This window comes from Oncorhynchus clarkii, chromosome 7, assembly GCF_045791955.1.
Source record: "Oncorhynchus clarkii lewisi isolate Uvic-CL-2024 chromosome 7, UVic_Ocla_1.0, whole genome shotgun sequence".
Classification (NCBI taxonomy): domain Eukaryota; kingdom Metazoa; phylum Chordata; class Actinopteri; order Salmoniformes; family Salmonidae; genus Oncorhynchus; species Oncorhynchus clarkii.
In genome coordinates, this window is record NC_092153.1 from 49,787,827 (window position 1) to 49,932,005 (window position 144,179).

The window sequence follows — 144,179 nt, forward strand, 5'->3', positions numbered from 1 at the left end:
AGTGAAGGTTTAATAACTGACGGACATGAAACGGAACAGGAACAGCATCTGGACAGGAACACATAACAATTAATGCGGACACAGGGAACACCATTGAGGAACAGACAGATATACAGGGGCAATCAACCGTTTGAAGGAGTCCAGGTGAGCCCAATGAGCGCTGCTGCGCGTAATGATTGTGACTGGTGCGTGTAAAGATGGGTAGGTAGCCTGGCGCCCTCGAGCACCAGGGAGGGGGAGAGGGAGCAGGCGTGTCACAGCTGTCTGTGACCAGGCATAAAAACCGCAACAAGCTAAACCTTCATACTAATAGCTATATAACCTAGCTACATCGTTGTCACCATACACTGGTTTGTCCTTTAAATGTTGCAGCGTACTGCGGCACAGCTTGCATGGTGACGCAGAATTCTATGGCACGTTATTTAAGTGTGAACCACTGATATCATTAATGCTAGTTAGTGCTAGTTTAACCACCAGAAGGAATCTTTGAGAAGCATTTGACAGCCTTCAATAGTGGCTGTACTGGAGAATGCAGGCACGCGGGAGACCGGGGTTCAATTCCCCAACGGGGAGGAAGGAGTATGTAGTCCTTGTAAATAAAAATGTGCTCTTAACTGACTTACCTCGTTAAATAAAGGTTACACTAAGAGCATGACATTTCTACACCCTAATTTTCTAATTCTAGTCTAACCAATACCCAAACAGAGATTCAGTGAAAAAAATGAATCTCATTGATTTATCAAGAGCAGTCTCCGTGCTTGTCTCAGAGCAGTGCAAAACAGTGCTAAAATAGTTGTAGGCTATTGCTTCAAATCCTATTGCTTCTAACTTCAATATGCTCATGAAATAAATAAGACCGACACATTACTTAACACTCGTGAGACACATGTCGCCAACATAAAGCCTATATTGTATTGAAAATATGACGTGACTCTCCGCCAATAATTACATATAGAGGATTGGAGGATATTTCTTTCCATAGTAATTTGATATGGATCCATAACTAAATAAACATTGGCATTTTGAAAGAGTATTTTTATCATTATTTTATTAACGAAAGCATTAAGATGCCATTATTAGTTACATAGTTTTTGTTGGAGCGTGCAGACTGGCACTAAGAACAGAACAGCGGGAACGTTTCCCGAGTCAGCGATGTCCCTTAAAGTGTTGCCAGTGTGGAGGGGTGGGTGTCCACCCCCTCCCCCTTCCTCCTCCTCCTCCCTTCCCCATGGGCTAGGTCGGTCTTCTGTATGCGGCTCTGCGTCCCTTCCCGTGCCCCCTGCCCTCGTGCCTTGAACCTCGCACGCTTTCAGTGGATACAGCTGGATAACTGCAAAGCAATCCCATTGTGCACCACTAGGGAGCCATGAACAATGTGACCAATATACAGTGTATTGTCCTGCTAATAACAGGGTTAATAATGTATCTGTGAGAATATCTAACGGGCTTTATTATAATTATAAATTAATAATAATAATAATAATCGCTTTGTTTTAAAAAATAGCAATATTTTGGAGATGATTTTGTTTTCAAATAACATAAAATTAGCAAGAAAATGGCCATTGTTACTTATTTGTAAATTAAGCCAGTTGGCTTTTTAGAATGATTTATTTCTGTTTTTAGAGGGAGAGAAGTCATCTCATGGGTCTCCCAGTCAAGGGCAGCACAGGTATTGAACCAGCATCTGTAACAACACAGCTTGCGCTGCTATGCGGTGTCTTAGACCGTTGTGCCACTCAGACCAAAATAATCCTAACAAAATAAAATAATTAAAACCTTAGTGTAAAAAGTGGAAATAAATTGAAGAATAAGAAAAGTAGAAACTTTCAATCAAGCAAAAAGTAATTACATGGTGTGGGGCATGTCCCTCGTGATAACGTGATAATGCTTACATGACTGTTGAGAGGGTGTTGTGATTCAAGGTGTAAACCCATGTGCATGAACGTATACAGTATTTCAGCATCAGCAACAGACTGAGCAAAGGAATCAGGGAGGAAACAGTAAGAGACACGCTGTAATAGTGGAAGAGACAATGAAGGATGGAAAGAGAAAAGATAGACAAGTCAAATCGCTCAGCAGTTTGATGGACAGCCAAGGTGTCATCTCTTTATGTCACCCAGTCTAAATTGGCAATCTGCTCAAATTTCCATTTGACAGGCTATAGTGCAGGGCCCTGAATGGGCCTGTGCCCATTTAAGACTTACAGTTTCTATAGATTGCTCTTTATTGTTGACTCTTGAGTTATGGTGACCACAACCACCCTGAGGTCAGTGCTTAATGAAAGCATGTACTGTCTGACTTATTTACATTTTATGGGGTCTTGCACTGCATGTGCCATGACACGGAGTCCCCACAAGAAATGGGGTTACCAGGGGTTAATCAAGTGCAATTCCTCTCTCTGCTTGCAAAATTATATTACCTGTTTGACTTTGAGGAGGATCCCTGATTGTTCAAAAAAAGAGCTATACACTATTTGTAGGGCCTCATACAGAGCTATACTATCAGGGTCTCTTCACCTCCAATACAGTACACAGGCCTACAATGCATTGCAGAAGACCATTATATTGGTAACAGTAGTACTCTGAGATTACAGGACTAAACAAAATTTGGAACATCTCATCAGGGTAACGGTGCCATATCTTCTCCTCCCGAGCCTAACACACGCCCGCTGTCTCATGGGTGTCTGAGGAGCCCTCTCCTTGGCACCATGTGACTGTACTTTGTGTGCAGTCTCAACCCTGAACCTGAGATCACAAATTAAATCTGGCTATTCCCGAAGACTGGCTGTGCTCTGAGTACTTCCTGTGGCGGTCTCAGCATGGGAGGACACAAGCGTGTGGAGAGGTTGGCCAAGAAGTCAGCCAATAGGATCTCTGTGTGTGTTCTTTCGAATGTCTGATGGGTCTGCATCAAGAAACCTCTCGAGCTTAATCAGTGTGTCTGAGAATGGAGGCGCGTGTTTGACAGCCTGTCAGAAAAAGGGTATTTTATCAAATCTGGGGAATATTATTTTTGTTGGGTAATTACCGCACCAGCTGCTGAAATGTTTTTACATGCCATCAAGATGGCTTCTGCCACAGAGGGAGGACAGGAGGAGAGAAGCTAGGGCAATCTGTTCTTACTGTGGTTGTGTGAAATTCTCTTCTGGGTTTTTATGGTTGGCCAGAAGATGTGACTGTCAAACAGAAGGCAGAATCAGTGAGGCTTGGAGCAATACATTAGAGATAAAATCATAATCTTTGAATACCATTTGTATGTACAGCGCTGTAAACACCTTGTTCAAACCATCAACTGACACATATAAGATGGTTGCTATAATCGGATATTCATTTAAAATATGTTGGAGAGTTTGGAAGTTATATGCACAAAACTGATGTTACTTGTGAAATGCATAGAAAATACTGTACGTCTGTAAGAGGCTTCAGCATTATTATCATCACTATTATCCAACACTGCTGTCCCCATGCTGCCATACTGACTCCTACCAGTAGCCACCACTTCACATCATTGGAGGAAGTGCAATTTAAAAATTTTATGGTTTGGAGGAAATGTGTAATATTCTTGCCCCAGGCAACCATATCTAGCCTGTTGGGGCTAGGGGGGCACAAGAAGTTCCCTGAAGGGAACAAGCCCTCCCATTCAGCTGATACAAATATTATTTAGAAATATTTAACTTTCACACATTAACAAGTCCAATACAGCAAATGAAAGATAAACATCTTGTTATTCTACCCAACGTGTCCTATTATTAAAAATGTTTTACAGCGAAAATACAATATATATTTATGTTAGATGACCACCAAATTCAAAAACACACAGAGTGATATTTCAGTCACAAAAGCATAAATATAGATAAAATGAATCACTAACCTTTGATTATCTCCATCAGATGATACTCATAGGACATCATGTTATACATGTATTGTGTGTTTTGTTCGATAATGTGCATATATATATATATAAATATATATATATACAAAATCTCAGTTTACATTGGAGCGTTACGTGCAGTAATGTTTTGATTCCAAAACATGCGGTGATTTTGCAGAAATACTCACAATAAACATTGATAAAAGATGTAAGTGTTATTCACAGAATTAAAGATAAATGTATCCTCTATGCAACCGCGGTGTCAGTTATCAAAATAAACTTTTCAGAAAAGGAATAATCTGAGAACGGCGCTCAGAACCCAAAGAAATAGCCGCCATTTTGGCGTCAACAGAAGCTACAAAAAAAAACACTGTAAATATTCACTTACCTTTGAATATCTTCATCAGAAGGCAGTTCCAGGAATCCCAGTTCGACAATAAATGACTGATTTGTTCCATAAAGTTCCAAAAAGCCCATAATTTAGCCACTTGTTGTTAGCTTGTTCAGCCCAGCATTCAATCCTCAAAAAGCACGAGCAATTCCTCCAGACAAAAACTCAAAACGTTCCGTTACAGGTCATAGAAACAAGTAAAATGATGTATGCAATCCATATTTAGGATGTAACCTAGTTCTGTAAGTTCATTATCATTCATATTTTAAATGTCTAATGTTGTTTTATATCTTCCCTGAATCCTACGTAGTGTTTACGTTTTGTGGCTTTCATAGGGGCCAGCAGTGTTGGATAATAGTGCTGATAATAATGCTGAATCCTCTTACAGTGGTACAGTATTTTCTATGCATTTCACAAGTAACATCAGTATATGTCCTTGTTGTAATAAAACCCTATGGTACAGTTAAATAAATAAAACATTCTAATTGTAGCAACATTTGTAGCAAAATTGTGAATTTTACATTGAATAGAAGGAGACTCAAAATTGTATATCATACACTGCAGTTGGGGAAAAATGCGAAAGTAATTATTCTTTGAAAGTTGATAAATGTGTAACCTCACTTTTGAGAAAATGTCCCTTCAATGTTTTGGTACCTTCTTCTTCGTCTACACCCGTTCAGCATCGTTCACACCCTCTTAAGCTTTAGCCCCATCCATCTCTAAGGATTCACATGTGCGGCTATGTACTAAACAACCAAAGATTTCAAGACTAAAGGCTGGTTTATATTAAGGGTGTGTTCGTAAATTTATTCTGGAGTGCCAGAGTGTGCTCTGGGCGTTCGTTAACTCAGAGTGTGTCAGATTGTACATTTGTAAATTAACTGCAGGTAGCCAACCAACCAGGTTCAATGTCAGCTAGCTAACATTGGGCTATAACCTTCAATGCAAATGGTACTGAGATACGAATAATATTACTACACAGATCATACAAGTAACATTAGCTAGCGAGCCAGCCAGCTTTCGTTAGCTAGCTAGCTAACAGTACACTTTAACTGGAAAATAAAACCACTTTCTGACAAAATTAGAAATGTGTAATATCTGAAAATGTAGCTAGCTAGATTCTCTTAGCCATATACATGGATGGATACTCCTCCTTCTCTGTCACGGATGCCATGGTTGCTCTTAGTTTGAAGATGTAATCCTCAGACAGGTGTTTTATACAACAGCCTTTTGTGTGTTCTCTTTTCGACTCCCTCTGCACATTTGCAGTCTAATGCCAGAGTTTCCTGCATCTCCTTCTATCATACTCTAATTCCACTGATTTCAAAACTCGGTCCTCCAGAAAGTGGATACCAACACTTATGCAGTTCTACTAAAAAGAAAAGCTGTGTTAGAAAGGATTACCTACACATACTGACCATTTCATGTTATAGCGTGATACATGGCAAACCAATCCGAACTCATCTCTCGGTATGTCCAGCCCACTCATTATCTTAGCCAATCATGGCTAGCAGGAAGGTTGCTTACTTTTTCTGTGGCTAAACCAACTAGGCTCATAATTTAACAATTTTATTTGTATTTACAGATGGCATACAAGTTTGTTATTAAGGCACATTTTGATTTAAAAAAGTTTACATTCAAATGGAGCTCCTGTGAGGTAGTGACACGTGACACACGCCTAGTTTCATGAAACAAGTCACAATTCTGTTCTAAAGTGGACCCTCTCTGTCTCGGAAGTTGTTGTCTATGATATGCTCTACTTGAGTGGGCTGGCTTTCACTGTTTCACAAGGCTAAATCCCATAGTGCAGCCTCTTGTGTCACTCTACTTCTATGCTTCCCAAACACGTTGTCTAATGTTAACTTAAAATGTAGTTCGATGTGCTTCCTACATCCTATCACGCCTACTATAACTGTCTTGACAGCAAACAGTACGAATATGGTTAAGGACATAATTAAGCAATAAGTCCTGAGGGGGTGTGGTATATGACCACGGCTAAGGGCTGTTCTTACGCACAACGCAACGCGGAGTGCCTGGATACAGCCCTTAGCCATGGTATAGTGGCAATATACCACAATCCCCCGAGCTGCCATGTTGCTATTATATACTGGTTTCCAATGTAATTAGACCAGTAAAAAGTTATGTTTTGTCATACTCCTTGGTATATGATCTGATATATCACGTCTTCAGCCAATCAGCATTCAGGGCTCGAACCAGCCAATTTAATATTATGATTTTGGCAGTTTGTCTACCAACTGTGTCTGAACAACTACAGGCACTTTGATTTAATTAGCATATTATGTGTAATATTTTAGCACAACAAACCAAATTAAGTTTTAAATAAGCTGCCAATAGTTTGATTTGTAATACCAATGTGTCCTAACATATCCTGAAAACACAACATACTTGAATCAATCTGAGAGAGTTAGGAGTGAAATTTACTCTAAAAGTTCAAGATGTGAGCAACAGAAGTCATCTCATATGAAATCACCATCCACCCTGTTAAAAATACCAACCAAAGACTTTATCAGGTTTCAGTTAATTAGATTCATGGAAATGTGTTTTGCAGAAGCTGATTATCAAAGGTAATTATCAGTGGAGATTAAAAGATATGCACATGCAGCTGTCATTTCTATCATGGTCTCTGAGGTTCAATGGGAGACTGAATGGAACCATGAATTATCAATAACTCAATACACATAACTAAATATTTTAATTAAACCATTTGAAACGTTAAGATCTTTGAATTTTATGATGAGGTCTGGATCTTGAATTTACTTCAATCATATTTTAAGGGATATTGTAAGAACACCTTAGAATTTATTGGATGTGCATTCTCTTTATTGACGTATGTTCCATAGCAAATGCAGTTTTCCCTATTTATTCAGAACCCTGCATGCACCCAGAGGAATTTGAATTCCACAAATGTCCATTTATGAGTAAATTGGGTGTGACAATTTAATGAGGAGTCTGTCTTCGTGCTGAGAACAAAGAATCGTCCTCTGAAGTACTTTTGTTCACAAGTAATTATCAGATGACCTCTAGTGTGACATTGCATGTATGTCAGGGTCCTGTTAGTGAAGAGCTATGCTGATAGCGGAGGTCTGTCTCCATTTACTAGAGTACTGTGTTAAATGTCAAGGAGCTCCAACAAAACCCATTATATTCCTTGGCTCCACATTGTCTTTAATAGGGGCAGAAATTGATACATTAAAAGGCGCCATGGGGGGACAATTCACACATGCTGCTCCCGCCAATATGAACAGACAGTTGCTGTGTGAACTCCTTGACACACTGTGAGATAGCTAGCCAGCTACTGTACTGTAACTATTGTTCAGACGACCTGACGTGAGTGTTGTGGCCATGTTGTGAGTCATTTCGCCAGCATTAGTGTCAAATAAAATCCCAATCAAATTGTATTTGTCACATGTGCCGACTACAACGGGTGTAGACTTTACAGTGAAATGCTTACGATCTCTTCCCAATGATGCATATTAATAAAAAAATATAAAAAAATATGAACACAAGAGGAATAAAATACTCAAGAATGAAGCTATATACCAGATATTATTCATGGTAACATTTGTCACTGACAGAGTTAGCATGGTTTCTGTGTCTACATTCTCAGGGTCACTCCTGAGAAGTGGGGCTGTACTAAAGAGGTTAACAGCACCCTCTATGATAGCAGCATGGTATATCTGGAGGAGAGCTATTTTCTGTCCTCCTCTGGGTACATTGACTTATATGCAACCTAGGAGGCTCATGGTTCTCACTCCCTTCCATAGACTTACACAGTAATTACTTCTGGAGGACGTCCAACCTATCAGAGCTCTTGCTGTACGAACTAACATGTTTTTGTCAATCCAATCGAAAGATCTGATAAATAATGTAGTACTGAAAGCATAAGCTAAAGCTAGCTAGCACTGCAGCGCATAAAGTGTTGTCAGTAGATGACTCAAAGAGAGAAAAATACAATCGTTTTTAACAAATTAAGGTGACGCAAAGGGAGAATGTGTCACGCCCTGACCTTAGTTATCTTTTTTTTCTTTATATTTTGGTTAGGTCAGGGTGTGACTTGGGTGGGTATGCTAGTTTTTGTATTGTCTAGGGTTTTTGTATGTCTAGGGGTTTTGTAGGTCTAGGTAATATGTATGTTTATGGTGGCCTGATATGGTTCCCAATCAGAGGCAGCTGTTTATCGTTGTCTCTCCCTTCAACGACGGGCCAGTCTGGAACCTCCAACGACGATCCCCAGCCTCCAGCGACAGTCCCTAGTACGGGGTCTCCAGCGACGGTCCCCAGTCCGGGGCCTCCAGGGATGATCCGCAGTCCAGAGCCTCCGGCGATGATCCATGGTCCGGTTCTACAAAGGTGGTGGGATCAGTGTAAAGAGGGGGGACTGCGTCCAGAACCGGAGCCGCCACCGAGGGTAGATGCCCACCCGGACCTTCCCCTATAAGTTCAGGTTTGCAGTCGGGATTCCGCACCTTTGGGGGGGCGGGGTCCTGTCACTCCTTGACCTTAGTTATTTTTGTTTTCTTTATATTTTGGTTAGGTCAGGGTGTGACTAGGGTGGGTATGCTATTTTTTTATTGTCTAGGGTTTTTGTATGTCTAGGTAATATGTATGTCTATGGTGGCCTGATATGGTTCCCAATCAGAGGCAGCTGTTTATCGTTGTCTCTGATTGGGGATCATATTTAGGTAGCCATTTCCCCTTTTGTGTTCGTGGGTTCTTGTTCTATGTTTAGTTGCCTGTCTGCACTACTCATATTAGCTTCACGGTTCATTGTGTTATTTTGTTTGTTTGTTCAGTGTTCATTCATTCAATAAAGAAGAAAGTACGAATACCACGCTGCACCTTGGTCTCCTTCGTATGACGAATGTGAAAGAGTGCTAGATATATTTTGTTGTTTGTTTGTCTAAGATTATCACTTTTCTAAATATATTTTGTAAACCTATATTGATACAGGTTTTTCTCATTGAGATAAAATCTATTTTTCAAGATAACCCTGGTCCAACAGCAGCAAGAGGAACAAAGTTTCAGACAAAACAACTTACATACACAACATTGAAAAAAAACTATAGACACACATACAGTACAACAATTACATAGTATGTAAAGAAATACAAATGTAACAACTAAAAAATCAGCTGACCTAAAGATAATTACACTGACCAAGTGTTTGAAACACTAACATAACTAGATCATAAAATGTTTGAATGTTCAGGACAAAATTCCAGGACCATGTAGCTGAGTAACTAAATCTATTTCAACCATGACCTGTTTTAATTATTGGTAATGTTAAAAGCAAATGAGAATGGGACTGTAAATGATATTTATTTACTGATCTGACTAAAAAGCTAACTCATCTAATTTAGCATACTCAACCTCACTCAAAGAGAGAGGAACGCTATTTATGTTAGCTAGCTGGCTAAGGCTATCCAACAATGAAACTCTTCCAAGACAGAGTAAGCTTTTGGTTTTATTAATTTATTGCCACCAGGTCCCGTCGGTGTAACTGCCAAACTTCTTGCTTTACACTGTACTGTGTGATTGTACATATTAATTGGATTGTGTGTTTACTAAAGTGTTAGTTCTAGTTTGTTTACTAGGATGTTAATATGGTGACAATGATGTAGCTAGGCTGTATAGCTATTAGCGGTTATAGTATGAAGGTTTGGCTTGGAGAGGTTATTGTGCCTGGTCACGGACAGCTGTTGTGTTGTGCACTGAAGTCCAAAGTGATGATGCTGTGTGGCTGCTATGAAAATTAATTGCGTGCCAGTGATCAGGAGTCTATTAATTATATTGATTCTGTTAAAAACATTTCTTAAAAGGAAACAAACTGAACGAAACAGGGTGGGACCTACCTGAAATAGTCCAATAGAAACTGTTTGGACTAAAGATTACACCCCAGATCAGCTAGATGCAGGCAAGAGTGTGCAAGGTGGTGTTTAATTTGTCACTGTCTGTCACCTTGATTAATCCAATTTGTCGCTCTACCTCTGCACCAAGTTATAAACTTGAATTTGTAGTCTAGTTTGCAGCAACCTCATGATGGGTATAGGACAAATTTGAGTATCATGCAGTAGCCGGAACCTATTGATGTTAAGTTGAGCTGGGTGAATGGAACAGAAATAGAGATAAGACCGTGCTCATAAAAAAACATGTGTCCTCCCTTATCTTGAACAGCACCAACCTCCACTGCCACACAGTTGCTAGTGAGTACACAAGACACAAGTGGATCACTTTCCCTTCTCTCCGAGACACCGCAAGGAGACCATCCCACCCATATACATGCACACACACACACACACACACACACACACACACACACACACACACACACACACACACAAAAATACTTAATTAAGTCTTGATGAGCCTGATGATGATTCAGATAGACAAAGACAAGTCTTTGGTAATATTACATGATTACATTGCATGCTATTAGCAATTGTTCTGCAATCCTCCAGTTCTCACTGCTGCTGTCAATTCAGCTTTTACTCAATATACACTGTTCAAAAAAATAAAGAGAACACTTAACCTGTTGCGACGACCAAACCCGGATCCGGGATTCTATTTATAGACCTAAGCTCATTACCATAACGCAACGTTAACTATTCATGAAAATCGCAAATGAAATGAAATAAATATGCTAGCTCTCAAGCTTAGCCTTTTGTTAACAACACTGTCATCTCAGATTTTCAAAATATGCTTTTCAACCATAGGAAAACAATCATTTGTGTAACAGTAGCTAGCTAGCGTAGCATTTAGCGTTAGCATTAGCGTTAGCATTAGCGTTAGCATTTAGCAGGCAACTATCACAAAAACAAGTAAAGCCTTCAAATAAAATAACTTACCTTTGAAGAACTTCTGATGTTTTCAATGAGGAGACTCTCAGTTAGATAGCAGATGCTACGTTTTTCCAAAAAGATTCTTTGTGTATTAGAAATAGCTCCGTTTTGTACATCACATTTGGCTACCAAAAAAAAAAAAAAAAAAAAAAAAAAAAACGAAAATTCAGCCCTCAAAACGCGAACTTTTTTCCAAATTAACTCCATAATATCGACTGAAACATGGCAAACGTGGTTTAGAATCAATCCTCAAGGTGTTTTTCCACATATCTCTTCAATGATATATCCTTCGTGGAAGCCTGGTTTCTCCTTGCTCTCAAATGGAAAAATAATTGCACCTGGCTTTACGCTCCAATTTCGACGCAGGGACACCAGGCGGACACTTGGAAAATGTAGTCTCTTATGGTCAATCTTCCAATGATATGCCTACAAATACGTCACAATGCTGCTAACACTTTGGGGGAACGACAGAAAGTGTAGGCTCATTCCTTGCGCAATCACAGCCATATAAGGAGACAATGGAAAACAGAGCTTCAGAAATTCTGCTCATTTCCTGGTTGAGGCATCATCTTGGTTTCGCCTGTAGAATGAGTTCTGGGGCACTTACAGACAATATCTTTGCAGATTCTGAAACTTCAGAGTGTTTTCTTTCAAAAACTGTCAAGAATATGCATAGTCGAGCATCTTTTCGTGACAAAATATCGCGCTTAAAACGGGAACGTTTTTTATCCAAAAATGAAATAGCGCCCCTAGAGATCAAAGAGGTTAAACAACGCAATGTAACTCCAAGTCAATCACACTTCTGTGAAATCAAACTGTCCACTTAGGAAGCAACACTGATTAACAATACATTTCACATGCTGTTGTGCAAATGGAATAGACAACAGGTGGAAATTATAGGCAATTAGCAAGACACCCCCAATAAAGGAGTGGTTCTGCAGGTGGTGACCACAGACCACTTCTCAGTTCCTATGCTTCCTGGCTGATGTTTTGGTCACTTTTGAATGCTGGCGGTGCTTTCACTCTAGTGGTAGCATGAGACGGAGTCTACAACCCATACAAGTGGCTCAGGTAGTGCAGCTCATCCAGGATGACACATCAATGCGAGCTGTGGCAAGAAGGTTTGCTGTGTCTGTCAGCGTAGTGTCCAGAGCATGGAGGCGCGACCAGGAGACAGGCCAGTACATCAGGAGACGTGGAGGAGGACGTAGGAGGGCAACATCCCAGCAGCAGGACCGCTACCTCCGCCTTTGTGCAAGGAGGAGCAGGAGGAGCAATGCCAGAGCCCTGCAAAATGACCTCCAGCAGGCCACAAATGTGCATGTGTCTGCTCAAACGGTCAGAAACAGACTCCATGAGGGTGGTATGAGGGCCCGACGTCCACAGGTGGGGTTGTGCTTACAGCCCAACACCGTGGAGGACGTTTGGCATTTTCCAGAGAACACCCAGTTTGGTGAAAGCAGGTTCACACTGAGCACGTGACAGACGTGACAGAGTCTGGAGACGCCGTGGAGAACATTCTGCTGCCTGCAACATCCTCCAGCATGATCGGTTTGGCGGTGGGTCAGTCATGGTGTGGGGTGGCATTTCTTTGGGGGGCCGCACAGCCCTCCATGTGCTCGCCAGAGGTAGCCTGACTGCCATTAGGTACCGAGACGAGATCCTCAGACCCCTTGTGAGACCATATGCTGGTGCGGTTGGCCCTGGGTTCCTCCTAATGCAAGACAATGCTAAACCTAATGTGGCTGGAGTGTGTCAGCAGTTCCTGCAAGAGGAAGGCATTGCTGCTATGGACTGGCCCGCCCGTTCCCCAGACCTGAATCCAATTGAGCAAATCTGGGACATCATGTCTCGCTCCATCCACCAACACCACGTTGCACCACAGACTGTCCAGGAGTTGGCGGATGCTTTAGTCCAGGTCTGGGAGGAGATCCCTCAGGAGACCATCCGCCATCTCATCAGGAGCATGCCCAGGCGTTGTAGGGAGGTCATACAGGCACGTGGACGCCACACACACTACTGAGCCTCATTTTGACTTGTTTTAAGGACATTACATCAAAGTTGGATCAGCCTGTAGTGTGGTTTTCCACTTTAGTTTTGAGTGTGACTCCAAATCCAGACCTCCATGGGTTGATAAATTTGATTTCCATTGATAATTTTTGTGTGATTTTGTTGTCAGCACATTCAACTATGTAAAGAAAAAAGTATTTAATAAGAATATTTCATTCATTCAGTCTAGGATGTCATTCATTCAGATCTAGGATTTTAGTGTTCCCTTTATTTTTTTGAGCAGTGTATGTTTGCTCCATGGATCAACACTGTTAAGTGAAAGGAGAAAAATGTCAGCCTATTTTAGTTTAAAATTGCCCATGGTAACTTACTGCAAAACTATTTTAGAGAAAAAAAGTGTTTTGCCTTGATATGATGTCTGATGCCCAAGCAAATGTTTGGAGGCTATTCACCAGCTCAGGGCTAAATTGGCATATTAGTGTCTCTAATGACATAATATGAGGTGTCAGCTGGTATTTTGTGTTGCAAGAACCCAATATGAGCGCCATAAATACATAATTTCCCCATGAAAATCAATTTGGGACAAATTATGTGACTTACTGAATGCATTTTAAATCATTGCTAAGTTGATTATGCCATACTAAAACTGTGTGCAATTCATCTTACTGTGGAATAATAATAATTTTCTACCAGATAAAAAGAAAAGCTTCTACATCAGAAAGACATATCTCTCCTTCCCCCATTGCTTTGCTTACAGTGAAATACCATATTGATGTATGTTTCCAACGCTTGAAATACATTACTACCACCCCTAACTCCTTCCCAACAAAATGTCATTGTCCAGCCGCTGTAACAATGTCCTGTGGGGTAAATGGACTAGATCCTAATGCAGTGTGAAGGGCTGAGATAAGGCTTGGCTGTGGTTTGAGCAGTGTCTTGGTGTGGTCCCAGATAACCCACGTGAACAGGCAGAGGGTACAGCCTAGCCTAGCAGAGAGGCCACCATGGCTCCCAAGGGCCCAAGAGAGATGACCCTCCATGTCCACATGTTCCAAATGGCCATCCTCTGCTTTCTACGGGAACAAATCTGACAAGCTTTCAAGCCAGGGTCATATTCTCTTGCGCATTTTACAAAAAGAACATGGAACAAAACAGAACAGCACTTGTCAATGTTGGAAGGAAAAAATGTATTGAAATAATGACCCCCTGGTGTTTTAGCTTCCAGACGGTTTAGAGTGGGACGGGGGAAACATTGAAATCTATTACATGTTGAATCATTTACTGCCTCGCTCTCTGAGAACATAAAACATTCCTCTCTTCTGTGCCTCAATGGTTAGGTATCTGCAACTGGTGGGTATTTTTATGGCATCATTTTTTACCTGATCTAACAAAGTTAGCAACAGACATGTTAGATGTACTGTGAAAATAACTCAAGGACATAAAAAGCAATATCACCAACCAGTGCAAGCATTCTGCACTTTTTATGTTTATGTATTTAGTGTGGCTTGAAAGCCATCTCATTCTGAACACTGCATACTAGCCTTGAGGGCTTCCCTGCAATTTAACATCATCTAAACAACAGCCACATGTGACAGATCCTAATGTGGAGCCTTAGCAGTTAAAACCACCCCCTGCTGTCGTGGCTGTTATGGTTAGGAGAGGGTATGTATGCATCAGGTTTACCACTCTACATATCCCAAACCTCAGCCTTTTAGCCCCTCTGTCCTGGGGGAGACATTGGTGAGATGAATCTCTGTATGGCACAAAAACAGCAACAAAAGGAGTGGCTGTTAGAATGTGTCACAGTCACACTTTTCCCCCTCTATGTCTATACTCAATTAACCATAATGGGTCCCTCTTGTTTGCATTATTGTAAGGGCAAGACATTTCTATTTCAGACGTCAACTCCGCTTGTGTCTGAAAATACTAAATGAGGGGTGAGTTTGTTGTTTTTGTTTTGTGCATTTCATGGAATTTCACTAGTGCCCTCGTACCCCTGGGCATCCATCTTTGATAGTCTATAATCTGGTGGCACAATCAGGTGCATATAGACTATCAGGCACTAATGACTCTACTAACCCCCGGTCAACAGCTTTGTTTGTACTGCTATATTGAACGAGTTCTTTATTCACTGGTGCATATTCATGCAGGAAAATTTGATAAGATTGTCCCTCCAGTTACTATTGTGTGCAGGTATGTCTGGGCATACATGTGCTTGTTTATGTGTAGTAGACTGTAAGTAAAGTAAAATAATGGACTAGGTGATGTGCTGCTCCAGAAACATGACCATGAGAATGATGATGCAGGGACTGATGAATTGCCTGGGACTTCAAAATATGACATTTTTAACTAAAGTGTAAATGTAATTTCTTTGCATTTTTTTTGCTGTTTTACTTTACTGCCTTAATGCAAACATGATGCATGTTTTGGAATAGTTTTTATGTACAGGCTTCCTTCTTTTCACTTTGTCAATTAGGTTGTATTGGGATTCTTCCGATGTCATTGAGGAGTACACCACATCAGTCACTGGCTTCATCAATAAGTGCATCGATGACGTCGTCCCCACAGTGACCATACGTACATACCCCAACCAGAAGCCATGGATTACAGGCAACATCCGCACTGAGCTAAAGGGTAGAGCTGCCGCTTTCGAGGAGCGGAAATCTAACCCAGAAGCTGATAAGAAATCCTGCTATGCCCTCCGATGAACCAGCAAACAGGCAAGGTATCAATCGAGGACTAAGACTGAATCAAACTACGCCGGCTCTGGTGCTCGTCGGATGTGGCAGGGGTTGCAAACTATTACAGATTACAAAGGGAAACACAGCCGCGAGTCAACCAATGACAGGAGCCTACCAGACTAGCTAAATTACTTCTATGCTCACATCGAGGCAAGTAACACTGAAACATGCATGAGAGCATCAGCTGTTCTGGATGACAGTCTGATCATGGTCTCCATAAGACATTTAAACAGGTCAACATGCACAATGCCGCAGGGCCTGATGGATTACCAGGACGTGTACTCCAAGCATGCGCTGACCAATTGGCAAGTATCTTCACTGACATTTTCAACCTGTCCCTGACTGAGTCTGTAATAACAACATGTTTCAAGGAGACCACCATATTCCCTGTGCCTAGAACACCAATGTAACCTGCCTAAATGACTACCGACCCATAGCACTCACGTCTGTAGCCATGATGTGCTTTGAAAGGCTGGTCATGGCTCACATCAACACCATTATCCCAGAAACCCTAGACCCACTCCAACTTGCGTACCGCCCCAACAGGTCCACTGATTATGCAATCTCTATGGCACTCAATACTACCCTTTCCCACATGAACAAAAGGAACACATATGTGAGAATGCTGTTCATTGACTACAGCTCAGCATTCAACACCATAGTGCCCTCAAAGCTCCTCACTAAGCTAAGGACCCTGGGACTAAACACCTCCCTCTGCAACTGGATCCTGGACTTCCTGACGGGCCACCCCCAGGTGGTAAGGGTAGGTAACAACACATCCGCCACGCTGATCCTCAACACAGGGACCCCTCAGGGGTGCGTGCTCAGTCCCCTCCTGTACTCCCTGTTCACTCGTGACTGCACAGCCAGACACGACTCCAACACCATCATCAAGATTGCCGATGACACAACAGAAGGTAGGCCTGATCACCGACAATGATGAGACAGCCTATAGGGAGGATGTCAGGGACCTGGCCGTATGGTGCCAGGATAACAACATTTCCCTCACCATGATCAAGACAATGGAGATTATTGTGGACTACAGGAAAACGAGGACCGAGCACGCCTCCATTCTCATCGACGATGCTTCAAATATTGGTGTCATCATTCTGTAAGGACCGACACTGGAGATAAGAAGCAAGTACAGGGAATTCATATTTAATGGAGAGGAGGAGCGGGAGCAAGCGTGACAATTCCTCATCAATCTACACACAATACTCCATATTGACAAAACAAAACTGAAACCTGGCATCATCCCTACAGTGAATCATGGTGGTGGCAGCATCATGCTGTGGGGATGTTTTTCAGAGGCAGGGACTGGGAGACTAGTCAGGATTGAGGGAAAGATGAATGGAACAAAGTACTGAGAGAGATCCTTGATGAAAACCTGCACCAGAGCGCTCAGGACCTTAGACTGGGGTGAAGGTTCATCTTCCAACAGGACAACCACCCTAAGCACACAGCCAGACAACGCAGGCGTGGCTTCTGGTTGTCTCTAAATGTCTTTGAGTGGCCCAGCCAGAGCCCGGACTTGAACTCGATCGAACATCTCTGAAAACATCCTGAAAATATCTTTGCAGTGACGCTCCCCATCCAACCTGACAGAGCTTGAGACGATCTGCAGAGAAGATAGGGAGAAACTCAAATACAGGTGTGCCAAACTTGTAGTCATACCCAAGAAGGCTGTAATCACTGCCAAGGGTGCTTCAATAAAGCACTGACTAAAGGGTCTGATTACTCTTGTAAAGGTGATATTTAAGTTTTTTATTTCTAATCAGTTTACAAAAATGTATTAAATCCTGTTTTTGCTTTGTTGTTTTGAGGTATTGTGTGTAGATTGATGATGCTTTCAAGTTATTTTGAATACGGATGTGGTTGATTAAAGTTCATACATACTTAAACACTTCTTAACTTCTTGCTCCTACTTGAGACGCAGATGTCTCAAGTAGACACCTGGAAATGCAAATGCGCTACGCTAAATGCTAAATGTACTCGTTAAAACTCAAACCTTTATCAAAATTCACATGCAGGGTATTGAATTAAAGCTACACTCGTTGTGAACCTAGCCAACAAGTCAGATTTTTAAAATGCTTTTCGGCGAAAGCATGAGAAGCTATTATCTGATAGCATGCAACACCCCAAAATGCCTGAATGCGATGTAAACAAAGATATAGCGTAGCCGGCGCTACACAAAACGCAGAAATAAAATATAAGACATTCATTACCTTTGACGAGCTTCTTTCTTGGCACTCCTATATGCCCCATAAACATCACTATTGGGTCTTTTTTTCGTTTAAATCGGTCCATATATACCCAAAATAGCTTTCTATGGAAGCTGTGTCATTCAGGAAAAAAACATCGTTTTTAAACGCTGCGTCATTTTTTTAAATTAAAAAAGTCGACGATAAACTTTCACAAAACACTTCGAAATACTTTTGTAATCCAACTTTAGGTATTAGTAAACGTTTAGAATCTATCAAAATGATTACAGGGCGATGTATATTCAATAGCTCCTCGTATGCAAATCAATGGCTGCCAATGTGCACATTCAAAACATCCTGGTGGAGACCGGAAGAAACGGAATCCAGTTAGTTGGATTTTCCAAGAAAAAACTCCATTGAAAATGACGACAATGGCGACATCGTGTGGAATCTGTATGAATTGCATGCAGATCCATAATTAATTTTGTGCCCTTTTAACAACCCATGAAAGTGACTTATGGAAATTATTTTTAGCTTTCAGAGAGCAGTTTTTCTTGCGTTTTTCAATGAAACACACGATCTGTTATAGTCACAGCCGTGATTTAACAGGTTTTAGAAACTTCAGAGTGTTTTCTATCCACACATACTAATCATATGCATATACTATATTCCTGGTATGAGTAGCAGGACGCTGAAAAGTTGCGCGATTTTTAACAGAATGTTCGAAAAAGGAAGGGGTAGACTTAAGAGGTTTTAAGAAGTTAAAACATTTTTATGAAACATGTTTTAAAGACATGCATGTACCAGAGTCACTGTTGTTGTTTTACATTCCATAAGTGTTACAGAGTACAATCCTAGAAAAAACAGTTCCAAAGGGGTTCTTTAGCTGTCCCCATAGAGAACCCTTTTGGTTCCAGGTAGAACTATTTTGGGTTCTATGTAGGACCCTTTGTGGAAAGGGTTCTACGTGGAACTGAAAGGGTTCTACCTGAAACCAAAAAGGGTTCTTCAAAGGGTTCTCCGATGGGGCCAATAACGATAACTTGGCTATATACATGGGGTACCTGTACTGAGTCGATGTGCAGTGTTATGAGGTAATTGAGAAAGATATGTAAATATAACTAGGATTAGGGTGACTAGGCAACAGGATAGATAATAAACAGTAGCATCAGCATATTTGGTTATTAACTAAGAATTTAACAGTCTTATGGCTTTGGGGTAGAAGCCGTTCAGGGTCCTGTTGGTTCCAGACTTGTTGCATCAGTACTGCTTGCCATGCGGTAGCTGAGTGAACAATCAATGACTTGGGTGGCTGGAGTGTTTGACCGTTTTTAAAGCCTTCCTCTGATACACCTAGTATAGAGGTCCTGGATGGCCGGGAACTCGGCCCAAGTGATGTACCTGTCCGTACGCACCACCCTCTTTGGTGGTCAGATACCAAGCAGTTGCCATACTAAGCGGTGATGCAGCCAATCAAAATGCTCTCAATGATGCAGCTTGTTAAACTTTTGAGGGCCCATGACACATATTTTCAGCCTCTTGAGGGGGGATAGGTGGTCATCCCTTCTTCACAACTGTGTTGGTGTGTGTGGACTAGAGGTCGACCGATTATGATTTTTAAATGTGATACCGATACCGATTATTGGAGGACAATTATTAATCTGACAATACCGATTATTAATCTGACAATTTTTTAAATTGATTTGTAATAATGACAATTACAACATTACTGAATGAACTTATTTTAACTTAATATAATACATCAATAAAAATCTAATTAGCCTCAAATAAATAATGAAACGTGTTCAATTTGGTTTAAATAATGCAAAAACAAAGTGTTGGAGTGTCACGCACTGACCTTAGTTATCTTTGTTTTCTTTATTATTTGGTTAGGTCAGGGTGTGACAAGGGTGGTTTGATTAGTTTTTGTATTGTCTAGGGCTTTTTGTATGTCTAGGGTTTCCTGGTCTAGGTGTTTATATGTCTATGGTTGCCTAGATTGGTTCTCAATCAGAGGCAGCTGTTTATTGTTGTCTCTGATTGGAAACCATATTTAGGTAGCCATATCCCTTGGTTATTTTGTGGGATGTTATTCTATGTTTCGTTGCCTGTTCTGCACTAACCATATAGCTTCACGGTTCGTTTTGTTGTTTTGTATAGTTTTGTTCAGTGTTCTCTCTTTCATTAAAGCGTTATGTACGCTTAACACGCCGCGCCTTGGTCTCCTGTTTATGATGACCGTGACAGAACAACCCACCAAGAAAGGACCAAGCAGCGTGTTAAAAAGGAGTGGACATCTTGGACCCGGGAGAAAGAGGTGTGGAGTACATCCTGGACCTGGGAGGAGGTAAAGGCAGGGGACAAGACCCTGCTATGGAAGCAGGTGGAGATAGCAAAGGAGGAACGGCGTCGATATGGGGGTACACGTTTGGCACGGAAGCCCGAGAGGCAGCCCCAATAGTCTTTTGGGGAGGGGCACACGAGGAGATTGCATGAGTCAGGTCGGAGACCTGAGCCAACTCCTCGTGCTTACTGTGGGGAGCATGTTTACTGGTCAGGCACCGTGTTGGCCGGGCTAGAATGGGCATCCAGCCAGGAAGGAGGGTACCGGCTCAGCGCTCCTGGTCTCCAGTGTACCTCCTTGGACCAGGATATCTTGCGCCGGCTTTGCATACTGTGTCTCCGGTATGAGTCTGCACAGCCCAGTGCGTCCTGTGCCACACCAGGACGGGTTGTGTCAGCTCTACACTCCAGACCTCCAGTACGCCTCCACAGTCCAGTACGTCCTGTGCCTGCACCCCACACTCGCCCTGTGGTGTGTCACCAGCTAAGAGCCACCAGTCCCGACACCACGCACCAGGCCTCCAGTGCGCCTCCAGAGTCCAGTACGCCCTGTTCCTGCTCCTCGCACTCGCCCTGAGGTGCTTGTCCCCAGCCCGGTACCACCAGTGCCGGCACCACGCACCAGGCGTACAGTGCGCCTCGGCAGTCCAGATTGTCCGGCGACAGTACCCAGTCCAGAGCGTCCAACGACGGGCCACAGTCCGGGGTCTCCAGCGACGGGCCACAGTCCAGAACATCCAGCGACTATCCACACAGCGAGGGTCCCCAGTCCTGGGCTTACGGTGACAATCCGCAGTCCAGAGCATCCGGCGATGATCCACGGGTCAGTGCTACAAGACCGGACTCAGTGTAAAGAAGGGGGGCGGCGTCCAGAACCAAAGCCGCCACCAAGGTTAGATGCCCACCCAGACCCTCCCATATAGCTTCACGGTTCGTTTTGTATAGTTTTGTTCATTGTTCGTTCTCTCTTTCATTAAAGAGTTATGTATGCTTATCACGCTGCACCTTGGTCTCCTGTTTATGACGACCGTGACAGTTGGAGAAGAAGGTAAAAGTGCAATATGTGCCATGTAAGAAAGCTAAACCCTTTTAACAATATTCCAAGGTAAGAGGTTTTAGGTAAGAGGTTGTAGTTAATATAGTAAGAGGTTGTAGTTAATATAGTATTTATAGGACTATTTCTCTCTATACCATTTGTATTCCATATATCTTTGACTATTGGATGTTCTTATAGGCACTTTAGTATTGCCAGTGTAACAGTATAGCTTCCGTCCCTCTCCTCGCTCCTACCTGGGCTCGAACGAGGAACACAACGACAACAGCCACCCTAGAAGCAGCATTACCCATGCAGAGCAAGGGGAACAACTACTCCAAGTCTCAGAGCGAGTGACGTTTGAAATGCTATTAGCGCGCACCCCGCTAAGTAGCTAGCCATTTCACATTGATTACACCAGCCTAATCTCGGGAGTTGATAGGCTAAGTTATAAACAGCGCAATGCTTGAAGCACAGTGAAGAGCTGCTGGCAAAACGCACGAAAGTGCCGTTTGAATGAATGCTTACGAGCCTGCTGCTGCCTACCACCGCTCAGTCAGACTGCTCTATCAAATCATAGACTTAATTATAACATAATAAAACGCAGAAATACGAGCCTTTGGTCATTAATATGGTCGAATCCGGAAACTATAATTTCAAAAACAAAACGTTTATTATTATCGCATATACCCTGAGTCAGATTTACCCTGACCCTGACCTGGATTTCTTTTAGCTAAATATGCAGGTTTAAAAATATATGCGTCTGTGTATTGATATTAAGAAAGGCATTGATGTTTATGGTTAGGTACATGTTGGAGCAAAGACAGTCCTTTTTCCGCGAATGTGCACCACATCGATTATATGCAACACAGGACACGCTTGATAAACTAGTAATATCATCAAACTAGTAATATCATCAACAATGTGTAGTTAACTAGTGATTATGATTGATTGATTGGTTTTCATAAGATAAGTTTAATGCTAGCTAGCAACTACCTTGGCTTCTTACTGCATTGCGTAACAGGTAGGCTCCTCGTAGAGTGCAATGAGAGGCAGGTGGTTAGAGCGTTGGACTAGTTATCTGTAAGGTTGCAAGATTGAATCCCTGAGCTGACAAGGTAAAAATCTGTCATTCTGCCCCTGAACAAGGCAGTTAACCCATCGTTCCTAGGCCGTCATTGAAAATAAGAATGTGTTCTTAACTGACTTGCCTAGTTAAATAAAAAATAAAAAAATAAAAAACAATCGGCCAAATTGGTGTCCAAAAATACAGATTTCCGATTGTTATGAAAACTTGAAATCGGCCCTAATTAATCGGCCATTCCGATTAATCGGTCGACCACTAGTGTGGACCATGATAGATCCTTAGTAATGTGGACACCGTGGATCTTGAATCAAGCAACACGCTCCTCTACAGCCATGTCAATGTGAATGGGGGCATGCTTGGCCCTCTGTTGCCTGTAGTGCACAATCAGCTCCACTGTCTTGCTGGTGTTGAGGGAGAGATTATTTTCCTGGCACCACACTGCCAGGTCTCTGACCTCCTCCTTATAGCACACTTAATGATGGTGTTGTAGTCATGCGTGACCACACAGTCGTGGGTGAACAGGCAGTACATTAGAGGACTAAGACTCATCCCTGAGGGGCCCCCGTATTGAGGTTCAGCGTGGCAGAGGTGTTGTTGCTTATACTCACCACCTAGGGGTGGCCTGTCAGGAATTCCAGGATTCAGTTGCAGAGGGCTCATAACTTAAAGGCCCTCTAAACCTTACAGTCACAAATAAGCAAATGAATGTGGGCACATCCATGCAAAGCAGAGCTAAAAACCAGCAGATAATGACGGTAACGTGGTTAATAAAGAGGAAAAGCTGCTCTGGGATCTGTGACATTGTCAAATCAGATTTAGTGTGCCGTAGGAGACAACAAGAGTTAGCTGAAGGCAGTAGATCTGCTTCACATTGCTGGGGGTCAGGAAATGGCAGTGGAAAGAAAATATGTTGTTGCTGCCGGTTTCACTATATATGTGGTGTACTGTAAGTATGTGATTTGGTTAAAAAAAATGTCTCTTCAAATTAATCAGTGGGATAAGGAAGGTGCGTAACATATTTAGAAAAGCTTTCCTACTCTTATTTTGGTTAAGGTTAAACGGAAACCGAATGTAAGCTTGTGAGATCAAGATGGTTCGTACTTGTCACATCTGCTCGTGCTACGCCCCCTAGTGGTCATCCGGTGTCTGCTTAACCTACAGCCATTCCCCCAGTACTCTCTCTCTCTCTCTCTCTCCCCTCCCTTTCTATTTGTGTGTGATTTTGTGGTTGGAGACAGGAGTCAGAGCAGATCCCTACCAGCTGCAACTCGTTCCATTATCAAGACCTCCACAAATACTCAGTTCTGCCACTTCCACTCTGCCAGATCGTAATCTCTGCTCAGTCAGTTTATGCTTCTAGCCATTATTATTATTCAAGATCCTGTTACCCTGCTGTTCCTTTTCCCTGACTGATGCTGTTTATCCTCTCACTGCAGTTTTTCCGCCCTGACTCTGGCTCCTTTCTCCTGTTCCACATCTCACCACCCTGCTACCCTGTTCTGGACTCACCATACCACCACTCCCTTGGGTTCCCCTCCGGACCTGTTTACCCTGTCCCAACTCAGCACACTCCAACTTCAGCCTCCACATTTGGTTTCCTACAACTCATCCAAGTTTCCCCACAACTCATCCAAGTTTCCCCGGGTCTGCACCCCATATCTCCCTGTGTTACAATAAATACCTTGGTTCATTCATCTGTTTCCTCATCTGAGTCTGCTCTTGGGCACCCCTGTGCTGCACCGTGTAACAGAAATAGAATAGCGCTTTGATAGAGTGTTGAAAAATGGACAATAAGAAACGGTGTGAATTGAACTCTACCATTAGTCAACATTCCATAACATGTCATGATGATTGACACAACGACCACAGTAATGGATTAATTCCCAGTGGTTATGCCTGATGAATAACACAGCAGAAGGTTACATTGATTTTCTTTATTGTATCGATGTTGGAATAACATGTCAGTCTTGCTATTTTCTCAGCTGGATGCAGAAATACAATTCTGTCATTGATATACAATGTGTGAGAGGCTGTGCCCATGGCTTTCTAGCGGTAATCAAGCTGTAAAAGGCCCTATGAATTTTAAACAATATTATTAAGCATGAGGGCTTTTTCAAGGGTAATAATTCAAAGAGTTGGGGGAGAATATCCATCTAAGACGGGTCCAGTCAGATTAAGCCTCCCCACACAGAGAGAAGAATATAGCCTTGCAGACAGGACTACAGAGTTCTTATCTGGCCTTCGCTTCAGGGCCAACACTGTTACCTCCATTCAAATGTCCCTTATAAAATCGCTTTCATTTGAAAGGTTTGTGGTTGATCGTAATATTAAATAATTAGTAGGCACATATTATAATAGGATATCATTAAAGCATATTGAATATAATTAGTTAGAGAATAACGATGTAATACATTTCACATGCTATGGAACGAAGTTCCAATTAGAATCCACGTCCGGATTATATTAAATGGATGACTTGGAGAGTTCCTATTTACTGAGGTATGGTTTAATTACCTCTCTGACATGGTTAAAGGGTCTAATGACTACCAACATCTTTCATAGGGTTACCAGGCCACAGCTGCAATGGCACCATGAATCACTTTAAATTATCGTCTGAAACTAAGTGTACATAACATTGTGAGATTGGCTTCTGGGAAATTCTCTAATGTTTTGCTTGTATTTCAAGAGAAAGACTCTTTCACTGAACATTGATTAGAGGTTTTCATCACAACGATTTACTGATACTATTTCAACTACAGTTGAAGTCGGATGTTTACATACACCTTAGCTAAATACCATTTAAACTCAGTTTTTCACAATTCCTGACATTTAATCCTAGTAAAAATTCGCTGATTTAGGTCAGTTAGGATCAACACTTTATTTAAAAATGTCAGAATAATAGTAGAAAGAAGGATTTATTTCAGCTTTTCTTTTTTTCATCACATTCCCAGTGGGTCAGAAGTTTACATACACTCAATTAGTATTTGGTAGCATTGCCTTTAAATTGTTTCACTTGGGTCAAATGTTTTGGGTAGCCTTCCACAAGCTTCCCACAATAAGTTGGGTGAATTGGGCCCATTCCTCCTGACAGAGCTGGTGTAACTGAGACTCGTTTGTAGGCCTCCTTGCTCGCACACATTTTTTCAGTTATGCCCACAAATTTTCTATAGGATTGAGGTCAGGGCTTCATGATGGCCACTCCAATACCTTGACTTTGTTGTCCTTAAGCCATTTCGCCACAACTTTGGAAGTATGCTTGCGGTCATTGTCCATTTGGAAGACCCATTTCTAACCAAGCTTTAGCTTCCTGACTGATGTCTTGAGATGCTGCTTCAATGTACCCACAAAACACTAGTCTCAATGTCAACAGTGAAGAGGCGACTCCAGGATGCTGGCCTTCTAGGCAGAGTTACAAAGAAAAAGCCATGTCTCAGACTGGCCAATAAAATGAAAAGATTAAGATGGGCAAAAGAACACAGACACTTGACAGAGGGTACACTTCCTGGAAGGCCAGCATCCCAGAGTAGTCTCTTCACTGTTGCGACTGGTGTTTTGTGGGTACTATTAATGACGCTGCCAGTTGAGGACTTGTGAGGCATCTGTTTCTCAAACTAGACACTCTAATGTACTTATCCTCTTGTTCAGTTGTGAACCGGAGCCTCCCACTTCTCTTTATATTCTGGTTACAGCCAGTTTGTGATGTTCTGTGAAGGGAGTAGTACACATCATTGTACGAGATCTTCAGTTTCTTTGCAATTTCTTCATGGAATAGCCTTCATTTCTCAGTGCAAGAATAGACTGACGAGTTTCAGAAGAAAGTCCTTTGTTTCTGGCCATTTTGAGCCTGTAATCAAACCCACAAATGCTGATGCTCCAGATACTGAACTAGTCTAAAGAAGGCCAGTTGTATTGCTTATTTAATCAGCACAACAGTTTTCACCTGTGCTAACATAATTGCAAAAGGGTTTTCTAATGATCAATTAGCATTTTAAATGATAAACTTGGATTAGCTAAAACAACGTGCCATTGGAACACAGGAGTGATGGTTGCTGAAAATGTGTCTCTGTACACCTATGTAGATATTTCATAAAAAATCTGCAGTTTCCAGCTACAATAGTCATTTACAGCATTAACAATATCTACACTATTTCTGATCAATTTGGTGTTATTTTAATGGCCAAAAATGTGCTTTTCTATCAAAAACAATGACATTTCTAAGTGACCCCAAACTTTTGAACGGTAGTGTATATTCTGTCCTAACGGGGCAATAGATCGCTTGACATGAAGCATAGTTTTATCTTGTGTGTTTTGGCCACCCATGTAGTCACTAGAGGAGTCACCTCAGTTATGCGAAAAACTCATCGTCCTTCCTGTTTCCACCATCATTGAATGTAAATTATACTGTGCATTGAGTCATTCAGCTTCTTTTCAAATTATAATATCCCTGGACCATCAGGGATGTCAGCAAGGGAGTTCATTATGAAATGTGGATGGAGACCTCAAACATAACTATCATTATTTACCAGTGATAGATATGCATCGTCTGGTTTGAAATGCATGTGCTTTCCATTATTGGTACATTATGGGAAACCGTGTACAGACCTAGGTAACGGTACCTCTCCTCTTTCCCCCAGGATGTATTCATAAATATCATAATTATGTGGACGAGAATAAAATAGCGAAAGGTGATGTAACCTCTTTTATCACTGGTTATTTAAGCCCTGGCCATGTTTTTGGTGTAATGTGCAGCCTATTGCACAGGGGTTTCTACTACTCCTATGGGTACGAGTGCATGGATGAGATTCACATCTCTTATTCTCATGTTTGTGCTCATGTCTTCAATATGAATGTTTGCTAGCAGTGTTATCCGTATTACATTATCACCTTCCTAATATTACTTATTATGTTAACAATAGGAACACACTATTTCAGCCAATAATCACTTCCACAGATCTGTCAGTTTCTACCAGTGAACAGAACAACAGCATAGAGAAATACATCCTGATCAGAGCTAGAATATGGTGTGACAAGTCTGCATACAAGGAGGGCTGTCAGAAATGGTCTGCGTTGTTTCCCTATCTATTTTTATATTCTTCTCTCAAATTGGATCCAGGTTCTTGAATGGGTAGAGTCATTAGTGTACGGAATGGTTTTATGAGTAATGTGTTTGAGCAGTCATGAATCTTTATGTAGTGTTTGTGGTTTTTTCCTTGTTCAGTGTATAAACACTGAACAAGGATATGTATAGGCTGTTGGCTCTGCCCGGTCACTACCTAGCCACACCCATCACTTCCAGGGCCAGTTCAGTAGGCAAAGTTGTCAAACGTTACAGATATTAATGCCATGAATTGAGCCGACTTGATTCCTTATTCTACACGTCAAAGGTACGTTAGTTTTACAAAGCATATTTCTGCCTAAATGCTCAAATGTTCCATGACATTTCTGCCCTCCCTTATTTTTTTGTTAGCAATGTTGAGTCCAGTAACTCACTGACCAGTATAGGCGAAAACAAGGTTGTATGGGATTCAGTGGTAGGCCTATATTCAGTCGGCCATTACTGGTTGCAGAAGTGAAAATAAAGCCGATATGTCTATAATGTTTTGACATCCACAGTGCTACAGTTATTGAAATGTGTCTCAGTGTGTTCCCTTAATTTCATATGACTGTTGAACATTTTTACTTCAGCTTAAACAGATCATGAATATCCATGGCATGATAAACATTTCATTCAATGTTGAACTGAATTTCACTTCTTCTAAGTGTAAGAATGGATTCCTTTGGAAGAGCATTCCCTGAGGTCTAACATCTTAAGACTAATGCTAAGCCAGTGATTCTGCTAGTGGTTGTTTTGCATGACATTTTGAAATTATATGATTCATCTAGAGATGTGTGGTACGTCAAACATACGCATTCTGAAAGAGGAAAATAAAAATGATTAAAATAATATAAATGCACTTTTCTAGAATGTGAGTGCTCAACAGAAAACAGTAAGAAATGTAATCAGAACCGGCCTCCCTCTGGTTTTGGTTTATGAATCAAAGCTAGTTATGGGAGAGAAAGAAAAAATATATGAATTCCCAAATACATCTTCAAAGCTGCTTAAATTAATTAAAAAGACATTATGTTAGAGGAGATTGGGGAAGGTCCAAGGGGCCCATAGCATGCTGTTTGCCTGTGGCTAAGAAAATAAAGTGATTATGTAAGCCGTCATGGAGCTGGCCTATGCCATCACGGCTCAGGGCTGAAGTTTCCCCTGGCTGTGATACCCATGGGTCGTGGTGCCAATAACATGTCAACCCCCTGCCCTCTGGGTTACACACTGTGACATTAACGACAAGGTAACGGACCGCTCCGCTATGAAGGCTCTCAAACTGTTCTCCCCAGAGTGTGAGCAAGAGAAAATTACAGCAACATTCTACTCCCCAAACACACAGTAAGGCACCAGACTTTAACATAATTAGCTCCTAACTTTGTCTTACAATAAATGGGAGCAACTTTGTTCATTTCTCTCTAATCAGCATTTTTCTTTTCTTTTACCATATCGAAGGCCTCTGAAAGTATAACTCCCTTATATTTGTGAAAAGTCATTATTTTATAATAGAAATGCAGTTAACTCAACTCATAGCCCATAGCGTGTAAAAAAGAATGCAAGAAATAAAAGGTTGCTTGAAGGTGAAAAAAAAGGTGTAATCTCAAAGCAATACCACATCAATACTTGCAATACTCATAACACATGGAAGGACCTGTGATAGCCAAAGCTGTGTGGCACAGTAGCCTATACTCCGTCGTTCTTTATTGGCCTTCTGACGTGTTAAAGCTCAACAGATCAGCTGTGCTGTCAGAAGTACTGCAGGTCTGCAGTGTTTCACACATGTCCCTAGAGACCACATATCCAGTCAGCATCCTCTTTCCCTCCCTCCAGTGACACCTCTCTCCCTGGGGTGGACAGCTGAGACCTAGACGGCCATGGAAATGGGCCTTTGATCTGTACCTCTACCTCCACTGAAACGCTTCAACAGAAAATAGCCTTTGTAAAGTTTACAGATGAGCCCCACTGAACAGAGTTTGGCAGCCTTAATGACCCAAAAAGTGATTCGGCATCTATACAGCATACTTCTCTGAAGTCCCTGACATGTCTGCCCATGAAACGAATCATAGCATTTGTGTGTGTGTGTGTGTGTGTGTGTGTGTGTGTGCTCTGTTATTACAGCTGAATTAAGCTAGTGAGGTGCATTAACTGAGGAATTTAGCTCCACTTTTTTGTTTGGTTTGGAGTTTTGTAAAAAAATATATTAAAAAAAATGTCTAAGCGACCAATTAACTGAAGAGCGTTGAGTTTCAGCGCTGAGCTTGGTAATTCATTCTCTTTATAATGGGCAGGTTATGGATGTGTGACAGTTAGCCAAGAGGTTAAGAGTGTTGGGTCAGTAACCAAAAGGTTTCTGGTTGAAGTCCCTGAGCTGGTAATGTAGAAAGTTCTACCCATGAGCAAGGAAGTTAACCAACAACAACTGCTTCTTTACGGCCACTGATGATGTTGATTAAGATAGTCTCCCTGCACCTCTTTGATTCAGAGGAAGTAGGTCATGTACAGAGGTTTGTGTCAAACTGTATTGCACATCTCTTGATTTATGATGTGGTAATACAATTGGGCAAATAAAATAAATAAGGTGGTTTCACCTGTACCATCCCCCAAGTACCATCCCCCAACATCAGTTCCTCACAAACCCTATGTTTGGAAATGTTCTCCATTGGCTGTAATTATGTTAATTAATACTATACATTAGAGTGAAAAAGTTTTGTGTGGGGGTTGTCTGTGATTGAAGTATATTTATATCAGATGTTGTAACGTTAGGTAGAACCTATCCCGGGAGTCATGATTTATGACCATAGATGTCAAATCTGTGATTAGGGTTATCATGTTACACATATTAAATATGTATATATTTTGGGGGGTGACATCAATGAAGATCTCTTGACCATACCAATATAACTCTATCCACTGATGCTGCAGACAACATTTTTCCAAAAAAGTACACTGGTAAAGGAAAATGTCTTATGTTGAAAGATATACTTCATCACAGTTATAATCTTTGACATCACAGTCAGAGAAGCTTATGTCAAGAACTCAGTCCTGCCAGTGATCACTTGACAGGTCTTAATCTGTTAAGGCTCCCTGTCAACCTACAAGTTAATATACCACTTCTCTACAGAGGGATATTTTGGAGAAAACATGGTGTGGGGTTTGTTAGGGTAGTTTTTACATGGTCTTTTCAGTCACGGTATACAGTATACAGAAGCCTTTGAAAGGTTAAATCTGCATAAGCATTTTTGATTCGCTGTTACCTCACCATCAAAGACACGTCTCTCTAGACCCCATTCTATATTGTGGCTAATCTAGGGCTGTTTGCAACAAACTCTAGTTCATGCCTCGTGATTTATGAAGGAGTTTGTCCTGAGGGGTAATTACAATAGGTAACCACGTGGTCACCTTGTAGTGTATATGTAAGCACTTTTGATGTAGGTTTTGTTTGTTTGTGTGTGTGTGTGCATGTGTGTGTACCATTATACTTTGATTAGTTTAGGCACTCAAAGCTGAGAGGATGAATACATTGTGAAAAGGGGTATCCTGTGATCAAGTTAACCATTTTTAATACAATGGAGGATCCAACAAACACCAGCTGGACAATAGGTTGTTTTTCAGGCTCTTGTATATAAGTGTATCTGTTGGATGTGAGGGTATGTGTGTGTATGTAGCCAAGTGTGACTGTATGACCTTGTTAATTTAAAACATTTTTAGATCCCACTGTATTATCTGGTTGAAAAGTGATTATCTTGTGGGCCAGGTAACAACATACTTCTCTCTTTTCATTTTTCCACCTGTATTTCAATTATTATTAAAAAAGTAAATAAACAAACCGTCACACTATTCACAGTGTGTTCAATCAGAATATTAAATATGAATGTGTGGTGATAGAGATTTAAAACCAGATTATTGTAAATCTGTAAGTCTTTGTTTGTAAGGTGCCTCTTTTTGTCTTTTACAGATCTATTAACTACACCTGAGAACCAAGGATATGTGGAGACTTGATTTTCAGAGCCTGGCATAGTACTTTTAGAAAGTGCACACCCAGAAAAAAAAGTGTTTGAAAAATATACATTTTTGTGATGGTTAGTAACCCTGTTCATATTGTTTGTATAAAATGACGATGATGTCGGATAAAATATGATCTATTCATGTATATTAAAATGTGTGTAACACCTTCTCTTGTAGGTGTGTTTTCAACACAGGTTGGAGAATCTCCGGATTCTCCAAGCTGAAGAGGTCGCAGTGTCTATGAATAGGAATATGACCAGTATCTTGAGGGCTCGGAAGAATCAGGGGTTCAACCATCGATGAAAGTTTAAGGAATAACAACTCTCTAGACCCAGATAGAGTAAGAGATGCGCCTGTGCTGCAAATTAAATGATCGAAGCGTATAACATTGCTGTGGACAACAATCACTAGTATATTTGTGAATTGCGTGAATCCGTAGGGAGAATTTACACACAGAATTCAACAGGATTAACTGGGTTATATACACACACAGTTGCAACATAAGGATGAAGAAGTGTGAAAACCGTACTCTTCGTGCTGAAATTCATGCTCTTCGGGAAGAAAATCATAAGCTTAGGGTTTAGTGTGTGAGTTTAGCCCTGTCGTGCCTTTACCATCATTAATGTGATGACGATTATTGTATCAAATCAATTAACTATGTTTAATTATTACGATGATCAAATTAATCCCGTAACAATTAACTCATTAGCAATCTTGGGGGACCACGGAAAAAGTTTATTTAACAAGTTACCATTTTCTGAATGAACTCTTAAAGATATAAAGATCACATACATTTCAGTTATCAATCAGTCATTCATTAATTGTTAATTCCTATTAGTCTCATTCTGAATGTCGCAAAATCCTTGGAAATCTGCACGAACCCTAGCATAAATGATGAATCAGCGATATACAAATTGGTTTAATTATTTATTTAGTAACTAACTAAATAATCACACAGAATTACACAAACACACAAACAGAATCTGATCTGGATCTGGAAACTGGCTAGGCCACTCCAGGACCTTGAAATGCTTCTTACGAAGCCACTCCTTCGTTGCCCGGGCGGTGTGTTTGGGATCATTGTCATGCTGAAAGACCCAGCCACGTTTCATCTTCAATGCCCTTGCTGATGGAAGGAGGTTTTCACCCAAAATCTAACGATATATGGCCCCATTCATTCTTTCCTTTACACGGATCAGTTGTCCTGGTCCCTTTGCAGAAAAACAGCCCCAAAGCATGATGTTTCCACCCCCATGCTTCACAGTAGGTATTGTGTTCTTTGGATGCAACTCAGCATTCTTTGTCCTCCAAACACAACGAGTTGAGTTTTACCAAAAGGTTATATTTTGGTTTCATCTGACCATATGACATTCTCCCAATCTTCTTCTGGATCATCCAAATGCTCTCTAGCAAACTTCAGACGGGCCTGGACATGTACTGGCTTAAGCAGGGGGAAATGTCTGGCACACTGCAGCGTAGTGTGTTACTGATGGTAGGCTGTGTGGTTCTGGGATTTTTGCTCACCGTTCTTGTGATCATTTTGACCCCACGGGGTGAGATCTTGCGTGGAGCCCCAGATCGAGGGAGATTATCAGTGGTCTTGTATGTCTTCCATTTCCTAATAATTGCTCCCACAGTTGATTTCTTCAAATCAAGCTGCTTACCTATTGCAGATTCAGTCTTCCCAGCCTGGTGCAGGTCTACAATTTTGTTGCTGGTGTCCTTTGACAGCTCTTTGGTCTTGGCCATAGTGGAGTTTGGAGTGTGACTGTTTGAGGTTGTGGACAGGTGTCTTTTGTACTGATAACAAGTTCAAACAGGTGCCATTAATACAGGTATCGAGTGGAGGACAGAGGAGCCTCTTAAAGAAGAAGTTACAGGTCTGTGAGAGCCAAAAATCTTGCTTGTTTGTAGACAAATTCATTAAAAATCCTACAATGTGATATTCTGGATTTTTTTTTCTCATTTTGTCTGTCATAGTTGAAGTGTACCTTTGATGAATGAATTACAGGCTTCTCTCATCTTTTTAAGTGGGAGAACTTGCACAATTGGTGGCTGACTACTGTATATGTAACAATGATTTACTTTACCAACAGTAAGATATTTCTGTCCTGCTAATACTGTGTTTTATGGTCTCCACTCTAGCACTCTGCAGCTAATCTGGGCGTATGGTTTTACTAGAGATGGCTTGAGCTGCCAATTGATTGACTTAGTGATGAAACAGAAAGCTAGCATTCCAGTGACAGGATGTGGGGTGGTTGTCACTGGGATAGAGAGGAGTAGAACAAAGGCCTCAATGGTCCATAGACATCATGGCATCTGGGAATTAGGCCAGGGTCGGGCCAAGACAGGATGAGCCCAAAGTGGCTTATGGTGCCCCCCAATCTATATGGGAGGGGTGGAATCAAGCATTCCGGGTATTAGCTACATAAACTGTGCATTGTCTGTAAATGGTATACTCTCAGTCCAGCAGTCAAGACTACTGGGCTGACGGTTTCATTATTGTAATAATTAATCAATATTAAATAAAGATGATTGTTTGAAGAAATGACCAAGTCTCTCTCTGTACTGAATTTTCCACGACACATTTCAACGTGGGGACTCCCGTCCTTCTGTTTTCTGGACTATAGAGATTGTCTTCTGGGTACTGCTAAGACCACTTTCCACACCAGTAGCAACCCAGGGTGTTTTGGTCTTGTAGAGTTTAACCATTTGTGACGTCTGGTTCAAGACCGTCCACCTGCTTTGTGCAATGTTAAATTCGCTAGAAGTGGGTTTTATGCACTCCGGGAAAAGGGGGCGTTCCATGACGCTGACATAATGTCTGTGCTTACGTGGGTGTGGTCACTAACTTTATATGAAAAACAATTCTCTCATTTAGAAGGCTAACATCACATTTCATCTTCTTACAAATAGTATCATATAAGTTCCCCAACTTTTGGAGTTGGGGCGGTAGGTAGCCTAGTGGGTAGAGCGTTGGGCTAATTACTGAACGGTTGCTGGATCAAATCCCGGAGCTGGCCAGATAAAAATTTGGCTTTCTGCCCCTGAACAATGCAGTTAACCTACCGTTGCCTGTATCTGGTCTGTATTTGTACACATTTGTTTGGTTACAGCTAATGTTAATGGTTTATAATGATTAGTGATACATGGGTGTAGTCCACATTTCAGTTATTGCCTATGACTTGCTTGTCACTTTAAGCTTTATCATATTAATGCAAACTTTGGCAGTATTTTCCATGTTTTTTTGTTTTTTTTTTGGGGGGGGGGTTATGTTGTTAAAAAACATTTTTTATAGCTATTATTAAAAATGGGTCCTAAATGACCATACAAACACATTTTTACGAATAGACGCAAGGCAAGAAGAGTGTCACGAATTCTCTCCTTGTTCGGGCGGCGTTCGGCGGTCGACGTCAACGGTCTTCTACCAATCGCCGCTCCACTTTCCATTGTTCCATGTGTTTTGTCTTGTTTCCCCACACACCTGGTTTACATTCCCTAATCACACTCATATATATTCCCTTTGTTCCCCCCCATGTCTTTGTGTGGAATAGTTTTTTTTTTGTGTGATGCTCCAGGCTGGTTTTTCCCCGGGTACCGTGTTTAACCCGAAGTATGTTTAATTGTTAAACATTTGCATCATTGTGACTGTTGTCGCACTTTTGGTTTTTTGACGCAGTTGCGTCCGTCTGTTGTTGCTTCAAATAAAGTCTGCGCCAAATAAAGTCTGCGCCTGATATCAACTCTGCTCTCCTGCACCTGACTTCTATACCAGTAGTGCACCACCTGACAAAGAGTTAGTGATCATGGTGTGAAGGTCGAATCACCATCCAACTTACAACCTCATAACCCCACAGTTGTCACCTCTAATTCATCCATTGCACAACAGCCATCTACACTTAACCTGTACAACCCATCCACACACCATTCTAACAACCCATCACAAAAACAATCTAATAGGATTCATACCACATCAATCACTTAGCCACAATACTCTACACATTACAGTAACAACTCATCCTAACATCTCAACACATCAGTGATCCAATAGATTATCTTTGACTAGTAAACGGAACTCTAAGATACGGAACATTTGTGAAAATGTTATCCTGAACGTCACCTCAAACACTAACCCCCCCATCTACATCATCTCAGTCAGACTCTGCGATGCTTTCTTATCACAACCACCCTGATGATTTTTAAAGACATGCTTTGGCACCTGTTGTTCTCCGCCCTGACATCCTAGATGACCTGACAAATGATGAAGTGCCTCAAAATGTCCAAGATGTAATTGCTGAGATAAACAATGGGTAGATTAATACTGATTTAATCACTGCACCCACAAACTCAACAACGCTTTCTCGACATGATAACCTTACAGAATTTGAGCGCTATAGAGATATCTTACACTAGGGTGGTGGCCTGCAAGATGTGAGGATTACATAACGTAATCGTTTTGACAATGTAGAACTCAGACAGTCTTTGCAAATGCTGGAATAGATGATTTTGAAACTTTTTATTTACTCACGATACAGACTTTGGATGATTTGGTCCTTAGAGCCTCAGAGTTTGCAGATGGTCCAGGTGACCATTTACAGATGTAATTGTCTGGTGATTCACTGTTATCACGTGTGACACTTGATGGATAAAATGAGTGTACTTTTTGAATTATGCTTGAAGGTATGATCTAAATCAATGAAGGACTTTGGACTGATGAGACCTTGGATCTGGTCATCCAAATTGTTAAAACCCTAAGAGTGGCGGCGGCGTTCGCCATTAAGTGCAAACCCTCATCGAAAGTGATATTGTAAAAAATATCACAACTGGATAAAAGGAATACCTACTGTACGTGAGAATGCCATTCATTGACTTCATTTCAGCATTCAACACCATAGTGCCCTCAAAGCTCATCACTAAGCTAAGGACCCTGGCACCAAACACCTCCCTCTGCAACTGGAGAAACACCCTAAAACATTATTTCTATACCTGCAAAATGAACACTACCATGGGATCTTGAATTTCAAAAGGCTTTCTCTGTTTCAAATGTTTGTGAGTATTGTTACACTGGTTTCAACACAATCGGTGATCATAGATCTAGTGTCTATCATCATAAGGAATGTTGTGTACAGATCATGCACACAGTGCAATGTGAGGATTTGCAGAACGCATTTGCTACTCACAATTTAATCTCGACCAACACCGTCGTTTGACGTATCACAAAGAGACTGGGCGTTGAGTCAATCTGTGTGACATGAAGAAGTATTGTTCTGATTGTGGTCATCATTACAAAGTTCACAGCCCCAAACAGCACAAACGTGTTGTTAAATTGTGTGTCCATTGCAAGGAAGAGCTAGCCCCAAAAATAAAGCATGAACGCTTCATACGGCCATGACTGGTTGCATCACTGCCTGGTACAGCAATTGCTCGGCCTCCGACCGCAAGGCACTTCAGAGGGTAGTGCGTACGGCCCAGTACATCACTGGGGCAAAGCTGCCTGCCATCCAGGACCTCTACACCAGGCGGTGTCAGAGGAAGGCCATACAAATTGTCAAAGACCCCTGCCACCCCAGTCATAGACTGTTCTCTGTACTTCCGCATGGCAAGCGGTACCGGAGTGCCAAGTCTTGGACAAAAAGGCTTCTCAAAAGTTTTTACCCCCAAGCCATAAGACCCCTGAACAGGTAACCAAACGGTTACCCGGTCTATTTGCATTGTGTGCCACCCCCTACCCCTCTTTTACGCTGCTGCTACTCTCTGTTTATCTTATATGCATAGTCACTTTAACATACATTCATGTACATACTACTTAAATTGGCCCGACCAACCAGTGCTCCCGCACATTGGCTAACCGTGCTATCTGCATTGTGTCCCACCACCCGCCAACCCCTCTTTTTACGCTGCTGCTACTCTCTGTTCATCATATATGCATAGTCACTTTAACGATCCCTACATGTACATACTACCTCAATAAGCCTGACTAACAGTTGTCTGTATATAGCCTTGCTACTCTTTTTTCAAATGTATTTTTACTATTGTTTCTTTACTTACCTACACACACACACACACACACACACACACACACACACATACCTTTTTTCCCCGCACCATTGGTTAGAGTCTGTAAGTAATTATTTGACTGTTGTATTCGGCGCACGTGACAAATACACTTTGATTTGATAAAAAAAGACCCTAATGAGATATATGTGTATTCCGATTCTGAATCTCGTGTTCAGGGTAGTCTTCATTTAGCTAACTATGTCTGCGCTACAAGTTTTGACAATAAGCAGTAGTGTGCTGAGGATGATGATTGTGTAGCAGCATTCTTCCAAAAGATTTGACAAACAAAATATAGTGACTACACATTTTTAGCACATCATTCTTAAGCATCTGATGGCTACATTTTGAACAAGTATCTTGTTCAGAATGGCATTATTCCTTCAATCATTGCTCAAAGTAGTAAAATGATGTGCTTTACAAACACACTTTGCGAACAGCGTTACAATCATAGTCACTGCTTCCTTCCAATGAAACTCGTGAGGTCTGCTGATTTGGGCTTTAACCTTTCTAGCGCAGGGCTTTAAACTTTCTGCTAGAGGAACCCCTCGACAACATTCCGCTGAAAAGGCAGCGCGCGAAATTCAAAACTATTTTTTAGAAATATGTAACTTCCACACATTAACAAGTCCAATACAGCAAATGAAAGATAAACATCTTGTTAACTTCTTGAGTGTAGGGGGCAGGATTTTCGTTTTTGGCTGAAAAACGTACCCATTTGAAACGGCCTATTTCTCAGGCCCAGAAACTAGAATATGCATATAATTATCAGATTAGGATAGAAAACACTCTAAAGTTTCCAAAACTGTCAAAATATTGTCTGTGTGTTCAACATAACTGATATTGCAGGTGAAAACCTGAGCAAAATCAAACCAGGAAGTGCTGTTTTTCCTGAAAGCTCTCTGTTCCATTGGATGCCTATCCTCCATTTAAAGAGATATAAACCAGATTCATTTTCCTATGGCTTCCTCAAGGTGTCAACAGTCTTTAGACATAGTTTCAGGCTTTTATTTTGAAAAATGGGCGAGAAAGATAACAGTGTCAGTGGATAGCTGGGTGTTCGCAGAGTTTTGTAGCCATTGTCTCTCCCTCTCCTATTGAAAAAGCGACAGTCCCGGTTGATATATTATCGATTATATATTTAAAAAAAACCTGAGGATTGATTATAAAAAACATTTGTCATGTTTCTGTGGACATTATTTGGAATTTTCATCTGCGATGTCGTGACCGCTCGAGCCTGTGGATTTCTGAACATAACGCGTCAAACAAATGGAGGTATTTTGGATATAAAAAAAATCTTTGTGTCAAGAAGTAAATCTACCCATCGTGTCCGATTTCAAAAGTGCTTTACAGCTAAAGCATTTTCCAGCCAAAGATAGGAGTCACAAAAAGCAGAAATATAGATAAAATGAATCACTAACTTTTGATGATCTTCATCAGATGACACTCATAGGACATCATATTACACAATACATGTATGTTTTGTTCGATAATGTGCATATTTATATCCAAAAATCTCAGTTTACATTGGGACCTTACATACCTTAAGGGAACATTTCGGCATTTCGTGTATGATCAGTGAGAAAGTCCATATTGCAAATGTACGGTCCCTTACTAGACAAACATAGTATGATTTTGCAGAAATACTCATAATAAACATTGATAAAAGACCAGTGTTATTCACAGAATTAAAGATAGACTTCTCCTTAACCTGTTGCGACGACCAAACCCGGATCCGGGATTCTATTTATAGACCTAAGCTCATTACCATAACGCAACGTTAACTATTCATGAAAATCGCAAATGAAATGAAATAAATATGCTAGCTCTCAAGCTTAGCCTTTTGTTAACAACACTGTCATCTCAGATTTTCCTAAATATGCTTTTCAACCATAGGAAAACAATCATTTGTGTAACAGTAGCTAGCTAGCGTAGCATTTAGCGTTAGCATTAGCGTTAGCTTTAGCGTTAGCATTTAGCAGGCAACTATCACAAAAACAAGTAAAGCCTTCAAATAAAATAACTTACCTTTGAAGAACTTCTGATGTTTTCAATGAGGAGCCTCTCAGTTAGATAGCAGATGCTTCGTTTTTCCAAAAAGATTATTTGTGTATTAGAAATAGCTCCGTTTTGTACATCACATTTGGCTACCAAAAAAAAAAAAAAAAAAAATGAAAATTCAGCCCTCAAAACGCAACTTTTTTCCAAATTAACTCCATAATATCGACTGAAACATGGCAAACGTGGTTTAGAATCAATCCTCAATGTGTTTTTCCACATATCTCTTCAATGATATATCCTTCGTGGAAGCCTGGTTTCTCCTTGCTCTCAAATGGAAAAATAATTGCACCTGGCTTTACGCTCCAATTTCGACGCAGGGACACCAGGCGGACACTTGGAAAATGTAGTCTCTTATGGTCAATCTTCCAATGATATGCCTACAAATACGTCACAATGCTGCTAACACTTTGGGGGAACGACAGAAAGTGTAGGCTCATTCCTTGCGCAATCACAGCCATATAAGGAGACAATGGAAAACAGAGCTTCAGAAATTCTGCTCATTTCCTGGTTGATGCATCATCTTGGTTTCGCCTGTAGAATGAGTTCTGGGGCACTTACAGACAATATCTTTGCAGATTCTGAAACTTCAGAGTGTTTTCTTTCAAAAACTGTCAAGAATATGCATAGTCGAGCATCTTTTCGTGACAAAATATCGCGCTTAAAACGGGAACGTTTTTTATCCAAAAATGAAATAGCGCCCCTAGAGATCAAAGAGGTTAATGCAACCGCTGTGTCAGATTTCAAAAAAACTTTACGGTAAAAAAAGCATAATCTGAGAACGGCGCTAAGAACCCAAAACAGGCAGAGGAATATCCGCCATTTTGGAATCAACAAAGTTAGAAACAACACCATAAATATTCACTTACCTTTGATGATCTTCATCAGAAGGCACTCCCAGGAATCCCAGTTCAACAATAAATGACTGATTTGTTCCATAAAGTTCCAGTGGGGAGAACAATCATTTGATACACTGCCAATTTTGCTGGTTTTCCTACTTACAAAGCATGTAGAGGTCTGTAATTTACACTGAACAAAAATATAAAAGCAACATGTAACGTGTTGCTCCCATGTTTCATGAGCTGAAATAAAAGATCCCAGTAATGTTCCATGCACACATAAAGCTTATTTCTATCAAATGTTGTGCAAAAATGTGTTACATCCCTGTTAGTGAGCATTTCTCCTTTGCCAAGATAATCCATCAACCAGACAGGTGTGGCCTATCAAGAAGCTGAGTAAACAGCATGATCATTTCACAGGTGCCCCTTGGCTGGGAACAATAAAAGGCCACTCTAAAATGTGAAGTTTTGTCACACAACACAATGCCACAGATGTCTCAAGTTTTGAGGGAGCGTGAAATTGGCATGCTGACTTCAGTAATGTCCACCAGAGCTGTTGCCAGAGAATTTAATGTTTATTTCTCTGCAATAAGCCACCTCCAATGTAATTTTAGAGAATTTGACAGTACGTCCAACCGGCCTCACAACCGCAGACCATGTGTATGGCATCATGTGGGCGAGCAGTTTGCTGATGTCAACCTTGTAAACAGAGTGCCCCATGGTGGAGTTGGGGTTATGGTATTGGCAGGCATAAGCTACGGACAAAGAACACAGTTGCATTTTATCAATGGCAATTATAATGCACCAAAATACCGTGACGAGATCCTGAGGCCCATTGTGAGGACTGTTTTTTAACTTCTTGCTCCTACTTGAGACGCAGATGTCTCAAGTAGACACCTGGAAATGCAAATGCGCTACGCTAAATGCTAAATGTACTCGTTAAAACTCAAACCTTCATCAAAATTCACATGCAGGGTATTGAATTAAAGCTACACTCGTTGTGAACCTAGCCAACAAGTCAGATTTTTAAAATGCTTTTCGGCGAAAGCATGAGAAGCTATTATCTGATAGCATGCAACACCTCAAAATGCCTGAATGCGATGTAAACAAAGATATAGCTTAGCCGGCGCTACACAAAACGCAGAAATAAAATATAAAACATTCATTACCTTTGACGAGCTTCTTTCTTGGCACTCCTATATGCCCCATAAACATCACTATTGGGTCTTTTTTTCGTTTAAATCGGTCCATATATACCCAAAATAGCTTTCTATGGAAGCTGTGTCATTCAGAAAAAAACATTGTTTTTAAACGCTGCGTAATTTTTTTAAATTAAAAAAGTCGACGATAAACTTTCACAAAACACTTCGAAATACTTTTGTAATCCAACTTTAGGTATTAGTAAACGTTTATAATCTATCAAAATGATTACAGGGCGATGTATATTCAATAGCTCCTCGTTTTCAAATCAATGGCTGCCAATGTGCACATTCAAAACATCCTGGTGGAGACCGGAAGAAATGGAATCCAGTTAGTTGGATTTACCAAGAAAATAGTCCCTTGAAAATGACGACAATGGCGACATCGTGTGGAATCTGTAGGAATTGCATGCAGGTCGATAATTAATTTTGTGCCCTTTTAACAACTCATGAAAGTGACACATGGAAATAATTTTTAGCTTTCAGAGAGCAGTTTTTCTTGCGCTTTTCAATGAAACACACGATCTGTTATAGTCACAGCCGTGATTTAACCAGTTTTAGAAACTTCAGAGTGTTTTCTATCTACACATACTAATCATATGCATATACTATATTCCTGGCATGAGTAGCAGGACGCTGAAAAGTTGCGCGATTTTTAACAGAATGTTCGAAAAAGGAGGGGGTAGACTTAAGAGGTACTGTATCTGTAACCAATATAAATTAAATGAAAGCTATAGATTGAATTTATTTCAATTGACTGATTTCCTCATATGAACTATAACTCAATAAAATCTTTGAAATAGTTGCATGTTGCATTTATATTTTTGTTCAGTATATTACAAAAGCATCAGTCTGTATGAAAGTGTTTTGAACCAAATTCCTTACCAAAGACACAATTGCTTGGTCACCCCCAGATAATTACCTTGAAAGTCAGAAAACATTCCCCTTCATTCCCCATCATGATGTGTTCATACATCATGATTTGAACCATGCATGTGAGATGAAATTCAGTGCATACTATACAGATGGGTTTTGGCATGGTCACCCTGAATGCCATTGTTCGACTAATATTAACCCTGTGACTAAGATTTAGTTTGATGTACCACCAATGGTTGTCGAATGTTGAAGTTCTGAAAAAACATCACAATGTACATGTGGTGTATAGTTGGCGGTGTGAATGGAATCGCCTTAAAAATATTTTGCTCGAGGTCCAAGCATTCTGGGAGTCCTTTGATATACCAGAATGGTTGAACCCACGAGATGCTCTGTTTGGTGGTCATACAAACACAATTCAGCTCAAGTATACAGCTTAAGAAGGAGAGTTGATAAAATATTACGATGTTTGCAGTATTTATTGGTGTATAAATAAAACTAAGACATATCTGATGGTAGGCCATCCTACCATCATTTTTTGTGACTTTGAACATCTGGAGAACTACTTTGGTGTTGTCAGGGCGACTGTGTATCCGCCGAAAGGTCTGTTTCACCCTGTATTACCTTACAGGGTTGGTGGTAAGCTGGTCCTGTGCAGAGTATTAAAAACAGATAACTGACTGTTCACATAGCGTTGACAGTGGTGCTCTAACAGGTACATGGGTTTCTGTTGAATTGGGGAAAGCATTGAATTGGTGTATCGTGTCGTGAAAATATATGAAGTTTAGCATTTTCCCGACACATCTGATAGTCTACAGATCATTGTGCACACACTTCTCAAAGACAAACAGGAGGCTAGTGGTTTTTCCCCATCACTGACAGAAGATGTCAAAGAATATCTTGTAAAAGATCAAATAACTTGTTGAAAATATTAAAATGAATAAGGCTATGGCACAATTGGCTCTGAATTTGCTTTGGGGTAAACTGTCCCAAAGGACAAATCTGTACAACACAGTCCTAATAAAGGATCCAGAGGAGTTTGAACGTTTGAATGTTCTTCAGTGAAATAGAGGTCAACCATTTTTATTTTCTTTCAGACGACATCGCTATGATTCAATAGCGTTATAATAGTAAAACGCCTGTCAGAGGGGATTATGTTCATCTTTACATTGCAGCTTTCACCACAGTTTATGCTGGACTTGTGTTGTATTCCATGTTGGAATGATTAGACACCAGGGTGATCTACACTGATTAGTTGGATGAACGTGACAGCATTTCCAATTTGTTAGTGGGGGTACTAAAATGTATAGCTATAAAACTCTTAAGGGGTTGACATGTCTTAAAGCAAAAGGCATAACTCTACACAGTCACAACATATCTATTATAATCTTGGAGTCTCTTACTCACTTAGCGGATAACTACAGCGCATTCGAAAAGTATTCAGACCCCTTGACTTTGTAAAAATGTTATGTTACAGCCAAATTATAAAATTGATTATATTTTCCTCATCAATCTACACACAATACCCCATAATGACAAAACAAAACTGTTTCTTACAAATGTATAAAAAATAAAACTGAAATATCACATTTGCATAAGTATTCAGACCCTTTACTCAGTACCTTGTTGAAGCACCTTTGGCAGTGATCACAGCCTCGAGTCTTCTTGGGTATGACGCTACAAATTTGGCACACATGTAATTGGGGAGTTTCTCCCTTTCTTCTCTGCAGATCCTCTCATGCTCTGTCAGGTTGGATGGGGAGCATCGCTGCAAAGCTATTTTCAGGTCTCTCCAGAGATATTCGATTGGGTTCATGTCTGGGCTCTAGCTGGGCCACTCAAGAACATTCAGAGACTTGTCCCGAAGCCACTCCTGCGTGGTCATGGCTGTGTGCTTAGGGTCACAGTCCTGTTGAAAGACAAACCTTCATCCCAGTCTGAGGTCATGAGCGCTCTGGTGCAGGTTTTCATTAAGGATATCTCAGTGCATCCCCATAGCATGATGCTGCCATTCATCTTTCCCTTGATCTTGACTAGTCTCCCAGTCCCTGCCCCTGAAAAACATCCCCACAGCATGATGCTGCCACGCCCATGCTTCACCGTAGGGAGGGTGTCAGGTTTCCTCCAGATGTGAAGCTTGGCATTCAGGCCAAAGAGATCAATCTTGGTTTCATCTGACCAGATAATCTTGTTTTTCATGGTCTGAGTGTCTTTAGGTGCCTTTTGGCAAACTACAAGCAGGCTGTCATGTGCCTTTTACTGAGGACTGGCCACTTTACCATAAAGGTCTGATTGGTGGAGTGTTGCAGAGATGGTTGTCCTTCTGGAAAGTTCTTCCATCTCCACAGTTGAAGTCTGGAGCTCTGTCAGATTGAACATTGGGTTGTTGGTAACCTCCCTGACCAAGGCCCTTCTCCCCCGATTGCTCAGTTTGGACGGGCGGCCAGCTCTAGGAATGGTCTTGGTGGTTCCAAACTTCTTCCATTTAAGAATGATGGAGACCACATTGTTCTTTGGGACCTTCAGTGCTGCAGAAATACTTTGTTATCCGTCCCCAGATCTGTGCCTCAACACAATCCTGTCTTGGAAATCTACGGACAATTCCTGCAACCTGATGGCTTGGTTTTTGCTCTGACATGCACTGTCAACTGTGGGACCTTAATTAGACAGTTGTGTGCCTTTCCAAATAATGTCCAATCAATTGAGTTTACCACAAGTGGACTCTAATCAAGTTGTAGAAACATCTCAAGGTTGTTCAATGGAAACAGGATGCACCTGAGCTCATAGCAAGGGGTCTGAATACTTATGTAAATAAGGTATTTCAGTTTTAATAAATTTTACATGCGCAAAAAGGTCTAAAAAACTGTTTTTGCTTCATCATGATGGGGTACTGGGTGTAGATTGATGAGGAAAAACATAATTCAATACATTTTAGAAAAAGTCTGTAACGTAACAAAATGTGGGTTCTGAATCATTTCCGAATGCACTGTATGTGCAGTACCGAGGTGATGAACATAGTCTCGCTAATGCTGAGACAATTGTGAGGGATAAGATTGCTTTCACATTGAAAAACAGATCAGTTAGTTAACGTTTCAGAGTTGTGTATAACAATCGTGTGCTTTTCCCTGAATACAGTACGAGACCAGATGGGTGCTAAAGGCTATAATGGTGATGTTAAAGAGTCACATTGTTTTTTTTTACACACTATTACGACATCCTTTCAGCTGTGTTGTGAGTGGACCTATTAACACTGGAAAATCATTATTTTGATTTATTCGTTTTGGAAGTCCTTGTATGATGATTTGATGAAAATAAAGGATATCACTTTTATAGTACTCCCTCCATCGTTGTGTGATGACATCCTTTTACCCCCACAGAAAAACAACCTTTTGATTATTGATGATTTAATGAAAGTGCATCGGAGAGTTTGGAGGTTGAGAAGGTCTTCACTTAGCATACACACCTTAGAAATCTTACTGCAATCTACTTGGTTCAAAATATTTTTGTTCAAGGTAAATCAAGTAGGACCATTAACCTAAGAGCTATAACATTGGAAGACTATTGTCTAAGAATGGGGTTGTGTTCAGGGGAGTGGCCTGTCGTGTATGTTCCTAACAAACATTGATCATGTCAGCACACAATTTCAGAAACTTGCAGTTTTTGAAAATACTATTTAGGTCCACAGTAACTCAGAGGAAAGTTATTCTACAATCAGCCTCCACAGACCTCCTTCTTACAATCTGTGAAATAGCTCTTAATTTACTGTGTCGAAACATACCCTTAACACAAACAGAAATTAAAGAGGCAAAAATCTAATATTAAACCTATTGCTAAAAAGAATACATCTATCAGTCAGGTGGTACTAAGGTGGTACTACCACTACTAAGCATTGCTGTATTCTTTATAAGCGGCTTATTGGCTTCGGTTTGAAACTAAATGGAGCATGCAAAGAAGATGTTCTTGGTACCACAACCGCAGTTGGAAAGACAAAGGGAATCCAACCCAAATACTTCTATTAGACATGCTGTTGAAAATAACTTGGATTCCTCTATATGAGGTATATTGATTATGAATTATATGGATAGAAATGAGAAGGCTAAGAGGTCATTTGCTATCTTACAAAAATGGTTGACTTTAGTTGAACAGGGTGAGCATGAGTTAAACCGTCTAAAACGATCAATGCCAAGATCAGAGGTTAATGATGAAACTTTAGCAGGACACCATAGGTATAATGTGGAAGACAAGATGATGATGTTGTGATTAACATTATGAAAAACGCCCCATCAAAAGTAAAAATACATTATATCCTAAATAGGATGATGAAATCTAAAGATGTGGCTTCATGGAGTGGAAACGGTGAATTCATTAAAAAAAATATATAAGGTAAAGGGGTATCGTATGTTAAATGTTTATGAAAGAAGAGCTTTGGGTTGGGGTGAGTTTTTAAGCGGTTATGGCTAGTCTTAATACACCATTCACAAAAGGTTACACAAAATATTAAAATGTAAAAATATTCTCAACTTGAGACACCCTCACTACAGGCTACATCCAAAACATTTAGTCAGGTGCCCTCCCGTGGTCGGAATTCACAATCCCCATCACCAGATTATAAAACCCTTAAACCTGTGTTTTGACCACCTGCCATAGATTCATCTCAGGGGATATGTAATTTCATATTTCTAATATATGTATAACTAGTCACTGTATGAATAATACTATGCAAATATTGATGTTATTTGCTATGGGGTTTTTTTTCAAATAAAAGATTACATGAAAGTATATTTGTGTGTGTGTGTATTTATTAACAGCCATGACACAATTTCAACATTTCACCAGATTGAACATGTTGTACAGAGTTAAACATTTGACTATCACATACATTGGGATATATTCTACACAGAGACCATAAATACCATTGCATACTTTCTCTGTAAATCATTACTATACATTGACACTGGCAATTTTAGCATGCAAATCTTGGTGAGGCAACAACAACAACCACTAAACAATACATTAATTGCACTATAATGGTGACAAACTGTTAGGGCCTACATAAACCTGTCCCAACAGCAGTCCCATCATCTTACCACTGCTACACCTGGCTATCAGCAGTTCATTCAGCGTCATTTACTGCCTTTTAAAAAACATAGCTGATATGGCTGACTTGCTTAAACAAATGTGGTTTCTAATGACAATTGAGATGTACAAACTACGGAATAAGGGGACGGCAAGCGGATAAGAGGCCATCCGTAATTTCGATTAAGACATTCATGAGCGAGCTAGGACAGACATAATTAATATAAGTATTTGTTTAGCACGTTTGAAATGTATAGTGACAGATTTCAGAACACGGGCCATTCTTACAGTGTTCTCCCTGTACACAAGTCAGAACTGTAGGATAAATAAAGGGGGCGTATACGCAGACAATGAAAGCTCTTACAGAATTAGATGATTACATTTCTCTAAAACAGGTTATAGGTTACATGTGCACCACCAAGTCAAAACAGTAGGCAAAATTAAGAGGGGTAAATAGACCAAATTATTAGGGTGAGGCACATGGGCTACAAACAGCTTACTACACAACATACACTTAGTATTACTTTCTTAGTAGTATACATATCTCCCTGGTTTATTACATAATTTATGCAGCAGCATACAATACATTTTTGGACTCACCTTGTTGGGCTGTGCCCACTTGAACAGGATGAAGGGACAGCGGTCTTTCGTGGCCAAATTTTGTCATCAAAGTCTGGCATTCTCTGGATTTATGGTGCTTTCAAGACAACTGGAAACTCAGAGAAAAACAGTTTAATCATGATGATGTCATTGATCTTCAGGTCGTAGCTTTATAAAGAGGACTGAGTTATTTATTTACAATTCCGAGTTGGATGACCTTTGAAAATGTATCTTTCAGTCAGAGCTAATTTTTTTCTGTAATTCCCAGTTGTCTTGAACTCACTGAAGTCACGTTTTTGCAGTTCCTGAGTTAACAGCTGTTTTGAGCATTGCACAAATCATGCTTCATTGACAGCATGGCCAATGTTGAATGTTTATAATTTTAAACTTGGAAAAGAGACACAATCCCAGATTTGGGACCACACAGCCACTCCACTGAATTTCAGGCTAGCGACTGCTTTGCAATGCTTGCAGTTATCTATAATTTCTCTTCGCTATTCCTCTTCATATGACAAGAATTAAAAATGATTTGCCAGTAGATTGAACACTTGATTCATGATTATGACTACGATTTTGAAAGTATGATGTTGACATGATCAGTCCAATCAAAGCTGCTGTAGATATCTCATGACTTGATGTAATTTTATCTGTGGCCAATGACCTTGAGCCTTCTTGGATGTGCACTTCTATGTAACTCTATGGCAGCAAGGGGCTTGAATTTTCGAGGTCTACCCTTGGACTTGGCGGTGACGTACTGTCCCCACGTGTGACTGAACACTGAGCTAATCATGGCGCAACTAGAGTACATTACCAACACCTATGCTCCGTAATTTCCGCTGGCTGCCCCACCACCACAGAAAGCACTGAGCTAGGCTGAAACACCTGCATTATGGAGCTGCCTTATTCAAGAAAGCAAAAAAAAGACCATGTTTGAATGCGGCTTTATTAAAAAAAAATGTTTACGTAGTTTGCAAACTGATATTTGACACGTATTAATGCCAAAATAATATGCAAAATAGGTAAGTCCCCCAATAATGTTTTATTACTATATACATTTTTGGGGCAAAAAAATGTGGCTCTACCCCACCTGCCCTGAATGATGGGTTGCCACCGCATTAGCATAGTTTCTTTATAGGTGAGTCCACAGGCCATAGAGAAAGAAATAATACAAAAGTGTCCACATGTGTTAGAGAGCATGTTTTGAACTTGGTTTGAACTGTATTTCACACTCACACGTTTTCAGAAAAGTGTTGAAGGACTTTATTCCCAAAACTGTCAGAAAATCTTCCTGTAACATATCTGGTGATATAAATTACCAACCAATGCTCCCAAGCTTGATTTTTCAGATGTGTATTAATAATCATTATTGTAGGTAGATCTATAGGTTGCTTAGGTAGTTGATCGCAGGCTAGTACACCATAGGAATAAGTCTTGAATGAAATTCGATCCATAACAGTATTGAACACCACGTTATTTGTTTTAATCTAACTATTGTCAACGATAATCAACCATGACATGTCCCCCCTACATTCTGAAATAGCATTTTTGCCCCCCCCCCCCCAGTTTTATCATTGGAATGTGATACAAAGCAAGGCACGGTGTGCTTTAGGACCATGCGGACGCCTCCGAGCGGTCGAGTAGGCTGTTTGGAGTGTTTATCCGAATGGATAGAAAAGTTATGTCCCCCCATTTCTCAAGCCAAAGTTGTGCCCAAGGTGGAAGGGGTTGTCTAAACCTCAACTCAAGTCGAGCATTCCCTGACTTGATCAAGGAGGGGTGTTGTCCACACTCCTTGTCTGGTGAAAAGTTGAAAGCATACAAAGCATAACCATGCAAGAAGTCTGACCTATCAATAGCCAATGCTTGATCTTAACACTTCTTAGGGCTGCAATCCCGTTAACGGGATGATATGACAACAGCCAGTGAATGTGCAGGGCGCCAAATTCAAAACAACAGAAATCTCATAATTAAAATTCCTCAAACATACATGTATTTTATACTGTTTTAAAGGTAATCTTGTTGTTAATCCCACCACAGTGTCCAATTTTTCAAATAGGTTTTACAGCGAAAGCACCACAAACGATTATGTTAGGTCACCACCAAGCCACAGAAAAACACAGACATTTTTCCAGCCAAAGAGAGGAGTCACAAAAAGCACAAATAGAGATACAATTATTCACTAACCTTTGATTATCTTCATCATATGACACTAATAGGACTTCATGTTACACAATACATGCATGTTTTGTTTGATAAAGTTCATATTTATATCAAAACATCTGAGTTTACATTGGCGAGTTACGTTCACTAGTTCCAAAAACATCCAGTGATTTTGCATAGCCACATCGATTCAACAGAAATACTCATCATAAATGTAGATGATAATACCAGTTATACACATGGAATTATAGAAATACCTCTCCTTAATGCAACCGCTGTGTCAAATTTGAATTTTTTTTAACGGAAAAAGCAAACCATGCAATAATCTGAGACGGCACTCAGAAAATTAAAAATATTATCCACATTTTGGAGTCAACAGAAACCAGAAATCACATTATAAATATTCCCTTACCTTTGTTGATCAGAATGCACTCCCAGGAATCCTAGTTCCACAATAAATGCTTGATTTGTTCGATAATGTCCATTATTTATGTCCAAGTAGCTACTTTTGTTTTGCGTTAGATACACATATCCAAATGCTCGTGCAGGTCCAGCATAACTTCGGACAAAAACTTTAAAAAGTTATATTACAGGTCGAAGAAACATTTCAAACTAAGTATAGAATCAATTTTTAGGGTGTTGTTATCATAAATCTTTAATAAAGTTCCAACCGGAGAATTCCGTTGTGTCTAGAGAAGCCATGGAACGCAGGTCGATACCATCTGAAATGCGCATGACCAGGAAATGGCCATTCAGCTCTTATTCAGCCCTACAACACAGTAGAAGCCTCATTCAAGTTTCTAAAGATGGTTGACATCTAGTGGAAGCCCTAGGAAGTGCAACTTCATCCATATCCCACTGTGAATTCAAAAATCGACCAACCTCAGATTTCTCACTTCCTGTTTGGATTTCTTCTCAGGTTTTTGCCTGCCATATGAGTTATGTTATACTCACAGACATCATTCAAACAGTTTTAGAAACGTCAGAGTGTTTTCTATCCAATAATAATATGCATATAATAGCAACTGGGACTGAGGAGCAGGCCTTTTACTCTGGGAACCTCTGGGCACCTTTCATCCAAGCTACTCAATACTGCCCCTGCAGCCATAAGAAGTTAAGTGTTTCCCGGAAGCCAAGGCCAATTGATAAAATTTGCGCACTGCGGATCCTGAACCATAATCTGGCTGGAATGGTTTGTTTGGGAACTGTTGTCTGTATACATACATAGACAAGAATTCCAAATTATTATTTTTTAAGTTAAATGGATTCTTATTTTATGTACCTGTAAAACTAACATTGTCCACCAGACCAATAACTAAGCATTTTGCTAGTGGTCCTAGAAACAAATGATCTTGATTACACATGTGGTTACCTGCAGCTAAGCTAAATGTGTTCATATACCACTTTTCAATTGGGTATTTCGCAGTTGCTGTCCAAGTTTCACAGCTGGTTATACAGATACCTTCTTGACAAAAAGTCACACTGATACTATGTGAATACGATACATACATTCCCAACACCCATCAGGCAAAACACATCTTTACAGTGCACCACACAAATCTTAATTTCCAAACCGTTCAACATGAGTTTCTCTCTAAATAAAATTTCACAGTGTATAGCCCCAAACATTTCAAATATTGTACTATCCGATGAATATGCAGCCCTTTTAGTCAGTCCGCCGTTAGCCCCTGTGGGGTTGGTCTTGTCCATTTGCATAGCTGTGTCCTTGGAAAACATTCCAGATGAAAATTGATTCTCCAAAGTGTCATCACCATAATTCAAAATTCTTTCTATAATGACTCTATATGCGTAAGTACTGCTACTCTGACTGATTATAAGATCACTCAAGCAAACATCAACCTGTGAAAACAAGGTGTTCGGGCATCAAGATTTATTCCATTTGGTTTTGTGGCTTTGACCCATAGGTATAACAAGGTATTATTCAGATCCACATAATCTTCACCATTCCCAGCTATGAAGAACTCCAAAGGTGCTGTATCCAAGATTGCTGAGAGTGGCTGCATTTCAATATATGTATTTTTCTCAATAGATGTTTGTTTAAATAGAACTGTGATTACATCTGATTTGGTACACTCCCCAGACATACTATGTACACAAAAGGTGGGACAAATTCTAAATGCAGACTGGTTAAAACCGCATTCCAGCCGGTGTCATTCCACAAGTTACTACCTACTATGACGGTAAAATGCCTATTTTCTCTGTTCCATCTGACTGCGCAATCCACTGTCTCATCAGCCCAGCCAAGCAATTTATACATTTGGTCTACACTATAAAAAGCATCTAGATATATCTCACATTTCTTTTAGACTAACGTTTAGTTTTCAACAGTGGAGATTTGTATAAACTTTGCTGTCTGTTTCTCTGACATTTGAAACATTGTTTCAATATAAAAATTTGATCTCCAGCTGTGCAATAGTAATGAATGTGTCGGGAGTCAGGACGAGACGGACAGACAGGCAGCATTTCTCAGCCAGTTGAAATCATGAATCAGCTGGCATCATTTTTATTGATATATACAAAGAAATGTCAATTGAAAAAAGGTTAAACTAAACGAAGTGCAGCTAGTTTGCTGTCTTTCCAGCTTCAGTTTGAAGTGATTGTTTTAGCTGTGTTGTTGGCTAGCTCATCTGAACAACAGTGTCATTTTCTATACCAGGCGAAATCGCACCTCATTAGCTCATTACTATGAATGTATCCATAGCAATGTTGTTTTAAAAAATGTTTAGGGTTAGATCAGCTTTAATAATGCAGATAGAGTGTAGATTCCATCAATGTAATTGTCTGCATCATTTCCAATCCCCCATATATTATTTTGTACATATACAGTGCATTTGGAAAGTAATCAGACCACTTAACTTTTTTCACATTTTGATACGTTGCAGCCTTATTCTAAAATTGATTAAATCGTTTTTTCCCCTCATCAATCTACACACAATAGCCCATAATGACAAAGCAAAACAGGTTTTTAGAAATGTTTTTTACAATTATAAAAACTGAATCTTCTTATTTTCGTAAGTATTCAGAACCTTTACTCAGTACTTTGTTGAAGCACCTTTGGCAGCGATTACAGCCTAGATTCTTCTTAGGTATGATGCTACAAGCTTGGCCCACCTGTATTTGGGGAGTATACATTTGCTAAAATGTCTAAAAACCTGTTTTCGGTTTGTCAATATGGAGTGTTGTGTGTAAATTGATGAGGGGAAAAAACAGTTCAATCAATTTTAGAATAAGGCTGTAACTTAACAACATTTTGAAAAAGTCAAGGGGTGTGAAAATGTTCTGAATGCACTGTATATATAGTACCAGTCAACAGCTTAGACACAACAAGTTTTATTTTTTTGATATTGTCTACATTGTAGAATAATATTGATGACATCAAAACTATGAAATAACACAAACAAATAAAACAATAATTTGAATTTGATGACAGCTTTGCATGATGACAGCTTTGCACATTCTTGGCATTCTCTCAACCACCTTCATGAAGAATGCTTTTCCAACAGTTTAGTTCCCACATATGCTGAGCGATGCTGTCCAACTCATCCCAAACCGTCTCAATTGGGTTGAGATGACTGAATGTGGAGGCCAGGTCATCTGCTGCAGCACCATCATTCTCCTTCTTGGTCAAATAGCCCTTACACAGCCTGGAGGTGTGTTTTTGGTCATTGTCCTGTTGAAAAGCAAATGATTGCCCCACTAAGCACAAACCTGATGGGATGGTGTATCACTGCAGAATGCTGTGGTAGCCATGCTGGTTAAGTGTGCCTTGAATTCTGAATAAATCACAGACAGTGTCACCAGCAAAGTACCCCCACAACATCACACCTCCTCCTCCATGCTTCACGGTGGGAACCACACGTGCAGAGATCATCCTTTCACCTACTCTGCGTCTCACAAAGTAACGGCGGTTGGAACCAAAAATCTCAAATTTGAATTTATCAGACCAAAGGTAGGATTTCACCAGTCTAATGTCCATTGCTCGTGTTTCTTGGCCCAAAAAAGTCTCTCCTTATTATTGATGTCCTTTAGTATTGGTTTCTTTGCAGCAATTTGACCACGAAGGCCTGATTCACAGTCTCCTCTGAACAGTTGATGTTGAGATGTGTCTGTTACTTGAACTCTGTGAAGAATTTATTTGGGCTGCAATCTGAGGTGTAGTTAACTCTAATGAACGTATCCTCTGCAGCAGAGATAACTCTGGCTCTCTTTTCAAGTAGCGGTCCTCATTAGAGCCAGTTTCATCATAGCGCTTGATGGTTTTTGTGACTGCACTTGAAGAAACGTTCAAAGTTCTTGAACAACTGATTGTCTCAAACACATTAAGAAAATAATCCCACAAATTAACTTTTAACAAGGCACACCTGTTAATTGAAATGCATTCCATGCGACTACCTCATGAAGCTGGCTGAGAGAATTCCAAGATTGTGCAAAGCTGTCATCAAGGCGAAGGGTGGCTACTTTGATGAACTTCAAATATAAAATATATTTTGATTTGTTTAACACTTGTTTGGATACTACATGTTTTCGTATGTGTTATTCTATAGTGTTGATGTCTTCACTATTATTATACAGTGTAGAAAATAGTAAAAAATAAAGAAAAACACTGGAAGGAGTAGGTGTGTTCAAGCCTTTGACTGGTACTGTATATTGATGTTTAAATTATAACGATTAATGCTCATGAAACACTACAAAACCATGGTGCTTGCCTGCGGAGTAGAGAGAGGAACTGCCCCTTCCTACCTCCAGGCTATGCTCAAACCCTACACCCCAACCTGAGCACTCTGTTCTGCTACCTCTGTCTTGGCCCTCTGTCTTGGCCCTGAAACCTTACCTCTTCAAAGAGTATCTTAAATAACCCCCACCCCCCATAAAATAAAAACTTTCCTGAACCAACACTTTCACTTCTAGCTCTGACTTTGCTGATAACTACTTTATTTGGGAAACGTGTACTTACTATGCCTGTGATATGTGGTTGTCTCACCTAGCTATCTTAAGATTACTACACTAACTGTAAGTCTTTCTGGATAAGAGCATCTGCTAAATGAAAAAATGTAAAAATGTGCCTACTTCTTATTCTGTGGTGAAGGTGATTCATCAGGCAAATTCTCACACTTTCTTTGTGTTCTGCATAGAATCGATTAATGATGTGTTAAAATATACATTTTATTTAAAGCCAGCTTCTTTTATTTAAGGTCTGTGAACTCTAATCCCTATGTGGCATGTTAAATCCTCTTATCTGCAGGAAAGTGTTGAGACACACAAACTGCTCAGAGGAGTTACAGTGAAGGTCCTTTACACAGGGACTTAGGATTTCTGCCGTGTACAGTAATTTATAAATGAGCAAGAGGTCAATCATGAAATGGGGTGTGTTGTTCTGTGAGTGAAAGGCTGGTCTGAGGGATAGACAGGATAATTACTCATCCTGGGTTTGATGTGACTGAGGCTTTACCAGGCATTTACAGGGAATGTGAAACTGCTAATGCTGTTAATGCTGAGGCTGGGTTAATGTGGTTGTTGGTGGGTGTTGTGAAGCAGGGTAGCAGGGTCTCCATTGTGAATCCCTTGGTGGATTGTGTGTGTGAAAGCAAAAGAACATGTGTGGGGTTGCATCAGCTGCTCCACTGTGTGAGATATCAGTTCAGGATCTCACCCCCAGGGTGAAGAGCACCAGAACTTGAGCATCTCACTGGCACATTGGATGAGGGTGAAGAAGGGAGCACATATATTTACAGGGAAATGTTATTATCAGTGATTCACCTAGGGACCCTCCTCCTTCTGAATGTGTGTACTCAAGGAGAGTTAATTTTAGTGTACCCTTCGTGGCTGAGGCAGGGAAAAAGAGGAATGTGATTTGAACCTGGGTGATATCGCTGGATCATTTATCACTCCAGTGCCTCTGTGGCCGGGGTTCAGTGCAGATGGCTGCATATTTCCACGGTTGTTCCACTTGCTCCTGTCGTACGTGTGTGTCCCCAAAAGAGGTCTGCTGAAAGGAATTGTGATTTGGCTTGTAGGAAGGGACTGGGGGCTGTGAGCTCATTCATTCTCCATAAATGGAGGGTGTGCGTGCGTGGCGGACAGGCCTAACCCTGCCAGTACCAACACCTGGTCCACTGAACTCTGTCTGCACGGATCCACGTGCACGTTTTTCATTACTCTGTTTCTGCCGCCGTCTGCCTGTGCACTGGAGGGAGAAATTCAAGAGTTTCTAGAAAAGTCTCAAGCACAGTTCAGGTCATGGAGCTTAAAACTTGTGTTTGGAGAAAATAGCTGTATTTTCCGTTTAGTTCTCATTTCTGTCTGCAAACCTTTTCCTGCTAATGGATATTTTGTAACATGAATTACAGCCCAGATGTACTTTTTGACCTTGTTCACCTCAGTCCAACTTTGAATGTTCACATTCATCTGTGTATCGTTTCACATCCGGCAGTGATTGGGAGTCCCATAGGGCGATGCACAATTGGCCCAGCATCATCCTTGTAAATAAGTATTTGTTCTTAACCGACTTGCCTATTTAATTAAAGGCTATATTTAAAAAATATAGATGTATATATATTTTTTTAAAAGCTTGTTGCCCATGGGCCTGACATTTTATCTGGAAACATTTGAATAGAACACAAGGTCAACCAGTGGATTAATCTGTGTACTTGTGTCTAACATATATTGATTAATGCGTGAAACGAACGCCATCAGAGCAGTACGTGTATTTAACATCCATTCCATATAGAGAGAACTCTATGGACATTTGCACTGGCACAAAGCGCACTGACATCCCAAAGATTGCATAATGGTCAGATAGTCAATGACCTAGGGAAAGCTTGCCAAGTACCTGTTCAGAGTAGAAAGGTCTAAAAAGTGAATTGAGAAAAACAGACCCGAGTGGGAGCCTGTTGGGAATTCTTCAATGGTTCAGTCAGATGGCCAACACTTTACTTCAACCATTATGGCATAGGACCTACACAATGTTGTTCTAATGATGTCATAACAGATGTCATTAAACTGTTATGACGGCTGATGTCAGCTTATGACAACTTGCCACAATACACAGTCACGATACTAACCAATATTCAGGTAAGCTTGTGCAGTGACCAGCGTCAGAGGGTTCAAGCAAAGTTACATTTAAATACGTTGTGTTCACCTACGTATGGTGGTTCCTTGGCACATTGTGAACTGATCCTCCAAACACAAACAATTTCCCTTTGTTTCCATCCCTTTTACTGTAGCTTTTTAGGACATTATCAAGAATGATTTAGTTGTTCTATAGTGTTAACATGTTCCCCCACAATGCAAATCCTTAGCCCCCTCCCTTGCTTGAATGCACAGTTTCTATTCAGCTGTTGCCAGCAGTACCTCAAAACATGCATGGGCCTCTGTTTGAGTTACTGTCCCTGCCCTTACTATTGCCCCAAAGGGCCTCTGACCCTTAAACAAATACATAGTAGGGATGACAAGTAATAATAACATTGTCTTGTACAGTATGTTTAACAACTTCTGATTAGCAGGCACACAAACTGCGAGCGAGATCCGGATGCATTTTCCCAGGCCTGATTCATCAGTGATGCTGAAGCTGATTGCCTGGGAGAGACGGCGTCTGGTGAAAGAGAAAAGATAGGGGGAGCTACGGAGAAAAAGCGCTCAAATTAAAATGCTAACATTCACAGTTCCCTGAAGGCTTTTCTGCAATACAGAGAGTGACTTGATTTTCATTCAAATAGAACGCTAACGGTATCAGAGCTATATTCTTCCCCCCTCGCTCTTCTTCAATGGCAGCGAACCTGAGGTGATCAGAAGATGGTTTCAGGGATTTACAGCCATTTCCTCAGTGAGTCGGAGACAACACCAATCATCGCAATTATCTCCGTCATTCCCCTGTTTGTGCCTCCATGGGTGATTTGCCTGGAAATAAGATTTTCAGATATCTGCTGAACCTGACCCCCTGTACAAAAATATAATAGATATACTGAACAAAAACATAAACGCATCATGCAACAATTTCAACGATTATGCTGAGTTACATTTCATATTAGGCACATTTGGGCAGTCTTGATACAACAGTCATTGGATCAGTCTAAAACTTTACACATACACTGCTGCAATCTGGTGGCCAAAATCTAAATTGCACCTGGGCTGGAATAATACATTATGGCCTTTCTCTTGCATCTCAAAGATGATGGTATAAAAAAAATCAAAAGATCGGTTGATTTTGTCTTTGTATTATCTTTTACCAGATCTATTGTGCTGTATTCTCCTACATTCCTTTCACATTACCACAAACTTCAAGGTGTTTCCTTTCAAATGGTACCAGGAATATGCATATCCTTGCTTCAGGGCCTGAGCTACAGGCACATTAGATTTGGGTATGTCCTTTTAGGCAAAAATTTAAAACAAAGGGGTGGATCCTTCAGAGGTTTTAACTGACTTGCCTAGTTAAATAAAATAAATTGTCTATGTGACCTTCATCGCTGATGGTCCTATGCAAATGCAGCTTTTCTTAATAGTGGTGTCCAGTGTAGTCAAACCTGTAGATTCACTGGTTAACAATAATCTAGACCTGCTTAATCTAAGCAGTAATCTAGACTATTTTGCTTCACAGCAGACCAGCCTCCACGCTCTTGAGGTGTTCTCACTCAGGTCCCCTCTGATAAATCTAATGCCAGCCTCATTCTCAGTTAGATGAGAAGCCTGACCCAGCTCCTGATCCGCTTCTTTTAATTAGTCCAAACACCATGCATTAGATACATTGGAATTAGCTACGAGTAAACAAAACCACCTGTTGTTATCATACCATGTAGTAAGGAAGCCCACTAGAATAATGGTGCTCCTATCTCAATTTTTTATCCCATCCTGGTAAATATGATAAATGTTTTAGTTAAAGCATTAATAGAACAGAAGGAATGCTTTAATTTGCTATTTTCTCCACAAGATAATTGACCGCTCTGCAATGTAAGGTCAAAGAGAATCAATGCATGTATGAAATATTAACAAGAGTTTTCCATTTGTATAAAGAGGATCAAATGACCTTTATGCAATATCAAATTGTTTATCGCAGAGTGTTGGCCACCGCAGAAAAATAAATCCTTTTAAACAGTGAAGAAACGACTCCAACACTGTGGTTGGTATGTGTGGCCTGTATTGTGCTGGACAATATTGGTAAAGAGAGATTATAAACGAGACCTAGCTTTGCAGATAAACAAAGTATTGTTCTTGTTTGCTGTACTAAAAATGGTATGGAATAATAACTGTGCCAAATAACTTTCTGTTGGTTTTGAAAACTGCTTTTGTGACAAACGTTAACATTTTGTTGACGATTATCCCTATGATGATTGTTTAAAATCAATAGTTTAGCTGATTCTTTTATGGCAGTGTTTACACTGGCTGTCAAATTCAAATATTTTTTCCACTCATAGTTTTTTTGAAGAATCACGTCAGATAGTTTTTCATCAGATAAGACACATTAGTGAAAAAAAGATCAGAATTGTGCTGCTTGTGTGAACGCAGCCTAAGTGTGTAACAGTTGTAAACCTTTTTTTGTGAAATTACGACATAGTTTGCATTCTTAATGCCTTCATTCAATCATCACTACACACATGCCTGAGTTCCATGTCACTTGAACCACACATGCTATGAGAAAGTAAGGTAAAAGAGAGAGAGAAAGGGAGAGAGGGAGAGAGAGATTTTGTACTCTAGTTGCTTTCGTCATTGCATGTGTTTTTGCTTTTCTACATGCAGCAGGCAAAGAGAGAGAGGCAAGAGGTCTACACTCAAGGTGGAACTCCAGCGAGATGATTGACGTGTGACCTCAATGAAATTGATAAAAGTGCTACATTCAGCTATGTTATGCCTTCTATCCTTGACCTTTCTCTTTTGTATCTTATGAAATTGGTTTTTACTGCTTCCAATACAACGTTTATGCATTAGCCTCCAACTCACAGGCCAGCTGGTCAGACAGCAAAACAAAAACCTGTAAGCATCCTGATTCAGTTCATAAACAGCAACATTTCCACGTTTCTTGACTTTTAAATACACTTGAGACAGGTCAAGTGTACCACTGTTAATGGAATAAAATAGTAAGATACATTGGAAAAGGGATTTACGCAATGGAATGTATAACAATATTATCATCTATACATGTTTATGGAAAATCTACAATCTATGAGTTTACACTCCACACTGTATGAAACCTAACCTAACAAACCACCTTTACGAGTATGTAAGCTAGCTTGCCGTGAAATCATCATTTGGAATCTATGCTTTACTTCAGCAATCTGGAGTAGAAAATAGAGATACAGTGAGATGTCATATATACTGAGCAAAAATATAAACGCAACATGTAAATTGTTGGTCCCATGTTTCATGAGCTGAAATAAAAGATCCCAGAAATGTTCCATACGCACAAAGCTTATTTCTCTCAAATGTTGTGCACAAATGTCTTTATATCCCTGTTAGTGAGCATTTATTCTATGCCAAGATAATCCATTCACATAACAGCATATTAAAAAGCTGATTAAGAACAAATTCTTATTTACAATGACGGGCCTACACCAGCTAAAACCGGACGACGCTGGGCCAATTGTGCACCACTCTATGGGACTCCCAATCACAGCCAGATGTGATACAGCCTGGATTCAAACCAGGAACTGTAACGCCTCCGCTTGCACTGAATTGCAGTGCATTAGACCGCTGCGCCACTCAGGAATTTGATCAACACAGACAATTTGTTGCTTTTTATCATTTCCACAAAATGAAACATCTTTCAACAGCCAGGTGGAAAGCTATTTTGAAAATAGCACATCCCGTACACCCAGTACCTAATCTAAAGCATCCACCCCATACTGTTTATTATGGGCTTTTACATAAAGAGCTGATAAATGTTTCATTAGTATATCCCCAGTGTGTCTGGACTAAAGCATCCCCATAATGTCCACCCCTCAGTTCTACAGCAACAAAGCAGCCCTGCCTAGGATGTCCTGGAGTAATTGTGGTCACATTGACAGAACTCCTTAGACCTACCACCACACTCCTTACCAAACTGTTGCAGACTACTTTTGAATGATCTCTCATTATTTATGAATCGTCTGATGTTCAAGCTTAACCACCATTTGATTTATGACTAAAGCTATGGTGAAATAGAAAGCCAATTAGGTGAAATCCTCATACAATCTATACCCATTAATTCATCAACCAGACTCAAACATGATGGCATGCATTGGTAAAATACTCAACTGCAATGGAAATCAGACACAGGAAAAATCATACAAGTAAATACTTTTGCTGAAGTACCATTTATTTTCTTTAGGTGTTATTGTGATACTGTATATTTAACTCACAAGCATGTATACCTATCTAGAAATAAATCAATACAATTTAACTTCAAATGCATGTATATCTAGCAACATTTGTCTGCTTTATATAGCAAGCTATATAATACCACCATATAACACGCTGTAATACCACCATACTGAAAGCCAACACTATTATGCAGCATTGCCTATCACACTGCATTATATACAAGTTGACTTTATGTCAAGTGCTACTCTTGAAACTTGTACTGCATTAATGTCATGGTAGGCTTTGGCCGCTGACATCTGTAAAACAGCAATGTATTATTCCTTTCAAGAGAGTGAACATTCTTGGCATTCAGAACTCCCGGTATTGACTAAAAGGTTAGCCCCTGGGAAAAAAAAGTGAGTCTCAACTGTTGACAGATACCTAGGGCTCGATTCAATCTGTATTGTGGAAGTTCAGCTCTATAGTGCGATTGAAATGTAAAGGTAATTTCCGATTGAGCCGTCATACTGCGAATACAGTCTCCGCGAATGCGGGAACATTGCCTTTAAATTTCAATCACATTATAGAGCAAAACTCCCGCATTACAGATTGAATTAAGTCACTAGTCATAAATTCAAGGTAGTGTGTGCACATGCAGCAGACTTTAAAGGTGTGCAGTTTAACATGACATTTTGTGAAATATCACTGTGGCCAAAACTTTGCAGGGAAAACAACGCTGAATACTTTTGCAGGTATTCTGATTTCTTTCTCGGCTGTAACATCATACAGTACACTAAATTGTAATCTTGGTATTATGAGTGCTCTTTATAAAATGAGAACTGTGACAGAAACAAATAAAGAATATCTGAACTAGGTTTTGACTGTCTGTTGTAAGACTTAGCCACACAGGCAGTATTGATTTACCAATATATATACAGTACACTAAATTGTAATCTTGGTATTATGAGTGCTCTTTATAAAATGATAACTGTGACAGAAACAAATAAAGAATATCTGAACTAGGTTTTGACTGTCTGTTGTAAGACTTACAGTAAGACTGTAAGATTTACCAATATATATACAGTACCAGTCAAAAGTTTGGACACACCTACTCATTCAAGCACAATTGGCCCAGCTTCGTCCGGGTTAGGGTTTGGCCGGGGTAGGCCGTTACTGTAAATAAGATTTGGTTCTTAACTGGCATGCCTAGTTAAATATAGATACAATATAATATTGTGGAGGCCAAGTCATCTGATGCAGCATTACATCACTCTCCTTTTTGGTCAAATAGCCCAACACACAGAGGTCTGTGTGCAAACCAGGTGGGATGGCGTATCGCTGCAGAATGCTGTGGAGCCATGCTGGTTATGTGTGCCTTGAATTCTAAATAAATCACAGACAGCATCACAGCAAAGCACCCTTCACATCTCCTCCCACACATGCGCAGATCATCCATTTACCTACTCTACGTCTCACAAAGACACGGTGGTTGGAACCAAAAATCTCAAATTTGGACTCATCAGACCAAAGGATAGATTTCCACCAGTCTAATGTCTCTTTGCTCGTGTTTCTTGGCCCAAGCAAGTCTCTTATTCTTATTGGTGTCCTTTAGTAGTGGTTTCTTTGCAGCAATTTGACCATGAAGGCCTGATTCACGCATTCTCCTCTGAACAGTTGATGTTGAGATGTGTCAGTTACTTGAACTTTGTGAGTAATTTATTTCAAGCTGCAATTTCTGAGGTTGGTAAATCTAATGAACGTATCCTCTACAGCTGTGGCGTTCCTCATGAGAGCCAGTTTCATCATAGCGTTTGATGGTTTTTGCGACTGCACTTGATGAAATTTTCAAAGTTCTTGATATGTTCTGTATTGACTGTTAATATCTTAAAGTAATGCTGGACTGTCAATTTTCTTCGCTTATTTGAGCTATTCTTGCCATAATATGGACTTGGTCTTTTACCAAATAGGGCTATCTTCTGTATATCACCCCTACCTTATCACAACACAATTGATTGGCTCAAAAGCATTAAGAAGGTTAAGAAATTCCACAAATGTATGTTAAATGTTCCACTTTTAACAAAGCACATCTGTTAATTGAAATGCATTCCAGGCAACTACCTCATGAAGCTGGTTTTGAGAATTGCCAAGAGTGTGCAAAGCTGTCCTCATGGTAAAGGGTGGCTACTTTGAAGAATCTCAAATATTAAATAGATTTAGATTTGTTAAACTTTTTTGGTTACTACATGTGTTGTGTTATGTCATAGTGTTAATGTCTTCACTTTTATTCTACAATGTAGAAAATAGTAAAAATAAAGAAAAACCCTTGAATGAGTAGGTGTCCAAACTTTTGACTGGTACTGTATATATAGTGGTAGTATGTATATATAGTATACCTTATTTTGCATGTTTTTCAGATATTATACTTTAATTTGGACTTACTCTAAATGCATTTAGCTGTACGCCCATTGTTGACAAAATTCCATCTGTTCCTCTGTTTCCACAAACTGAGTGTGGCGTAATCTCCTGCCAAAAATCTACGGCAGGTACAAGTGTAGAAACATATTTACCACTCTCCAGCTTCAACATGAAAGCTAATTAGCATTCTACCAGCATGCTACAGTGGAAGAGTTCAGAAAAGAGCACCAACTCTGAGTCATGCTATTTAAAAAAAACATTTGGAAAGTCACACGAACAAGAAATACAAGCAGGGAAAGTACTAGAGGTAATTTCACCTTTTGGTGTGCTCTTGTTTGTCCTGTTATTAGATGAAAATCAGAGGCGATCGGTGCGGTTTAAGATGAGGGAGGACAATTTTTATTTTTTATGAGCATGGCCTTATATCCATTACAACATATTGGATGACTGTCATTCCTATTCCATTCACCCAGCTCAATGTAACATTGATAGGTTTAGGCTACTTACATGATACTCAAATTTGCCCATACTAATCATGAGGTTGCTACAACCTAACCTATAAATGAATGTTTACAACGTAGGTGAACAGGTCGAGATATATTTTTTAATCAAGGTGACAGACATTGACACATTCAGTACCGCCTTCCACAATCTTGCCTGCATCTAGGTGTAATGACTAGTCCAAGAGTTGCAAACAAAAGTTTATATCGGACAAATTCAGGTATGTTTATCCCTGTTATGTTCCTTTTGCTTCTGTTTAAGAATCTTTTTTCAACAGAATTGGTGGAATGCATACACCCCTGATCACACGCAAACACAGTTCACTTTCCAAGCAGCCAGATCATTGTATAATTCTTTCTTGCATCTACATGCTCTCCTCCTTTCACCTTTTCCCTTCGCTTGCGGACTTCAGTGCACAACATATCAGCTGTCTGTGACCAGGTGAAAAAACCTTTCCAAGCCAAACCTTGATATTATAACCACTACCCACAGTGTACATAGTTGTCACCATTATTAGCTAACGTCAAGTCAACAACATAGATTCTATAATTAACGCGTTAGTAAACCTGCTACAATCATGCAGTACAGTGTACAGTTAGCAAGCAGTTTAGCAGTTACATTGGCGGGACCCAGTGGCAAATAAATTAATACAATAAAAAATGTACCTTGACTTGGAAGAGTTCCGGTGTTGGATAGCCATAGCCAGTTAGGTAAAATAGCATCCCTCTCTGTTTGAGCCGGGTGTTTGAATAGGCTAAACTAGCTAGCTGCATTGGCTAGCTAAGTAAGTGAAAGTGAAAAAAATACAAAATATCTCTCTCGCTCTTGCTTTTCATTAATTTTTGAAGAAATTAATTTGTTTGAAACTGTTTAACTACTGTCTTTCTCTGTCTTTGAGTAAACTAACCACCACATGTTATGCACTGCAGTGCTAGGTAGCTGTAGTTTATCCTTTCAGTATTAGAATAACTATCTGAAGAAATGGACATGTCAGTTCATGCTGCAAGAGCTCTGATAGGTTTGAGGACATCCTCCGGAAGTTCTCATAATTACTGTTTAAGTCTAGGGAAGGGGGTGAGACCAATGAGCATCTTAGGTTTTGTATCGAAGTCAATGTACCCAGTGGAGGACAGAAATGAGCTGTCCTCTCACCCGGCTACACCATAGTGCCACACTAAAAAGTGCTGTTGAGTGTGTTTAAATAAATTATTTGGTGACATGTGAATGTATTTGGTATAGTTTTATCTAAAAAGGATATATTTATGTTTCACTATTTACATTTTTCTGAAATTCACTGAGTAGGATGGTCCTCCCCTTCCTCTTCTGAGGAGCCTCCACTGATGAAAACAGAGATGCAATTAAAGAGACTGTAAAATACATGTGATTTACTGTGTGTTGCATACTAATTTAAATATGAGTCTGTGCTTTCGGGTTTACGCTGTTCTCTTTAATAACAGCCCTTAAATCATGTTTTCAGGTTCTGAGACTTTTCCGTGGCTTGTTAAGTTTGGTAATTGCTTGGGGCCATGATGGCATCTCCCATTGGGCTTCTCTGGGGCTTAGCTGGTAATTTGTCGGCCTGAATTAAAATTAGAGGACTCACAGAGTCAGAGGGAGGAGTCAGTTAATGACAGCACACTGGTGCTGCACTGATTTTAGTGTGCTTCTCCACTCTCTACTCTGGGATACTCAGATTCACTGTCAGTGCAAGGCAATGTATACCCCATCATAATAATAATATATTCCTCGCACCACCATGTTGAATCTGTAGCCCTAACTTTAGTGCACCTATCTGTTCACAGTATTTATGGGTAAATGTCTGTCCTATATACAACTTGGAACGGTAGATGTTAAAGCAGTCGTGGCTTATACTGCAGTTGGATGGGAGTTATGACAGGTTGCAGTGCATCTGTATTTACAGGCCACACAGTGAGAGCAGGACCACAGGTCAGTGTATGGGGACGCTGCCAGCTACCAGACAGCCACAGGAATGATGCAGAGTGGACAAAATGACTGTGGTATCTAGCCAACAATATCTTCTCTCTCGTCCTCTCTCTCTCTCCGTACCCCCTGCCAAGCAACTGACTGTGAACGCCTGCTTGCATTATGTTGGATATTTTAATTACGTTCTGCACAACTTGTTTGCTCCATCTACTGGTGGACAGTTGTCATATGCCTGAATTCCTCTCTACCTAAAAGGACACTACAATAAGGATTGTTATAGATAACTAAACATGAATGTCAGTTGTTTCAAAGTATATTAACAGGCTTTTGGCTGCAATAAAACAAAAACACTGAATTACTTAGACATGGTATACCTTATTGTAGTTAAATAAATACAAAATATTTGCTGAATGCATGTGTTTTATAGTATGATATATTGTATTATATTATGGTTGTCATGACAAACATCCAGAGAGCAATGCTTTCAGAACTGATTTATTTTATGTGGACATACTTTAACAGTTCATCAGCTGAGGCACAATGATGTGTGCAATTGTAAGACATTTCTGGGTTTAGAAATATACAAGCTATTGAGATGAGACAAAAAATGGAACACGATCGATAGGCTATGTTAGAGTGACCCAGCAGATGATACAGCAATCATCGTATAAAGATTGCTTGAATTCTCCAAGCTGTTGGACTTCTGTACTTTCACATTAAAACTGGAATCCATACTGCAACCACAACTGCTTGATTCTGTATGCAAACAATAGGTTAACCACAACATCACCTAACAAAAAATTCAGTTGGTTGTCATACACTTTCAGTATTCCTGTATGCACTTGGAAGTAAAACTTGAAACAGTAACAGTACTGTTGTTTCATGCACCTGCACTTCTTCTATACGTCCACTACCATTGAAAAGTTTAGGGTCTCTTAGAAATGTCCTTGTTTTTGAAAGAAAAGCTATTTTTTTTGTCCATTAAAAATAACATCAAATTGATCAGAAATACAGTGTAGACATTGTTAATGTTTTTTATGGAATATCCACATAGGTGTACAGAGGCCCATAATCAGCAACCATCACTCCTGTGTTCCAATGGCACGTGTTTACTAATCAAAGTTTATCATTTTAGAAGGCTAATTGATCATTAGAAAACCCTTTTCCAATTATGTTAGCACAGCTGAAAAACGGTTGTGTACTACTCCCTTCACAGAACAGCTCAAACTGGCTCTAACCAGAATAGAAAGAGAAGTGGGAGGCCCGGTGCACAACTGAGAAAGAGGACAAGTATATTAGAGTGTCTAGTTTGAGAAACAGATGCCTCACAAGTCCTCAACTGGAATAGTACCCTCAAAACACCAGTCTCAACGTCAACAGTGAAGAGGAGAATTCCGGGATGCTGGCCTTTCTAGGCAGAGTTTCAAAGAAAAAGCCATATCTCAGACTGGCCAATGAAAATAAAAGATTAAGATGGGCAAAAAACACTGACAGTGGACAGAGGAACTCTGTATTTCTGATCAATTTGATGTTATTTTAATGGACAGAAAATAAAATGTTCTTTCAAAAACAAGGACATTTCTAAGTGACCCCAAACTTTTGAGCGGTAGTGTACATCAAAGTAAAGTGTTTGATTACACGTCACACATAGACCTTCATGTACTGTACTGTAAATATTGATGTGCTTTATTGTATGCTATACAAAGCAAGAAAGAAAGCAGGAAAGAAAGAAAGAGGGAAAGGATTTGGGGTGGGTTAGTTGTGAGAATACACAATGGAACCCTGCATATTCCTACTCTATGAACACTGCCATCCCTGGCTCTACTGCAGAACACTGACTTTGTAAGAGAGGATAAAGTCAAACAATTATATATTATGATCTCTGTCTATGAAGAATGACTGTCAAACCTTGCAGCTCTTTTCAGAGTGAGCAGTGACTGCCGCTTATGGCTCTCTAAATCACAATCTGGAGCTTTATTCATCTGTCCTTAATGAACAAATTTTACCTCAAAATAATAAAACCATATTGACGGCAAACTCAAGAGGAGTCAACAGCTAGGTTATAGCATCTTCTTTCAGTACGTACTAAGCAGCAGTGTACGTGTGTGTGTCTGTGTGTGTTCAGTTTCTTTGTGCAACAGCAAATTGCCTTCTTTGAGGGGATCTGTGAGAGTATGGGGAGTGTGGCGCGGATCACACTGCGTAAAGGGATGTGTAATGAGTTACATGCTTGTGAAATCATAAACAGCATGGAGCTGCCTGAAGTCCACAAACCCTCTCAGGCAGTTGGCGCTGCACTTTAAAGCTCCACTATCCCCCAGATGAATTGCATGCACGCCACACTAACTCCTGGCTCCTTTTGCCTGTGGAGTTTGTTGTATTGTTGAGCGTGTGTGTATGTTAGTGATGCACGTGTGTTGACTCATAACCCGCATTCCCCGCGGGGCAGGCGGGCAGGTTTATGGTCATGAAATATTGTGTGGATGAAGAGCGGCTGGGTAGCGGGCGGATGGGTTGAATAAAGGGAAAACAATGCATAAAAAAATCAATACATGTATAATTATTCTGCAATTCATATCTAGGGAAAGGGGGATACCTAGTCAGTTGTACAACTGAATGCCTTCAACTGACATGTGTCTTCCACATTTAACCCAAGTGAATCAGAGAGGTGCAGGGGGCTGCCTTAATTGACATCCATGTCTTTGGCACCCGGGGAACACTGCCTAACACTGCTGCTATCTTTATCGGCATCATAAAAGCTGATCGTATTACAACCACATAAAATATACATCCAAGCCTAACTGAGATCTTATTATTATTATTTCCTTAAAACCCGGTCAAACTGATGTAATTTGGACATTTTGCAGAAAATCTTCCCAGTTTTTTTGTTGTTGAGTTATTGCATTTTCTACTAGGTCCCTAAACATATTTGCTGTATGAGAGAAGCAGAAAAACAACTTTAACAATGTCAACTAGATTGAAACATTCATTCTATCGATTCATGACATTATTCTGGTGAGCAGGGGTTTATTAAGTCTTCTGATCCAGGGCAACAAGTAATGACAGAAGCGAAGCTGCATGTATCTAAATATAGACAAGTTGACCAACAAATGTGGCATGAGCTCTTGTGTCCCATGCACCCGTCGTCTCACACCTACAGTATGTTTACATTTTATAAACCGTTTTAATAAATCATTTTGAAAGTAACCCTCTTTTTTAATTTCCACATATAGCAAGTGACGTGTTTGTGTTGTCCAATCTACATGATAGTAGAATGAGTCAGACAGGTAATATAGTTTTCATGATTCTAATTATCCTATTTCTCAGTGGTGCCGGCTGCAGCCCGCCTTGGCCTCCTTGCCGAATTGGCTATCAAGTTAGTTGAATCAGGTTGGACTCAGATCGAGAGAGAGTGCACTGTTCAAGATGGATGAACAAAAGGCAAGACCAAGTGGTAAACAGAAACGCTGCAAAAAAATACTAATTTGGCGAGCTTGTGCCAAATTATTGAGGATAACCACATCAGCAAAGCTACTACCACGTCCTCGACTGAAGAAACACCATCGCAGGTGGAAGCTACAGTAGTAGGCCTACTTATGCAATAGCTAGCAATAGCAGCCTCCCTGTCCCGGCAGTGATCGCACTACCTGGGCCCAGCCTAGTGGTTAGAGCGTTGGGCCAGCAACTGAAAGGTTGCTGGATTGAATCCCCAATCTGACAAGGTAAAAATCTGTTGTTCTGCCCCCTGAGCAAGGCAGTTAATCCACTGTTCCCTGGGCACTGAAAATGTGGATGTTGATTAAGGCAGACCCCTGCACCTATCTGATTCAGAAGGGTTAGGTTAAATGTGGAAAATACATTTCAGTTGAAGGCATTCAGTTGTACAACTGACTAGGTATCCCCTTCCAAATGACAGTGGCCTTGCTCTTCTTCCTCCACTTGAGAATAGTGACAGTTCTGGCCTGCCTTCTCCTCATCTCCCAGAATACCAAGCTGATGACTGCCAGAGACCACGTGCACTCATGAGAGTGACCCCCCCTTCTGTGAACACTGGTAAGCCTGTGAGTGATGAGATGCATAGCCCTTGTAGAGTGAAGTCTGCGTTCCAGAGTGTAATATAAATAGATAGGATAGTAGGCTAGACTACATTGTCTGCATAATGAGACAATCCCTAGTAAGCGATTGTTTTGACGGTGGAATTAGTGTATTATTTGGCATTAATAGACTGGTAGCACAACCGTTCTATCTGAGCGCGAGGACGGTTAAGGAAGGCTTAAAGGACAATTGTATATAAACAAACATATAGATATTGGTTACTGATTAGTATGCTGTGGCATCGAAAATTCATTTTACAACCTGCAATGTTTGAATTTCCCACTTTAATGTATCCGTTAAAGCAAAGCTATAGGCTACTACAGGCACTAGTACCACATAATCTGAAAGCCTATTGATAGGCAGCCACGTAGACATCTCAATTTCAAGAACCATGGACAGCAATTGGTAGTCTATAGTGGCTGACACATTAGAAGTATTTTTAGGGAGGGAGGGGGAGGGTGGCCCAACTCCGATTTTGCGAAGTGCCGTGTGCTTTCTGACTCATATTACAAGTTTTAACAAACTGGGAGGGAACAGTGCACAAACGCCTAGATCAGCTGTCTGGCTTATTCAGAAAGTACAACATTACCAACAGTTACAGATACTGAGGATGGTACCCTGGTCACTTGGAATTGATAACCATGTCTATACATTGAATTACATCCCTATCATTTTTTATGGCAATATACAATATACCCCCAAGATAAGAAGATCCATAGGGTAACTCGGTCCGCATTTGGAGGGAGAGAGATACCAAAGCAACCTCTATCGCTTTAGAGAAGGTCATTAACATGATAATTAGAAACAACATGTGTGCCATATTTTCTAATGGAGTCTCTTTAATCTTGTTATTAGTCACCCAATTAATGAGGGGAAGCAGACTAATGCGGCTTTAGTTGAAAAGGGCCTACAGCTGGGTCCCCACCCACCCAGGCCCAGGGAGGAAGCAGGGCAACCAGGGACAGCCATGGCCTAACGCCCCTCTGGGGCTCTGTGGCCTTCTCAGAGAGAGGTAAGTGCTTCTTTCCTCTCTCTGGGTGACTCTGACGACTGGAGGCCTGATGGAGCGTATGAGAGATATGCTGCTCATAGTGCTACTGTCTCAATACGTCACCAAAAAGGTGTCTGACAATTCATCCAATATGGACCCTTCGTTACTGAATCTCTATGCATCCTTCCACATCTGGATTCAGACTGAAAAGTAAGGTTTTACTGTATTTTTTGCCAGTCAAAGACACTGTTCTCATTCAAATCAAACAAATTAAGAGACACTTGGAAAAGGTGTGGTAGCTTACTACATACACAAAATATTGGAGACCATCAGTTGAAGCTCTCCCAATATGATATTGTATACAATTTGTTTTATAAAGCAATCTGCAATGGTAGCTTGACAATTTTTCACACGTTACCAGAATCACAAATGTCTCAAATATGGCATTTCTCATTCTATGAGCACTCATCCATGTTCAGGCAGACTCAGTAGTGACAGGTGTCTGACACAACACATTACCGCAGTGGGGGAGATGGGGAGGGGAGACTGACGTGGCACCAATCTGCTCTTGGTTGTGGTGACACTGCCAACATGTTTATTTATCCCTGCTTCTGATTTTCGTGCACCTGCTCATCTTCCTGTGTGTAGCCTATCTGCTAAATCTCTCAAACCCCAAATTCAAACATGCAGGAGCGTTCGTATTCCAAAATGAGGGATGTCAAAAGAACAGCTCAGTACTCTTGTCATCACCTCTGGCAACATATAAAAGCTCCTTTTCATCTACAATTTCTCCCCATTTCATTTTCTTCCGACATGGTGTATATCCTATTACACAATAAGGAGCCTTTTCCTTCCTTTCCGGCTCCTTCTCTGTTGTCTGAATGGTTATTTGCTAAGCTGTAGGAGAGGGGAAAAACAGCTATTCAGGTAAACCAAACATTCAGAAGAGAAAAGTATTCCCAAAGCCTAGCTTGGCTGGAGGCTAGCGGCTTGCCAGTGTCATTTCTGCAACGTGTTTTGCCTGCAGGCATACTCTTACTCTCGTCTGTTCCTTTCAGTGGGATTCACCACTTTAAGCTTCTTGTAGAAATTCCCCAAAACCAGGCAGCCTCCTAACTGGCTTGGCAGTGATCAATGTGAAAGCACAAAATGGTAGGCAACTACAGCTGCTGTTTGCAGGCCAATAATACCATCCTTGATCAATACGAAGAATATGCATTTATGCCAGAACACGTCATCAAAGTTATGTGACTGACACTGATAAAAGACCCGATGGTATTGTGTGTTGACATACTTACAGAAGTAGTTATGTTGATGGCAGAAAATACTGTCCTGAGCCTGTTCTCCAACTGTCTTACGGTAATTTAGATTAAATGGTTATAAAATAATTGCAACAAAGGAGAGACCTTGGGATCAGTCAACTCCCACAATGACTGACATGTTGTTACTTTGTGGCTTTCAAAGGGAAAGCCTCTCAGCATTTTCTTGTTACCAATTGACTGTATGGAAAACAAAGGTTGATTGACTCTTGATTGAACTGTACTTCACACAAATGCATGACTAACAGCTGATGCCCACACCTAGGGGAGATTTCCATTGATCTGCCCTTATCTCACTATAACTGCATCAGACTAAAGGATAGCTTCAGAAGAGCAAATACAATACATATCAGTAGTCTGTTTTGTTCTTTGCTTGTTCCTATCCACATAAAGCATGATGGGAAAAATAAACCATGTCCCTTATCCTTTCTTCCACAGCCTTGGATGTAGAGCCTCAGACTCTTTGCTTAACACTACCTGACAATTCAGTTGACATCTCAAAGAGTTCTTTAATATATTCTTAAACCTTTTGGCATCTCTTTCCTGCACCAAATCTCATGAATAAGGCATAGGGCCCAGTCAGCAAGTGAGCGGGAGGAGAGGGGACGAGGTCCCATCCATCACTGTCACTGAGCTGCCTCTCTGGCGAGCTGCGTTCGCTCAGCCAGTGATCGCCACACACACACGCTCCTGTCAGTAAACAGGTAAGAGAGCGGGTAGGGCTTGGGGAGGGTGGAGGAGTGTGTGTGTTGGGAAGGGGGGGTTACTCAGGCATTTATCTTGATGAATCATTGAGGGATCTGAAGCAGGTCACCCACTGTTCTGCTCCACGGTTGAGAGAGACAGACCTCACTGTGCATAGGGATATGGAGATGCTTGGAGCTGCTTCAGGCATCCTCCACCCTATTGTCTCCTGTTCTCAACCTGTTTATTGTATATGGTGGGTTTTAGTGATTAGGATGAAGTGTGAGTGAAAGAGGAAGAAAGCAACCTGGTCTCATAGACTAGACGTAAATCGTGGACACTCAAATGTGTATGATATGTTTAATTTTTATTTTTTTATTTCACCTTTAGTTAACCACGTAGGCCAGTTGAGAACAAGTTCTCATTTACAACTGTGACCTGGCCAAGATAAAGCAGTGCGACAAAAACAACAACACAGAGTTACACATGGGATAAACAAACGTACAGCCAAGAACACAATAGAAAACTGTATACAGTGTGTGCAAATGAAGTAAGGAACTAAGGTAATAAATAGGCCATAGTGGCGAATGTTATGTTTGGTTTGGTGACAGAGGGCTTTATTTTGGCTGGCTTTAATGTTCCGCTAGTGTCAAACTCACATTAGTTTGCAATTTCGTCATGTAAAAACTGGCGCACTAGAATATTCCAGCCCTAATTCCAGGTTTGGTCATTTACCTGTCTAACGTCAGCACGCTTGCGCTCAGATGGTAGAGGTGGAAATATTTGAGGTGTCCAAAAGCTGGTTTTAGCGGTAACGCAGTTGGTTACGGAATTAATTTTGACAGCAGAAACGCAGCCTATCGAGCTGTGATGCACACTGCCCATATGCACATGGAATAACATGTGATTTGATGTCTGTATACTTCGTATTTAGAAAGGTAAACACTAATGTTTATTCCCCATTTTATTTTGTTGAAAAACCGTTTCCTTTTTGTTCTGTCCAATATAATCAAGTAGTCTAGTCAAGACCATCGACAAAGTGTTTGGCTCGTGAGATCACTTGGAAATAAAACTTTATCACCAAAGCTATTAAAACATTACATTTGAAAGGAGAAAAACAGTGAGCATTCCCTTTTTATCTATGTATTGTAGGAAGGCCTACAACATTTTAGCCATGCTTTGGACGTGTGTAGAAAAATCAGAAAAATGACATTACATTTTGTTTTTAATTATGTTATCTACATATGTCCATGCCCATCATGAAACAAAAGATAAGAACCTCATATTTAGAAGATAATTAAAAGTTAATTGTTTGTTTCCGTTTCATATTTTTTTAACCCAACCACTCCGTCAGCTGGGTTGTACAAGGGCTTGCAAAGTATTCACCCCCCTTGGCATTTTTCCTATTTTATTGCCTTACAGCCTGGAATTAAAATATATGTTTGGGATTTCTATCATTTAATTTACTCAACATGCCTACCACTTTGAAAATGCAAATTATTTTATATTGTGAAACAAACAAGAAATAAGACAAGAAAACAGAAAACTTGAGCATGCGTAACTATTCACCCCCCCAAAAGTCAATACTTTGTAGAGCAACCTTTTTCAACAATTACAGCTGCAAGTCTTTTGGGGTATGTCTCTATAAGCTTGTCACAATCTAGCCACTGGGATTTTTGCCCATTCTTCAAGGCAAAACATCTCCAGCTCCTTCAAGTTGGATGGGTTCCGCTGGTGTATAGCAATCTTTAAGTCATACCACACACAGATTCTCAATTGGATTGAGGTCTGGGCTTTGACTAGGCCATTCCAAGACATTTAAATGTTTCCACTTCAACCACTCGAGTGTTGATTTAGCAGTATGCTTAGGGTCATTGTCCTGCTGGAAGGTGAACCTCCGTCCCAGTCTCAAATCTCTGGAAGACTGAAACAGGTTTCCCTCAAGAATTTCCCTGTATTTAGCGCCATCCATCATTCCTTCAATTCTGACCAGTTTCCCAGTCACTGACGATGAAAAACGTCCCCACAGCATGATGCCACCACCACCATGCTTCACTGGGGATAGTGTTCTCGGGGGGATGAGAGGTGTTGGGTTTGCGCCAGAGATAGCATTTTCCTTGATGGCCAAAAAGCTACATTTTAGTCTTATCTGACCAGAGTACCTTTTCCATATGTTTAGGGAGTCTCCACATGCCTTCTGGCGAACACCAAACGTGTTAACTTACGTTTTCTTTAACTTCTTGGTGACAGGGGGCAGTATTTTCACGTCCGGATTAAATGCATTCCCATATTCAACTGCCTGCTACTCATCCACAGAACATAAGATATGCATATTATTAGTAGATTTGGATAGAAAAATCTCAGAAGTTTCTAAAACTGTTTGAATCATGTCTGTGAGTATAAAGTAGAGTAGAAACCACCAAGGACAAACCAATCAGATTTTTGTTTTGAGGTCAATCTCTTTCAATGTATTTTCATTAGGAATCCAGTTCCTATCGCTTCCACTGGATGTCAATAGTCTTTAGAAATTGTTTGAGGTTATTCCTTTGTGTAATGAAGAAGTACGGCCATCTTGAATGAGGGTCACTTAAAGTGTAAAGTTAGATAGAGGCTTGTGACCAGAAAGCATGTTTCAGTTTGTTTTCTTCCTGTATTGAACACAGATCATCCCGTCTTCAATTTTTTTGATTATTTACGTAAAAAAATACCTAAAGTTGTATTACAAACGTAGTTTGAAATGTTTTGGCAAAGTTTACAGGTAATTTTTGAGATATTTTGTAGTCACGTTGAGCAAGTTGGAACCGGTGTTTTTCTGGATCAAACACGCCAAATAACATTTTGGATATATATCGACGGAATTAATCAAACAAAAGGACCATTTGTGATGTTTATGGGACATATTGGAGTGCCAATAAAAGAAGCTCGTCAAAGGTAAGGCATGAATTATATTTTTATTTCTGCATTTTGTGTCACACCTGCAGAGTTGAAATATGGTTTCTCTCTTTGTTTATGGAGGTGCTATCCTCAGATAATAGCATTGTTTGCTTTCGCCGAAAAGCCTTTTTTAAATCTGACATGTTGGCGGGATTCACAACAAGTTTAGATTTAATTTGCTGCCTTGCATATGTGATTTAATGAAAGTTAGATTTTTATAGTAATTTATTTGGCACTCTGCATTTTCCCTTTCTTTTGGCCAGGTGGGACGTCCCACATATCCCAGAGAGGTTAAGCAATGGCTTTTTTTATGGTCACTCTTCCGTAAAGTCCAGCTCTGGCTTAAATTGGTCCTATGGACAGATTCTCCAATCTCCGCTGTGGAGCTTTTCAGCACCTTCAGGATTATCTTTGGTCTCTTTGTTGCCTCTCTGATTAATGCCCTCCTTGCCTGGTCCATGGGTTTTGGTGGGCGGCCCTCTCTTGGCAGGTTTGTTGTGGTGACATATTCTTTCCATTTTTTAAGAATGGGTTTAATGGTGCTCCATAGGTTGTTCAAAGTTTCAGGTATTATTTCATAACCCAACCCTGATCTGTTCTTCTCCACAACTTTGTCCCTGGCCTGTTTGAAGAGTTCCTTGGTCTTCATGGTGCCCCTTTCTTGGTGTTGCCCCTTCCTTAGTGGTGTTGCAGTCTCTGGGGCCTTTCAGAACAGGTGTGTATATATACTGAGATCATGTGACACTTCGATTGCACAGGTGGAGTTATTTAACTAATTATGTGATTTCTGAAGGTAATTGGTTGGACCAAATCATATTTTTGGGCTTCATGGTAAAGAATACAATGCACCACTTTTCCATTTTTTTGAATATTTTGAAACAAATTATTTTTTTCATTTTACTTCACCAATTTGGACTATTTTGTGAATGTCCATGACATGAAATCCAAATAAAATCTATTTAAATTACAGGTTGTAATGCAACAAAATAGGAAAAACGCCAAGGGGATGAATAGTTTTGCAAGACATTGTAGGTCTACATTTTATTATTTTCTTTCTGTAGCTGTTTAACATACTATAACGGACTATCATTTGAAATGGAGTTGATTCCAAGGCAATACATAAATACACAACTTCAAGCAACCACATATTTAACCATGAAGCAGGTTCTGATATGCCAGTGAGGAGCCAAGTCTCGATCAAACCTATTGCGCTTACGCCAGTACTTAGATTGACCGACCATTGCATTAGGTTTGTTAAAATAGAGCCCAGAAGGTTACTTAAGGCAAAAAATAAAATGAGGCTTGTGGTATTCATTGTTTGGATGATTGTGGTGGATATGAGGGTTTGTTTGTGTCTCAGAGTTGTGTAAGCAACTGAAATCAGGTTTAATCCATGCAAACAAGCTAACAAAACACAACCTTGGGCAGAAGTGAAAAAGTTCCCTTCTTTCTTTTTTACTGTGACATGGCCAAGGCCAGGAACCATAACTGCTGGAACACAGAAAGCTACAGCAGTGTCATGTCACACCTTTTACCCCCTGGCTTCATCCTCTGTTCCCCTTCCTACCTCAACTCTATATGCACCTATCCTCTGCTGCCTTACTCCTCTCCCCCTATACTGCCACCTCCTTCCTGCCTGGCTGTCTATCTTGCCATGCAGGGTCTTGCCATGCCTCCCTCTTCTCCCCTCTCTCCTGACCCCCTACTCCTTCCTTCACCTCTAACTTCTCTCCTGTCAGCGTACCAGTCTGTTTAACAGGTGCATTATAGGGGAGAGCTCTTGTTTCACAGAGGCTCTGCCTTAACTCAAACTTACCCCACAGCGACCCCAGAGTTGAGCTGAACACAACTGTAGATCCGAGTCACTAGGCACCACTGTAAAGGATGTCATGCTGCTTGCTTAGCGAGTATCACTTCCTCATGATTTGTGACTCACACAAGGCTCAAACCCAGGACCTCTGCCTTGCTAGCACATGTGAACACCCTCCAGTCGGCACCACGCAAAAAAACTAGTTTTTAAGTTTCACACATCCCCATGTGCTACATTGGCAAATGAAAGAAAACGGCAACAACACTACAGGCATAGTGTGTTGAGCTCATTTTACACAGGTTCTGTTCTGCCCTTTTGCTTTCATTTACTCACTGTGTTTCTGCACTGCAGCAAGACTCTGCTGCACCTATGAATAAAGAGCAAAACCCCACCTAGAGAATAAACAACTAACAAAGAGAGCGAGAGAGAACTACTGTTTCGGTTTCGCTTAAAAAATGTTGCTTTAAAGAGAGCGAGATGTTAACAAAAGTTATGTGTAACATGGATATCTCTAGTCACATATTGGTGGAAGATGGAGGATTAACCATTTTCTAAACTAATGTGAAAGGAACCGGATGATGACAATTGTTGTTCTGTAAAGACTTGCACTGTCACACAATGTAGCTTTGAATTGTATCCCTCATCACTCACAATCCATACCAAATTCAGATTCTCAGGTTCTAGCAACCCTTTCCCTATTCATTCCATTAACAAACACTCATAAAAACTCAATTTAAAAAATCCAAGGCGAAACCATACTCATGATAATGTTTTCTTCTTTAATATTTCCATTTAGGCTGTAATAAGTCAATGTTGCAGTGGTTTGGCTGTGTGTTGCTGGAGGTGATGTTGAAGAAGTCATGGGGCTGAGAAAGCGAGCATGTTATTGGCATGGCGGTGCTCTGAGTGAACCACAGATCATTAGCGCTATCCTGTGTGGGTGGCTAATGAATGGTTGGATGAATGGGAGGATGCGCAGCTCACAGCGTGTGCATCTAAATAGACAAACTTCCACGAAACCTCCTTTACTCCATCGGCTCTGATGTGACAAAACTAGAATGGTTAAAGCAAATTTACAGTAGTTGTCCACCATGGTGCTTTCACCTATCCTGTGTTTTCACATCATTGCAGAGGAAAGAGTACACTTTATTGAGACGCAAGAGTGTCAGTGTCTTGAAATGCCCTCTGCCAGGTATAATTTAACCTGTAAATAGGTTGGCTGTAATGTTAGCACCATTGGTTGGAGGCAGGCAGGGATTTGTGTATCAAGATGGGTGGACAGGGAGTATCAGAAACTCTATAAAATTACTACTACACTACCTATAAAACTAGTTGCTTCTCCACAAAAATCCCTATCAAATTTCTATCAGATTTTTCAAAAAATTTGTGGTGAATGTAACTCGTTCTGTCATGAATAATATGCAGACTGTATGTGGGTGAGTTTTGCTCCAGGCTCGGTCATGAGGATCCTGCAGGCAGTGATCTGATGGCATTTCCCAGTAGGTGACTCCATCACAGCTTCTCAGTCCAACAGCAGGGCAACCTTTAATGCTCTCCACTCACCCACTGTGACAAAACACTAATGGTGCTGAATCGCTGAATTTATGTAATGTTCAGAGTTGTCAGTGAGAATTATGTTTAAAATGATCTAAAGAGATGTGATGCCATTTGGATTATTAAGTACAGTAGCTGATGCAAATTAATGAGTGCTCCTAGAAATAGATTTAACTTTCAAAGTAGCCCATAATGACAACATACACTGATTTTCTGATGACACTGAAGTACAATTTATTACACATCAGTGATTGAGAATGCGCTTTTATGAGTGACAAGTGCATTCAAATGCAAGGACTGAAGAACAACTTAAAAACTATCATATAGCACAAAAGTTATAGTGTCAATCACAGTGCTAAAATAAATGTGAATTCAACATCATAGTACATTGTGTCACATCTTTATGTTCATACACAACCTGGTCTCAGATCATTTTGTATTATTCTGTACGAACATCCGAGACATCCGAGACAATCCATTAAGTATGATATGTTACGTTTCCTATGGTATGTATTAATTTGTGGATTCCCATCACCCATTTCACATAATATTTTGTATAGTATTATATGTTACGAATTCTAGCTAGGTGGCTAATGTCAGCTAGCTGGCTAACGTTAGTTAGGCTAGGGATTAGGGTTATCTTTAGGAGTTAGCGTAAAGGGTTAAGGTTAGGATTAGGGAAAGGTGTAGCTAAAATAGGTTACGATTAGGGTTGGGGGAAGGGTTAGGGTTACAGGAAGGGTTAGCTAACATTTTAATTAGTTGAAAAGTAGCTCATTAGCAAAAATGATCCTTGATGAGATTCGAACTCGCAACCTTTCAGTTGCCTGAAGTTCACGTTATAAACTACCCATCCACACCGACCAACCATCGTACTTAGTTTTTTTCCACTTAAAGCCAGACTCAGTAAGTTCAAATTAAAATGTCACTTTTTTTCCGGTTGAATATATCTTGAAATGTACAGATGAAACATGAATTTGCCATTTGGATCACAAATTAGGTTTTTACTAATTATAGGTACAGCAGCTTTGTTTACAAATTGCAGGTAAGACTTCTCCCGGTATTTATGAAGCATAGGCTTATTGATAAGTTCTCACATGTAAATTATATCTGTCCCTCTGATCCATCCACAGCTACAGCAACACATCAATAATACATATCTAGCTACATGTATATCCCTCTCAATACAAACAAGCCTCATACATGAGAGTTGAGTGATACAGAATAAACATGTACTTTAGCTAACAAATGCCATGTTATAACTGTTAATAACATTGGCTCCTGGCTGTCAGTCTGCCTGTCTGTGCGAGAGCTGACGATATGAAGGAGTGCAGATTTGAAAACACTGGAGGGTCTGTCATTACAAAGTTAATTTGATGTTGCTAGCCTGAGCTCCTGAATGAATACTGGAATTGTGGGTGATTTTCATTCAGCAAGGTATTGAAAATATTTTCCTAGTGTAACACTTGCTAGTTGGACCATGTTTTAGACTTCTCAGCAAGACCAGTGCCAGCAGCATGCTGGACACTATGAATAATAATCATGCAAGCCAGCTCTGTCTACTGTAGGGCTGACCCCAATTAGACAACTATTTGATTTTCTGGCCAATAGGGTGTTGGTCATCCTACAGTAGTTGAGCAGTAGCAAAATAAAAATGCTACACTTGTGATAAACAAGTTTGGGGTTTTTTCATTCCATTTACGAGTTTTGTCAATGTAGCCATTGTCTATTGTTTGGAGTGCTCATGTCAATGTTGACACCTGAGTAAGGATGCGCATTGGCTTAACGCACCACCACTAATGAGCCTAGGAGCTTCTTCAAGAAATGTTTTCTTCACCTCATACAGCAAGCAAATTAAGTCTGTTTTTACATCCATGGAGAATGACAACAGTTCCTCAATGTATTTGAAAAATCTTTCCATCTCTCTCCCTTTCGATAACCACTCAGCGTGAAAGGGAAAAATGTCATGCTCTGATCCAGTGGAAATGTAATAAAATAGGCCTTATTGTCTGATGGCCTACAGTTGTGTGGGAGCTTACTGGCATGGGAAACTCTGAGGGCCCAGAATATTTTATACAATGCTTATACAAAGTTACTTTTTAGGTTTGTATCATTTTCATTGAGATTTAGATAGAATTGTGATTAACCACATAACAATAGTTTTCAGATACGAAGACATTAGTATAAATAAATGAAACTGTTCCATGAAAATGTTTATATGAAAGCAATAACGCAATAACGCTGGCACGCAGATCAGTAGAAATGGTAAGATGAATTGGCATTCCACATGAGAAAGGTTGCCAATTCCTCATGTAGCCTATTACCGGCAGCTTCAGGAAAGTAATGACAGAATCTGCCAAAGCCAGTAGGAGCGGGGGGAGGATGGTCAGGTCAGGTTAAGTTTTTTTCTTCTAGTTACCTTGATCTCTGGCTCCCTCTTGAGTCATTCGTCTTTTATTTCATCAAACAGTGCGCTTAAGGCATCAGACAAGCTCAATGCATACACTGTTTATTTAAAACACATTGGGTGTGTCTACAGTTGAAGTCAGAAGTTTACATAAACTTAGGTTGGAGTCATTAAAACTCGTTTTTCAACCACCCCACAAATGTCTTGATAACAAACTATCGTTTTGGTAAGTCGGTTAGGACATCTACTTTGTGCATGACACAAGTCATTTTTCCAACAATTGTTTACTGACAGTTTATTTCACTTATATTTCACTGTATCACAATTACAGTGGGTCAGAAGTTTACATACACTAAGTTGACTGTGACTTTAAACATCTTGGAAAATTCCAGAAAATGATGTCATGGCTTTAGAAGCTTCTGATAGGCTAATTGACATCATATGAGTCAATTGGAGGTGTACCTGTGGATGTATTTCAAGGGCTATCTTCAAACTCAGTGCCTCTTTGCTTGACATCGGGGGGAAAATCAAAAGAGGTCAGCCAAGACCTCAGAAAAACATTTGTAGACCTTCACACGTATGGTTAATCTTTGGGAGGAATTTCTAAACACCTGAACGTACCACGTTCATCTGTACAAACAATAGTACGCAAGTATAAACACCATGGGACCATGCAGCCATCATACCGCTCAGGAAGGAGATGCGTTCTGTCTCCTAGAGATGAACCTCCTTTGGTGCAAAAATTGCAAATCAATCCCAGAACAACAGCAAAGGACCTTGTGAAGATGCTGAAGGAAACAGGAACAAAAGTATCTAAATCCACAGTAAAACGAGTCCTATAACGACATAACCTGAAAGGCTGCTCAGCAAGGACGAAGCCACTGCTCCAAAATCGCTGTAAAAAAGCCAGAGTACGGTTTTCCACTGCACATGGGGACAAAGATCGTACTTTTTGGAGAAATGTCCTCTGGTCTGATGAAACAAAAATAAAAACTGTTTGGCCATAATGACCATCGTTATTTTTGGAGAAAAAGGGGGAGGCTTGCAAACCGAAGAACACAATCCCAACTGTGAAGCACAGGTGTGGCAGCATCATGTTGTGGGGGGTGCTTTGCAGCAGGAGGGACTGGTGAACTTCACAAAATAGATGGCATCATGAGGGTGGAAAATTACATGGAAATATTGAAGCAACATCTCAAGATATCAGTCAGGAAGTTAAAGCTTTGTCTGGGACTGGGGATACACGTGACTCCTGGGAAGCGCAGCATCTGCCCGGAGATTCGCACAATCCCGTCGATGAGGTAGTAATTGAGTCGCCTTCATTTTACAGAAGGCGAGAGCCAAATCGGCATATATTCTGGGGGATGTACACGGTGGAGACCAGGTCTGGACTTTCCACTGTGGTAGCACCAACAGAAACCCCTACACACCTCCCTGAGCACTCTCGCGACCACCCCTTGAGAGCCCTCTGTTGCCAGGAAAGAGTGGGGTTATGCAGAGCCAACCAGGGAAGGCCTAGTACCACAGGAAATGCAAGAGAGTCAATGAGAAAGAGACTGATTCTCTCATCATGATCCCCCTGCATAACCATGGCCAAGGAGATGGTGGCCTCCCTGATTAGTCCGGACCCTAATGGTCGACTATCTAGAGCGTGTACCGGGAAGGGTCTAACTATAGGAAAAATGGGGATCCCTAACCTAATGGCTAATTCTCTGTCGATAACACTCCCAGCTGCGCCTGAATCGACAAGCGCCTTATGCTTGGAATGTGGGGAAAACTCAGGGAAACAAACAGGCACAAACAGGCACAAACAGTTGATCAACAGAGGACTCTGGATGAGTGTGGTGCAAACTCACCTGGGGTGATGCCAGAGTGCCCTGCCTGTTTCCTCGACTCCCAGAGGAACCAACACGGCACCGACCGGCAGTGTGTCCTCTGCGGCCACAGATGGCGCACGTGATGGCTCTTCCTCCAGTCTCACTATGCGCTGCACCTCCTAACTCCATGGGCACCAGAGCGGGGGTGCTAGATGATGGAACCGACAGAGCCCCCTCTGGACGACCGCGGGTGACCAGCAGGTTATCCAACCGGATGGACAAATCCACCAGTTGGTCGAAGGAAATGGTGTCATCCCTGCAGGCTAGCTCACGTCAGACGTCCTCTCGTAGGCTGCATCGATAGTGGTCGATGAGGGCCCTGTCATTCCAGCCTGCTCTGGCGGCCAAGTTCCGGAATTCCAGGGCGAAGTCCTGGGCGCTCCTCGTCCCCTGCCTCAAATGGAAGAGCCTTTCCCCTTGCCGCTCTGCCCTCAGGTGGATGGTCAAAGACGGCCCTGAAACGACGGGTGAAATCCTCGAAGTGATCTGGCGCCTTGTCTCCTTCTCTCCACACAGCGTTTGCCCACTCCAGCGCTCTTCCTGTGAGGCAGGAGACAAGGGCGGCCACTCTCTCCCCTCCGGAGGGAGCTGGGTGCACAGTGGCCAGGTAGAGGTCCAGTTGTAACAAGAATCCCTGGCACTGTGCTGCCGTCCCATCATACTCCCTGGGAAGGGAGAGACGCATCCCCCCGGAATTCTCTCTGGATGGAACGGGTGGAGACAACCCCGGTTGTGCTGGTCGAGGCACTGGAGAGACTTCCTGTCTCTCCCAGTGGTACATGGTCTGGACAATGCAATCCGTCATGGCACCAAGATGATGTAACATGGCCGAATGTTCCTGGACGTGCTCCTCGACTCGTCTAACCGGGGTACCTGCTCCTGCTGACTCCAATTCTGTCAATGGTGTATTGGAGGCGAAGTCAGTTGCAGGAGAGCAGAGTATAATGAACAGGCACACTTTTATTATTGTTCCAAAAACGAGAGCACTACATAAATCAAACGCGCTCAAAAAACGGAACATAAAAGTAAAGTGCTTAAACTAACACCACATAACATGAAACAATTACACACAAAGCATGATGGGAACCAGAGGGTTAAATACAAGTAGATTGATTGGGGAAATGAAAACCAGGTGTGTATGGAAACAAGACAAGACAAATGGATATATGAAAAATGGAGCGGCGATGTCACCACCCGAACAAGGAGAGGAGCCAACTTCAGCGGAAGTCGCGACAGTTAGAAGTTAGGTCCCCGTTATATCGAAGCTTCTTACCGTCTCAACTGCAGCCCAGTCGATATCGATTTTAAAACCTGGAACAACAGATATCGTATTGCCAATGTTGGCAAAAATTCAATGAACCAACTCCTGCTTGCCTATTGTCCTAACAAATTTGTCAATTATGCATTTTACATACATCAGAGTGCGTTTTCTTTTATAGCTCTGCTTTCAACACCATCCTGACCCACAAACTGGTTAGCAGACTCAGGTCTCTGGGTGTAAACCCTGTAATGACAAATGTGTTTTTTTCCCCATTATCACAAGGATCTGGATCCCAGAATGGACCCAACACCTAAACATGCTGACGACACTACCATGGTACACTTGGTCATGAGTACATGAAGGAGCTGTGGGACCTGACATAACGGTGATAGGACAACAGCCTCAGCGTAAGCAAAACAAAGTAGATGCTAAAATGTAATGACCATTCTCCGATCTACTGTACATTGACATGGAGATGATCAGCAGCTTCAAGGTCCTGGGCACCCTGATATCCTTTTCTGCCCTCAGTCTCTTCCCTCAAAAAGTCCCACCAGTACTTCTCCACTACCCTCATCAACTTGCACCATGACCTATGTGTCAACTACAGTGTCTGTTTTTATTGCCATAACACATGTAAATGAAATGTGGTCCATATTTACTGTAAGATTTATTTATGGAAACATTGCACATATTGTAACATTATAGTCCCTTGACATATAGTACATGACTTAAGTACTTTGCATAATGCTCAGTTTACCCACTCTACTAAGAAATCATACATTTATTAAAATATTACAGTTGCATTATGTATTACTGTGTCCAATTGATACTGGTTAGTTGTAATGTTTTTGAAAACTTTTTTTTTGCTGATGGCTGATCCAAACATAAGCTGCAGTATTTCAAACTTTACTAAGTAGTCATGCAATAAACATTTTGGATAATTCCCCTTGAAATGAATTCCCTTTAAATCCAATCAAATTTTATTTGTCACATGCTCCGAATACAACAGTGAAATGCTTACTTACAAGCGCTAAAAACAACAATGCAGTTAAGAAAAATACCTAAAAAATAAGAAATAAAAGTATCAAATAATTAAAGAGCAGAATTAAAATAATAATAGCAAGGCTATATACAGGGGGTACCGGAACAGAGTCCATGTGCGGTGGCACAGGTTAGTCGAGGTAATTAAGGTAATATATACATATAGGTAGAGATATTAAAGTGACTATGCATAGATAATAACAGAAAGTAACAGCAGCATAAAATGGGGCGGGGGGGATGCAAATGGTCTGGGTAACCATTTGATTAGATGTTCAGTAGTCTTATGGCTTGGGGGTAGAAACTGTTTAAAAGCCTCTTGGACCTCGACTTGGCACTCCGGTACCGCTTGCCATGCGGCAGCAGAGAGAAGTCTATGACTAGGGTGGCTGGAGTCTTTGACAATGACACCAAATGTTGATGATTGTAGAATTCCACTCTCCATTTTCTCCCTTAAGTCTGCATAAGTTGGGTGTATTGGCAGCTTTAATAAAGCAATGCTGCATGTATTTGCTTCCGTGTAGATCCTGGCAGCCTCATTCTCTTGTTTGTGTAAGAACTGTAGCTGCGGCTCCACTGAGAATCCCAGCCTAGGAATGGCTGAAGCCCCCGAAGTGAAAATGAGAACCTTCTCCAGGCTTAAAGGGTATGCGTTCCCCTCTGAAAAAAGAAAGGAGGGGACATTAAAGTCCATAAGCAACACTTACTGGAGAACACGATACTCTAAGTGAAAGTAGTTTGGGATTTAATGTATCTATTACGTTCTTAGGGGGCCCATGAAAGAATAAGGCTATAAAATGCTGTCCCACAGTTGTGAGAGTGATTAGGTGATATATTTTACTGACGTGGGCCATGTTACTTCATTGATCATGGTTTTGCATCTAACCTTCCACCTCCAGCAGCCAGTCCCTCCAGAAACATATGACTCTGATCTCTATTGCTCTTTGATTGGTACCAGGTGGGGAGCGCTGTGCTTTGAAGAGAGAAGCTATGCCTTTGGCCAAAAGAAGCTTCTCAGCGTAGATGAAAACCTCTCTGGAGAGGCTTGAGTGTCTATTCATGTAAGACAGGAGACCTAGACACTCCAGACCCTCTTTGAATCTATAAAGTAAAAAAAGTCACGTAACGAATTTCCTGTGAAGAATTTAACTCAGCTTATGATATGCATTAGATATATGGATACTGCTCAAGAGTATCCCATAGCCTACTTTCTAAGTAGAACTTTGTGGCTGACTCCACCAGGGCATCCCTCTCCTCCAATGTACGAAAGAATCGCACTGAACCCAACATGAAAGGTAGTTCAGAGACCTCCATGACCACTTCCTGTGCCTCATTAAGGGTTTGTGCTAACGGGATCTTAGATAGTTCAATAACAGTGTTTAAGAACAAAACACCAAACTGTTTATCACTACCCTTAAAAATATTGTCTGTCACCAAATCCATGTGGAAAAATATTTATTAACAACTACAACCCTAATATTTTTTTTTACTTAGTGTAAATTAACAGTAACAACATCCATCACAGTATAACGTGACTTACCTTCTCCAACTTCTCTCTGAAGTCATATTCCGCAATTTCTTTCAGTTCTGGCACAGAAGGTTGTAGGCCACACACTTGCATGTATAGCCTCTCTGGAAAAAATTGTTGCTCTACACCCCCATGTACCAGACAGCAATCATGTGGCCCACCTGCTTGTATACGCCATCATAGAGTGCTGTCACGCAGAAGACAAACAGTAAATAAGAACACATTACATAACATGCAAAAATCACGTCTTACTTAAGTAATATACATATTGCCGTAAACAAATGTGGCTTTGTTGGTATAAAAGTGTAACTCACCTTGAGAGTTGCATGTTGGTATAAAAGTGTAACTCACCTTGAGAGTTGCAAGAAAGGCATTTTTGCCTATCAGGTTCCTCAAATAGTGCAGAGGAATGGATGGCACACATTAGCAGCCAGAGAAATTATCTTGAGGGACCACCCTCATCAGCTGCCCCTTCGCCGTCAGCATCCCTAAAAACCAAGTCTGTTTTTAAAGTGTGCTCTCTTAAAGACTCTCATTGCATAATCATAAATGTTGTTCCTCACCACGTTATTTTGGTTGTTATCAGGGGCAAAAGCAGAGTCAACCTTGCGGCTCATTAACTTCAGCAGTGTTTGGAAGTCAACACTAAAAAAGAGAACTTCAGAATAACAAACCTCAGATACTTCCCACATTTCATCTGCAATAACATTTACATAATTATAACATAATTATTTACAGGGATGACTCATTGTCATCATCACCAACATCAACAGACGAGAGTGGAGGGGAGGTCACATATTGTGGTGAATGTGGACGATAAGCCTCAGAAAATGGTGGAGGGGAGGCCACAGGAAGACGTATAGTTGGAGGGGGGGCACAGGAAGTTGTCCTGGTGGAGGTGGGGCCAAGCCCTTAATCTGTTCCTCCAGAGCCAAGTCTGACATGTCAGAATATAACGGTGCATGTGACAGATTGAAGTGTCTGGAGAAAAAAAATAAGAAAAAAGAGTAACAATGGCCAGGAATGAGGTAATGTATATCATCATAGAAATGTCAAGTCCTGTCTTGATTATAGTCATTCTAAATTGTTTGATTGTTAAGAAAATGGAAACCATGCATCTAGTTGATAGCATTACTCCCAAGCACAACTGACCTTAGACAATGTTTGACTGTCAATCAGGACACATGTAGAATATCTGCCATCTGAGGCTCTTGAGTGATGGCATAACAAGGTGCACCTCCAGCTCCTCTCCAAGTTCGAGGAGCTACTGTAGGTAACCGGAACTGGCTGTAACAATAATACAACACTGTGTTTATGCTACTTAATGTATTGTGACACCGCCTGCCCCCCTCATTCCAAAAACACTTTCAAATGATAGTAAATGTCATAAATTATGGCCAAGTAATGCTTTTATAGTATTGGATTTTAACAAGAACGAATACAATGGGCAGCAAGAGAATGAAGAATGAAAAAAATATATACAGCCTATCAACATTGCCTGGTTTGAATGCTCAACAGTAAGCACAACCACACCCACTACAATGCTGCTTACCTTGTTGTGCATGCCAGCCAGAGGTATGAATCTCATGAATGAACTGGGATAATTGATCAATTAGGTAATCTGCTGAGGCAACATTTATCAGCGTCCCCCTAGCCAACTCAAGGCTCCTCTGCATGGTTTCTATTCTGCAAGACGACAGTTTTGAGAGACCATGGGACTGCGATTCCTGTTCAAACAGTGCCATAGTAGTAACGTTAACGTTCCTGGTGTATGTCGGAAGTTGTTCATTTCTACATCATAGGCTTAGATGAAATATGAATATTTCAAAGGGTATTCAAAAGTAATATCTGTGCTGTTGGAAGGCTATATGTTGTAGATATTATCAAGGTTTTTACAGGGTTGTCCTAGGTCAAATGAGCTTTATGTGAGCTTTGAAAATGTTTTCATGCTATTCGCAAGCTAGCACGGCTAAGTCTAGGTAGCATTGAAATTATAGCTAGCCAGCAAGTTTTAGACCTTCCGCTATTGTTTTGCCTAAAAACTGAGGCTATGGCCAGGGTTTGAGGCTAAGGAACGTTAGCAAGTTAACTAGTAACTAATTTAGCAATCCAGCCATTTAAATACTAGCATTCATTAAAAAAAAATAATACTTAGCATTAAAAATATTGCATCTTGACCATGCATTATGACCCAATCAGCCTTCTATTGTATTGTGACATGGAGGTGAATAATTTGGTATACTGTTTAGATTGAGCACATCTAAGCGAAGTCTATGGATGTGTGGATGTCTATGGATGTGTTCTAGAAAAGTATGGCCATACCGTCTATTGGTTGATTTGGCGATCTAGAGTACAGGTAATTGTTTTAAAAGAGTTATGAAATGTGATAGTTTGTAATCCCCTATCTGAAGTGGCAATAATGATATAGCTATGACACATTCCAAGACAATTTTCTGATATTCACAGGTGGACCACTTAGAAGTTAAATCATGGGGAAAAATGTGGATTTTACCCACTGATAGAAATTAGGCTTTCATCAAATTTGCAGGACTTTCAATTCCGATTGTCAGAGGCATTATAAATCTCATCAAATCAAATTGTATTCGTCACGTTTCAACAGGTGTAGACTAAGAGTGAAACCCTTACTCATGGGCCCTGCCCAACAATGCAGAGAGAAAGAAAATAGAGAAAAAATTTGAAAACTAAAACACGTAATATTTAAGTAATAATAATTACACAATGAGTAACGATAACTTGGCTATACACACGGGGTACCAGTACCGAGTCTATGTGCAGGTGTACGAGGTAAATGAGGTAGATATACATATGACTAGTAAAAAAGTGATATAAAATAAACAGTGGCAGCAGCGTATGTGATTAGACAAAAAAAGTGCAAAAAGGGTGGATGCAGATAATCTGGCTAGCTATTTGGCTAACTATTTAGCAGTCTTATGACTTGTGGGTAGAAACTGTTCAGGGCCCTGTTAGTTCCAGACTTGGTGCATATGTACCACTTGCCATTATCAGAAAGAACAGAATTTGGGTGGCTGGACTCTTTGAAAATGTTTAGGGGCCTGACACCTCCTGGTAAAGAGGTCCTTGACGGCAGGGAGTTCGGCTCCAGTGATGTACTGGGCTGTACACACTTCCCCCTGTAGCGCCTTGCGGACAGATGCTAAGCAGTTGCCATACCAAGGATTGGTGGAACCAGTCAAGATGCTCTAAATTGTGCAGCTGTATACGATTTTGAGGATCTGAGGGCCCATGCCAAAGCTTTTCAGCATCCTGAGGGGGAAGAGGCGTCGTTGTGCCCTCTTTACGACTGTGTTGTTGTGTGTGGACCATGATAGATCCTTAATACACCAGTTTAGTGTTTCCTTTTAAGATAACCATTATTATAACAAAGATACATTTTCTACCCTTCATTTCCAAGGTACAATACATTACTCTGCCACCCTCAGGTTCTCAGAACTAAACTTTTAAACCTAATGGGTTGTGAAGCTGCCGACAACTCAGCTCAATTACCCTATTATAACCAAGGTGTTATGGTGTGAATAAATTAAAGAGTACAACAAAGTTAACAAAGTTGCTAAGGATATGTATGCATGTGCCTACATGTGTGAGTGTGTTTGTGCATGTGTTTGTGATTTGAAGACCATGTGCACAAATCCTCTACCAAATTAGCAGGTTATAACCCAGGCGTTGTGATAGCACCCAATCAGAGAAGGAAAGCAGACATACCTTTATGTAAATAAAGTATGTTATGGTTCCTCTCTTTCCTCTCATGACCCAGCAGAAATGACTGTAACACCTTTGGATAGCAGAGAGATGCTGATCCTCTCTGTTTCCAAGACAACAGAGTGGCAGGCACAGAAGATTGACACTTCCTCTTCTGTGTTCACTAATCTCCACGGAGGAAATGTGTTTTTGCGCTGCTTAATCAAACACCTTTGGAGATTAAGTCAAATACATTACTTCAAATTCAGCCTTGTTGAATTATTTCTACCAGGGATACGAGCCCTGGATATGAGCATTCAGAGCACAAATGAAATGTCCTCAATAGCAGTCACACAGAATAAATAACATTGTAGATTAGATTTACTGTTGAGTTTTTACATTAACAGTACATTATAATAACCTATCCCCCTTTCCAATGTCTCTTTACCCCCAATAAAACAGCATCCCCATCCACAGAGTCACAGCTTGTTTGACCTTGCCCCAGTAAAACTGGTAGAAGGGGAATATGTGGCACCTAACAGGATAACTTAATGAGGCATCTCATTCTGGAGTCAATTTAAGTAAGTAGATCATCTCTATTTTATGTCAACGCCTGTTCAAACATTCAGTTACCAGCTCAAATTTGCACAACATTTCCAAGAGGTGTCCTTATTTACCACAAAAGCTCAAACTGCTGTGCTTCGCCTGTGTGCTTTTAATAGTGACTGTACATTTGACATGAAATTCACACAGACACATCCTGAGAGCTGTTTAATGTGGAGAAAATTACAACTGATAGAAATGTATCTGTATTATTTACAAGTCCACTTGAAAAGCTAGATTGGCCTGAAGCATCTCAATGGATCTTCTGGCAACTTTGAAAAACCTTTTCCATTTCATATTTTCAGACATAACTAGGTCACATTTATTTAACACATCATCTCCCTTTCGAAAAAAGCATGATCAAAAACAAGGGCTATAATCCATGGCCATGCTTAGTAAGTAAAATGTGAGATGTTGGTGCACCGCTATAGGGAAACAGATCAAATTAAATTGCAGAGTGAGGTCTGAATGTCTATTTAATTTCACTACTCTTAACTTTAGCCGTAAGTGCTGGAAAGCTATTAACACCTTGAAATGTAAATCGCTCGGCCTGCCAATCAGGGATTAGTTTTATTATTTATCAAGGTACAGTATGGTGGATACTGGCATAAACCAAGCGGCAAGCATTCCTTATTCATACGTCCCATGGGTGTTTCCTACACCGAAATCAGAACCAGGATATACTTTTCCCCCATCATTTTTCCTAACCACATTAAGCTTTAAACATAATTATATTACACATTTTGATTCCTCGTCCCTCCAGGTGCCCAGTTGTTGAATATTTAAGATGGTGGCGGTGGGGTGAAGCTGCAATCTCCCTGATTACTTTAGAGAAAAAGGAAATGTCACGCCCTGATCTGTTTCACCTGTCCTTGTGCTTGTCTCGTTTTGCCAAGTCAACCAGCATTTTTTCTAGCTCCTATCCTTCCCAGTCTCTGTTTTTCCTAGCCCTCCTGGTTCTGACCATTGCCTGACCACTCTGCCTGTTCTGAGCTCAAGCCTGCCTATACCCTTGTGCTCTTTGGACTCGGACCTGATCATAGAACCCCTGCCTGTCCTGACCTCAAACCTGCCTATCGCCTGGTATTGTTTCGACTCTGACCTGGCATATGAACTCTCGCCTGTTCCCGACCTGCCTTTTGCCTACCCCTTTTGTTATAATAAATATTGGAGCTCAACCATCTGCCTCCTGTGTCTGCATTTGGGTCTCGCCTTGTGCCCTTATAGTATGAACTGGCCATGACAGACACAGCAGACATGGACCATCTACGTCATGTTGTCTCCCTGCAGGGAGCCACCATTAGAAGGCATGAGGAGCTAATGTGGGACCTTTTGGGAGGGCTTTGTTCCCTGACGGAACACCACGACCAAGGGTTCAAGGCTAAAATGGAGCAAATCTGTGAATTAGCTAATAGGCAGCTCGCCATATCTGAGACCTCCCAACCACCCAGTAACCTTTCTACTACTAGTGGATTTATTCAACCTACCCCAGCTCCCCGAGAACCTCGCTTACCTTTTCTGGAGCATTTTGCAGGCGATCCTGGTACCTGCCAGCGTTCCTTTCCCAGTGCTCCCTCATTTTTGAACTCAAGCCCTCTTCTTTCCGGTTGGACTGATCAAAGATAGCGTATTTAATCACGCTAATGTCCGGAAGGGTGCTCTCCTGGGCAATCCGCTGTGTGCCATAGCCTGGAGGAATTCATGGCAGAAGTGAGGAAGGTTTTCGATTCTCCAGTACCCGGGAGGAAGGCAGCTCAAACTACAGCAGGTACATCAGAAATCCTGTAGTGTGGCAGACTACGCTGTAGATTTTTTGCCCATTGGCCGCTGAGAGTTTCTGGAATCCGGAGGCTCTGTTTGACACCTTCCTCCACGGACTGTCAGAGTGGATAAAGAATGAGCTCGCAACTCGAGAAATACCACAGGACCTCGATTCCCTCATCACCCTGCCGATTAGGATTGATGGGCGCCTACGGGAACGCCGGTGTCAGAGGAGGTCGGGTCTCTGGAGCACTCGTTCGTCTGCTGATTATGTCGCATTTCTTAAGGAGTTTGTGTTTCCGAGGAAAGCTGAAAACACCCAAGGTTCCCCGAGAATCATCACGAAGTGAGAGTTAGATACTCCTGAGCCCATGCAACTGGGAAGAGCTATGTTATCGGTTGGGGAATGCTCACGTAGGCTGAATTCTAACTGTTCTGTGGTCTGTACAGCCTGTATTGTGGAGGGGCGGGACATTATATAGCCACCTGCCCGGTTAAGAAACCCATTTCTTTTGTGGGTACAAGTACTCTGGTGAGCCAGACTGGGAGTCCCCTAATTTCCATCACCCGCCCACCTTTTTTTGTGATTCTGCTGTGGGGAGACCAGTCTAAGTCTCTCCGGGTGCTCATTGACTTTGGAGCTGATGAAAGTTTTATGGATGCTACCATGGTTTCTGAATTAGGTATTTCCACTTAACTTCTCTCTGCCCCCATGGATGCTAGGGCACTGGATTGCTGCTCGATTGGAACAGTCACCCATAGCACAGTGCCCATTCATATACGGGTATCAGGAAACACAGTGATACCATACAGTTCGTCCTCATCAATTTCTCACTATTACTTCCGGCGCCGACAGAGATGGCCGCCTCGCTTCGTGTTCCTAGGAACCTATGCAGTATTTAGTTTTTTTATGTGTTGTTTCTTACATTGTTACAACAGGAAATCTTACGTTTTATTATATACATTCGGGAGTAACTATTGGATATAAGAGCAAAGTCAACTCACCAACATTACGACCAGGATTACGACTTTCCCGAAGCGGATCCTCTGTTTTGTCCACCACCCAGGACAATGGATCAGATCCCAGATGGTGACCCAAAACAATGGCGCCGAAATCCGAGCAACGGTTGCTTTCCGGAGAGACATCAAAGATTGTAACATTCTTTGTTTCACGGAAACATGGCTCATTCGGGATACGTCATCAGAGTCGGTACTGCCAGCTGGTTTCTTCATGCATCGCGCCGACAGAAATAAACATCTCTCTGGTAAGAAGAAGGGCGGGAGTGTATGCCTTATGATTAACGAGACGTGGTGCGATCATAACAACATACAGGAACTCAAGTCCTTTTGTTCACCTTACATAGAATTCCTTACAATCAAATGCCGACCGCATTATCTACTAAGAGAATTATTTTCGATCAGTATCACAGTCGTGTATATCCCCCCCAAAGAAGACACATCGATGGCCCTGAAATAACTTAATTTGACTCTATTGAAACTGGAAACCACATATATTGAGGCTGTGTTTATTGTAGCTGGGGATTTTAAACAAGGCTAATCTGAAAAAAAGGCTCACTAAATTTGATCAGCATATCGAATGTGCGACCCGGGCTGGCAAAACCCTGAATTAATCCTGTTATTCTAACTTCCGCAACGTATACAAAGCCCTCCCCCGCCCTCCCTCCTTCCGAAAAATCTGACCACAACTCAATTTTGTTGCTCCCAGCCTATAGACATAAACTAAAACAGAAAGCGCCCGTGCTCAGGTCTGTTCAACGCTGGTCCAACCAATCAGATTCCACGCTTCAAGAATGCTTCGATCATGTGGACTGGGATATGTTTCGCATAGCGTCGGACAATAACATTGATGAATACGCTGATTCGATGAGCGAGTTTATTAGCAAGTACATCTGCGATGTGTAACCCACTGCGACTATTAAAACCTTCCCCAACCAGAAACCGTGGATTGATAGCAGCATTTGCGCAAAACTGAGAGCGCGAACCACTGCATTTAATCAGGGCAAGGTGACCGGAAACATGACCGAATACAAAGAGTGTAGCTATTCCCTTCGCATGGTAATCAAACAAGCTAAGCATCAGTATAGAGAAAAAGTGGAGTCACAGTTCAACGGCTCAGACACAAGAGGTATGTGGCAGGGTCTACAGTCAATCAAGGACTACAAAAGGAAAACCAGCCCTGTTGCGGACCACGATGTCTTGCTCCCAGACAAACTAATCAACTTCTTTTCTCACTTTGAGGACAATACAGTGCCACTGACACGGCCCTCTACCAAAACCTGAGGGCTCTCCTTCACTGCAGCTAATTTGAGTAAAACATTTAAACGTGTTAACCCTCGCAAGGCTGCCGGCCCAGGCTGGCATCCCCAGCCGCGTCCTCAGAGCATGCGCAGCATGCGCAGAGCCGATGTCACAGAAAGGTCAAAAAGATCATCAAGGACAACAACCACCCGAGCCACTGCCTGTTCACCCCGCTATCATCCAGAATGCGAGGTCAGTACAGGTGCATCAAAGCGGGGACCGAGAGACTGAAAAACAGCTTCTATCTCAAGGCCATCAGACTGCTCTTGAAACTCTGGGGGCGGTATTTCATTTTTGGATAAAAAACGTTCCCGTTTTAAATGGGATATTTTGTCACAACAAGATGCTCGACTATGCATATAATTGACAGCTTTGGATAGAAAACACTCTAACGTTTCCAAAACTGCAAAGATATTGTCTGTGAGTGCAACAGAACTGATGTTCCAGGCGAAACCCAGATACAAATCCAATCAAGAAGTGCCCCATATTTTGCGCTGCATGCCAATGACTCCTTATATGGCTGTGAATGGGCTATGAATGAGCTTACGCTTTCTACGTATTCCCCAAGGTGTCTACAGCATTGTGACGTATTTTTACGCATTTATGTTGAAGAATAGCCGTAAGGGACCACATTTAGCAAGTGGTCACATGATAGCTCCCTCAGAAAATCTTGCGTAAAGTACAGAGGTAGCCATTATTCCAATCGTTTCTAATGAGAAACCAATTGTCTATTGTCTAATATACTATCGAATAGATATGTGAAAAACACCTTGAGGATTGATTCTAAACAACGTTTGCCATGTTTCTGTCGATATTATGGAGCTAATTTGGAAAAAAGTTTGGCGTTGTAGTGACCGCATTTTCCGGTCGATTTCTCAGCCAAACGTGAAGAACAAACAGAGCTATTTCGCCTTCAAAAATAATATTTTTGGAAAAAAGGAACATTTGCTATCTAACTGGGAGTCTCGTGAGTGAAAACATCCGAAGTTCTTCAAAGGTAAATTATTTAATTTGATTGCTTTTCTTATTTTCGTGGAAATGATGCCTGCTGCTAGCAGGGCATAATGCTATGCTAGGCTATGATAAACTTACACAAATGCTTGTCTAGCGTTGGCTGTAAAGCATATTTTGAAAATCTGAGATGGCAGTGTGATTAACAAAAGGCTCAGCTGTGTCTCAATATATTTCATTTGTGATTTTCATGAATAGGAATATTTTCTAGGGATATTTATGTACGCTGCGTTATGCTAATTAGTTTCAGGCGATGATTACGCTCCCGCATCCGGGATGGGTAGTATCAAGAGGATTTATTAAACAGCCATCACTAACATTGAGTGGCTGCTGCCAACATACTGACTCATCTCTAGCCACTTTAATAATGAAAAATTGATGTAATAAATGTATCACTAGCCACTTTACAATGCCACTTTATATAATGTTTACATACCCTACATTACTCATCTCATATGTATATACTGTACTCTATACCATCTACTGCATCTTGCCTATGCCGTTCGGCCATCGCTCATTCATATATATTTATGTACATATTCTTATTAATTCCTTTACACTTGTGTGTATAAGGTAGTTGTTGTGAAATTGTTAGATTACTTGTTAGATATTACTGCATGGTCGGAACTAGAAGCACAAGAATTTCTCTCCACTCACATTAACATCTGCTAACCATGTGTATGTGACAAATAAAACTTGATTTGATGTTCCTATGGTTTTGGGATTTTCTTGGCTCCAGAAACACAATCCTGTTACTGACTGGACCACGAGCTCCATGCTGGGTTGGAGCCTGTGTTGTCATCCCCCTCAGGATGTTACCCCCTACCACTCCTCTCCTCAGCTTTCGAACCTCGCCAGGGGACCTTCTGAATGCATACTACCTGGTTCGGATACGCGATATGAGTGGAAGAACGCATTTAACACAGCCAGTGGACATTATGAGTACCAGGTCATGCCGTTTGGACTCACCAATGCCCCCGCTGTCTTCCAGGCTCTGGTAAATTATGTACTCCTGGGCATGTTAAACCGATTTGTGTTCATCTAACTTGACGACATCCTGTTTTTTTCCCGGTCTGCCCAAGAATCCATCCCGTCAATTTGTGGTAGAGGTTGATGCTTCTGATGTTGGAATGGGGGCCATCCTGTCCCAGCGATCTGCCCAGGACCAAAAGCTGCACCCCTGTGCCTTCCTGTCCCATCATCTCAATCCTGCAGAGAGGAACTACGATGTAAGCAACCGAGAACTCCTGGCGGTCAAGATGGCACTGGAAGAGTGGAGGCACTGGGTGGAAGGACCAGAACAGACATTCTTTGTTTGGACCGACCATAAAAAATTGGAATATCACCGTACAGCCAAGCACCTTAACTCGGTGGGCCCGGTGGGCTTTATTGTTTACAAGATTCAACTTCACCATTTCTTACCTCCCAGGGTCCAAAAATGTGAAGCCTGATGCTCTCCCATGCCTATACAAATCCTCTGCCACACACTCGGTCTCCAAAACATTCTCCCTACCTCATGCCTTGCGGCTTCATTGGTTTGGGGTATTGAAACCTTGTTTCCGCAAGGTACAACGTTCCCAGCCTGAACCTGAAGGGGGCCCGGCTAACCGTTTGTTTGTCCCTAACTCAGTCCAGTCCCAGGTCCTGGAATGGGCTCATTTCTAGAGGCTGACCTGTCATCCAGGTTCCCGTCATACCCTAGCCTTCCTCCAACCACGTTTCTAATGGCCCACAATGGTTCCTGACGTCTCTGCCTTCGTCGCCACGTGCACAGTGTGTGCTCAGATCAAGACTCCACGGCAAGCTCCTTCTGGCCTCCTACAGCCACTACCTGTCCCTCATTGTCCCATGTCTCATATCTATCTGGACTTTGTCACTGGGCTCCCTCCGTCTGATGGTAACACCGTCATTCTGACGGTAGTGGATCGGTTCTCCAAGGCCGCCCATTTCATCCCTCTCCCCAAACTACACTCTGCCAAGGAGATGGCCCAGCTTATGGTGCAGCACGTCTTCCGGATCCCATGGACTTCCGGTGGTCATGGTCTCTGACCGGGGTCCTCAGTTCTCGTCTCAGTTCTGGAAAAGGATCTGCACCCTTCTTGGGTCGTCAGCCAGCCTGTCCTCCGGATTCCATCCCCAATCCAACAGTCAGTCGGAGCGAGCTAACCAGGACCTGGAAACCACTGGTTTCAACCAACCCCACTACCTGGAGCCGACAACCTGGAACACCATTCCCTGTTCAGCAATGGGACTCTCCCCTTTTGAGTGATCTATGGGGTATCAGCCTCTGCTCTTCCCAGAACAAGAGCAGGAGGTCAACATACCCTCTCCCCAGATGTTTGTCCGCCGCTGTGGACATTCCTGGAAAAGAGCTCGGGTGGCATTTCTCAAGACCAACTCCAGGTACCGTCGACAAGTGGACCGCCACTGGACTCCAGCTCCCCATTACCGCGTTGGGCAGAGGGTATGGCTTTCCACACGGGACCTGCCCCTTCGGTTGGAGTCCTGTAAACTGTCCCCCCGTTTCATTGGTCCTTTTCCAATCTCTAGAGTCCTTAGTTTCACTGCTGTCCGTCTTTTGTTACCCCGTACCCTCCATATTCACCCTGCTTTCCATATGTCTAGGATTAAGCCCGTGTCTCACAGCCCTCTGTCTTCTGTCTCCAGGCCCACCCCTCCTCCCCATGTCATCGATGGCCTACCGGCATACACGGTGAAATGCCTCCTGGGTGTTCGACCATGGGGCAGGGGTTTCCAGTACCTGTTTGACTGGTAGGTTTACCGCCCGGAGGAGAGGTGCTGGGTTCCCGCTAGAGACATCCTGGATCCAGCACTCATCGTCGACTTCCACCGCCAACACCCCGGTCAACCAGGTATGCGCCCAGGTAGGATGCCAGGTTGCGCCCCTAGAGGGGGGAGGGGGCGGTGCTGTCACGCCCTGATCTGTTTCACCTGTACTTGTGCTTGTCTCCACCCTTCTCCTGGTGTCACTTATTATCCCCAGTGTATTTTCTCTGTTTCCTGTCTCTCCTTGCCAATTTGTCTTGTTTTGTGAAGTCAACCAGCGTTTTTCCTAGCTACTATCTTTCCCAGTTTTTTTCCCCCTAGCCATCCTGATTCTTACCCTTGGGCCAGGGCAGGCAGAGTGGTCAGGCAGGCAGGTACAGAGTCCAGAAACAGGCAATGATCAAAACCAGGAGGACTAGAAAAAGGTGAAAAGGCAAAGCAGGAAAACAGGAAAACCGCTGGTAGGCTTGGACATACAAGACAAACTGTCACAGAGAGACAGGAAACACAGGGATGAATACGCTGGGGATGACAAATGAAACCTGGAGGGGGTGGAGACAATAACGAGGACAGGTGAAACAGATCAGTGTGTGACAACTGTCGGTGATTGACAAACCACTGGTAAGCCATGTTCAGCCTGACTGTTATCACAGTTCCATCTTAATTGGAGTTTTAGAAATCATAAGATAAGCACCATGATGCAAATTGAAGCCTGGCATGTCGTTGTGTAGACTTTAAAATAATGATGTAATCGTATTGATCAGGACAGGGGGAGACCATAGTGTGCAGGAAATTGAATTCTTACATAAAATATATTTATTGTGATGGATCTTCTTGTGTGGTGGAATATGAGTATTTGAATCTAGTTGTGTGCTGTATAAATTATTAACTAAGAGAGGTTCTACTTATCATGTTGTGCAATAGGGCCTTTATTTATTCAAAGGAGTCTAAAACAGGTGGGTGGTGGATTGAATTAGAGACTGTTGACATTTCTAAAACATTTTATGGGATGACAATTAGAATGAGGTGCCTCTGATCTTAAAGGATCATAGTTCGAAATGGATATACTTTGGAATTTGCCATTTAGATCAAAATCACTCCTTTAAACACTGAATACTTGCCTGACAGACACCTTCACACTTCATTAACAGTCAAATCAAATAATGAAAACATCAATTTCAATCAAGCTCCTACACAGAGGAGAGCTACTGTACAGGGAGCACAAAGCACAATGCCAGGGAGGACAAATTTCCCATCCAAATGTTGTTTGAGATTCTCTGCAAAGTTTCCTTTTAGCATACACTGTTATTGTAACGATGCACAAAGAAACACCATACATTACTCATGTAGAGTAACACAGTAGCCTGAGTTTAGCTTAATATCTTATCACATTGTATTCAGGCAAAATTCATCTTCATTTTCACTGCCTTCCTCACCTGTTTTTCTGATTCTGAGAGTGGTGGAGCTATTATCATGCACTTTGAGGATGAGAGGTTCTGGGGATGACACAGGCTAAAATGTAGATTAATGACAGGGATCATCCGGCGGTGTTGTCAGCACCAGGCCACATCAATCACCACAATTTACCCAGGACTAATGATGGCCCAGGAAAACATCTTGATAATAAACTTTATAATGATGGATGGTGTCAGGGCATGTAAGGGAGAAAGCCCCGAGATCATGTTTCTTTGCACAGACGTCAGTGTTGCCAACCATACAAGAGGGAGTTTATGGTGTTTTGAAAGGGCTGCTTTTGTGAAAGTTTCATACTGTGTTTGTTGTTGACTTTTCTTCTCATTGTCAGTAAAACAAATTTTCACTTTATTCAAATAAAATGTCACAGACAACTCATGCAATCTGTTATCTTCAGTCAATCATAAGAAACTGTCGACATTATCCTCAGCAGTTGTTCCTTATTATCTTATCTTTTGTAAGTATTCCACATTTTTTGGATGCACTGTGGGAGTTGGAACACTTTGTCCTGAACAAAGACTTAGTCCAAACAGAGGTGAACACCATGGTGCATTGCAACCAATTCCATAAAAATCTCTCAGTTTCTAAAAAGTAGATGTTTTGATGCTTGGATTCACATTGTTTTTGTGGGTTTGTGGGACTGTGGGACTTCCAGCTGACTGTGTAGGCTACAGTAATTGGTCAAAAATAATAACAAGCTATGATCTGGTAAAGCTTGCTAGGTTGCTAAACCACAGGTTAAAATGTGCTTCCTGTTTTTTGACCATGTTACTGAAAGAAATGTCTGGATTACTGCTTTGATGGCTTTTGATGATCCTTGGTTGTGGTCTGAGCAGATTATTTGTTGCGATTGCAAATGTAATAAAATGCTGGTCCGATAGTCCAGGATTATGAGGAAAAACATTAAGATCACAATGTTTATTCCACGGGACAAAACTAGGTCCAGAGTATGACCGTGGCAGTGAGTAGGCCCGGAGACATGTTGGACAAAACTCACTGAGTCGATGATGACTCCGAAATACTTTTGGAGTGGGTCTGCGGACTTTTCCATGTAAATATTAAAGTCACCAACAGTTAGAATATTATCTGTCATAACTCACATGATCCGATAGGTATTCAGGGAACTCAGTGAGGAATGCTGTATACGGCCCAGGATGCCTATGAACAGCAGCTATAAAATGTGATTGAGTAGGCTGCATAGATTTCATGACTTTTGATGCTCAAAAGACAAACAGTCATTTTTTTTTTGTAAATTGAAATTTGCTCAATGGCATGGTATCAATGGCAATATTTGAGCTGACTACGCTGACTGTGCTAGTGACAGATTCCACTAAGCTGGCAGGGTGGCTAACAGCCTGCTGCCTGGCCTGCACCCTATCTCATTGTGGAGCTATGGATTGTCATTCTCAAAATTCCATTTTGATTGAAACGGTACTGTAGGCTATACCCCAGTAAGTGCGGACCAACGCCAAAGTATTTTTTTGGTACCGTTGGTGGTACTGCAGACCGGGCCATCTTTTTTTGGTGTTTTACAAGCGGTAGGTTTATCACATCAATGGGCATTCCTAAAATAACATTTCAGGTGACACTGTAGGCTACACCTCAGTACGTATTTTCACCTTTCATTCAGAACCTAAATTTCATCTAACTTCAACGTCTGGAAAATACGTATTTTTTACATCTTTGCAATGTAATTTTGCTTACTGGCACTATTCTAGTTTTGAGGGGGGTAGCATTTTTTTAAATCTCACCAAGGGCGGCAGAATGGCCAGGACCGGCCCTGTTGGGAAGGTTTTCATTTTTTGTTGTGTTCCATCTGTGCGCACTGTATAATCTCTTTTCGTTGATGTTGCAATATTAAAATCTGTTGTGCTATCATAATAAGTCAGCGAATTGTGATGTTTGTAACAGCACTGTGTCAGTATCCAACTTCAGATTAATCAAAGACATTGACATGCACACATGAGCTTTTAGCCTATCATTGATTTATCCTACCCGCGAGGGATGCCAGCTGCCCCAGCCACAACTATGTTATGCAACTTCTTCCACTTTGCCGCTTTGATAATGTTATGGTGAGTGTGTGTGTTTGCACCACAGTCTAACACAGCAGGTAAACAGGGGAACTGAGCATCTGCTCCAGGTCCTCAGCTTTAAAACACTGGATTAATAATGAATAGCTGCTAAGAGGCCTGCTAGTTTGTTTTACCCATTGATTTCTCTGGTGTTTGGCATTGATAGATTTCCTGTCCCCCTCTGCTGTGAGAGAGTAAAGTTGAGCTTGAATATAGGTTTTTATTGCAGCATCACTTTTCCTAAGGCAAGTAAATTGGTTGTTTATACGTCAATCGTGGTGCATTGAGGTGCCGAAAAGCACTTTTCATCCTAATGGCACCCTTGGATAAGAGATAAATCTAGCTGTGAATTTGATGCTCTATTTATGATTTGTCATAGTTTTAATGTGTTTTCCATGGTCTCTCAGGGTGAATTTAATGCAGCATATTCTCCATACACAGCTGCTTGTCCTCTGTTGATTAGCCACAGAGTTGCTTCGGGGAAAGTGAAAGATGGTGGAATGGGTGGAATGTGAATCGCTCCATAGAGACATCAATGTAAGCGATCGGTCTCTGAGTACATCTATTGTCACTGACTCATTCTCTGGGACTTCGCCATTTGACGTTATGAAGTATGATGGCACGTCAACACACTTTATGCCTTTCTGAGACAATAAGTGACAACCATGCCCTCTCCACTTCCTCCCTCGCTGTTTGATGTCCCGCAACACGTTGCCGTGACAGCAACGCCTGTGACATCAGTGTGACAGGCTCTGACGCATTTTATTGTTCCGATCCACTTCCCACCTTGGGACATTGCACACAAAATATGTAGGAACATACAGTATAGAAGTCACCTCTCTGTTCAATCTCACATGGACATTTGTCTTTGTCAGAATGTAACAGCAAGATGCTAGCTGGGGCATAACTCATTAATATGGTTTAAAATAGGTATGAATATGGTAGAATACTGAATGCAGAAATATAGTAATAAGCAAGTTTTAATCTATGAAGGCTATATTGCATGTATTGCTGTAAGGAATACTCAAGTGCCTTTTTTAGTACTGTATGATCTCCTTCTAGAATAGGAGGCTTTGATGTCTGTCTCATAGAGCTAATTGTTTGGGGAATGCTTTACTAACTGATGTTGAAAGTGACACTTCTTGTTTCTCGGGTGAGGTTAATTAGTTGTTGTTGTTGTCCTACATGGCAGCACACATTCAGAATATCAATTTGCATAAGTGAGTAATTATTCTTTACTCACGTGGACCCCTTGTAGCCCACTGTCAAATGTCCATGTGTTGGGGAACTGTGCAAATTATAGGACTCTTATACCATATGTGACCAACCGACTTGATTTGGTCTTATGTAGCAAAAATTGAAATTGAGTTTTTTACATTGGATAAAAGCAGAGATACAGCGCTTATACACTGCATTTGAGGAGCATTGGGAAAGTAATTCTGCATTGAAAGTTGATAAACTTGTAACCTCACTTTTGAGAAAATGGCCTTTGAATGTGTTGGTACCTACAAGAGAGCTCTTCTTTGTCTACATCCATTCAGCATCGTTCACACCCTCGTAAGCTATAGGCTCACCCATCTCTTTAAGGGTTGATACGAGTGTTTTGCTGTAACAATTGCAGTCAAGCACCCAAGCTAACTGGCTAACTTGCTAGCTACTTCCAGACACAAATGAGAGAACAGCTCACTGACCATTTTCCTTGCCCTTGCAGAGCTGGTTTGGCTGTTTTTATGTTATCCAAAGTGTTGATGACTGCAACTGTGCTGCTGGCAACAATTTGAACTTTTTTGCCAACGTTTACTGACACCAGCCATATTCAATGAGTGTTGAGCATTCGTACATTCGTCAGTTATTCTGCGCTCTGGCACACTCAGAAGAGAGTGCTCTAGAGTTAGAGTAAATAGCCAGAGCGAATTTACCAGCTACATCTATCAACAGTTGTCGCAGCGACATTCTATTAAAATTGTTACTTGCATAGTGGTGTCTTTTGTTAAGACATGTAGCTAGATAGCTAGCTAACTAAACAATGAACCATAATCCCAACTAATGGCATTACTACCTTGCATGAATCTGCAGGTAGCTAACTAACCAAGTTCAATGTTAGCTAGCTAACATTAGGCTATAACTAGCAAAGCAAATGGCTCTGAGATACGAATAAGATCATACATGTAATGTTAGCTAGTGAGCCAGCCAGCTAACATTAGCTAGCTAGCTAACGGTACATTTTAACTTGAAATTACAGTTATTTTCTGTCAAAATTAGAAATGTGCAATATCTGAAAATGTAGCTAGCTAGACTATCTTCCCCGTATAGATGGAATGGACACTTCTCCCTGTCATGGATGCCATGGTTACCCTTTGTTTGAAGATGTAATCAGGAGGTGTTTTCTCCATCTCCTTAGCTATCATTCTCGAATTTCACTGATTTCAAAACTCTGTCCTCCAAAACGTGGAGAGCAACACTTATCAAATCAAATCAAATGTATTTATATAGCCCTTCGTACATCAACTGATATCTCAAAGTGCTGTACAGAAACACAGCCTAAAACCCCAAACAGCAAGCAATGCAGGTGTTGAAGCACGTTGGCTAGGAAAAACTGCCTAGACAGGCCAAAACCTAGGAAGAAACCTAGAGAGGAACCCGGCTATGAGGGGTGGCCAGTCCTCTTCTGGCTGTGCCGGGTGGAGATTATAACAGAACATGGCCAAGATGTTCAAATGTTCATAAATGACCAGCATGGTCAAATAATAGGCCTGGGACAGGTAGCACGTCCGGTGAACAGGTCAGGATTCCATAGCCGCAGGCAGGACAGTTGAAACTGGAGCAGCAACCCGGCCAGGTGGACTGGGGACAGCAAGGAGTCATCATGCCAGGTAGTCCTGAGGCATGGTCCTATGGCTCAGGTCCTCTGAGAGAGAGAAAGAAAGAGAGAAAGAGAGAATTAGAGAGAGCATACTTACATTCACACAGGCCATCGGATAAGACAGGAGAAGTACTCCAGATATAACAAACTGACCCTAGCCCCCCGACACATAAACTACTGCAGCATAAATACTGGAGGCTGAGACAGGAGGGAAAAGGAGACAGAAACCTTGCCTTTGAAGTAAGGGTTCTAACATTAAGTAGCCCTATTTTGAGATGTGAGGTATCACAATCTCTTTCAATAATGACAGGAATGGCGGAGGTCTTTATCCTTGTGAGATTGCTAAGGCGAACACCGCCATGTTTAGTTTTGTCCAACCCAGGTCGAGGCACAGACACGGTCTCAATGGGGATAGCTGAGCTGACTACATTGACTGTGCTAGTGGCAGACTCCACTAAGCTGGCAGGCTGGCTAACAGCCTGCTGCCTGGCCTGCACCCTGTTTTATTGTGGAGCTAGAGGAGTTAGAGCCTTGTCTATGTTGGTAGATAATATGAGAGCACCCCTCCAGCTAGGATGGAGTCCGTCACTCCTCAGCAGGCCAGGCTTGGTGCTGTTTGTGGGTGAGTCCCAGAAAGAGGGCCAATTATTTACAAATTCTACAAATTCTATATTTTGGGAGGGGCAGAAAACAGTTTTCAACCAGCGATTGAGTTGTGAGACACTGCTGTAGAGCTCATCACTCCCCCTAACTGGGAGGGGGCCAGAGACAATTACTCGATGCCGACACATCTTTCTAGCTGATTTACACGCTGAAGCTATGTTGCACTTGATGACCTCTGACTGTTTCATCCTAACATCGTTGGTGCCGACGTGGATAACAATATCTCTATACTCTCTACACTCACCAGTTTTAGCCTTAACCTTTTGCGTGTAGGAAGCTAGGGGGCACTATTTTTATGTTTGGAAAAATAACATTCCCAAAGTAAATGGCCTATTTCTCAGGACCAGATGCTAGAATATGCATATAATTGTCAGATGAGGATAGAAAACACTCTGTTTCCAAAACTGTAAAAATATTGTCTGTGAGTGTAACAGAGCTGATATTGCAGGCGAAAACCTGAAGAAAATATAATCAGGAAGTGTCTCTTATTTTGAAACCTCTCTGTTCCTATGCATGCCTATCAACCAGATTCCTTTTTCTATGGCTTCCCTAAGGTGTCAACAGTCTTTAGACATAGTTTCAGGCTTTTATTTTGAAAAATGAGCGTGAAAGATCACATTGTGTAAGTGGGGGCTCTCAGAGTGAGTTTTGCGCTACAGAGTAAAGCGGACATTGTTTCTCCCGGTGTTATTGAAAAACCTACACACCCTGTTGATATGTTATCGAATGTATATTTTTTTTTAAACCTGAGGATTGATTATAAAAAAACATTTGACATGTTTCTGTGGACATTATGGATATTATTTGGAATTTGTCTGCGTTGTCGTGACCGCTCTTTCCTGTGGATTTCTGAACATAATGCGACAAACAAATGGAGGTATTTTGGGTATAAAAATAATCTTTATGGAACAGAAGGAACATTTGTCATGTAACTGGGAGTCTCGTTAGTGCAAACATCCAAAGATCATCAAAAGTAAACAATTCATTTGATTGCTTTTCTGAGTTTTGTGACCTAGCTACTTAATGCTTAGTGTACATAATGTTTTGTTTTGCTATTGATAAACTTACACAAACGCTTGGATTGCTTTCACTGTAAAGCATAATTTCAAAATCTGAGACGACAGGTGGATTAACAAAAGGCTAAACTGTGTTTTGCAATATTGCACTTGTGATTTAATGAATATTAATATTTTTTAGTAATATTATTTGACTGTGGTGCTATGCTATTCAGCGGTTGCTGACAAAAATTATCCCGCTAACGGGATGGATAGTGTCAAGAAGTTAACGAACTGCCTTATGCAGATCTACAATGCGATATATATATATTTTTTAAAGCCACGTTAGACAGGATTACCAATACGTACTGACCGGCTCAAATAGACAGAAATGTGCTATATGGCAGACCAATCTGAACTCATCTCTCGGCATGTCCAGCCCACTCATTATCTCAGCCATTCATGGCTAGCGGGAAGTTTGCTCTTTTTTTCTGTGGCTAAACCAACTAGGTTTGTAATTTAACAATTGTATTCATATTTACAGATGGCATACAAGTTTGTTATTAAGGCACATGAAAGTTTACATGTTCCAGAAGGCATTTCTGCCAAAAAACGCATTTTGGAGAGAAAAAAGTTTCCGTTCAAATGGCTCCCCTGTGAAGTAGTTACCTTGTTATGGCTGCAATCCCACTACCGGGATCGATATGACAACTACCAGTGAAAATAGAGGGCGCCAAATTCAATCCCCAGAAATCTCATAATTACAATTCCTAAAACATACATGTGTCTTATATCATTTTAAAGTTAATCTTGTTGTTAATCCCACCAAAGTGTCCGATTTCAAATATGCTTTTCAGCAAAAGCAATACAAACGATTATGTTAGGTCTCCACCAAACCACAATAAGCACAGACATTTTCCAGCAAAATACAGCATTCACAAAAAGTGGAAATAGAGATAAAATGAATCACTAACCTTGAATTATCTTCATCAGATGACACTCATTAGGACTTCATGTTACACAATACATGCATGTTTTGTTTGATAAAGTTCATATTTATATGTTTACCTTGGCGTATTAGATTCGCTAGTTCCAAAAACATGATTTTGCATAGCCACATCGTTTCAACAGAAATACTCATCATAAATGTAGAGGATAATACAAGTTATAGACATGAAATTATAGATATACCTCTCCTTAATGCAACCGCTGTGTCAGATTTCAAAAAGTTTACGGAAAAAACAACCCATGCAATAATCTGAGACAGAACTCAGAACAGTAGCCAAATTAGCCGGTAAGTTGGAGTCAACAGAAACCAGAAAATACATGATAAATGTTTCCTTACCTTTGATGAACTTCATCAGAATGCAGTCCTAGGAATCCCAGGTCCACAATAAATGCTTGATTTGTTTCGAAAATGTCCGTTATTTATGTCCAATTAGCTACTTTGGTTAGCGCGTTTGGTAAACAATTCCAAAGTCACAAAGCGTGTCCACTATAACGTGACGAAATGTCCAAAAGTTCCGTAACAGTCAGTAGAAACATGTCAAACGTTGTACTGAATCAATCTTTAGAATGTTGTTTACATACATCTTGAATAACGTTCCAACCGGAGAATTAGAATGACTTCAGATGACCGGTGTAACGCAGGTCCTTCCCCTGTGAACGCTCATGGTGAAAGCATGGTCCACTCATGGCTGTGGTGACTATTTCCTGTGTCAATCGACCCCCCTTCACATTAGTCATCAGACAAAGTTCTATTGACTGTTGACATCTAGTGGAAGGCGTAGGAAGTGAAAACTCATCAATATATCGCTGTAATTTCAATGAGAGCTGTACATGAGTACAGTATGACATTGTAATTCATGTTTTTTTATGTTTTAGGGACTCCTGAGAAAACCAGCAAACCTGGCTGTCATCTTGGGACACCGTGGATGTAAAGAACCTAGCTGGCTAAAACATTTACAGCAAATTGAATGTACAATTGTGTAAGCTTGCATTGCCGTCCAATGCAGCTGAAATAACATAGCTAACTTTAGCGGAGGATAAAAATAACTGTATGCCTATGGATGTGTAGCTAGCTGCAGTATGTAGCCGATCTGTGTATGGACCCCAAAACGTTAGGTTCTGAACTAATATTCATACCAATCTATGAACCTCCGCTATCATAGTTGTTGTATCAACTTAAAGTCTGAATGGCATTAAATTAAAGGGTGATTATTCCAGCTCTCTGTGAAATGCTGCAGATCTGCCCGCAGACGAGGTAGGAACACATATCCCACACAGAAGAAGTGGACAGAATTCGACAGGTCAAGGTATCCTTCTTTCTCCAAACTGCATGTGAGACTGGTTCCATGTACAACAAGACAGAGGAAGAGAGAAAAATAACACAGACCAGTTTCATTTCCTCTGGTTATGGACACTTTTGCCAGCAATAAAGCTCCCACGGCCTATTCCTCGAACAGTGAACTTTTGGCAATATCTACACTTTCGACCCCTTAATCAGCTCGCACTCTGTATGTAAAGAAAATTGCTTCTTTTTTGTAGACATGAAAACAATAACTGAGATATAACCGTTCAATCTAAAGGAGCAGATGCCATTTTCAGGATACGTCAATACAGCACAGAAAGCTTAACACCAGACTGGTATAGTGGTTGTTCATTAGTTGATGGGAAATATGCAATATGTATACAAAACAATATACTTACCTGTTGTATCTTGAAAAAAAGCATTGGAATTAAAAGTGAAATGTTTATCCTATTAATTTTAAGAAATACATGTCAAGGTGTGTTCTTGAGCGAGAGCTAGCATGAAATCAAAGGGGGACAAAGACACACAGCAGTGAGAAAAAAAACATACAAGATCCAACATCTCTACCACAGAGTTATGGTGGATAGAAATGTGAGAATATCCAAGCCCACTTGTAAAACCTACAGCAGCATTTAATACATTAAGTGCTGCATTAATCTGTACTTTTTTTTTTATTAATGGAGGACCAAATTGACTATAATACAGGCAATAAACATATTATTTTGAAAAGCCTGAATACAGATTAGATACCATGGTCCCATTTTGTTTCTCTTAAATAATAATTATGTAATGCCTGTTTATTATGCTTTGAAAATTCACTCTGTGTTTAACTGATAGAGAAATATTCTCACTCTTTCCCTCCCTCTTTTTCCCCTCTTTCCTTTTCTGAGGCACCTGGAGACTGAGGTACAGTTCTGCATTCATCTTAATAATGACTGTGTCATTGCCTGTGCATGCATGGTGAGCTTCACTCTACACTATCAGCAGACCTCATACCCAGGTCTGGCAAAAAACGCTCTGCATCCCTTCAACCTACTCACTCAATCATAACCCCACTCCCACGGACTTCTCCTACACTACCGCCAGCCAAATCATATAGTCCCCTCACCTACATCAACTCCAGGACTGTTTAGGCTGACTTTATCCAGGTTGGACAAAACAGTCCACTCCCATCCTCTCCACTCACTCATGACAGATCACAAACAAACAGACCGCAACCAAAACAATATTTTCCAGTTTTCTTTGTGTATTCATAGCACGCAAGACCTACCATCTAAGCACTGTTGATATATTACTGGCTGACATAGGCTTTATATCAACGTTTCTACCAGTTTCCATGCCCTGCTGGTAACGCTTCCATAGCCGTGTCTGATCATTTGCTGGCTAAATCTCTTTAGTGTGCTAATCACCAGCTTTATCCTGCTCAGTGATGCACCCACTCAACCATGGAAAGATGTCTATGCTTCTCTGTTTGGGTCATCGCTTTAAAAACATCAGCCTCCCAATATCAGGAAATAACAAACTTTAACAGTCACAATCTTAGAATCCGTCTTTGTTCCAGACAAATTATGCTTTTTTCATCCTTAAAATATATTGGTTAAATATTAGTAATATAATCAGTGGAAATATCGTATGACTGCCTTGTTCAGGGGCAGAACATCAGAGTTGTACCTTGTCAGCTCGGGGATTCGATCTTGCAACCTTCCGTTTACTAGTCCAACACTCTAACCACTAGGATACCTGCTGCCCCAATATTGCAAATATGCATGAGACCGTGGTTCAATCCCCCAATGGAGAGGAAGGAGTAGGCTGTCCTTGTAAATAGGAATGAGTTCTTAACTGATTCATATGTGTTATTTCATAGCTGTGATGTCTTCACTATTATTCTATGTCAAAAATAGTAAAAATATAGAAACCTCCTTGAATGAGTAAGTGTGTCCAAACTTTTGACTGATACTTGCTTAATTAATTTGATAAATATTATAGTGTTTATATTCCATGAAAAACACAAAAACCCTCTGGGTTTCTGTTAGGATGAAATGGAAAATATAAATATTCAGACCGTTTCGCTCTCGGAGCGCACACTGGACATTTAGGCTGAGGCAGTCAAGCACCCAAGCTAACGTTGGCTGGCTTGCTATCTACTTCCAGACACAAATGAGACCACTCTGACCATTTTACCTGCCCTAGCAGGGCTGGTGAGGCAATTTTCGTTTTAACCAGAGCGTTGGTGACTGAAACTGTGCTGCGGGAAACAATTTAATTACGTTTTTTTGCCGACGTTTACTGACACCGGCCATATTCAACGCATGTTCTGTGCTCTGAAATTGGAGTAGATAGCCAGAGTGAATTTACGAAAGCACCCGAATATCCACACCGACTATACCATGTAGCTAAACTAAGAATGACGGGAATAATCAAGTCAATAAACGTTGGGTAGTTAGCATATCAACTGTAGGCTATCTATCTAGTTTGATGTATAACTACTATCGTTAGGTAGATAGCTAACATAGCGGTACAAACTGCTGTAATTATATGCTATGTGGTTCGTAAGGACAGCGTAGCTAACAAATTGTCAGTCAACATAACGTGTAAGGTAACTTATTTGAAAAGTCATTACTTTATTACATTGATTAGCAAGCTACCGCGAGGACGCGCTCTATCGACTCTGCGGCTTGAGCATGCTTTTGGTGCACTGTCGATAGAGCGCTGGACTTCGTGGAAGAAGGTTGAGGGTTAGAATCCTGCTCCCTGCTTGTTTCATTTGAAGTCGTGCACAATTATCAGTTTACTATTTGGTTTATATTGCCCATTCATTGTCAGTTAGAGACAGTAGTGCATTGGGACCCAAAAGCACAATCAGCACTCTAACTCCCCCTTGGTCGTTAAGGCAAATCTGGTCTGTGATAGGACGGGGGATTTTCACACCTAGCTCGGCTATTAGACTATTTTTTAGTAAAGGTTGAATAATCTGTTGTTCAGCTATTAGCCCCACTCCCCAACCTGCAACAAATGGATGTATTTTTGTCGAGAGCAAAAAAATAAAATGTTCATGTCAAAAACAATTGTTCTGAAAGGAAAAACGAAGCGCAATGAAATATTTTGTAATAGAGCGCAAAACTTGTTATTCCCCAAAAATATTTAGACAACAAAAAATGTATTTGAGAACAAAACTCCAATTTATTTTTGCTATCAACCACCCCCCATTTTGGCCATTTAGAGTGTCAGTTTGCCTACAACCAATACTGGTCAGCCTTTCTTTCTGACACTGTCAGCGATTGGGTGCAGAGTGAAAGCGGAGTCAGGCGCAGGACACAGGTATAGAGTAATCCAAAATAGTTCACTCAAAGAATAAAGCAAAATTCCCCAAAAAAGGAACATACATCACAACTCTAACACTAACACAACCACATGAACAATCATGGACAGAACAGAAATGTATGTCAGATGGTTAAATAGGGAATGTAATGAGGGAATGTAAAACAGGTGTGTGTGTAATCAGACAAAACAAAACAAAACAGAAAAATGGATTGGTAGTGACTAGAAAGCCGGTGACGTCGCCCGCCGAACACCACCCGAACAAGGAGAAGGGCCGACTTCGGTGGAAGTCGTGACAGACACAAAGGAAGTCATAGCGGACACCTACGAAGAAGTACTGCGTGATGATGGCATTTCAGGTAAGCAGCACTGGGCGTTCTTCCATCCAACTTTTACATAGCTCCTACGATTCAGTGTTGGTTCATAGCATTGTAATATATTACATAGATACATACTGTCGTGTCTTTGGCTATGCCGGATTAAGTGATATGACAAGCTATTCTATAAAATCCTTTCTCTGTAATCAATATTACCTGATTGAGCTAATCATGTAAATGTAATTAACTAGAAAGTCAGGGCACCACGAACGAGTGTTTATAGAGCTGTTATCTTCCGAATAAACCCTTAATTACCTAGTAATATTTTACATCAATAGCAGTCAATATTAATCGTCACCTTATTTCAGTCTCATCTGAAAGTTGTACATTCTTGGTTATCTTCACGAAACCTGGCTAACAAGTTGAATCAGCAATGCAAAATTGGGTTTAATTATTTATTTACTAAATACCTAACTAATCACACAGAATTACATATACACAGAATGCAAATGATGTTATACAGAAAATGTCCCTGGTGGACGGAGCCAACATAATTTCTGGTTACACAAAGGACAGGGGGTTGGGTTTGAGTGAAAGAGCGGGAAGACTGAGGAACAAAGGGAGAAGCCATGCTATTGTAAATACAGTATCTTATGCATTCTAAATTACCGCCCATTTGGAAAAGGAAAATGCAATAAATATTTACTCTGAGCTGTGCTTCGGTAGGTTGGTCGTAGGTGTTGGCCAACAGAGATCTTCCTGTCCTCGGAAGAATGTCTCTGGTGGTAAATTAATAACGTTGTAGTATCTTCGTTGTGTGTTAGACTGGATACGTCGTCCGTCCTTTCCTAGCCCACGTTTACAGCTGCTGTTGCTAACTCAATGGCTAGGATGTCTCACTTCTTTAGTGAATAATAGTTCAAAGTTCATACCATTCACAACCAAAGCTCACGCTGAGGTTGGTTTAGTTCTGTAGTTGACATGTTAGTCCTTTTTAATGTATCGTCCTCAGAACAGAAGGTTACATTTTCGTCAAGGGCTTATATAGTGGAGGAAGAGAAGGGTGTGTTTCATAGTTTAGAACCCATGTCTCTTCATAGGGGTGGGCCACTGATTGAGCAGAGCTCTAACCTTATGAAAATCCAATTCTAATTTGGAAGCTAAAATTACATTTAATCTTTTCACAAATAGTTTCATATTCAAACATTTAAAGTGCACAACAATTCCATGTGAATCTGATAAATAGAATGTGTAGACTATCCTAGGTACAGTTTGTGTTATCCTGTCATCAGTCACAATAGCTCAGATGACAACCGAACTGACATCATATTTATTAAGTACCAACGCATATTTTCAACTGGTTCTATTACCGAAATATGGTTCCTTTCCCCCCACTTGTTTGATGTTCCCAGATTCTCTGTTTAACAAAGGCTATTCAAGAGTCAGTAGAGTCAGTAGAGTCAGAGAGAGAGGGAAGGGAGAAAGGTATTTATGGGGGGTCCTCACCACCAGGCCAACGCCATGACAATACATATCGTAGATTGATACATCATGTAATTATTATTCTCAAGCTAACCAAAAGCATTTAGCTATGAATGCCTGTTCTCGCCATTTTCAGTTGAATTAATCAAACTTTCTTTCATGCAACTCATATGACCTGTTTGTTTCATAGTCGATATATAATCATATTTCATGACAATGTAACGGTTAGCTTTGTTTACAGGAGGATGACAGAACACAATATGTCTGTCAGGGACTGCTATTTTGATATGTCAGATGAAGAGTTAGACCAGAAAGTCAGCATCATTAAGGCAAGGATGCCCCATGCAGGCTTTAGAATTGTCAAAGGAAGTCTCAGAGCAATGGGCCATCATGTACAATGGTGAAGAGTCTTTGCAGCGTGTAGATGATGCAGGTATCATTGCCAGAATGATCCAGCTTCTTTGCATTACTCTGCAAAAATACTTTGTTCCTGCACCCCTGTCTCTCGTCCACGTTGATACAAATGTTAAATTGATAAGGTACTAAGATGTTTAATGTCTCCATCAAATCTAAGAAGTTTTTTTAACTGTTTTATTCTTACTTATTCCTAGACAAACGTTCAATTATGAATGAAATTGGACTTGTTCTTTGTCAACTGGTAATACATGAATAATGAAGCAGGTTAAACACCTCAAATTCGTCACAGCCATCCGTAAAACCACGCACTGTAACACCCTCCTTAGCAGGACCAACTGCTGTAGTTTCATTTGGAGGAGGGCAAAGGCAGGAATATTCAGACACTGGTGAGACGTGACTGCTAAGTTCAATAGCTAAAAAGTGATCAAACCACAAGATATCGAAGCATGGTGTCTTTAAAAGACATATGTAGGAGCTGTATCTGTTGTTGTTTTTGTTGTGGTTGTTTTTGTTGTTGAGTGGCTGACTTCTTGCTGACTGCTTCTTTGGCAGAGCCTGCCAGTAGTGTTTAGGTCTCTGTCAGTCCTCTGTGACCCAGTCCTGAATCTCAGCTCACTGCAATCAGGAAAGCAACAGGTGGTGCCGGCGCTCAGGTGAGCCCATATCTGATAGACACACACAGACAAAGACACGTCTCAGAGCAGCCCGTCCAGGGAGAATTACCACTCATCTGCCCTTCATCATGGAAATTAAAACACTTTATAAAAACAAAACTCATGTGGGGCTGTTTGTGGCTGTTTGCCTCTACTAGGTGCGTGTGCGTATGTGTACGTGAGTGTACTAGCGTCTGTGTACGAGTATGTACATGCATATGTATTCATGTGTAGGGTCTTTTTTCTTTTGGGGGTGGGAGCAGTTATTTCCAATGTCTGTTTATCCACTCCAGGAACTGGAGCATAATGTCCAGAACAATAGAGTCAGCTGCAGAGCTATAGGTCAATTACTGACTGGAAGAGAGTTTAGGATTGTTAGAGTCTGCGTGAAACTTGAAACATTGTTATACACAGAAGCATAGTATATAAAGGAGTGAAAGAGACTGGTTTTTACATGAGAAGTGAATGGTTATCTGTAGGAGACAGATGGCTTTGGAATGTGTTGGGTGGACGGGAGGAAGTCACAGGATTGCTATAGAGGAAGCGGATTGACATCTGTGGATTAGGCGAAGGAAGAGTTGAGGTCAGGTCAGATCCCCTCTTCCAGTCAAACCATAACATGTAAGGATTGGAAAGAAGGAGGAATGCCTAAAGTGGAGTGTATATATATACTTGTGGTGGTGGAAACATGTTTTTGTCTGAATCCTGCAGCATCAACCCTTTGGGAAGAATTCAACTTTGCAATCAAACCTCTTGCGACGAACAATCCCGGATCCGGGATCGTAATCATAGCCTCAAACGAATTAGCATAACGCAGCGGACATAAATACCCCTAGTAACTTTTCCTATTCATGAAAATCGCAAATGAAATGAAATAAATATATTCAAACACAAGCTTAGCCTTTTGTTAACAACACTGTCATCTCAGATTTTCAAAATATGCGTTACAGCCAACGCTAGACAAGAATTTGTGTAAGTTTATCATGGCATAATGCTATGCTAGCTCTGCTGGCAGCAGGCAACATTTTCATGAAAATAAGAAAAGCAACCAAATTAAATCATTTACCTTTGAAGAACTTCGGATGCTTTCACTCACCCAGTTAGATAGCAAATGTTCCTTTTTTCCAAAAATATTATTTTTGTAGGCAAAATAGCTCCCGTTTGTTCATCATGCTTGGCTGAGAAATCGACCGGAAAATGCTACCACTACAATGCCAAACTTTTTTCAAAATTAATTAACTCCATAATATCGACAGAAACACGGAAAATGTTGTTTAGGATCCATCCTCAAGGTGTTTTTAACATATCTATTCGATAATATATCCGTTGAGGCAATTGGTTTCTCATAAGAAGCGATTGGAAAAATTTTATTTTTTATTTTTTTTATTTCACCTTTATTTAACCAGGTAGGCTAGTTGAGAACAAGTTCTCATTTGCAACTGCGACCTGGCCAAGATAAGGCATAGCAGTGTGAACAGACAACACAGAGTTACACATGGAGTAAACAATTATCAAGTCAATAACACAGTAGAAAAAAGGGGAGTCTATATATACATTGTGTGCAAAAGGCATGAGAAGGTAGGCAAATAATTACAATTATGCAGATTAACACTGGAGTGATAAATTATCAGATGGTTATGTACAGGTAGAGATATTGGTGTGCAAAAGAGCAGAAAAATAAATAAATAAAAACAGAATGGGGATGAGGTAGGTGAAAATGGGTGGGCTATTTACCAATAGATTAAATGGCTACCTCAGTATTTTACGCACATCCGACAAGTGTCAGAGCCAGTGTAGTATGAATCGATCTTAGTCCTGTATTGACGCTTTGCCTGTTTGATGTTTCGTCGGAGGGCATAGCGGTATTTCTTATAAGCTTCCGGGCGGATTAGAGTCCCGCTCCTTGAAAGTGGCAGCTCTACCCTTTAGCTCAGTGTGAAAGTTGCCTGTAATCCATGGCTTCTGGTTGGGGTATGTACGTACAGTCACTGTGGGGACGACGTCCTCGTAACTGAGCCAGTGACTGATGTGGTGTACTCCTCAATGCCATCGGAAGAATCCCGGAACATATTCCAGTCTGTGCTTGCAAAACAGTCCTGTAGTTAAGCACCAGTTTCATCTGACCACTTTTTTATTGACCGAGTCACTGGTGCTTCCTGCTTTAATTTTTGCTTTCAGCAGGAATCAAGATGATAGAGTTATTTGATTTGCCAAATGGAGGGTGAGGGAGAGCTTTGTACCCATCTCTGTGTGTGGAGTAGAGGTGGTCTAGATTTTATTTACCTCTGGTTGCACATTTAACATGTTGATAGTAATTTGGTAAAACTGATTTAACCCTTTCACACGTACCATCACACGGGTGTGATCGTTCTACAGTGGTCCCTAAAGCGTATGATCACAGCACACTTATTTATAATGGCTAGTTTCGAATGACCCAACAATCAGCATTTGCGCTGGCCACACTTTTTTCAGAAACTATTTACACAGTCCTTGCAAAGTTATGTCCAGAATGGGAGCAGTTTACTTTTGGATGCAATGTTCAGATATTCTCAGAAGTATCTATAGCATAACACAATCATCCAAACCGGAAAGATGTTGCCTACATTTGTTCTAGTGCTATCTGAGGAAAGATGGATGCAACACAAGCTGTCATATTTCATAACTCTCGGCTGACATGAACTACAATATGAATTAGCTTATAGCAATTACTATTAATAATGAATTACATCACGGGTGAGCTCACCATTGATCAAAAAAATGGAGTAAAACACTTTCTAGAAGTCGAAAGTAATCCGACGATGATTAGTGTCAGTGCGCAGCTATGCTTTTTTCTCCTCGCAGAAATCAAAGATAATAAGAGAAGACTAGACGAGTTTGGTTTGTTTATACTATGCATGTTGAAGGGGTGTGTCGTCTACCATCGTTCACATCCCACCATTCACTTACTGAAGTTAACAAAAAATGAGTGAACTCTTACCCTCCTCATTTTGTTATAGCATCTTTGGTCCGACAGACGTATGCGTGAAACCCAGAATGCATTGTATGTCAACAAACATGGCTCCACACATAGCTGGAATTAGCTTAGCTCATCATAATCAGTACAACCTTCAAAAAAGTATTTTACACAAATACTATATGCCCATTACATTGTATGCAATAATCAGAATGTATGATTTGTCACCGGTAATTGAAAACGGGAATAAAATAGTAAATATATCAATAATTACCACACAATAGCAGAAACCAATCGCTATGCCTTGGAGCTACAGGAGAAGAGAGAGCCAGGAGTGGGGTGGACAACCACAATTAGTGAAATGTATACCTTCCGAGTGACAGTCCTTCTCATGGGGATAGTAAAGAAGAACTCCCTAAGAGAATACTTGAGCACATGTCCTATGTTTGCAACTCCCTTCTTTGCCACCCTCTTTTCCCAAGACTGCTTCCTAGTTGTGCTGCGATGACTGCATTTCATCAACAATGCTTCCACCATGCTAAATGCAAAAAAAAAGAAATGTTAACAGCTGGCAGTAAAGTGGCATGACAAACGAGACATACATGTCCTCTCCACTGTCAATACAGCAACCATGTCGGCCACAGGGAAGGTGGAGCACCTGACGGGAGAGAGAAAAATCAAACCAGACTGCGTGCTTGACTATAACCTCAAAATTGGGGCTGTGGATAAGGCGGACATGATAAAGAGCTTTGTGGAATGCACTCAGAAAACGACCAAGTGGTATTAGAAGATCTTTTTCAATTTTTCCAGGGTAGCTTCAAAATACAACAAGCCAATACTTCTGACGCAATTAACATTGTTATACAGAGCTAATAGAAGAATGTAGCTAGCTACATAAGCACGATTGAATATAACACCATAAAGGTTATGAAATGAGTAACGTTACCTTGCTTGTCCGCGGTTATAAGAAATATACACAAATACATTATGCTCCATACACACAGTGAGCTACAGTAGAAACGGTATAACACGACATACAGAAACTTTTATAACGTAATAAGGCACTTTCTTTGATAGAAACACAGTTTGGATTTGAACCTGGGTGTCTGTAGTGACGCCTCTAGCACTTAGACATTGTGCCTTAGACAGCTGCACCACTTGAGAGTCATAAGGCCAGGGTAGCTTCAAAATACAACATATGCTAATACTTCTCTGACGCAATTAGCATTGTTTTCGAGAGCTAATAGAATAATGTGCTCGCTACCTGAGCATTGAGTATAACACCATAAAGGTTATGAAATTAGTAACATTACTTCACGTTTCCGCAGTTATAAGGAATATACACAAAAATATTATGCTACAGTAGAAACGACATGACATGCAAAAACTATTATAATTTAATAAGGCACTTACTTTGGTAGAAACGCAAACATTTCCAAAGTTATTATTGGTAACGAAAACAACTATGACTGCGATGCAGGCAACAGACGGAAGATGTTAACATGTGTGTGCAGGACGGGAGATGAGGGAAGTGTTTGGGGAATTTTGTCCAGGATAGAAATGTTGTAGAAATGACTACTGTTGTGTGAATGAATGAGGCGGAACCCACCTCAATTCAAACTGTCCTTAGAAAATATAACACTTGTTAGAAAATAATTAGAAATTGACTAGTTGAAAACAGCCTATAAATAAAAACAGGCTGCGTGCCTTGGTTTGAGGGCAGCGCGGATTAAATGTACTGTTGCGTAACAATCACATTCTGGATGGAGAGAACATTCTAACATAATGTGCATAAAAAAAACTCACGCTGGGGCGACTGTTGGAGATATTTGGAACTCACACGTGGAAGGCTTAAGTTTACCTTTATTAAAGTCACTGGCCACTAGGAACATTGCATCTGATGAGCGTTTTCCTGTTTGCTTATGATGGAATACAGCTCATTTAGTGTGGTTTTAGTTCCAACCTCGCTCTGTGGTGGTATATGGACAGCTACGAAAAAAACAGATGAAAACTCTCTGGGTAAGACTTCCTTAGATATCATGCACCAACTGTTGTTTACATAAATGCATAGGCCCCCACCCCGTGTCTTACCAGAGGCTGCTGTTCTGTCTTGCCGATAGAGTGTGGAACATGCCAGCTCTATGTTCTTAATGTCGTCGTTCATCCACGACTCGTTGAAGCATAAAATATTACAGTTTTTAATGTCCAGTTGGTAGGATATACGTGCTTTCAGTTTGTCCCATTTATATTCTAGTGATTAACGTTAGCTAGCAGAACGGGGGGCAAGGGCAGATTAGCCACCCGTCGCCTGGTCCTCACAAGGCACCCTGATCTTTTTCCTCCAAATCTACATTTCCTTCTTCAGCGAATCACTAGGATCGGGGCCTGGTCTGGTGTCAACAGTATATCCCTCACGTCTGACTCATTGAAAAAAACCTCTTTGTCCAGTTTGAGGTGACCAATCCCAGTTCTGATGTTTAGAAGCTCTGTTCGGCCATAGGAGACGGTAGCAGCAACATTATGTACAAAACAAGTTACGAACCCTCCAGGCCTACCCTCCAGCGGCATCATCTCAATTGGAGGTTTACTTAGTAGCAATGCAAATATCATGGTACAGGTATATGGATACTCAATCATTATGGTACTTTGTAATGTTATGTTTACAAACATACACTGCTCAAAAAAATAAAGGGAACACTAAAATAACACATCCTAGATCTGAATGAATGAAATATTCTTATTAAATACTTTTTTCTTTACATAGTTGAATGTGCTGACAACAAAATCACACAAAAATGATCAATGGAAATCAAATTTATCAACCTATGGAGGTCTGGATTTGGATTCACACTCAAAATTAAAGTGGAAAACCACACTACCGGCTGGTCCAACTTTGATGTAATGTCCTTAAAACAAGTCAAAATGAGGCTCAGTAGTGTGTGTGGCCTCCACGTGCCTGTATGACCTCCCTACAACGCCTGGGCATGCTCCCGATGGGGTGGCGGATGGTCTCCTGAGGAATCTCCTCCCAGACCTGGACTAAAGCATCCGCCAACTCCTGGACAGTCTGTGGTGCAACGTGGCGTTGGTGGATGGAGTGAGACATGATGTCCCAGATGTGCTCAATTGGATTCAGGTCTGGGGAACGGGCGGGCCAGTCCATAGCATCAATGCCTTCCTCTTGCAGGAACTGCTGACACACTCCAGCTCATGAGGTCTAGCATTGTCTTGCATTAGGAGGAACCCAGGGCCAACCGCACCAGCATATGGTCTCACAAGGGGTCTGAGGTACCTAATGGCAGTCAGGCTACCTCTGGCGAGCACATGGAGGGCTGTGCGGCCCCCCAAAGAAATGCCACCCCACACCATGACTGACCCACTGCCAAACCGGTCATGCTGGAGGATGTTGCAGGCAGCAGAACGTTCTCCACGGCGTCTCCAGACTCTGTCACGTCTGTCACATGTGCTCAGTGTGAACCTGCTTTCATCTGTGAAGAGTACAGGGCGCCAGTAGCGAATTTGCCAATCTTGGTGTTCTCTGGCAAATGCCAAACGTCCTGCACGGTGTTGGGCTGTAAGCACAACCCCGACCTGTGGACGTCGGGCCCTCATACCACCCTCATGGAGTCTGTTTCTGACCGTTTGAGCAGACACATGCACATTTGTGGCCTGCTGGAGGTCATTTTGCAGGGTTCTGGCAGTGCTCCTCCTTGCACAAAGGCGGAAGTAGCGGTCCTGCTGCTGGGTTGTTGCCCTCCTACGGCCTCCTCCACGTCTCCTGATGTACTGGCCTGTCTCCTGGTAGCGCCTCCATGCTCTGGACACTACGCTGACAGACACAGCAAACCTTCTTGCCACAGCTCGCATTGATGTGCCATCCTGGATGAGCTGCACTACCTGAGCCACTTGTGTGGGTTGTAGACTCCGTCTCATGCTACCACTAGATTGAAAGCACCGCCAGCATTAAAAAGTGACCAAAACATCAGCCAGGAAGCATAGGAAATGAGAAGTGGTCTGTGGTCCCCACCTGCAGAACCACTCCTTTATTGGGGGTGTCTTTCTAATTGCCTATAATTTCCACCTGTTGTCTATCCAATTTGCACAACAGCATGTGACATTTTTTTGTAAATCAGTGTTGCTTCCTAAGTGGACAGTTTGATTTCACAGAAGTGTGATTGACTTGGAGTTACAATGTGTTGTTTAAGTGTTCCCTTTATTTTTTTGAGCAATGTATAGTATCATAAATAGAATTGAAACTTGTATCTCGTTATGATATTAATGGTGAAATAAGTATAGCCAGTTATAATTGTGATGGCTTAGCAGATCATAAAAAATACTATCAGTATTTGCCTGACAAAAAGAGAAGGAATATAAAATCTATTGTTTACAGGAAACTCGTTCAACAATTTTAGATGAAGTTGTGTGGAAAGAAACTGGGCAAAGAAACTCAAAAGGGGTGATGATATTAATTAACAATCATTTTGATCCGAATGTGCAAATTGTCCAAACAGATTCGTGCGGTAGATGGATTATTTTAAATATGTTATTGGACCATAAACAGATTTGGCTCATTAATCTCTAGGGTCCAAATAATGATGATCCAGGCTCCTTTGAAAATATATATAAAAATGTATCAAACCTACAAGCAATACAAGACTCTATTATTATGGTGGGAGAATATAATATGGTTTTAAATACCTCAGTGATCCATAAAATAAATCACACTACAAACTTTCACCCTCATGCACTTAATAAGGAAATCACAAATATCATGGATATATTGGAACTAGTGGATACATGAAAGCTTAAATATCCTTACCTAGTGAGATTTACATGGTGGAGGCTCAATCAAGCAGGTCGACTTGACTAATTTCTTAGAGTATGTAATTGAAAAAAGTGTTGATGGGGACAGAATGAGGTCGGACCATCAAATAATTGGTATATACATTACTCATAGAATTTCCACGTGTGCAAGGATATTGGAAATTGAATCAAAGACTATTGGATGATAAATTGTTTTTTAACTAGGACAGAATAATTTATAAGTGATATTTTCCAACATAACATAGGTACAGCAGATTCCCTTATTGTATGGGACACTTTTACATATGCCTTTAGAGGCAATGCAATTCAATTCTCATCTCTAAAACAAAACAATTTAAGTCAAAAGAGTCCGTATTAATTAACAAAGGAAATAGAATGACTAACAGTACAGATAGATAACAATACAAATATGAAAACTAAAAGACATGGAGGAAGTTATTCAAGAAAGATCAAGTGTAAAATATATATGTATATGTACATACTGTATATATATATATATATATATAGTGGGGAGAACAAGTATTTGATACACAGCTGATTTTGCAGGTTTTCCAACTTACAAAGCATGTAGAGGTCTGTAATTTTTATCATAGGTACACTTCAACTGTGAGAGATAGAATCTAAAACAAAAATCCAGAAAATCACATTGTATGAGATGCTTCTTACGGAGCCACTCCTTAGTTGCCCTGAATGTGTGTTTTGGGTCGTTGTCATGCTGGAAGACCCAGCTAAGCCCCATCTTCAATGCTCTTACTGAGGGAAGGAGGTTGTTGGCCAAGATCTCGCGATACATGGCCCCATCCATCCTCCCCTCAATACGGTGCAGTCGTCCTGTCCCCTTTGCAGAAAAGCATCCCCAAAGAATGATGTTTCCACCTCCATGCTTCACAGTTGGGATGGTGTTATTGGGGTTGTACTCATCCTTCTTCTTCCTCCAAACACTGCGAGTGGAGTTTAGACCAAAAAGCTATATTCTTGTCTCATCAGACCACATAACCTTCTCCCATTCCTCCTCTGGATCATCCAGATGGTCATTGGCAAACTTCAGACGGGCCTGGACATGCGCTGGCTTGTGCAGTGGGACCTTGCCTGTGCTGCAGGATTTTAATACATGACTGTGTAGTGTGTTACTAATGGTTTTCTTTGAGACTGTGGTCCCAGCTCTCTTCAGGTCATTGACCAGGTCCTGCCGTGTAGTTCTGGGCTGATCCCTCACCTTCCTCATGATCATTGATGCCCCACGAGGTGAGATCTTGCATGGATCCCCAGACCGAGGAGGATTGACCGTCATCTTGAACTTCTTCCATTTTCTAATTATTGCGCCAACAGTTATTGCCTTCTCACCAAGCTGCTTGCCTATTGTCCTGTAGCCCATCCCAGCCTTGTGCAGGTCTACAATTTTATCCCTGATGTCCTTACACAGCTCTCTCGTCTTGGCCATTGTGGAGAGGTTGGAGTCTGTTTGATTGAGTGTGTGGACAGGTGTCTTTTATACAGGTAACGAGTTCAAACAGGTGCAGTTAATACAGGTAATGAGTGGAGAACAGGAGGCCTTCTTAAAGAAAAACTAACAGGTCTGTAAAAGACGGAATTCTCACTGGTTGGTAGGTGATCAAATACTTATGTCATGCAATAAAATGCCAATTAATTACTTAAAAATCATACAATGTGATTTTCTGGATTTTTGTTTTAAATTCCATCTTTCGCAGTTGAAGTGTACCTATGATAAAAATTACAGACCTCTACATGCTTTGTAAGTAGGAAAACCTGCAAAATCGGCAGTGTATCAAATACTTGTTCTCCCCACTGTATATATATACATATATCATACATACATCATAAAAAAAAGCGAACTGGATGGATATATGGAAAAATTGAACACATTTTTATTTTTATTTTCAACATAGAAATGCTACCAAAAGTATTTTACTGAAACTTGTTACAAATGACGGAGTCACCCATGATTCACAAAACAATATTTTGAAAGAGGAAGCAAAGTACTTTTAGCGTATGTTTTAGTTTCAGTCTCATTCAAAATTGTAGATTATCAGATACTCAACAAGAAGGTCTGGTTTCATAATTACTGAAACAGGACCCAAGTAGTAAATATAAATATCCAGTCCATTTAAAAAAGTGGAGGCCCCTTACACTTCAGTGTTGTAATGCAAATATTCTAGCAAAATGCAAAATGCATAGTGCATAGAATTAAAAAAGTATCTTTGGATGTTATCTGTCCTAATTAGACAGGTTTTTAACATGGACGATACATTGGAGATTGGCGAAAAAAGACAACTACTAGAAACAATAGAACACTATGAACAATCTGGGAAACCAGACCTGGCACTCATAGCTGACTTTGAAACGGCTTTTGATAAAATACAACTGGAATTCACAGTGCAATCGGAAAGCATTCAGACCCTTTGACTTTTTCCATAATTTTGTTAAGTTACAGCCTCATTCTAAAATGAATTACATATAAAAATGTCCTCATCAATCTACACATAATACCCCATAATGACAAAGCGAAAAAACAGATTTTTTGAAATGTTTGCAAATGTATGAATGAAAAACCCAGAAATAGGTTCAGACTCTTTGCTAAGAAACTCAAAATTGAGCTCAGGTGCATCCTGTTTCTGTTGATATCCTTGAGATGTTTCTACATCTTGATTGGTGTCACGGCCGTCATCGGAATGAGACCAAGGTGCAGCGTTTTATTACTGGAGTCGGTCGTTGGAGGCTTCGTGCCATGGATCATCACTGGAGGCTTCGTGCCATGGATCATTACTGGGGGCTTCGTGCCATGGATCATCACTGGAGTGAGGAGACGTATGGGAAGCCTGGTGCGTGGAGCTGCCACAGGGCTCACCAGGCTGGGGAGACATACAGGTGACTTTGTTCTTGGCGGAGGCACTGGATACACTGGGCCGTGCAGGCGCACTGGAGGTCTCAAGTGTAGAGGCTGCACAACCCGTCCTGGCTGGATGGTTATCTTCGCCCTGCAAATGCGGGGAGCTGGCACAGGATGCACTGGGCTGTGCAGACGCACCGGAGACACAGTGCGCAGAGCCGACGCAGGATATCCTGGGCCGAAGAGACGCACTGGAGACCTGGCGCGCTGATCCGGCACCATCCGCCCTGGCTGGATGCTCACCCTAGCCCGGCAGATGCGGGGAGCTGGGATGTAGCGCACCGGGCTGTGAACGAGAACTGGAGACACCGTGCGCTCCATCGCGTAACATGGTGCCTGACCAGTACCACGCTTCTCCCCACGGTAAGCAAGGGGAATTGGCTCAGGTCTCCAACCTGACTCAGCCAATCTTCCCTTCCCCCCCAAAAAACTTTTTGAAGGGGCCGCCTCTCGGGCTTCCGTGCTAGCCGTGTTCCCTCGCAACGCTGGGCCCCTTTACTCGCTGCATCCACCTTCCTAGCTGCTTCCACCTGTTCCCATGGAAGGCGATCCCTTCCCGCCAGCATCTCCTCCCATGTCCAGGATCCTTTGCCATCCAGGATGTCCTCCCATGTCCAGTCCTTCTGAAGACACTGCTCCCCCTTATCACGCTGCTTGGTCTGTTTGTGGTGGGAAGTTCTGTCACGGCCGTCGTTGGAATGAGACCAAGGTGCAGCGTGCTGAGTACATTTTATTTTATTTTGTAAACTTTTTCCAAGGAAACAACTGTGAAGCTTACAAGGGCTATAGTATCCCTAACAAAGATAACTTCCCACAATGACAAAAGGAAAAAAGGCTGCCTAAGTATGATTCCCAATCAGAGACAACGATAGACAGCTGTCCCTGATTGAGAACCATTCCCGGCCAAAACATAGAAATACAAAAACGTGTAAAACAGAACATAGAATGCCCACCCAAATCACACCCTGACCAAACCAAATAGAGACATAAAAAGGCTCTCTAAGGTCAGGGCGTGAGTCCACTTGTGGGAAAATCAATTGATTGTACATGATTTGGAAAGGCACACACCTGTCTATATAAGGTCCCACAGTCGAAGGAATTGTCCATAGAGCTCCGAGACAGGATTGTGTCGGCACAGCTCTGGGGAAGGGTACCAAAAATATTCTGCAGCATTGAAGGTCCCCAAGAACACAATGGCCTCCATCATTCTTAAATGGAAGAAGTTTGGAAGCACCAAGACTCTTCCTAAAGCTGGCAACCTGGCCAACTGAGCAATTGGGGAGAAGGGCCTTGGTCAGGGTGGTGACCAAGAACCCGATGGTAATCTGACAGAGCTCCAGAGTTCCTCTGTTGAGATGGGAGAACCTTCCAGATGGACAACCATCTCTGCAGCACTCCACCAATCAGGCCTTAATTGTAGAGTGGACAAATGGTGTCTCTCGAGTGGCGGACCGATCTAAGGCACTGCAGTGCTTGAGGTGTTACTACAGATCGAGTTGGGGGGCAGCGTAGCCTAGTGGTTAGAGCGTTGGACTAGTAACCGGAAGGTTGCAAGTTCAAACCCCGAGCTGACAAGGTACAAATCTGTCGTTCTGCCCCTGAACAGGCAGTTAACCCACTGTTCCTAGGCCGTCATTGAAAATAAGAATTTGTTCTTAACTGACGTGCCTAGTTAAATAAAGGTAAAATTTTAAAAAATCCGGGTTCGATCCCAGGCTGTGTCACAGCTGGCCGCGACCGGGAGACCCATGAGGCGACACACAATTGGCCCGGCATCGTCCAGATTAGGGGAGGGTTTGGCCAGTTCTGATGTCTTTGTCCCATTGCGCTCTAGTGACTCCACGCTGACATGGTCCCCAGTTGTACGGTGTTAACTCTGAAACATTGGTGCGGCTGGCCTCCGGGTTAAGTGAGCAATGAGCAATGATTCCCAATCAGAGACAACGATAGACAGCTGTCCCTGATTGAGAACCATTCCCGGCCAAAACATAAAAACTTTGACCTTTTCTTCTCCCGAGTCCGTACGGGAGTTCCTGTATGTCTCCCCAGTGATGGGACAAGACTATCACGAAATTGGGGAGAAAAAGGGGCACAAAATCTATAAATACTCAAATAATTCAAAAGACTGGCCAGACGGAAGCGACGCTCCCCATCCAACCTGAAAGAGGATCTGCAGAGAAGAATGGGAGAACCTCCCCAAATACAGGTGTGCCACGCTTGTAGCATCATACCCATGAAGACTTGAGGCTGTAATCGCTGCCAAAGGTGCTTAAACAACGTACTGAGTAAAGGGTCTGAATACTTACGTAAATGTGATATTTCAGGTTTAGCAAACATTTCTAGAAACATGTTTTTGCTTTGTTATAATGGGGTAGTGTGTGTAAATTGATGAGGGGAAAAAAACAATTAAATCCATTTTAGAATAAGGCTGTAACGTAACAAAATGTGGAAAAGTCAAGGGGGCTGGCTGAATACTTTCCGAATGCACTGTGTATATAAATGCCTGGAATATTTCAATTTTGGATAATATCTTATACAATTGGTTAACGTTATGTATAGTAATCCTTGGTGTAAAATAGTAAATAATGGCAACTTCTCAGAAAGCATTAACATTAACCTGTCAAGAGGAGTAATACAAGGTTGCCCATCGAAATGTTAGCTATTAAAAATCAGATCCAACAATAAAGCCCTGAAAATCGAGGGCTTAAAAACAAATTATTCAATAAATATTATGGTAAAACACTAATATACTAATTGATAAAAAAAACATTGTTTTTGGAAATATGTATTTTTTAAAGGTAGAATATTTGTAAATTATATTGTAAATAGACTGTCGGCCCTTCATTAAAGACCAAAATAGGTTAAAGAAAGTGTTGATAAGTAAAGTATACCAGTTTCATGTAAGGACCCAAAAAATGACAGCTGTGCTGTAAAGATTGCAAAATAGTTGGTACTTCGAAAATCTCTTCCCGTTTCCAAGGCACATTGTTTATGAACTGATAATCATTAGAAGGTTACATACAGCTGAAGTCGGAAGTTTACATACACTTAGGTTGGATGAATTAAAACTTGTTTTTCAACCACTCCACCAATATCTGGTTAATAACAAATTATAGTTTTGGCAAGTGAGTTAGGACATCTACTTTAGGACATCTACACATTTGTTCTAGGGTAGGTGAGATGCTAACGTCGCACCAGGCCAACATCCGGTGAAACTGCAGAGCGCTAACATTCTAATACGCCATTTGTTATGGTAAACATTCTTGTAAATACATGTATATTACATCATTTAAAAGATGAACATCTTATTAATCCAGCCGCTGTGTCAGATTTCAAAAAGTCATTACTGTGAAAGCAAACCATGTGATTTTCTGACCACAGCGACCAGCACACACAAGTATTACTAGCATTTTCCAACCAAGCATTAGCGTCACAAAAGTCAGAAATAACAATTAAATAAATCGCTTACCTTTGAAGATCTTCCTCTGGTGGCAAAGCCAAGTGTCGTAACCACACAGTGAATGTTTATTTTGTTTGATAACATAAATGTTTTATTGCCTAACATGAAACATTTGTAAACCGCTTGCGTCGTGATTTCCATCTCATTCAACTTTGGACGAAGCGTTTGTGGTAATTACACACACTTAACAAACGGTTATCCAGTCATGGTTGATTTCATTGCAATCCTCTGGTTGTTACTAACACAACCATACTTGCTGGTTATTTTCGTATTGACTGAAACAAACCGATTTGAAGACACCAATCAATGACCTCATTGCGCACCAATGGTAGGAACGGTCTATCATTGATTGACTGTATTTTGGCCCAATGACCACGGATCATATTGAAATCTAGCTTGGAAGATAGCCAATGAGCTGAAGTAAACAGCAATATGTAATGGTTATACGTTCGAAGACCAGCCTTTGTCGTAAACTCTGGCGTAAAAGAGGTTAATTCGCCATTGCAAATCCTACTTGACGGAGCCACGAGTGTTACGCATAGCAGTACATACCTAATAGCATTTTCAGCAAGTTTATATATTTAAATTTTAAATTATGGCAAATAAATCCGGAAAAGCCAAAACAAAGTCTAGGTATAACGTTTTAACCCAAATTATAGAGGAAATTGATAGAGAAAGCGAGACCGAGTTGTTTCAGGACCTTCTGTCCCCTCTAACTCTGTCCCTTCTGCTCCAACCAGTGGTGTTCACCTGCCCAGATTCATCTCTGCAGGCATGAAGGTGCCTGAGTGCAAAAAAGGGCACAGTAGGGAGATGTCGTTGTGCCCTTTGTCATTGTGCCCTTTGTCACAGGAAATGCCCCATCACCTGCACCACCTGTTCAGTAAGCCTCTGCTTTACAGCAGAAAGAGACTGCTATGGGCCATGGCACCAGCAGCACAATATTTTGTAGAGGAAATGAAAATGTGAAATAGAAAATGTGTAAATAGTTACCCTTGTAATTTGTTTGTTTAATTATTATTATTATTATTATTTATTTTTAAAATATTTGTATATATTTTGGGGGGGGGGGTGAGTCAGAATAGCATTTATGTATTTTGTATATAGTTATTTTCTTCAAAATGTATCACTGTACCAATTTGGCCACTTAGGTACATTTGGGTACGTTTGTGTGGGACACCTGGGTGACTTCATGCTCAATTTCATGTAGTTCGCTCATTTTTGAAGTTATCCGTCTAAAACTTTGCTCAGCTATTTTTTGCCTTCTAATGTTGTTCATTCAAATCATCCCCAGCATCGTATCTGTATGTGTGGCTGTTCTTGCTCATTTGAAAGATGATGCAGCAACAATAAAAAACAGAAAACGTATGTTTATTTCCTTGTATTTTCTTTTACCAGATCTATTGTGTTATATTCTCCTACATTCAATTCACATTTCCACAACATTCAGAGTTTTTCCTTTCAAATGATACCAAGAAAATACATATCATTGCTTCTGGGCCTGAGCTACAGGCATTTAGATTAGGGTATGTTTTTAGGCGGAAATTGAGAAGGAGGGGTACCCCAAAGAAGTTAACAGACAGATTATTTCACTTATAATTCACTTTATCACAATTCCAGTGGGTCAAACATTTACATGCACTAAGTTTACTATGCCTTTAAGGCAAATTGACATCATTTGAGTCAATTGGAGGTATACCTGTGGATGTATTTCAAGGCCTACCTTCAAACTCAGTGCCTCTTTGCTTGATATCATGGGAAAATCAAAAGAAAACAGCCAAGACCTCAGAAAGAAAAGTATGGTTCATCCTTGGGAGCAATTTCCAAGCCCCTGAAGTTACCATGGGACCACACAGCCGTCATACCGCTCAGGAAGGAGACGCGTTCTGTCTCCTAGAAATGAACGTACTTTGGTGCGAAAAGTGCAAATCAATTCCAGAACAACAGCAGAGGACCTTGTGGAGATGCTGGAGGAAACAGGTACGGAAGTATCTATATCCACAGTAAAATGAGTCCTATATCGACTTAACCTGAAAGGCCGCTCAGGAAGAAGCCACTGCTCCAAAGCCACCATAAAAAAAGCCAGACTACGGTTTGCAACTGCACATGGGGACAAAGATTGTACTTTCTGGAGAAATGTTCTCTGCTCTGATGAAACAAAAATAGAACTGTTTGGCCTTAATAACCATTGTTATTTTTGGAGGAAACGGGGGGATGCTTTCAAGCCGAAGAACACCATCCTAACCATGAAGGACGGGGGTGGCAGCATCATGTTGTGGGGGTGCTTTTATGCAGGAGGGACTGGTGCACTTCACAAAATAGATGGCATCCTGAGGGAGGAAAAGTATGTGGATATATTGATGCAACATCTCAAGACATAAGTTAAATCTTCGTCGCATATTGGTCTTCCAAATAGACAATGACCCCAGGCATACTTTCAAAGTTGTGGCAAAACGGCTTAAGGACAACAAAGTCAAAGTATTGGAGTGGCCATCACAAAGCCCTGACCTCAATCCCATAGAAGACTGGAGGGCAGTACTGAAAAAGTGTGTGTGAGCAAGGAAGCCTACAAACCTGACTCAGTTACACCAGCTCTGACAAGAGGAATGGGACAAAATTCACCCAACTTATTGTGGGAAGCTTGTGGAAGGCTACCTGAAACGTTTGACCCAAGTTAAACAATTTAAAGGAAATGCTACCAAGTACTAATTGAGTGTATGTAAACTTCTGACCTACTGGGAATGTGATGAAAGAAATAAAAGCTGAAATAAATCATTATCTCTACTAATATTCTGACATTTCGCAGTCTTAAAACAAAATGGCAATCCTAACTGAACTAAGACAGAGATTTTTTTACTAGGATTCAATGTCTGGAATTGTGAAAAACTGAGTTTAAATGTATTTGGTGTATGTAAACTTCCGATATGCCATAAGAAATCTGACATTTCCTGGTACAATAGTCATTTACAACATTATCAATATCTACTCTGTATTTCTGATCACTTTGATGTTATTTTAAAGAACAGAAAATGTGATTTTCTTTCAAAAACAAGGACATTTCTAAGTGACCCAAACTTTTGAACAGTAGTGTATATTAATCAATTTCATCCACTTGTCATAAAAAATGTTTTGTTATACATTCAAAGTGTTGTGTTTCTGTGATAATCAGTTTTACGAACCTAATAACTAGCCTACGGATATTGTTGCACTTGCTTTGTCTCCTACTGTAGGCCTATTTACAAGCGCAGCCGATTCAGACAGTTAAAACTTCTTATGGTTTAGATCCCGCTACCGGTATCAATATGACAACAGCCAGTGAAAGTGCAGGGCGCCAAATTCAAACAACAGAAATCTCATAATTAAAATTCCTCAAACATACAAGTATTTTACAGCATTTTAAAGATAAACTTGTTGTTTATCCCACCACAGTGTTCGATTTCAAAAAGGCTTCACAACGAAAGCACACCAAACAATTATGTCAGGTGAATGCCAAGTCACAGAACAATAAGCCATTTTTCCAGCCAAAGAGAGGAGTCACAAAAAGCAGAAATATAGATAAAATTAATATCTAACCTTTGATGATCTTCATCAGATGACACTCATAGGACTTCATGTTACACAATACATTAATGTTTTGTTCGATAAAGTTAATATTTATATCCAAAAATCTCAGTATACTTTGGCGCGTTATGTTCAGTAGTTCCAAAACATCCGGTGATTTTGCAGAGAGCCACATCAATTTACAGAAATATTCATAATAAACATTGATAAAAGATACAAGTGTTATACATAGAATTATAGATCCACTTCTCCTTAATTGAATCCTACAGACGAAGAACCATATATGTGACAATTTTTCCATTTTAAGATAATCAGTTATTTTTATATTATTAATTGTGTGTACCACATTAGGTGTTTTATGGTTGACAAATAATTCACCATACCCATATCTTCCAACAACAATTTATATTTTTTTGTTATTTCAAAAAATACTTTTTTTATTGCCGTTTTAATTTTAAGAATGTGGAAGAACAGTATATCTACAGTGATGATTTCAGTTTGTGGAAGAACAGTATATGTGACATTTTGCATGACTCTTGTAAGATGTCCTTTTTTAACACCTGATATGATGTTTTAAGTACTTTCAAGTACAGATGCCCTTCATGTAAATAACTTAAATGCAATATGTAGTTTTCTTCATTTTTATGGATGTTCATTTAAAGGTGGTCTATCAACTTTAACAATGATGACTTTTCTTAAAAGTTGAGTCATGAAATCTTAGTCTCATTTAAAATGAAGCCCTCAATGTGAACATACCATAGAACTACAAAACACTCCCAATCTATACACAGAATGAGTTTGTATTGCACCATTGTGTAACACAGCACTTTTAGAGTTAACGTTAATGTACCTATCATTACTGTCAAAGTTAAACTATGCAAGTGTTCAATATAGCTATTATAATAATAGGCGTTTTGTCTTATTTCTAACCTGTTCTAAGCCGGAGAGAATCAACGCTTGTTGTTTCTCGTATGGGACAGTGTAGAAACTGTTGAACAGATGCAGCTTGTGCTCATCAGTCACTTTCCACACTCCTTTCTGCACGTCGTGGAACACGCTCTTCCCTGCAGGATACAGTGTAACTAGCTAGCAACTGTAGCCATGTCGAATCATCCGGTGGATGGAGAAAAAGTAGCTACCTATGTTTCTTCTATAATCTAGCAATAACATTTGTAACGATAATGTATGAGTTATTAGCCAATGAACTTTAGCTAATATGTTTTCTCTATAGTTACAAATTAGACAACCCACAACATACATGTTAGTTACTGTACTCTATAGCTAGCTAGCTTGATTGTTTGATATACGGTTCTTCCACATACCTCTTTTGGACAGTTTTTCCCAGTTTTTTCTTGACCCTTACGATTTGTATAGGGTTTTCCCGCATCCCGTAAGATCTTCCTTTGCCTGTCTTTCCATTATTTTTGTTTTGTTTTATGTTTCTTTCCCACATTTCTGCGATTTTCATCAGCAACAGAAAGGTTGTGCGCTTGTCCGTCCATTCTGAGTGGTGCACATAAACGGTTATTCCACGAGAGCCTATCTTTAAATTTAAAATGATTGTTAATTAGCGCGTGGAAAGCTTGTGAAACCAATTCACTATAGAAAAAGGGTGTCCAATAATGATTGTTCATGTATATCTCATTTTTTTTGTAAATGTCACATATATGGTTCTTCGTCTGTAGGATTCAATTAATGCAACCGCTGTGTCAGATTTAAAAAAAACTTTACAAATAAAGCACACCATGTAATAATCTGAGTACAGCGCTTAGACACAAAAACAAGCCATACAGATATCAGCCATGTTGTGGAGTCAACAGAAGTCAGAAATAGCATTATAAATATTCACTTACCTTTGATGATCTTCATCAGAATGCACTCCCAGGAATTCCAGTTCCACAATAAATGTTTGTTGTGTTCGAAAAGGTCCATCATTTATGTCCAAATATCTCCTTGTTGTGTCAGATTTAAAAAAAACTTTACAGATAAAGCACACCATGTAATAATCTGAGTACAGCGCTTAGACACAAAAACAAGCCATACAGATATCAGCCATGTTGTGGAGTCAACAGAAGTCAGAAATAGCATTATAAATATTCACTTACCTTTGATGATCTTCATCAGAATGCACTCCCAGGAATTCCAGTTCTACAATAAATGTTTGTTGTGTTCGAAAAGGTCCATCATTTATGTCCAAATATCTCCTTGTTGTTCGCGCATTTTGTTCACAAATCCAAATTCATGAGGCACGATCACTAGGTCCAGACGAAAAGTCAAAAAGTTCCGTTACAGTCCGTAGAAACATGTCAAATGATGTATAGAATCAATGTTTAGGATGTTTTTAACATAAATCTTCAATCATTCTCCAACCGGAGAATTCCTTTGTCTTTTGAAATGAAAAGGAATGCAGCTACCTCTCACGGGAGTGTGCGTGATCAGCTCATGGCAGACACCTGATTGGAAGAGCTCTCGTTCCCTCCTCCTTCACAGTAGAAGCCTGAAACAAGGTTCTAAAAACTGTTTACATTTTTTGGAAGCCTTAGGAAGTGCAATATGACCCCATAGACACTGTATAGGCAATGAGTTGAAAAACTACAAACCTCAGATTTCCAACTTCCTGGTTGGATTTCTTCTCAGGTTTTTGCCTGCCATATGAGTTCTGTTATCCTCATAGACATCATTCAAACAGTTTTTAGAAACTTCAGAGTTTTTTTCATCAAAATCTGCTAATAATATGCATATCTTAGCTTATAGGCCTGAGTAGCAGGCAGTTCTTCTCTGGGCACCTTATTCATCCAAGCTCCTCAATACTGCCCCCCAGCCATAAGAAGTTTTAACTTGAGTGGCAACAAATCTGCCCAATTATCTGATTTGCTTTCTTTGCACCCACTTCTGTTGATCCTCCCACTTTTGTTGACACACAATTTCAGACACACTCCATGTATGCAATTACCCATGACTCGGTGACATGAGCAAAGAGATTGTGCTTATCACAGTGATTCGGTCTCTTTTTGGCCGCTTTTTTGTTCAGTGCAGAAACATTAATATCATTAGTGGCCTGTGCTTATTGTGTGTCACTCAGCTCACTAGAACTGCAAGACAAACTATTAGCGATACATTTTACATTTGATTCAACAGTATAATTTCTGTCACGTCATTAGTTTATAATCATTATCTGCAGCAGTAGGTTTAGGCTTTGCATTTTATCCATGTTTTTAGGTGTCATGAATTTTACATAGGTAGTCTGTTATACTGGCATGAATGATTCGGGAGACAGGCGCAGGAATGCATAATAGGGTTTTTTATTATACCCCAAATTACGGCGTGGTGTGTAAGGGCACGGGGACGCGCTGCACTAACAGCCCAACGACACCAGTCTCGAGGAAGATCACAGGAACGCGGTGCGGGTCGATCAGGACACGATGCAGCTGCCGAAGTTGCTTCGTTGTCGGACGGCCAGTTGCTGCTGCCGGCGTTGGACGGACCAGTACCAGTGGCGTCAGACGAATCGGTTCTGACGGCGTCGCACAGGCCAGTTGTGGCTGCTGAAGTGCCGTCGTCGGATGGCCCCGTTTTGGCGACGTTGGACGGCCCAGTTGCAGCTGCCGAAGTCACGGCGGCGCCGGACCGACCATTCGCAGCATCATATAACGGGTCATTCCCGCTGTCTCCATTAATGGTAGATTATTCTGTCATGCTGGCATGAATGATTCGAGAGACAGCCATAGGAATGCGTAATAGTTTTTTTTTTTTGCCCCAAAGGTCAAGGGGACAAAGACCAAGCAACCCACGTAACAAAAACATATTTTAGCTTTGGTGTCAAAACTGACCACTTTTGGCACTTTCAGGATTAAAAAAAGTAGAATGTTAATGTATATTTAAATTTGTTTGATTTTATTTTAAGAATCTTTAGGGGTACCAATAACTGTGACTTACTTTTCTCTGATTCTCTCTTGTATTGGTATCCAATAATATAATTGTCAATATTTTTTGGGACAACAATATAGCTCATTATTTGTGTTATTTATTTTATAAAGACTTTTTTTCTCATCTTTATCAAGACTGCCATGGTTGGTTTGTGTTCTTCAGCTGAAATGGGGTAATAATAGAATATTGTTTGCTCATTATTGATTGGTGCATCCCAGATACAAACTAACAACATTATCAACAACTGACGAAGTGGGGAAATAAATGTTTACTATAACAAATACTTTAACATTGACAATCAGGTGTAAGGCTTTCGTGTAAGAGCAACACACATAGGTATCTCAATTGAGAATTTGGCCTACAAAGCACAACCCTGTGTCCCTCTCCCAGTCTTCTTCTCAGTGAAATTGTACAACTCTTGCTCCAGCTCTGCCAGGCTGTCGGTCTGGGAGGCAAGCTGCATGTAAGAGGTGATGAGAAAGTTGGGCTCGACCAGCCAGCCATGACAAAAATAGATTACTCTGAGAACGAGACAGACAGACTGCCATGACAAAAATAGATTACTCTGAGAACGAGGCAGACTGTGTGTTCGTGTGCGTGTGTGTATGAAAAGGAGAGGTAGCGAGAGAGAAAGCAAAAGCAGCAAGGGAAATAATGATAGAGAGTAGAATGACTGATACCTTAATCTTGGTTATTATTTCAGGTCCAGCATTCATAATCACTACATAAATGTGTAACAAATCATCTGTATGGCAAATCAAATCAAATTGTATTAGTCACATGCGTCAACTACAACAACCTTACAGTGAAATGCTTACTTATGAGCTCCTAACCAACAATGCAGTTGAAAAAATTACGGATAAGAATAAGAAATGGTCAGTCTATGTCATGGAAAGTGAAGGTGTTGCTAATGTTTTGTACACTCTTTGTATTTACAAGTCAATGTATTAACTAGTAAGACTATTTTAAATACAGATGATATATTATGTTACTGTACTTACAGTACTTTCTAGTCTTACAGCATCTCATTGAATTATTCATGTTTTGCAGATCTAAATTTGCCCAGGCTCGAACGTTGCAGTCCCAAAGAATGTCAGGAGGGTAGCCATGCAACCAGGCCAATAGTTCCACTGCGATGGCAGTGCACTTTTGGGTGCTTTAGATCTTGACATGTTTCTCAAAAGCAACCTGAGTGGTATGTAGAGAGATTGCATTGACCGTAGAGTTAGAATCGAAGAAGATCCAATCACATTGGGTAATTTTGAGGGTCTCCGTCTCAGAATGCACGTACTGTATAAGGATACCAGGCCTTGTGTGGGAAACACATTGCCTGTGAAAAGAGGCAAGTTGCCGTTCACCCCAATCAACATTGTTTTAGATGGGAATGTTCGTTCTACTCATTCAAATGTTATGGGACAACGTCTGTGGTACAGTATGTATATGTACCTATTATTTGTAGAGTCATTATCTTCAAACCTAACTCAAATGTACATTTCTGGGTGTGTCATTATGACTTTGGATAATTATGTATGGCACATTTTACTTAGTGGCAAAGCAAAAAGGGGAGAAGATGGGGAGAAAAAGGACAGATTGGTTTTTGTTCATCGATTGCAAATTAGCATTTGACAGTGTGTGGGTATTGTCATGATATTTAAAAAATAATATGACTTTTAAATCATTCATGTTATGCTAAATTAAATTATATCCAAACTGCATGCCTAGACATCATTTTTTTATTCATAAATGAATATCTGGGTAAGTAGAATAATGACCTGAAGCTCTAAACCTCGCAGTATACCCTATAACAGGGTTGGTCAATTAAAATTCAATAAATTGAAGATGTTAATGGGATAGTTCATTTTTGTACACCTTATAGTCAGATGGCTAACAAAAAATGATGGGGGTGATGGGGGCAATGAGACAAAGTTTCAATGTTTGTGGCCAAATCCACTGAAGTTAATAGTGGCTAGTTAAACAACTCTGAACCATTGATTACATTTTTTCCTGGCCCACTTTCAGGGTAACCATCTGACTGACTATACGGTGTAAAAAAAGTTAATTACTAAGCATGAATTGAATTTACAAATCAATCATTGCAAATAGTGTATTACTGATCAAATATGTCTTATTAAACTGAATCTGATAAGCTTTAGTAATTGTATTTATGACCCCAAACACAACTCCTTGGCGCAGGACGTCACTCGCTACGTCAACTCATGTTCAGTATGTGCCCAAACCAAATCCCCTTGCAACGCTCAAGCATGGAAACTCATTTTCCTTCCCTCAGTGTCCCTGGTCCCATCTATCCATAGACTTTGTTAATGATCTCCCCTTCACTGACGGTTTCACCACCATTTTGGTGGTTTGGGATAGATTTTCAAAATCCTGTAATTTAATCCCTCTTTCTGGCCCCTAATTCACATCACAGGTATGGAAAGCCTTTAAGGAGAAGCTCAGGGTCATGGTCAGCCTCACCACCGGGTAGAGGCCTCAGTCCAACGGGCCAGTAGAGAGGATGAACCAGGAGCTGGGGATGTTCCTGAGGAGTCACTGTCAGGACCGGCAAGGAGAGTGTGCTCGATTCCTTCCATGGGTGGAGTACGCCCAGAACTTGCTATGTCATTCCTCCACTGGGTTGACACCCATCCAGTGTGTTCTGGGTTTTCAGCCGGCCCTGGTTCCATGGACCCTGTCACGTCTACTCCCGCTCCTCCCCTTTGGTGTTCGATGTCGCCAGTATGCTAACCACTGGCCCTTGGATCCATCATTACGCACACCTGGCATTAACCATTACGCGCACCTGCACATCATCATGAGGCACACCTGGACTCCATACCTCACTTATTACCTCCCTTGTATCTGGCACTCCTTTAGTTATTTCCCCAATAAGTATTGTTTTTTTTGCGTAGATGCTACTGTTGTGTTGTCTCGTTACATGTTTGTTGTTTTATTAAACATTTCACCTGCACCTGCTTCTCAACTCTCACTGTTTCCGTTGCATAAGTAAGTGAAACTGAAAGTGAAAAATAATAAATTGCTAAACTGTTCACCTATTGTCTTTGTCTCTCTTTCAGTCAACTACTCACCCCATTTTATACACTGTAGAGTCATTATCTGGTCCTTTGATTGGGTGGACAACATGTCAGTTCATGCTGCAAGAGTTGTGATAGGTTGGGGACATCCTCCAGAAGTTTTTATAATTACTATGGAAGGGTGTGAAAACCCTGTGCCTCCTAGGTTTTGTATTGAAGTCAATGTACCAAGAGGACGAAAGCTACAGTAGCTGTCCTCTGGCTACCCCATGGTGCTATTGAGGCTATTCTAGACGTTCATTGCAAAACAGTGTGTTTTAATCAATTATTTGGTGACGTGAATATATTTAGTACAGTTTTATCTAAAAAGGATAACTTTTTCAAAATTTAAAAATGTAATTTGTATGATATTCACTGAGGAGAATGGTTCACAACTTCCTCCTCTGAGGAGCCTCCACTGGTATGTGTGCTGTGGCTTGGCTCTCTCATCCCTTTCAGGCTTCTGGGAGGGACGGTGGACAATGAGCCTGTCATAGCGGATGTAAGCAATATCCCAACGCGCTCTGGCAGCTTTCATGGCTGGGATAAGACCTTTCCTCTTCTGGCAAACAGCTTAAGGATAGTCCTAGTGGAGGAAGATATACGTTCCTCTCAAGTTCTTGGCTCTTTCCAGAAGAGCTACCTTGTCCTCGAACCTCAGGAACTTGACCACTATCGGCCTAAGCCTGTCATCTGGGCCGTAGGTGGGTTTTCTAGTCCAGTGGGCACTCTCCACCTCAATCTTCCTGTGGTGCATCTTCAATTTCTCAAAGATAATATCCCTAACTTTGTCCTCAGACTCTGTGCAGGTCTCGTGGAGATTCTTTAATTCCATCCACAACCATGTTGTTCTGCCTTGATTGTCCCTCGAGACTGATTTATATGTCATTATTATCGTGGATTCACACACAGAACTGATGACCTCCCTCAATGACTTACAGATTGCTGTCATATTGCCATTCTCCTTGTTTCAACTCATTGAGGTGACCCTGGGAGAACTGCAAACTGTTCTTCAGGTCCTGAACCTCTCTGGTCATTATTATTATTATTTTATTAGTTGAATCCACCAGTATTTGGACAAAACACTTGATGCTATGTTCTTGTTGTTGTAACAACTGCTTGTATAACTATTTTTGTTTGTTTAGACCCTTCAAGTGTAATAGAGACACCAATGTCCTGAACGGTACGCCCACCGGCTTTGGTCTTTGTCATGGTAGCTAGCAATGTAGGTTACCCTGTTACTCCTCACAGTTCCAGACAGGGAAGGTCACAGGGAAGATTGAAAACAACCAACAGCAGCGATCTAGACAGCGACAATGGCTAACCGCATCACGGGCTGCATTCATAACCCAGCTAGCTTGATAGGCAGCTAGCTAGGAACTAGACTAGCTGCTGCACCAAATAGCTCCTCAGACCTGTCCTTTGTCTGCAAGTTACAGGACAGAGACTAGTAGTCCCAGCAACTGATGCCAACTGCGTCGCAGGATCCAAACTAAAAAGTTAGCTAGCTACTAATAACTTTACAATAAACTTTCAAAACATCAAACTTTCCAAGGTAGCCATGTAATCTAACTCAACACTTAACTACTACAAACTAATTGAAATTACAATAAATAAAAGTTAACTTACAAATGTTCAAATGTTCGCTGTCCAGTGGCACCGCAAGTGAGCATTGAATTTGCATACTCCATCACATGTGCGCTTACTGCGCTACAGAAACACCATTAACCAAATTACAATGCATGGGCACTGAATTAAAGGGTAACTACACTCAACAATCTAAGTTTCTTCAATTTTTCCCAGACCTCGAAAGTGGTTCAATGATGCAGTTTATGCATTGTTGTGATACAGGACATATATATTTTTGTTTTTCTATTTAAAAAAGTGTGAAAAAACTGAAACAAAACAGAGAGAAAGGAATAAAAAATGTAAAATACAGAAATAGGTAAATATGCCATTTAGCAAACGCTTTTATCCAAAGCGACTTTCAGTCAAGCATGCATACATTTTTACGTATGGGTGGTCCTTGGAATCTACCCCACTGTCCTGGCGTTGCAATGCTCTACCAAGATATATGAAAAGATTATAAATGCTCTGTGAAGCCTAAATTTAACATGATTTGTAAAGCCTTTATTAAGCAGTGCTTACGCCACCCTTTGTAAAGCACAGGTCTATGTCATTTTTGACATTGGTGGTTATGTCACACAGTTATACCCCATTTATGTACCCTTCATAGAGCATAAGATACGGTTATAGATGATTTGTGACACATTGATGTAGTATTTATAAAGGCTTTATGAAGCCTTCGTAAGCTGCACGTCATTTAAAGTGGGGCCTTATTTCAAATTAGGTCATTTCCTTTGATGGACACCTGTCACTTTTCTTTTTTAAGTGAGACAAGAAATGATACCGTGACAGATCCGGCCATAATTCGAATTTATGCGACTTAGTGTGTAACAGTGAAAGTTAACCCAGGAGGATGGATTTAGTGCACACTTCCAAAAAGTCCACTTGTTTATTTGCTAGAAAGTCATTATCATTGTTTTGTTTTGTGCCAGGTTATAATGAAAACAA